The sequence below is a fragment of the Ascidiella aspersa genome, chromosome 3 (genome assembly GCF_963924565.1).
Source record: "Ascidiella aspersa chromosome 3, kaAscAspe10.2, whole genome shotgun sequence".
In the NCBI taxonomy this organism is placed as follows: Eukaryota; Metazoa; Chordata; class Ascidiacea; order Phlebobranchia; family Ascidiidae; genus Ascidiella; species Ascidiella aspersa.
The window spans coordinates 12,748,757-12,891,768 of record NC_139449.1 but is presented as its reverse complement, the minus strand read 5'-3'; the positions used below and the strand labels follow the sequence as shown (position 1 = coordinate 12,891,768).

General features: G+C 35.0%; 13 protein-coding genes across 15 annotated transcripts in view; 6 read left to right on the top strand and 7 right to left on the bottom strand.

Annotated features, from left to right (window-relative positions):
• The window catches only part of LOC146160261 (E3 ubiquitin-protein ligase Midline-1-like), a 13,099-nt gene extending 11,830 nt beyond the window's left edge, over window positions 1–1,269 (bottom strand). The window contains exon 1 of the mRNA XM_083384140.1: window positions 396–1,269. Coding sequence (XP_083240266.1) covers window positions 396–719 — 324 coding nt within the window. The 5' untranslated portion in view covers window positions 720–1,269. The remainder of the gene's footprint in view (window positions 1–395) is intronic.
• Window positions 1,270–13,079: 11,810 nt separating this feature from the next.
• On the top strand, window positions 13,080–34,835 carry LOC146160259 (ATP-dependent DNA helicase Q4-like). The gene is made up of 23 exons (XM_083384235.1): window positions 13,080–13,178; window positions 17,313–17,475; window positions 18,228–18,272; window positions 19,460–19,672; window positions 20,047–20,183; window positions 20,639–20,737; window positions 21,509–21,679; window positions 21,770–21,860; window positions 21,960–22,051; window positions 23,193–23,330; window positions 23,392–23,473; window positions 24,146–24,193; window positions 25,153–25,291; window positions 25,702–25,786; window positions 26,344–26,450; window positions 26,641–26,720; window positions 32,136–32,294; window positions 32,361–32,407; window positions 32,536–32,617; window positions 33,077–33,263; window positions 33,350–33,476; window positions 34,118–34,178; window positions 34,574–34,835. Exons 1-23 carry the CDS (start codon window positions 13,125–13,127, stop codon window positions 34,753–34,755), a joined length of 2,589 nt encoding a protein of 862 aa, XP_083240361.1. The 5' UTR covers window positions 13,080–13,124; the 3' UTR covers window positions 34,756–34,835.
• LOC146160260 (dynein light chain Tctex-type 4-like) lies at window positions 27,039–31,647 on the bottom strand. Its single transcript, XM_083383525.1, has 7 exons — window positions 31,640–31,647; window positions 31,131–31,215; window positions 30,701–30,859; window positions 30,087–30,221; window positions 29,299–29,356; window positions 27,276–27,396; window positions 27,039–27,204 (listed from the first exon to the last, which is right to left on the bottom strand). Exons 1-7 carry the CDS (start codon window positions 31,645–31,647, stop codon window positions 27,039–27,041), a joined length of 732 nt encoding a protein of 243 aa, XP_083239651.1.
• A 1,646-nt stretch (window positions 34,836–36,481) lies between the features above and the next one.
• On the top strand, window positions 36,482–38,574 carry LOC146160258 (hydroxyacylglutathione hydrolase, mitochondrial-like). Its single transcript, XM_083383850.1, has one exon. It carries the CDS (start codon window positions 36,504–36,506, stop codon window positions 37,350–37,352), a length of 849 nt encoding a protein of 282 aa, XP_083239976.1. The 5' UTR covers window positions 36,482–36,503; the 3' UTR covers window positions 37,353–38,574.
• Window positions 38,575–49,611: 11,037 nt separating this feature from the next.
• On the top strand, window positions 49,612–59,709 carry LOC146160257 (dipeptidase 1-like). Its single transcript, XM_083384913.1, has 10 exons — window positions 49,612–49,723; window positions 49,865–49,985; window positions 50,204–50,345; window positions 51,608–51,740; window positions 51,862–52,012; window positions 52,088–52,139; window positions 52,280–52,456; window positions 53,347–53,431; window positions 59,131–59,206; window positions 59,487–59,709. Exons 1-10 carry the CDS (start codon window positions 49,666–49,668, stop codon window positions 59,707–59,709), a joined length of 1,218 nt encoding a protein of 405 aa, XP_083241039.1. The 5' UTR covers window positions 49,612–49,665.
• Window positions 59,710–62,743: 3,034 nt separating this feature from the next.
• Window positions 62,744–73,302, bottom strand: LOC146160256 (dipeptidase 1-like). The gene is made up of 10 exons (XM_083384912.1): window positions 73,245–73,302; window positions 72,959–73,079; window positions 72,050–72,191; window positions 69,146–69,278; window positions 68,876–69,026; window positions 68,748–68,799; window positions 68,425–68,601; window positions 67,008–67,092; window positions 63,527–63,602; window positions 62,744–62,966 (listed from the first exon to the last, which is right to left on the bottom strand). The coding sequence occupies exons 1-10, from the start codon at window positions 73,300–73,302 to the stop codon at window positions 62,744–62,746; spliced, it is 1,218 nt and encodes a 405-aa protein (XP_083241038.1).
• A 4,948-nt stretch (window positions 73,303–78,250) lies between these two features.
• Window positions 78,251–83,698, bottom strand: LOC146160255 (dipeptidase 1-like; the record flags this gene model as incomplete). Its single annotated transcript, XM_083384910.1, has 10 exons — window positions 78,251–78,473; window positions 78,929–79,004; window positions 79,378–79,460; window positions 79,884–80,065; window positions 80,306–80,357; window positions 80,740–80,890; window positions 81,074–81,206; window positions 81,887–82,028; window positions 83,288–83,408; window positions 83,683–83,698. Coding segments are annotated over 10 exons (1,179 nt in total), but the record flags the coding sequence as incomplete, so codon positions are not given.
• Window positions 83,699–87,635: 3,937 nt separating this feature from the next.
• Window positions 87,636–89,420, bottom strand: LOC146160254 (large ribosomal subunit protein bL27m-like). The gene is made up of 3 exons (XM_083385402.1): window positions 89,224–89,420; window positions 88,474–88,544; window positions 87,636–88,183 (listed from the first exon to the last, which is right to left on the bottom strand). Exons 1-3 carry the CDS (start codon window positions 89,375–89,377, stop codon window positions 87,980–87,982), a joined length of 429 nt encoding a protein of 142 aa, XP_083241528.1. The 5' UTR covers window positions 89,378–89,420; the 3' UTR covers window positions 87,636–87,979.
• Window positions 89,421–92,214: 2,794 nt separating this feature from the next.
• Window positions 92,215–93,872, top strand: LOC146160253 (uncharacterized). The gene is made up of 2 exons (XM_083383885.1): window positions 92,215–92,419; window positions 92,495–93,872. Exons 1-2 carry the CDS (start codon window positions 92,371–92,373, stop codon window positions 92,950–92,952), a joined length of 507 nt encoding a protein of 168 aa, XP_083240011.1. The 5' UTR covers window positions 92,215–92,370; the 3' UTR covers window positions 92,953–93,872.
• LOC146160252 (transport and Golgi organization protein 6 homolog) lies at window positions 93,351–107,110 on the bottom strand. Of its 3 annotated transcripts, XM_083383884.1 has the most exons (19): window positions 106,977–107,110; window positions 104,775–104,857; window positions 104,326–104,704; window positions 103,613–103,733; window positions 102,677–102,899; window positions 102,261–102,402; window positions 102,022–102,185; window positions 101,280–101,415; window positions 100,987–101,202; window positions 100,635–100,752; window positions 98,301–98,498; window positions 97,447–97,593; window positions 97,043–97,168; window positions 96,697–96,956; window positions 95,655–95,840; window positions 95,366–95,484; window positions 94,858–95,009; window positions 94,440–94,553; window positions 93,353–93,867 (listed from the first exon to the last, which is right to left on the bottom strand). In XM_083383884.1, the coding sequence occupies exons 3-19, from the start codon at window positions 104,508–104,510 to the stop codon at window positions 93,673–93,675; spliced, it is 2,802 nt and encodes a 933-aa protein (XP_083240010.1). In that variant the 5' UTR covers window positions 104,511–104,704; window positions 104,775–104,857; window positions 106,977–107,110; the 3' UTR covers window positions 93,353–93,672. The 3 variants fall into 3 exon arrangements, with proteins under 3 accessions (XP_083240009.1, XP_083240010.1, XP_083240008.1); XM_083383883.1 differs by lacking the exon at window positions 106,977–107,110 and having other exon boundaries at window positions 93,351–93,867; window positions 102,022–102,182; window positions 104,775–104,923; XM_083383882.1 differs by lacking the exon at window positions 106,977–107,110 and having other exon boundaries at window positions 104,775–104,923.
• Window positions 107,111–111,404: 4,294 nt separating this feature from the next.
• Window positions 111,405–112,642, top strand: LOC146160251 (CXXC motif containing zinc binding protein-like). Its single transcript, XM_083385376.1, has one exon. It carries the CDS (start codon window positions 111,432–111,434, stop codon window positions 111,918–111,920), a length of 489 nt encoding a protein of 162 aa, XP_083241502.1. The 5' UTR covers window positions 111,405–111,431; the 3' UTR covers window positions 111,921–112,642.
• Window positions 112,643–112,699: 57 nt separating this feature from the next.
• Window positions 112,700–119,957, top strand: LOC146160250 (putative nuclear transport factor 2). The gene is made up of 4 exons (XM_083384727.1): window positions 112,700–113,284; window positions 113,847–113,918; window positions 115,635–115,745; window positions 118,702–119,957. The coding sequence occupies exons 1-4, from the start codon at window positions 113,195–113,197 to the stop codon at window positions 118,810–118,812; spliced, it is 384 nt and encodes a 127-aa protein (XP_083240853.1). The 5' UTR covers window positions 112,700–113,194; the 3' UTR covers window positions 118,813–119,957.
• A 12,566-nt stretch (window positions 119,958–132,523) lies between these two features.
• LOC146160249 (uncharacterized) lies at window positions 132,524–141,138 on the bottom strand. Its single transcript, XM_083384909.1, has 9 exons — window positions 140,928–141,138; window positions 138,184–138,285; window positions 137,458–137,622; window positions 137,077–137,220; window positions 136,830–136,991; window positions 136,146–136,304; window positions 135,371–135,613; window positions 134,200–134,408; window positions 132,524–132,806 (listed from the first exon to the last, which is right to left on the bottom strand). The coding sequence occupies exons 1-9, from the start codon at window positions 141,114–141,116 to the stop codon at window positions 132,524–132,526; spliced, it is 1,656 nt and encodes a 551-aa protein (XP_083241035.1). The 5' UTR covers window positions 141,117–141,138.
• Window positions 141,139–143,012: the final 1,874 nt, after the last annotated feature.

Genomic DNA, 143,012 nt, shown 5'->3' with positions numbered 1-143,012 from the left:
GCTATGGAACCGAAGCGTAAATGTTTACTTAAAACGTAAAACATGCGAAACAGACCATACATTTTATGGTCTAATTTGCCAGTAAGAATTGTTGCATTTGCTCACGGGTTATTTTAGCACAACTACCGAACTGTGAAAATCCTTAAAAAAATAACTAAATAGAACGAATTTCACATTCGCCCTTTGTCGCCCTGTTTAAAATTAGCTAAAAAAAATGTTAATTATTCGTATATCCATTCTAATACCAAAAAGATAACAAAGTTTCAAACTTCTTTCTGTATTTAAGTATTCATGTCCCAGATTAAAATTTAGTAACGTTATGGAAACGACGTTTATGCGATACCGGTACCTGACATTTATGTATATCCTGATATGCTTTTTAACAAGGCTCTTACAATATCTTGGTCGGTGTTTGACGAAGTGCTTGTTTTGCGCACCGTTTCGAATCCAGCTGCTCCATCGACAAGTGATGTTGAATATCCGGAATCATAAGAGGAAAAGTTCGAATCATCTCGGGGAAAAGTAAAGTCCGCCAAACTGTAATTGGGGTCGATTAATTTCATTGAGCGCGGGGAGAGAGGTGGAAGTTTCTTGAAGTAAGGACTAGAGCAAGGGGAGCTACCGGCGTACACTGGTTTAGGGACTTGCAGATCGTTGGGTTGTTCTTTATGATTTTCTGATGGGGAATTGATAGCTGCTATAGGCCTACTTTCCTCCATTACTCTTACTTTAAAAACAAATGTACCTGACTATATTTTTTAGGTTTCAACGCTATGCGTTTTCTAAATATTCACATCTATAGAAAAGTGTGGAAAAGTTATCTAAAGTTAAAGTTAGTCAAATTCAACCGGATAGGTTTTTATTTTCCGATTAAACAAGCCAAACAATGGTTTAATATTGTTCTTTGAAGCGACTTCGCCCACAGCAATACTACAACCGTCAAGCAAAAGTATCAAAAAACATATAGGCACATGTAAACGCCGCTGCAATATTTACCACATAATAAATAATTTATGATTGTCTATTGGCACTCATCGATCGTTCAATTTGCTGCGAATGTTGTAAGATGTAAGAAAAACGCGACTGTAATTCACTATCGTTAACTCAATCAAATCATTGCGATTCGGCAAGCAATATTGCCGACTTGCGTTGTCGAGATATGGTATCTTAAAACGGTGAAAACGGATTGAATTTGTTTGGGGGCACACTGGTTGTGCTAATAAATATATTTTAGTTGTTTACAGCTGTTGCTTTCTTTCCTGTTGGTTGTGGGTGTGCGGGCTTAAATCAAAGTCCATTGGCTCATACGAAAGGAGCTAACTTGACTAATGTAGAAAAACAACAGTCCATCACTAAATTGCAACAAATCTGTACGCTTTGGCAGCACCTTCAACGAACCACTTAGCTGGCCTTTTTGCATATGCCCGTAAGCAATTTAAGTTATAACAGGTTTACGCAATCTGCTTTACAATTGACTAAGTTGTTGCAAGTACTTGTTTGCTTAATCACGTGAAATAAACGAAAAGTCAACAAAGTGCCCGCACTGCAATCCAAACCGCTATTTATGCACACGTTGCTATGTATCATACCAACCGCCTGCATGGTGGTGAGCTACAACCGAATTAGCACTTTTCTTTTTTTATCAGTTACAATATGCTAGTATATCCAATTATATCCTATTATATCCAATTATATCCTATTAACAGAAGGCAAGAAAAGCGACTGCCACTCAAAGCTAAAATCTCTCTGATAGGCGAACGGGCAAAACACTTTTGCTGGAGAGAATTTAGGATCGATAGCTCTAATCGCTGTCCCTTCGGCTACTTTCCTTAAAAGATTAATAGCTACGTAAAACCCGACACAATTCAAGGCAACTGCTCAGCTGAGTTCAATACTGTTCACCGACGACGACGTTAATCCACCTCGTCATTGATTAACTGTAGCAATGTAGCATGCAAGAAATACGACCGATACAACGTTAAGGCTTGCTTTACGAGGCCTCCGAGGTTTTCGTGCGTTTAACTCTAACACTTTTATACTTGAAAAGCAATAAACAAAACTTGTAAGTACGTCTATAGTTTATGTAACGGCTAGTGTCAGCCAAAGTAATGGTTCCATTCCGGTCAATGACAACACCAGGCATAATGGAATCTATTTTCGGCGAAAGTCGATTTTACAAAAGAAGGCTTTCGTCGTTATGGGAGAAGGTCTTGCCCACGGCACGTATTCGGTTTCTTGTGTGGTCCTTTTTCTGTTGGTTATTGAACGTTGAGGCTAAATGTATTTCAGACCACGCGTCATTCAGTTATATATATCCATTTGGCAAATTTGTGAAGGACTTCCATCTGAACGCTAATTTAATTGGTTATAAAATCTATTAAGATAACAATAATACTAACACTTTGTTTACAGTAGTTACGCTAAAAATCTTGCAATAAAATAACAAACCTCACGTATGTAAGCAATAATGTTAAGAAAAACCGGTTTTAAAACGTGTTTAGCAAACCTTGGTAATATAGCACCTTTTTATGCTACCGTTGACTATTGATTTTGTGTGGAAAGGTATCTTGTGAAGAAGTACACGCCGAAAGAACATCTCCTTGAATATAATACTAAGTCCTAGACTAGACCATTTTCTAAATTTTATATCAAATTTTAGTTGCACATTTGCACACAAGTTCAACTTGCAACTGGAAGTTTCGTAAGGTTACTTGTATCATGACGTCATCCTATGACGTAACTGTAAAGTCATCTCTAAAAATTTCAATGCCCCGAAACAAAGTCCTAAATCCTCACTGTTGCACTACACTGTCTACTAATTTACTTTTTACAGGTTTACTGCACGCCGTAGGGTGGCTTGTTGACGTGTTAAAGTGTTACTCTGGAAACCGTGGAAAGTAGGCCTTGTTAAACTTTCGATATGATTTTCTTTTTAAAAGGTTTGCTATCGGTTAACTACAGAACTACATAATTTTTAGCATTGCGATCCGTACCGCACTAGCCTTATCGCATAAAAACGTTGTCACTCTTAAATAAGTGTTGGCCTCTTAGCTCATTTTATGGAAATAGGTTTAGCCCAGCGGTTACCAAACGTTTCAAAAAATTTTGCCTGGCGGACCCTTTGCAATGATTTTAACATTTCGCAGCCCTATAAAATTTCAAGGGTCAGTTGACCCATGTTTTTGTTGTGCACTGGTGCAGTCACGACTCTTTCTAATGTAACAACTTTCTAACTAATATGAACGATTAGCAGGTATAGCATAGCACAGCATAATAGATGCTATATGATGTCACAAGAGACCTCGTACAACGCGATTTATTATCGAATAATAAAGTATAACTGATGAGTCGGGCGATTATTTTTTGACCTAAAAAATAGGAAACTTTGACCTAAAAATTTGAAATTTTGACAAATTTTGACCTAAAAATAATTTATTTTGACAAAATTTTGACCTGTTAGAATTACATTGATTTAAACAGACATGTTTTTGTTTGAGGTACTGCATTAGTGCCTTGATATATTACTGACTACAAGTCGAACACAATAATCATTTTTTTTAGGGTTAATGCAAAGCTCATGAAAATATTTTATCATTTTAAACCGACAAACAACTATAAAAATGCGAAATTAGAAAAATGTGGTGTAAACGTTTGAAAGCAACGTAAAAATAATTGCAGAAAATTAACAAAAGCCAAGATATATGTGCATTTTTATTCGAATCTGACTTAAAATAATTTTGACAAATTTTGACCTAACGTGTAAATTTTGACAAAATTTTGACTTTTTTTGACAAGTCAAAAAATAATCGCCCTACTGATGTGTGATAACTACGAATTATGACAGACAATGTTTAAAAACATTCGCTAAAGCCTAATGTTTATAAAATAATAAATAATTCTCCTTGCGGACCCTCTGAAACTGCTGTGCGGACCCCAGTTGGTCCGCGGACCCCAGTTTGGGAACCTGTAGTTTAGCCGGTGCGTCTTATCACGCCTTTCAAAATCAAAGTTTGGCCAACAATGCAAAAACATTTTTTTCACGCAAGCGTACCCGTCTTTCTAATACAATACTATACCCTACGTTTTAACGTAACTTAATGTCGTAATTGTGACGTCACTGTTGGGAGTAACCTTGTGACGTCATACCTCAATTTTGTTATGTATCCCCCAAGCCAAAATCCTAGCTGGATAAGCCCTTTGGCGGTGTTAATACATTTTTTCCAATCCCCAAATATTTGAAGTTAACTAACTACAGCATTAATATTTTGACACCCTTCTTTAAAAGTGGACAGAATATTAAATATTTAATTCAACAAGTTTTTATAACAGCCGGTCGCTCAGAGTTAGGTTTCAACAAATCAAATCCCGAATGCAATCATTATATTATTGTTGACATCGGGATCAAGTCTTAATTTAATGATTTCGAACGCTTGACTGGGTAATCGATCGGTTATACGAGCATCCTTGCTATTCTTACAAAACAAAACGTAAATAAATTTTACTTTCATTTGACATTGCTTGGTAGATTGGTTTGTACAAAGGTGTGGAACAGCTACATCCTATTACGTTATAAAGATTTTATCTTATTTGAAAAAAAAACTCTCTGGTGGGTGGTCCCAAGACTCCTATGAGTTTAAGTGGTGTTTCATTAAGTTGTCCTTCTTTTCTAAAATATATTGCTTTCATATAGTTGTGTTAGCCTATCTCTTCGTGTCAATGTTTGTTTATCTCACCTAAAAACTTGGTATAGTTCGTATATTTCTAAACTATTCTACTGTCTCTCCAAAGCACAACTAAAAAATATAATTCCCAGGTACACCACATGGTTGTGCCTATTTTTCGGAGAACTGATTTTGGGGTTCATGATAAGTGGGAAAATTTTTTTTATCCCGAAGCTTAAATTGTTGGATAATCGAATGTAAATTATCCGGCCCACCGCCTGTTTTCTAAACCAGATATTAGGCAATGCCTCATATATTTGGGCTATAGCCTATTAAGAAAACAAAATTGTTCTTTATGGCCATGATTCCTCGTGGAAAAATTAATTTTAGTATATTTAGGCTAAATACCATTTTTAAGAAATAAACTCAATGCGTCTGCGTTTCACTCCTTAGTGGAGTAGACTAATGGACCTCACAAACTAAATCAGCGGAGTATTGGATCGCACAAATTTTGTTTTCGTCGAATTCTTTTTTTTTTGATAGATGTCATTTTATGGAGAATGTGCAAATCTGTTTGTGTATCCAATGCATCATGTTTTGTGTATCCAATGCATTTCTTCAAAATTATAGCTTTTGCCAATTAAATTAAACAGTTGCATTTTTTCTTCGGCACCCTTCTTCCATAATTAGACTTTTTTTAACCGTCCTTGATTCGTAATAAATTGCTTAAAAACCATACGTTTTAACAACAATTAGTTGGTAAAATTCTACACGGATTGACTTGATTTCGATCAGCTGTTAAAGAAACCAGTTGTCGTCGTCGTCGCTTTATTACGCTGAGTTAGGGGTTCGCCGATTCAAATATTCTTTCAATTTATTTCGTTAATGTATATTCTTGCATAAGCGCGTTGGTAAAAAACCAAAGTTAGTTTGACTGATTTTATTATGTTTAATAGTGAATATTGTAATCGAGGCCTAAAATATGGCCGCCAAGCAGTGCATGACGTTACGTAACGTGCAAACGCCCAAGTGGATTTGTTTTTCACCTATTATTTTGTTTTTATGTTACATAATTGTTAATCTCCAATTTATCTCCATCCAATTTTTTATCCTAACGTATGAATGCTGATTTACATAAATAGTAAGGCTTACATCGCAAAACTAACGTTTAGGTAAAGAAAACTAAGGATATCAAACAAATTTTGCATAACTTTATTTTTCATTCATAAGCGCCTCATTGCGCGGTCTGTGCGGCGTTTCTACTAATCTAAGCAATGCCTGTATAAAGTAGACCAGTGGTCTCCAACCTGTGGGTCGCGACCCCAAGTGGGGTCGCCAAAAATTTTTTCCGGGGTCGCCATAACTCACCGAATGTCTGCTGTTTTACTATGATTTATATATTTTGTTTGCTTTACAATGACGTCACACTAATAAACGTGACTGAGTACATAGCAAAGATAAGTTTGTTTCTTCTAAATAAAATAGGTGTTATAGGCAGCTCTTAAATCTGGTAGGTTACAAAGATTTCAGCAAATAAATATTTACTTTTGAATTTCGATGCAACAAGGACGTGTAAGCGACTTAGACTGCCGTCGGCTCTCGCCTTAAGAGCTAGTGCCTTCTAACTCGTAACTCACACCCACATTCGCTAAACCGACTCTGTCTAATTTCGTGAGTTAACTACACTTTCCATTTTCAACCACATGGCTTTGTTTTTTAGCGAAATACCGTGCTACGAGCATATTAAAAACAAAACACCGAAAATATCTTGAAGTATTAAGTAAGACGGTTATGCATTTGCAAAGTGGAGCCGCGTCTTCAAAAACTGGTGGACACTATGGTGGCCCAACGACCACACTAAATGCAATTTACTGTTGAAACAAATTGAAATTTGTGTATAGGCCTATTCGTTTGTGTGCCAAATTCAAATTCATAATTTAAATAAAACTACCTAAACGAAATCATTTGGGTGCACATATGTAGCCACAGTTCTCTGGAAATGTGAATAATTTAGGCATATTCGTCGCGTAACTTAGTTCCAGCATTATTTAAAATATTTTTATTCCTATCTGAAAACAAAATGGGGTCGCAATGTAAATTCTTATTTTATTTTATTTAAATTGGGGTCGCTTATTAAAAAGTTTGGAGACCACTGAAGTAGACCATTCTACATTAAAGGTAACTGTGAAAGCACATTCGTTTTTTGTCTTTTGGCATGCAAACCTAATATTCGGAGAAGGGGCACTGCCAAACTATGATTAAACAGTCTTTGTTACAGACAATACATCTTTGGACAATTGATTTTTTGTAAATAAAGTGAATGTAAATAACGTAATGCGTTCTATTCCATAATTTTCAGTATTTGAATTTGTAATAGTGAGTGTTTCACGTTGGGGCTGCAGTGCGTGGCCGCCGGCCAGGCTCGTGTGGGGCACGAGTTTGGTTCGTTGAGCTTATAAGAGTTTATTCAACAGAAGAGCTTTCTAAATGACGCTCACGTTCTGACTCCAACTTCAAAGGTGCGTATCTAACTCGCGTGCCGCCACAAGACGTTCAGGTTATTATAATTGTATTAGTTAATGAACGAACAACCAGTTTCAACTGCACGCTGTAAACAGTACAAGTCGATAGCTAAGAAGAAGTCAGTTTTCAAGCGAATAGCGGTCTTAAGTAGGCCTACACAATTCCAAATTCTGACCGCACAGAGAAAATGCGGAACAAGCCATTAAGCACTTAACACTTTGGTGCGAGTTAGCGTTGCTTTGACGTAGACAATAATTCTGTCGCATAAGCCGATACATCATAAAATGCACCGTAAACACAAAAGCTCTTAGTCGGTAATAAATTATGCCCTCTACACTCGCCTTCATGACATCTTACCTGATTAATGAACAATAGCGAATTATACTGTATGACATTAAACCATGATGTCGTAATGAAACATATTTGTAGGTCAAAGTGCTCACATTTATCAAATTTGTCATTAAATCCTTCATCAAATGATACCCAAACATAAAACAATTCTAATGGTTCTATAATATTCTCTAAATAGGGAATTTTATTGTTCCCGCCAAAACACAATTTGGTTTAGCATTGTGAATCATATTGTGATACACAGTATGAAATTTCCAACTGTATGTTCTGTTGATTAAAATTTAGTTGGCATCCTGATTGGAAGCCTTGGGTATAACCTTTGAAAGATGTTTATGCAGCCCAAAAGTGTGGGTCTGTAATAAAATTAATGCTAAAATTTGCGCGGCTGTAATGCATTTCATTAGACGAGATCGCTCTTTTAAGCCTGTACCAATAAGTGAATATTCATTGATTTGGGTTAGAGTTAGGGTTTGGATGGTGGTAGTATTTTTATTAATGTTCCAAGTTTTCCATAATTTCAATAATTTATTTGGAAATCCATTTAAATTACTTGGTTAGTGGGGTAAATACTCTCGAGAGGAGGTGCCTATAGGCTATTTACCCAGATCGTTTGTTATCCCTGCACCTTGCACCCGTTAGTGATTAATTATAATGTTGATTTGAACTACTTTATCTCTTTGCTGTCCAGAAGGTGAATAGCCTTTTCCTTAATAAATTACTACCTAACCATAAGCTCGACTAAAGTTTTGCACAGTTAATTGACTTTTCGCATATGAACTCGTTTCAGTTGCACTTAAAAACGAAGTGGAGATTTGCTTATCTCACCCAGGTACTTGAAAATCACAGTACTGTCTGTGATTTGACAGAGATTAATGAATCCTTATTCAAAAAAGTTTGGTATGCATATTTCCAACACTTTTAACTCCTCCCCTGTAAAAAAACACCAAAGTTTGTGAAAAATACACAAAGATTAGTTTTTACTTTGATGTACCCTGCTGAAATTTTATGGTTAAACGGCCTTCCTAAAAAGTCTGTAGCCTAAAATGGATTTAGAAAAAGAGACCCCTAAAATAGCATTTTGTACTTTATTTAATCGTCTTTCGAGACACAAATCAAGATACCTTATACAGTGTAAAATGTTAATGAAAACAATAATCAGCTATTTGTTTACAAAGTTTGTGCATGGGTTTTAAGCATATGGACTCTGGGATCTTGATTTGATAGGCTGAAATCAGTAGTATATAGTTTAAGCTAATCATCTTGAAGTTGAATTTGTTAGTTGTTGAAAACTAACAACTAAATCAGAAGGCATTTAAGGCTTCTAAGTGGGCCGCAAATGGCCACTTAATGGGCCGCAAATGGCCACTTAAAATTTTGATAGGCCGCAAAACCCATTAAATTAAAGGGGTGACGTCATAAGCATAAAATAACTAACTTATAAACATCCGCTCTTTGAGAGTGAACTTGTGCGCAAATATGCAAGTGAATGTCAGAAAGCGCGACAAATTGAGTTTACATGCCGTATCATGCCATGCCATGGTATGACACCTTTGGGCTGATATATCTCCTTAAATCTGTCCGCAAAAACACATTTAGAAAAACACACATCTTGCTTAACAATGATAGCTGCACAAGCGTTCAATGGCTGTTAAAATGCGGCATTAGACTCAATTATAGTCTCAGATAAAATATGAGATTTGGCCTTTATAAAAAACTGCGCATTCTACACGTTTTTTTGATAGTCCAAACAATTTTTTTGAATAAAGGCTACTGAAAGTGAGAATAATTAGTGGGCCACACGTGAACATCAGGTGGGTCGCAATGCGGCCCGCGGGCCGCGGGTTGGACATCCCTGGTTTAAACAGTGAGAAATAGATTAGTTGTTAAAATGCTGATATATTTGTAACAATAAAACAAATGCTGATATATATAACAATGTGATTTTTAAGCATGTGAATTGTGGGTGAAAACTAGGGCGATTATTTTTTGACCAAAAAAATTGGAAATTTTGACCTGAAAAATTGAAATTTTGACCTATTAGAAATACATTGATTTAAACATCATATTGTTGTATTAAGTACTGCCTTAGTATCTTTGCGTCGTCAACCACATAATTTTGATGTTTGTCGAACACAAATCAGTTATTTTTTCAGGTTTACGCAAAATTCATAAAAATGATTAATCAATGTTTTTTTTTCATTTCAAAAAGACAAACAGCTATAAAAATGCCAAAGAAAAACATGACGCTGGTTATTTTAGAAAAATGTTGTGTAAACAATTGAAATACAAGGTAAAAATAATTGCAGAAACCAATTATTCCAATTATGACCGAGTATGTTATCCAAATAAGAAATAGGCTAATCGCAAATCACAAGTGAAAAAAAAATGAAATACTGTTCAAAACCATTGGACAAATCAGGACTACACAACTATATAAAGCATAACCTAATGCGATAAACTAGACCTGGGTGGTTAATTCTGCTGGCTCGTGTGCACCGTGATATTGCTCTAATGAATATTTAATACGGTTAACATGTCGTTAGACGTAATTAAAAACTAAATTGTTATGATAAAATGTTAACTGAAAGACAATTTCAAAAAGCTGACTATACGTTTTTGAATTTGTAAACGATTTATGTTCATTTTAAGTAGATTTTGACTTGAAAAAATTTTGACAAATTTTGACCTAAAGTGTAAATTTTGACTTTTTTTACATGTCAAAAAATATTCGCCCTGTAGTAATAACTAAGAGTTCCGCTTTCTTATAGAGACAGAAACTTGAATTTGTTTTAGTAAATCTTCTTCCTTGTCCTCCTAACCCTCCGTGAGAAAGTCAAGTGGAATCTTTTTAGAACCACTGTGCTAACCTCTTCCTTTTATTTCTTTTACCAACATGTAAATGCTACAATACTTACAAATGACAGATTACATTTACTCTACAGGTAATATTATAATCAAGCGATCATATGGAGTTAAGTATTCAAGTAAATGAAATCAAACTTCAATTAAAAAAATGGGAACTGAATTTCACCAAAAGAAATGGTTCACCACCAACAAAGTCCCATATTGATCAAGATGCAAGTGTCAAAGCGCTCTACGTTGAATATTATAGGTTTGCAACGTTGCTTTTTTGAAAAATAGTTTTAAACAACAAGTCACTTCTAATATAAATCAAAAACAGCTCATCTGGTAGTTGTAATTGTTAACCAACGTTTCGGCAACCTATACAAGCCGCCTTCGTCAGGGTGAATGACACTGAACGCTCGTACAATAAATGGAAAGCAAAAAAAGGAAAAAAGCAGAAATAAACGCGAGCAACGAAACGATAAGAAAATAATTAGCGACTGCCTCAAGTCACTTCTAAAATTGAAAAAAACATTCTATTTAAATTTGTACTGATGGTTGCAGTTTCAAAAATAAAAAATATCTATCTATCTTTAGTTAAATGAGAAAAAAAGTATATATTTTAAAGAAAAAAACTGCTGAAAAATGTTGATTTACGCTGTACAGTCAAATCAACAACAAATGAAAAGATATAACTGCTTGTGCTATATATGTTATGCTGTGATATTTAATTAAACAGGATGCTTATACACACATATGTATATTTATATTCAAGTGCTATCTGCATTTTTTACCCATTGTTCAAAAAATGGGTCTATGAAACGGCCTAACTGACATTATTGATTTGAATTTTAAAATTGTTTATTTGAAATTTTGCTTTTAATCTATGCTCAAGAACTTATGCAATATTTTTTTACCAGGTTAAAAAAGAAAGAAAAAGAGGCCGCCGACGCAAAACCACAAACAGCTGTGCTTCACAGCAAACAAACAAATTCCGTGTGGGGTAAAGAATTATTGAAATGCAATTCCAAACAATTACCTGCTGTAAATGTTGACCAGGAAAGCAATGAATTACCAACTGCACCATTGTCTCCCAAAACACCATCATACCGAGAAAACTTACGCAAACATATAAGTTCTTCTAAACTCTCCTCAACACCACTGTCTCTCAAAAAATCTAGAACCAACATTTCAAGAACTGCAGCGAAAGAAAATTTCTGTAAGACACCAAACCTGAAAGTTGAAAACAAATTTAACTTTTCACCTGCAAACTTTGATAATTGCTCTCCTAACATCCAGGTGAAACAAACACCTTCATGTACAATACTTCCAAGTCCTAAAGTTTCTAGCAAATCAAAACAGTTAAAAACGAAATGTATAAATGTGAAGTGGTTGGAAAATCAAGAAGAAGACTTAACTGACTTGCTGAAATTGGAAACCGTTGAACCAACTATTAAAACCCGAAATGAAAATGATCTTTTGGAAGCCAAAGACACTAAAAATGTTGCAAATACTGCACAAAATAGTAGTGATTCCCATAATGTTAGCCTAGTAAATAAAGAGGCAACTAATGGACTTCAACAAGAACATTCTAGGATTTGCCCAACTGAAGTAAATTCTCCTTCTAACCAAGCAAGTTGTCAAAGTACAATTAGCATTGTAGAAAATTCTTCACCAAATTCATCAGCATCAGGTCTACCAGAAAACAGTATTCCAAAACAACTGAAGTGCAATACTAAGGTTTCAGCAATTCCTTCCAGTACACCAGGCATGTGTATATCTTTTTTTTCAATTTTTAAAATTGATTATGAGCACACTAAGGCCAATATAACCTTGTTTTTGTATACATGCTACTACCTTGGACTGTGCTTACACCTTCCTGAAATTTTTAATATTTTCCCCTGACAGTTTAGATTTTTTAATGTCTGACTAACATATATTTAGAGCTTTATAGCAAATTTGATTATATTATATTCAAACTAAGTTATTTCTATTTTAATAAAAACAAAACAATTAAGATTTTTAATCTAGAACAATGAGTCCAGAACATTAAATCCTAGTATATTTTACCTAAACTTGCCAGCATATGTATATTACAATAAAAAAAAACAGATGGTTACCATTCTAAAGAACTGCCATTCAAAGCAATTGTTTCAATTATTGAGCTAACTACATAAAAAATAACAAAACCATAAGTAAATACCACCTTATGGTTAGTGCAATGCAATGCAACACTATAAACTCTTTACAAATCCAGTTTGTTTTATAAACTGTAGTTGTGTTTTAGTTTTAGAAACACTATGTCTTAAGTGTTTTAGTTTCCATTACTTAGCAATTGTCCTGTTCCTAACCCTGTTGAATATAAGCCTTGAATTGGTCTTTTTTACTCATAGTGCATTAAGTCCACAACCAATGGTTCTTTTCTATAGCATTAATTTAAGAAATTTCAAAACTCTGCACCTGAGGTTATATGTAAGCCACTCGCTCAATAACATTACCCACTCGCCCAATAACATTATTAATTATGAACCAGATAATGCTATATATATAATAAACTACCAAATGTGTTGAGATTTTAAAATATATAATGATGTATTAACAAACTAGCCATTCAATGTTTTGTTGTGAAAATACAAAAAAATATATTATGTTTACTTATTTATGTATATATATTTATTAATTTTGTGTTTAGTGATTATAAGGAAGGATCAAAGTCGTAACAACACAAACTTTGTGAGACTAAATATGAAACAAAAAGTCTTCAGTAAAAAAGGAAGAGGGCGTTTTCTCAGAAAGCAGGTATGTTCGGAGTTTTTGTTACCTTTTTAACAATCTTTTTTGCTAATGGTGTCAAGAACGTAAATTTTGTTTAGATTTAAACACGTGTATGCTTTTATTGATTGAGGATGTATGTACTGTAATTAAAGCTTGTGATGCTAAACACAACATATTAAAACAAAAAAGTCAATCAATATACACTCAAATAAATTTACCCATAATGCTCTCATTCTCCGTAGCAACCTTTTTATGCAAAGATGACACAACTAGTTGACAATATGGCCCCAAAATGATTCACCACCAATCACCATCTAGTGATCCTTGGGTGGCTTTGTCATATGATTTGGTTGCTGACTCACAGTTGGGAAGAATGCTGGCGACTTGGCAATTATGTCAGCCAGAGAATGAGCCAGAAGAACGAAAAAATTGTGCAAAAAAATTTTTTTTTCTTTTTTTTTAAAGATCCATTTTTCAAAAAAACTTGTGATTATTTCTACACATATTCAATCATATATATTTTTAAAATGCCGAATGTTTGGGAACATTATGTACTACAATTTGCAACAATTAATTTTGTTGTACCATTCTAAAAAAAAATTATGGAAGTGCAAGCACGTTGTTTAGTGAGGAAAAGTCAGTGTTAGGCATGTAGATTGTTTATTATTTTAAAAAGTACCCAATTTCGATCATAGAATTTTTGTGTGTTTGCAGTTTTACTCTCAATTGGCAAGTACCCCTATATTGAGTCAAAGAAGCAATCACAATAGTCACCATTCCTGTTAAATAGGTTATGGGCATATCGTGCAGATACCAGGTCATGCTTCTCCACCTAAGGCGAACATATCATTTAAGTTTAGGGTAGCGACCAAAAAAATGAAGAATTCAAGTAAAATTGCTTGTCAACAAAAGGCTGACAAGATTCTGCTAGCCTGCTGCACAATCACTGGTACCACATGGAGCCTGACTCTGTTCTTTCATACATTGGGTAAGGTACCAGCAACTGGGAGTCTTTTTTTCTTTAGAGTTTATGTACACACTTTCCTTTTATTTGTTGCTCTTCACGATGTAAAAGGGTTTGATGTCGATTTTATAAGGATTTACATTTTGTGGTCCCCAAAAAGCAGTTTCGTTTTTAGTTTGTTGTGAATCAACGGAAAAGATTTTATAATCACTTTAATGTGAGCTTTGAAGCTGGCTTGCTTGCCAAACCACCCTATCCAGGTTCACTTGAATTTAAGTGTTGGGAGCCTGGGACCCCGAAATCCATTCTCTAAGTGTGACATTAGTTAGTCTTGAGCTATGAGGGGATTTCATGAACCCCAGTTCCGAAAAAAAAATTTTCACACACGTACGTTGACCTTAACAATGCCATATTTGAAGCGACAAATTTTCTCAGCTGTGGAAACCTATTTAAATTGGGATGTTTGCAGTAAAAAAACTACTTTTTAGCTGCGCAGAGAGAAATTTGTTTCTTGTATTTGCAAAAACCCACATGAACATCGAAATTGATTGAAAAGCAATTAAATTTTAAATGAGCGAAAAAGATCAAATGGCCATTTTTTATTGTGCTTTTGCTACATAGACCACAAGTAGCTATTCAAAAGCATTTCAAGAACAAAAAACAGTTGCAGCGCTCAGTGCATTCCACCCAACTTCACAAAACTTGTACACTTTCCGAAACAGTAACCAAAACACATTTTTGTAGTTTTATTTTGTTAATAGGTCCTCTTACTTTGGAACTAATTTTGCTTTCTTCTTCCGTCAACCATCAAATTTTTGACTTAAAATTATGAACAAGCTAGTAAGTAACTATTAAATGCTACTGCAACGATTGTTCATGGTTGTTTTGAAACAATAGCATAACAAAGGGATATGGTTTAAGGAGATTTTAATTGTGGAGGAATTAGAACCTTTGGCCGTAATTCAAGGTAAAGCGCTTTCCACCTAATACTGTGGGTATTCTAATAAACTAAACATTTATGTGCTTTTAGGTGACCTAGATTTAGGACCAGTCAGGAAGTTTCAATATTTTAACAGTTAACGAATGTTTTGTGTTGCGGGCCAAAAAAAAAAGTAGGTGGCAGGCCAGATTTTTTTGGTTGCCGCATTTGGCCCACGGGCCGCCGGTTGCGCGCCCCTGATATAGAGGTCTGGATATTTTTGCTTGGGCACATTTTTTTAGTAAGACTACATAAAACTAGTCCCAAGTCAGACAGGACCTTTTTGGTTATAATGTACATGATTGTAAGACATGCTGTTGAATTAAAGCCGGACTCTGGACTCTTGATAAATTTACCAGAGTCAGACTCTGGACTCAAGAGTCGGACTTGCATTTAATTTTTTGGCTGGAATCAGACTCTGGCTATTTTTAACTGACTTAGCAGCCCTGACCCTGAGTTGTTTGTACAGAAAACACAAAACGTTCCTTCTACTGTGGCATTAAATAGTCCACCAGGCCAGATCACAGGCAGTCTGCTGTATGTATGTAAGCAGAGCTTCCCATCCTGGAAGCATCTATCTGATATAGTGGGAAAACTCCAACTTGTATTCTTGTCTATTTTGCTAAACTTTCAACTGTACATTGTAGGATATTTTCCAATCATTCAATTTTGCCTGGCCGCCATCGCTTCAGCCCTTACCTCGGGAACGAAAAATATATATATATATGATGGTACGAAAATATGATCTAATTTTTCGTACAAACAAACAGCTTACCCATATTTTGATTAAAAAAATTGGGGTTTTAGCATTAAGCTAAGTTAGTATGATAATAGTTTGATAATAATTTATAATTGATAAAAGTATAAAAACATTATTTGGATTTAATTTTTAATTAGTTTAAGTTTTGAAGATTTCCAAGGCATTTAAAAAAATCGGTATCGGTATCGGTTAACAAAATTGTAAAAAATTTGAGTATCGTTATTGGTCCAAAAAAGTGATGTCGGTTGAGCTCTAGAATGTACATGTGATTGTGTAATAAAATACCTTCCTGTAACTCATTGTAAAATAAGAGCTCTGTAATCTTTTTAACTTGTCACATACAAACACAGTTTAGGACAGTGGTTCCCAAACTGTGGACCATGGCCTAGTACTAGGCCGCCAAGACATTTTCAATGAGCCACAGAGCAATTTGAACAGATTCTACTGTTTTGTTATACTGTAGATATTATGCGCTTTATTTAGCAAGAAAGGTCATGGGTTTTAGCTGCTATGTTGGAGCAGTTCAAAGTGGGTTGGTAGCAATGTTGCCAACCTTGCGTCTTTCAAACAAATTTTGTCTTTTCAAATGAATAACGGCTTTTTTTTTTCTGAGTTTGCATTTTTTTTAGTTTGCGGGTTGCTTGTTTTGGGCTAGTTATTTTCTTTTTTATTGTGTATTTTTGTTTGTATTTTCATAGCAAATGTTTGTATCCAACTTTAGAGCATGTGGTGAGCCACGAATCACTATTAAATAGACAATTGGGCCACAGACCCAAAAAGTTTGGAAACCCCTGGTTTAGGAAAAGTGAGGATATAAAAGTAGAATATCCAGGTAGCTAAGAATAGTAGGGTTTAATGTAAAACATTGAATCCAGAAGGTTAAATCCTAGTATATTTTGATTTATTTTTCATTTATTTGTTTCATGTGTGAGTAAATTAATTATTATATAACCTTAATGACAAAACAGCAACTATTCATCAAACCATTTGCTAATATATGTATATATGTAACACAATGAACTCTTTACAATTTTGTCTTATGTTTGAACGTGTTTATTGTTTCAGTTGTACTTGTTTACTATTTCAGTTGTTTACAATGTGGTCATTTTAGCAGTCATACTATATGCTGTAAAGTATACAATATTATAACTATTAGTTTTATATACCTATTATTTCTTGGCAGTTACACCATATGTAACTTACCTGGCATTACATGTGTTCTGATTGCACCAAAATATTTGACACAATAAACTATTTATCACACTCTTCTGTACTTGTGTCAAAACGAGGCTTAACTTGGGTTGTTTGACAGGTTGAATTGTGACACTCAATATTAATGAATCCTTGAATAAAAAGATTCACCATTTTTATTATAGTTTTTGGTTTAAACATGCAATGAAGTTTGTTATTTAAAGTTGCAAAACACTTATTTAAAACTTGTCATATTGTCAATAGGTGTATCGCGAAAAATGTGCTAAGAAAGGATTTTCTGGCAAAAGTGGATGGAAGGGTCGCAGTGGTGGAAAATCCACTGGAAAAAGTGAATTTCGATCTAAGTCTGAGGACAAGTGCTTTAAATGTGGTGAAAATGGACACTGGAGTAGTGAATGTAAAAAAGGTAAACAATACAAATATATATAATTATAAATATTTCCTAGGGATTACTGACAGGAGCCGTTGCCTGATGAATCTGATGGTATCAGTACACACCCGAAACTCTGGTGATACCTTATCCAAAACTAAATTTATATGCACATTCCAGGCATGTTGTGCCAACCAACTTAGAGGTTTTGTACTTTAAAGGGTAAATTTCTGAGTAAATATTAAACACAGAAGCAATTTTTACCCAAAATTCTGAAAATCATTACCACTACTAACAATTTCCTTTTATTAAGTTGACCAAAGAAATGACATAATTTGGTATTTATTGCTGTAATTTTTGCCCAATACATTGGGTTTTATCATTTGAATAAAATGTCAAGTATGGGACATGCAAAGATTCCTATTTAGTTCCGTCAGCGACTGTTGTTTTCTAAAGCCAAATAAGAAAACCTTTTAACTCAAAAGCTGTTTTGACATAAACAAAAAAATTCAGGCTATGCAAATGTATGCTGACTGTTATGAATAAATTTAAAAAATTGTATCAATTTTAGCAGTAACCTTTTTAGCCTTTTACTTTTATGGTTATTTAATTTACTTTTATGCTTAAAAAACAAGATTGGTTTAAGCAACAGCTTGTTTTCTACTCTATTCTCTGTATGTGTGGAAGCTTGAAAAAAGTAGTTTTTTTAACATCATGTTTTTTACAATGCTGTATATATTCTATTTTTATAAAGCAAATCATGAAACTCTTTCATTTTTGTTTTATAGGAAAAGCTCAAAGAGTGGTAGAAGAAAAAGATGAGGTTCCATCAGGTAACAATGTTGTCCATTGTTTTTTTTTAGTTGTTCATAATGCTAAAAAAAAAAGGCCAGGGGTATAAATGAGTGTTTTTTATCCCTTTTTCTCATCTCCCGCTTTTTCCTTTGCAAAACTTGGCAACCTCCTAGTTTAAGTTCAAGTAATTGGGAATGTTATATTGAATTTCAATATTTTTGCTATTCTTTTTCATTTAAATCCGCTTTTATGCTGCCTAACATAAAACTTTGCGTTATTAAAAAATTGCACAGTTTTCTGATTTTCTTACAAGAGTTTTTTTACAAACAGCCCACTTACAAAAACAATGGAAGTTATGACGCTTTTTGAAGGTATTTCTTTGACTAAAGGCTAGCACTGGGGACTGTTTTTTGTTGTTTGTGCAAATCTGTATAATAGTTTGGCAATATGACTATTCTACTGTGAGCAAAACTACTACTTTGGTGCACTTTTTAGGATTTCTAGGCGGCCATAGCTTTTAAGCCAATGGCCTACACAACATATTTGTCAAAATTATCTTGATAAATATCATTGTATCAAGCAAATCTTTTTGCTTTTGCGATGTATCCTGCTTTCTAATTTAAAAGCTTTATCAAATGAACTGAAATAAACACAAACCTTTGTACTTTGCACAATTAACACTTTACTTTGTTGCTTATATTTGTTCACGAGTTCAGGCGACAGCACTAAACTTCTTAAGTTTACTTGTTTTAGCATGTTTCAATACAACCTGGTGATGATATTTAACACATAAGGGCTTAAGATGCGAACTATTACAAATGGGGTGTAATAGAAAAAGGTTCGAACTAGCCTCATTTTTTCTGGCAGTACTTTATTTTAACAATTACTACATGGTAAGCCCAGGATGACTTTCTGGTAATTGTTACCCCAGGTTGGAAATCAGTGGTTTAACTAAAAAAAAAAAATTTAAATAAAATTTTAATTAAATAAATTATTTTTTATATAAACATATTTTGTTTTCTAGGACTTTTCTAAATTCCATCAATTTATTTTCAAGGTTACATTATATTTCTAATTTGTTAATATGAATTAAAATTAGAATAAAACATGTTGGACCATTACATAGTTTTTGTTACTTAGCCACGACATACAAAGTTTATACATTAGGTTTTCTGGATTGTTTAAAATTGATGTTCTTGTAATGGCTAATCAATATTGTTTGCAGAAACACTGGCAGCATTAGTTGGAAGCAGTGTACCGGTTGTCATGGATGGCAATAACTTTGAAAGTTTTTCAGCACCAGTTGTTCTTACCACAGCAAAGCCAATTTTTACACCTGAAACATATAATGGAAAAGAAGTTTTGACTGTCCTAAAAAAATTCGGTTTTTCACAATTTCGGGATGGTCAAGAGGAAGCTATAAAAAGGATACTTTGTGGTAATTTTTTAAGTATTGTTATAACTAGAGGTCACCAAACTTTTGTTATAGAGGGCCCGATAACTGTAAGGTCTCACCTTGGCTTTGCGGGCCGGATTAAAAAAAAAGATCGAACTTTATTAACTTAATTATTGTTATGCAAAGGAAATATAAATAACTATGCGATAAAAACTGTAGTAGGCCTTAATATAGACAGAAAGTTTATTATCAAAATTTAGTTATGAATTGCATTCAACAACATTTTAACTGTACTTCATCTCTATTAAGAAAATATGCTGCGATCCGGATTAATTGACCCAGTGACCTGGATCAGGCCCGTGACCCCTGGTATAAACAAATAACCAATTATATTAATGTTAACATTATTTGTAAAGGTTTTCCTACTCTGTTGGTTTTATCTACTGGATCAGGCAAGTCACTGTGCTACCAGCTGCCAGCTCATATGTACTCTGCATCACAGGGATCTATTACCCTTGTTGTTTCTCCACTTGTATCCCTTATGGATGACCAGGTATTGTTTTTAAGAAAATATTAAGTTACCAAAATTCAAGAAACTTTTGATTTCAAATTAAAGCTACATGTGCATATTTTGTTTCATTGATAACTTGAATATTTTAGCTTTAAAGTAACATGTAGTTTGACTAAGGATTGTTTCTGTTGTATTTTATTCTGGTACTGATATAAAAAAATATATATCTATCATCTAATCTACAACTAGAATCAAACCAAAACATCTAGAATTAGTTAAAGGTATTCTAGAATGGCAACTTTGTACCTAAATCTAATTTAAGGTTAAGATGTTGTTTATAGCTATTAAATATTAACAACTGTGTTTTTTATCTGGTATGTATTTTTCTAAAAAAGTTTAAATAAGGATCATTAAAATATAATATTATGGTTGTGATTTTATTTCAATATACTTTTACATTGTTAGTTATTTAAAGAGCACCTTTCATGTATTGCTAGGTCCATGGCTTACCAAAGTTTTTAAAAGCAACTCGCCTTCATTCTGGCATGAGTAAAGATCAGCGAGAAAAAACTATGGCTGAGATACAAGCACACAAGGTAAAACTGAGGAGATTTAGTTTAGGGCTTATCAATTAGTAGACAGCAGCAATATGTACACTTAAACAACCTTTGCTATGACAAAAGGAAAAACATATAGCAGGGTTGTTCGATATTCTAATTATTAAATGCCTTTGATTCATTTGGATATTAAAATAGTAAAAAATCATGTTTTTTCAAAAGGCTTTTAAATAGTCTTTTAATATACATTTTGTGCAGCATGTTTCAATAGGGCCATGTTAAAACACATTTTTAACATACTTGTTATTGTGTCAAGTAGCATTTATACTGTTTTGTTTCAAGTTGTATTTAAAACCTGTCACGTAATCCGGTTTAGGTCTTTGAAAAACCTTTTTTTTAATGTCTAAAAATTTATTTATTAAAAATATGGGACAACCCTTTTAATAATATACCTTGAAAATAAATATTCATGGTGCATTTGAAAAGACTTATTTACCAATTTAGCTTAATAACCATGTTATTGCAAGGGAAGGGCAGATCCATCTAGCTTGCACTTTGGTTTGAACTCACAACCTCCACTAACAAGGATTGTCTAAGTTTTTTTGTTTGCTCCAATTAAGTATTTATAAAAACTTGGCTAAATTAATAAGTTCGTATTACTACTCATTAGATTGTGAGTTATTACTTCAGCGCGATATTTTAACTTTTCATATTTTAATTTAAGGGTTATTTGGTTTCACAGAGGTAAAAGGTTTTCTAGGTTAATTTGACAACCAATAAAATAAAATAAAATAAAATATATTTCTTAAGGTTGATATTCTTCTTGTGTCACCTGAAGCTCTCATGAACTGGGCTGGAATGTCTCCACTTTACAGTCCCCTTTCTAAACTTCCTCCCGTTTCATTTGTGTGCATTGATGAATGTCATTGCTTGGCAGAGTGGTCACACAGTTTTCGACCGTCCTATTTGAGAGTGTGTGAGGTAGATATGTTTTTATTGCTGTTTAGATGTTCTTGATAGAATCCGCATTAAGTGTTCGGCAGTGCACATAACAAAGTAACTCATGGTTAGATTCTGCAGAAGCAACTCGGCGTTAAATGCCTCGTAGGCCTCACAGCAACTGCAACCATTTCAGCCAGCCGTTCTGTTGCACAACAACTGGGTGAGTTTTCTTTACAGAAACTCTACATTTATTATAAAGTTCAACCGTTACTGTAACTATGTGTTTTCTATACTTATTTAACCTCTTATTTACGAGCAGGCATCACAGACCCTGAACAAGGAATGATTGTGAAGATGGACTTGCCCGATAATCTATATCTTACTGTTTCAAAGGACAGGTATAAAGACGAGGTAATTTTCAACTTATATATATCATTGACACTGTTTCGTTAAAAAAGCAATTAGCGTGAATGCTTGATACTATATCAATACTTGAAAAAATTTCTTTTCAATTTATAAAATAGCTGATTTAAATATTTAATAGTTACGGACTTTTCGTAACATTTTTCAGTTTAGCATATATTATAATTATGGCGATTATATTTTGACGTAAAAAATCAGAAATTATAACCTAAAACTTGAAATTTTGACAAATTTTGACCTAGAAATATATTTTTATGACAAAATTTTGACCTAATTAAAATACATTGATTTAAACAACGCATTGTTGTTTGAAGTACTGCATTATGTTTCGTCAACCACGCGTTTTTATTGTTTTACTGACTACCGATCGAACAAAAATCAGTTATTTTTTCGCGTTTATACAAAACTTGAAAAAAAAGTATTTTGTTTTTTTTCAAAAAGACAAAACAACTATGAAAATGCCAAAAAACATGATTTATGGAAAAGTGTTGTGTGAACCGTTGAAATACAACGTAAAAATAATTGCAGAAAATTAACAAAGACCTAGTTATCGAAATGGAAATTGGATAATTGCCAATAACAAGTGAAAAAAGACAGCAAATACTGTTCAATGCATTTGTCAAAATAACAAAAAAAAAACTATATAATGCAAAAACGAAGTTCGAGCTGAGCTTAATGAGATAAACTAGGCCAGGTTGGTCAATTCTGCAAGGTCCGGTATACCGTATTGCTCTAATGAAGATATAATACAGTTAAAATGTCGTTGAATTAAACTCAAAACTATTTTGTTTCGATAAAGTTCAACTGAATGGCAATTATCTAAAGCCAAGTATATATTTTTTTAATTTTGTAAACGATTTATATGCACTTTTACTTGTTTTTGACTTGAAATAATTTTGACAAGTTTGACTAATTTTGACGTAACGTGTAAATTTTGACTTTTTTTGACAAGTTAAAAAAATAATCGCCCTAATTATAATATACTACCTAAAAAACATCGCTAGTTGGTTTGAATTCTCCAGTCCGATTTTCAGTATTATTGTGATTCAATACTATGTTTGAAGTAATTTAATAACTATGCATTTCGTTTTAATTATTAAGCTAATACGGCAAGTAATTTTGTTTTAAGTCTTTAGAACAACTTTTAAAAGGAGGAAGGTTCAGTGCGCTGGACTCGATCATCATTTATTGCACGAGAAGAAACGAAGTGGCAAGAGTGTCGTCCTACTTAAGGACAAGGCTGGAATCTGTACCGAGGCCACAAGCAGTAAGGCACAGTATATTGTATATCTCTGTATATTGGATTAATTTAATGGAAGCTGTTGCAGGTTGAAGAAACAAATGCGGATAAAGAAGAGGAAGCCACCACGACAAGTAAAAAGAAAAGAAAACGGCCTGCTTCAAACAAGGGTTAATGTTTAACAGTTTTTCATTTACGAGTATGGAGTATTGACCACGGTTTGCAACATGAAAGTTGTGCTTGTCACATTAGATTTATTTTGATATAGGTATATTACAGGCGCGGATCCAGGATTTTTGTTTTGGGGGAGACATGGCATTTTTTTCAGACGTGACGTCACAAAGTTACGTCATGATGTGACGTCACCTAATTATATCTTAACTTGAAGTAAAGAAGTAACCTTCTGAACGCTACACGATTCGTTTATTTTGTTGGAGGTTAAGGTTTCAGAGTTCTTAATTTAAACCCAAAATCTATATTATGTAGATCTTATCGATTCACACAAATTGAAAAATACGCCATTGTTTAAGTTGACAAAACTTTAGTATTTATGGTTGCAGGGTGAGACGCACGTTGCATTTGGGCTAAAGCAATTTACAAATTAGGCTTAGACATGCTAAAAATATAATACAGATTCGCTCGTATCGCGAGAAAAAAATTTGCATTTTTTTGTAGTTAAGATAAGCCACAAAATCCAGTTTGGTTAAGGAGACATGGCCACGTGTAAACATTTCCTGAAAAATATGCTGATTGTAGGGTTAACATTGCGGTTGATAATAAAGATAGTAATTTATAGAAGCTTAGACCGAGTTTTTTTTATATTTCAAATTTATTCCAAACAGGAAGCAAAAGAAAGGCAGCCGTCTCTGAAGCCGAATGCTATCATGCAGGTAAAGTTTCGTGTTTGAATGGTATGTTTAACATATTAATTGTCCATGTTTAAAAGTATACTACTGCTGTAAACCGGAAGTGTTTTTTGTTATGAATAGCATAGCATTACAGATGGACATTTTAAAATTTATTTTTAAGACTCCTATAAAAATATTTTTTCAATTAATGGGAAAATAGTGCGATGGCCGATGACCTTCCACGTCCTAAAAGAATTTATTGACTGTGTCGTACAAGTAGCAAGTGTTAATTGAGCAATTCTAAGGAAAAGTTGACGCCATAATATACTTGATTGTTGAAATGTAAATCACTAATGATCATCTTTAAAAAATGTACTTTGATTAGTCTTAACCAGGGTTTACCACACTGCAGCCAATGGGCCAAAATACGTTTATGGAAGCTATAGTGATTCTTTATCATTGTGCTGGAATTTATTAACAACACAAAAAATCACACAAGTGGACCCATATCTTATTAAAACAGGAACAGCATCACTGTAAGTTAAACATCATTGACAAACACTCACAAGTAACTAACAAGGCGCGCTTTCCTGTCGCCACAAGGTAGTAGCATTAAGGATAACTACAATGTCTAGGCATGAGCTAAGTGACCCTTGGCAGCAAGTAATAAGAAATTTTGAACGACTATATCATGAAGCTCACAACAGATTTATTAAATAGTCATTTACAGTTTGTAGTTTGACTACAAACCAGTCAATAAAGTTTAACACAAAATTCTACATCCAGCCTGCAGTAATCGTTGCATTTTAAACTGGTTATAAAAAAAAACTTTTGCTAACCCTTGTCGTTGACTCGTCTGATTGAATGTACTAGTTCCTTGTGTTGCCTACGTGAAATAGTTAAGCAGGCCACTGTTTTTCACCCTGCTGTATACTGATGGTCGAGAATTCTAACAACTTCACGAAATTTGTAAAATCAATTAGTTTTTCCCTCACATATAGGAATGTCAGCTTCCGAGCGTAAAAAGGTCCAGAATAGCTTCATGAGCGGAAGGTTAAGGATAGTCGTCGCCACGGTCGCTTTCGGAATGGGTATCGACAAGCATGACGTCAGGGCGGTGATACATTACAATATGCCGAGGTAGGAGTCAAACCTTACGCGACTGTCATTTTTCTGTTAATTATTGCCTTCTAAAGCTTGCTTCTTTAAAAAATCAAAAAAAAAATTATACTGTTTAAATGGGGTCGGCCCTTACCTGAAATTTGTTACAAATAGGAAAAAGTTGCGGTGAAACACATCTACTCTGAATGTAAATATATATTTTGGAGCATAATGGTTGGAGGATAGACGTTGTTGAAAATGAATAAAGAGTTCTTCGAAACGTTCAAAATGATGCCTACTTCTGTATGGGCTTTGATGTTTTTATTACATAAATATATATTGATTTCAAATATATGCTTTAGTATAAATGCAAATTCAAAACAACACAAGAAACCTCACTCGATAAAGTTCGTTCGATTTGTAAATGACGGCAAGTTTTGTTGTTGCAGGTCGTTCGAAAGATACGTACAAGAGGTTGGCAGAGCCGGTAGGGATGGCTTGCCTGCACATTGCCACCTGTTTCTTGACCCAGAGGTAAATAAGCCGTTAATCAGTTGTAAAATTTTGCTATTAAATTTTGAAAACTAAAGCATTTATTGGTGTTTAATTGCATAATTTTGTCGCGAAACATTTTTTTGTCAACCCGATTGACAATAAAGCAGAATTGCTGACGTCTAAGTCTGACATTAAGTTATCTCTTATATATTTATTTAAAATTTAAACGAAATACACAGCTTCTCGTACAGGCTTTAATATATATATAGATCTAGCTTGTGATACTTAATGATAATACAATATGTAAGACCGCTAGTAGTACTCGAAAAGTAGTGGCGATTTAAGGTATTTACCGTTTGTTATTGTTTATTTTGGTAAACAAAAGTAACAAAGTGCCTCAATATCCGCGTAAAAAACTTACAAAATGTTTAGCCTGTATTTGCCACTTATAATACTCGACATCTAAACAAATAAGTGTATTTTGCCTTTTTACGATGCTAAGAAATAAGGCTATCTGGCATCGCTCCATTTTTCTTGACACCGACAAAAACTTACCACATATTTTCACTTCAAATTGATATGTTTTTGTCATTCAGGGAGGCGACTTGTTTGAGTTGGGACGACACAGTTATGGCAAAACGGTTGATAGATTTACCGTGAAACGTTTAGTGGAAGCTATTTTTAAGCCCTGCAGCTGCGACAAGTAAGCATTTGTTTTTTTTATTTACCTTTCACCTAAATTTCGCCGTTTTGTTGTGTAGCAATTCAATTTATCCTATCTCTTGTATCAACGTTTCAAATGAACTGCCAAGTAGTTGGTCAGTTTGTTACGTTTCAACACTGTAGTATTTAAATGTATAACGACCATAGGTAATGGTTATTTGCAAAACTAGACTTGGCATCGAATGCAAAGGTCACTTCGCTTCAATGGATATCGAAAAAACGGTCACGAAACTCGATGTTGCGAAAGAAGGTGAGTATTTTACTCCTGACATACTCTATATGGTTTGTCATTTCTTATTGTTTTCAATGTCTTAGTTTTGCAATGCAATATCTACCTCAAAAACAAAAGTATTAGCCGAAGGCTTCCTATGGAAATATGAACATTGGGTTTATGTTACAAAAATATTTTTATTAGGCGTGCATTTCGCTAGTGGCTCTCGACTAACTACGGCACATTTAGGGTCGCTGCGCTGGTCCTCACTCGCACACAGCTTCACAGTATAGTACAACAATTCAAGTTACGTTACGGTAATGGAAAATCAATTTAAAATTCAAAAAAATGAGGCTGTCACTCAAAGTACACGGCGTGGACTACCACCACCGCGTAATGCTTGGCCGATTTCTTGTGAACCGTCACGTGACCATCTGTTTCTGTGTCCCATAAGCTCTTACTGGCGATTAGCATCCGCTGTCCGTCGCAACTCCCCACGAACGCGTTCACCACCAGCTTGTACCTAAGGCAACATTATATGTGGGTAAATCGGGGACTTTTTGCGTTGGCCGGTTATAGGGCTTCTGTTCTTACCTTTCTAACGATAAGGTTTTCAGCTTATCTTTGACTTCGACTGTGAGCAGCTTGGCCAGCTTTCCGCCTGCTGAAATCTCCTGTTCAGGGTTGCTTTTGTACCAGTTCGAGAAAAAGTGGCCTAAAAACAAGTTAAAAAAAAATTTAACGCCAAAATCTTTCTTGGCTATCTGAACTATAATAGTTGTTGCTGTTAATGTTTGTAAAAAAAAGTCTCCCATTACGCATTGGGATAATAAACAAGCCACATTTTCCCAGTGTAATAAATTGTTATAAAACATTTATTTTTAGGACCATATCAACCTAAACATCTGTTTTGTAAGTAGTGACTAAAATGTGTATTTATCTTTGTTCATGTCAAATTTTGTGCGATCAAACAGGCCTAAACACGATATCTTAACTGAATATTAAACATCATCTTCTTGTAATCAAGACCATGTGTAATGATCGCTTAAATTTATTCCAATATAGTTTACAATGCAAATGTTTACTGGTCTTAAATTAATGCTGTCTCAGTGATTGCATATACATTTGAAGAAAATTTGCCTAAATGTTAATTTGTGAATAGGACCACAATATGTTGATTAAGCCGATTCTGATGTACTATGGTGGCATTATTATGTTAATTTATCAGTGACTATAACTATAGCGTACTCTTTTAGGCTCGGAATCAATAACTTTGGCCCATCTGCAATTAAAGTATAAACTTTAGCCCTGGGTAATTTTTGGCCAATAGCGCTTAGTTTCCAAATTTCCCGAATCAGGTTGAAACTAGAATTGTTGTCTTACCAGAACGATGGAACTTTTTCCTACTGGAATGACAATTTCCAGAAATGGCGTTGCAAAGTTACGTCATACCGGGACGTCTAAACCAGTGCTCTTCAACGGTGTGCACGGTGCACCCTAGGGTACACCAAAATATACATGGGGTGCACCAGTACGAAAAGGTATACAAGGGTGCATCATGAACTTTTAGTGAACCATTAATATTTGACATTCAGGATATAAAAGTTTGTTTGAATGCTGTTTTATGACTTGCAATAGTAATCGCAAGCAACCTGCAGCGATAATCGAACTCTCACCGACAGTGTAAAACTTCGACAGCTCCGCTCGATTTAATTGACATGAGGATATTGATATGAATAATGATTTTTCATATTGCTATTTACCCTCAGTTTACCTTTCAAGTAAACAGGGTGCATGAGTTCGTCACAACAAAGTTAAGGGTTCACCAAACCAAAAAAGGTTGAAGAGCACTGGTCTAAACAGTAAACAAGTAACCTTATAGGAAACCCGAGGTTATCGTTCGATGTAGTGCACAAATATTAAACTGAGAAAAAAACACTTAAGGAAATGGCGGGATGGCCTGGTGAAAAAGGATGGTAAAAATTAGTTTGATAGATCAATGCTTGGTAGCGTTTTTTTACATTAACAGGGTTTAACAATGGCTGCGGCACGCTGATAAAAACATACCTCAAGCGACAAAACGCATGGCCAAATATCCAAGAAAGTCGCAGATTAGGAACGTTTAAAGCTTAGATGCGCAACTTTGCAAAAGATGAGATAATTCATATCTTTATCTTCTAACTTTTCAGTTTTATGGCATTTTAGGACAGTTTTATTAGGGTTTTAAAACATTTAAAAACAAGAATATTGTTGCACATGTATTTTCATGCCAAAAATATATTTTGGAAAAGCAAAACATTTAAATTTATCGAGTTAAATCGAGGCGATGTTAATGCCTATATTTTACAATATTCTTAGGTTTTAATCCCTGGAATAATGTCTCCGGGATTTATCTTTGTTTCACCTAGTTTATTGCATACAACGAATGTCTGCCAAGTTGTACGTTTCTTGTGTTGGAAAAATTGCAGGTAAAAAACGTAAACACCCACTTTGTAGCAGATACTGTAGCAAATCAAAAAAATGTTGCAGATAAAAAAATTGGGTTAGTAGAATTTACTTTTTCTGAAAGCTTTGTTTACAAATTTATGTCCTTACGTGTATACCAGTTACCACTTACTTGTGGCCTTTTCACGCTTGAAGTATCCGTCAATGTCTTCTATTAAATCTTCAACGACCTACGGAAATTTTGGTTTGCGTTTTTTTAGCATTTCAATTGTTCACGCTGAGTACTTATCTACGCTTGGGTTACGTTTATAATGTCATATGACTTATCATATAAAGCTTACAAGTTGGCTGTGAAATTACGTATAAATATAGCTTTTTTCAATCGTGACATACTTTAATCCAGTGGTCGGCAAACTGTGGGCCTCAGAGCCATTTTTAGTGGGCCGCGAGTTACTTTTGAATAGCTTTGTGTTATCATGTAGTTGTGGTCCGCGTGATTTCCGTACATTCATTGAATTTTGTTTTAAAAATACATCTGGCTTAGAATGTCTGAATTAGCCTAGCGTGGTATAGACCCACGTGCCAATTGTGGTCCTGACTACCTGTCGAACTATATTTTTGCCAACTATATGTAAACGCAAAAATGTTCGCGCTTCGCGCGTACATTCTTCGTTTTATAGTATGAGTTTAAATAATGACATGCCAGTGTTTTGGGCATCAAGATGCCGTGTAATATTTCACCTTAATATCCTGCATCCGCTACTGTGTTCGTACTGGTTTTACGTAGTGGGTCATCAATTGCTTTGAAAAGAGTACTTTGAGCCGCGACAAAAAAAGTTTGCCGACCACTGCTTTAACCTTTTTAATTGCCAGCACAATGAAAAATACCACAATAATACACGTAAAGGCGAAAATACGTTGGTATTTCCGTGGATCGAATATCATAAAGACAAAACTTGCCTCCGAAACTGCGTTCCTCACAACATGAGCCTGGAAGCGTTTGCCCTCGTCAGGCCCGACTTTATAGGTGTTCTCCATCTCAGGCTGTGCCTTTGGTGCAAGAGGAAGTCCGCTGAACGTGGTGGGCATCATCAGCTTTAAACGGGAACATTTAGCGTTTGCAATATACAACTTCATAAATGTTACACAATTAACTTTGCGCTGTTACGGATGTGAGCTTTAGACAATGACAACATCTATAACATGAACAGTTCTTTCGCACATTTAATAATAGACATAACCATGTCACATTAATTAAATCTAATATTCATTGATTTGTAAAAGTTAACAGAAATTAGCAAACGTTTCGGCAATTTCTTTTGCCATCATCAGTGCAGTAAGCTGATGATGGCAAAATAAATTGCCGAAACGTTTGCTAATAAAAGAATGAATCTTTTATCTATTATTAACAGAAATTAATTTGCAATCACCATAATTGGTGACGTTGAGGTCTATGTAAATTGTTTGGTTTATTCGATTCGTATATGTGGTACTCTAAACGTTTTCAAAACAGTCGGCTTTCTTCTTTAAAGAAGTAAGTTGGAATTTAAAGTTTTTAGCTAGCCATTAATTACCTGGTTATGCATGAATGATCCACGCCTTAGACTTGTTCTTCGAGACCTGACGTCGAATGAAACTCGTCTGTTTTGTTCCGGCACAATCATCATAGAGTGACGTCGGTTCTGGGATTTGTTTATGTTAAAGCATTGGAGAGGTTTACCACAAAACTCGCGCTATTTTCAACACAAGTTTGAAACTCACCGTTGTTGGGCTCCGGTTGGCAATTTGCCCGATCGCCAATTTCGCTTGCTGCGATTTTGCGGCATCTGTGAAAAATAGGAACACTGTGTTCATTAAAATAGTGCCTGTATACTTCGCTGAAACTTACTTGCTATGGCAACCGCGTCGATACTGTGCCTTCTGCGTGAATATGCTTTTTCCATTTGTTTTTCGTAACGATTATTATATGTCTGAATAATAATCCACTTCGGCGGTTCTTAATACTTTCAACTGACCGTTACAACTACCTTTGACGGGAGAATTCAATTTAAATCCTGCTGGTGCAACAATAAAGCCACTATCTTGTCTCCTAAAAAGATAAGTGCACCTCAACTTATTGTAGCAGATCACGGTAAAGTTAATGTTTTACCAGCGTCACAACTTAACAAGTCGTCTTCGACGGACGTTATTTATGGCTGCATATGTCTTTGTTCGAGAAACAATTTCATTCGGTAAACACCCATTCGTCTGACATCCAACGTAGCTTATTAAAATGTATATTGTCAGTTGCCCAATGCCCCACGAATTCATTTTTGTCGTAATAGAAATATGTAGCTTGCGCAGTCTAACATAAACATAATTTTGTGCACCATTTCAACGGTACTACAATTTACCTTGCGTCCAATTTAAGTAATTTTGACCGGTTGTCTAAATGTAAATAGCGCTGACAATAAAATGTCCAACAGCGCAAATAATGCGCACATCCTTGTACAAAGAGCTCCCGCTAAGCTCACCTGAACATCTCACAAGGTTGGACAAGACAAGCTTGGTCTCGTCTCCATAAAGCGTCTCTCGAAGCACAGACCAAATTTCAACATCCACTTTATTGAAAACAACAAATCACACGTATCAGGGCGATTTTGTTTGTTTATAATGAAAGCACATAATAAAGATTATACTCTGACGCTGTTTTCGATGGTTTTTAGAGTGGAATGTAGGTCATTTTAAACTGGTACTGCCATTTGTACACATGTAACGGCGGTATTTCGCCATGGATGAAACACAACGTCACAAATCAAATTTGGAAAATGCTCATAAAATAACGATCGCAAATAGGCTCGATGTTTTCAAACGAAAGTACTTAGGATATTTATGTTTTGTCTTGTAAAAGTTTTAGCAACTTTAAAACTGGATATATGAATAGTTCACAGCCGAAAATTAAACGAGCTATTTATCCTGCTGTTTTAATATTCCGTATGTTGTCCGCAAATTTAAACTCATCTTTGTCAGGAATCGAGACCCTGATGTGCTATTTGGAGCTGGAAGGCTTACTTCACGTTTACCTACCCACTGAAATCCGATGCTCTATAAGCTGCTACGGTGGGCCGCGGCAAATGGTTGAGTGCACCAAAAAATGTCAAGCTGTAGCGGTCGCTTTGTCAAAACAGGGTAAGATCGGTTTTCTGTAGCATCTTTATGTCTCAAAAAAATATGTTTTTTTTTATTCATCTTTAGATAAAATTGAAAAGAACTGCACCGACCTGGACTTTTCTTTGGTGGAGGTAAGTGGTTATTCTTATTAGGGTCGTCTATTCATTGCCTGAAATATGACGTGTAAACAAGCTTATTGCAAATAGTTAAATAAACGTTTAATCACATTATCGAGATTACCAGTTAATTCTTTTTTCAGGTGGCGAACGCTCTGCAGTGTGACATTGGTTCTGTTAAAAGAACACTCAGGCAACTTATGTGGGATACAACTCTTGCAGTCGGTAAATGTTTTTTTGTTCAACAAATCGATCAATCGCTTGAATTATTCCATACGCTATGGGCACTGATAAATACTAACGTATTTTCGCTTGTGCCTGATTTTTTTGTTGTTTTTTATTCAGATTTTAAATGAAAAAATACGTGTGATATATGTGTTTAGCATTTATAAAAGTTGATTAAGATTCGCAATTTTTGAACTCAGCTTTCATATTTCTTCAATGTCTGTATTTTTACAGATTCACATATTCGAGAGTGATTAGTTACACTTAGTATTCTAATATTTTCTTTGCCAGGTCTAATTTAACGTCGTCAGTAATGCGTTAATTTATATTGTATCACGCAAAGTAGCGACTAATTTATTTTCGTCATTTACAGTTTCTTGTGTTTTGTTTCAAAATGGCCGATGTAGTAGCCTACTTAGTTGTGTTAGGTTGTATACTGGACCCCTTTGTGTTGAGCAGATGGCAGAACGTCTGGTAAGAGCGGAGTTGTGGTGCAGTTTAGTGACGTATCATTCCTGATGAAAACAACCGTGAAATCTAGCGACGAGTTTGTCGACTCGCTCACGTCATCACTTCATGGACGTGTCATGCAACAAGAAAAGAAGGAACTCGGCCAGTTGAAGACTGCATTCGACACTATGCAAAAGTAATGCAGGTTTCATAGCTAAGGCTGTGGCTGCTTGATTCTCGACGTTAGTCCCGTGCGACTGATTTTTTGCGTATTTTTTCAAGATACTCTTACCCAAACGTGGGTTATTGTATGGACGACTTCGACGACTCAAGAAGCGTTGGCCTAAAAAAGGTGATAAACGCTTACTTTAAAGAGGAGAATCAGGTCGTCGACCTACCCGTTGTTCAAGTAAGTATTGTTTACTGGGAATTTTTTAGAAGAATGTAAATTAGGAAAAAATGATAATACAAAGCTCCACTGGGCTACAACCAATCATTACATTAAAACTAACTTTTAGGTGTAAACCAAATTACAAACCATGTTCGGCATCAGACACTAATTAACCTGACTAATTGCAACTGTGCTGTATGGCTACACGTTTTTTTACGTTGAATAATCATTCGTGTTACATATTCTCCATGACTGGGTTTCCTAAACTTTTTGCGTCGAAAAAGTTACAAAATCGCCAAGGTTTTTGCCAAAATGCTTGGAAAATAGCGACGAAAAAGTCACGAGGCACTTTCTGTGATTAAATGTATATTAGAAACATCTACATGGATTTTTATCGCCAAAAAGTTATTTCCTTGCTTCTAAGACAATCATTTGCACAAAAGTGATATTATCGCAACATGACAACACTTTAAAAAATGATACATACTTTCAAAACTTACAACTAAATTAATATATAGGGTACACTCATATATGTCATATGTGAAGGACTTACCAATACGTTGCTGACCGCGGTTCTTCTCAGTGCGTCCTTCGCATCTAGTTACAAATTTTCAATTTATTGTTTTAAGTTTTGTTTAAAGCGATTTATGTTTTTGTAGTTGAGTCCCGATGTTGAGAGTGATGTCCGTGGAGCAATACGTCAGTTCCTTTTTGTACATAGTAAGTAATACAAGTATTTTATTATCTTATTACTTGTAGGCCTACTTTAATATCTCAAAGGCATAGAAGTTCAAAAATGAAAGTTGAAATAACCTAACTAATGGTTGACCAAACGTACTAAAAAAATATTTAGTGTAATTTTTTATTTTCTTGTAGTATTATTTTTTTTAAAAACACACTTTATATGTTAAATTATATGTTTAAAATTCTAACATGGCAATTTTAACTGATATACCCGCCTTTACCGTTTGACCATATTCCCATGCTACCTGGGATATTATACTATTCATGAAGATAAATATTTTTAATTGTAACTGCATTTAACGGATCTTTTTGGTTCCGTGAAGATCGTTTGTGACATAAAATATAATCGAACCGACTTTCCTCCATTTTAGGTGGCGACCTGGAAGGTACAGTGACGGGTCGAGCGATCGCGCGAATATTTCATGGTATTGAGAGCCCCCGCTTCCCCGCCAAGACCTGGGGTCCTGCCAGGCGATTCTGGCGCTCCAAAGTAAACGTCAATTTCAATGCGTTGCTTAAAATTGCTACCTCTGAAATACTGCAATTCCGGTGATTGTCGTACTTGGTATTTTATACCTTTTTATTTATTCTTTTTTTTTATGTTGTCCAAATAAAATTGACTATTTCGCCGTTTTACATGCACTGAACTTTACAACAAAACTTTTTCAAATAAACTTTTTGTTTACTTCAAATAAACTTTTTGTTTAATTCTAAAAACATATGCCTCTGCTGCTTTGTGGAACAAAATTAAATAAAAGTTAGAAACCATTAACAGGGTGAATACAAATTTTTTGCATTATTCCGTAAATTGGTCTTAGATTTCGTAAATTTGGACCGAGTATTTATGTCAAAGATAGCGAACCACTGACCGCGGTTCATAAAGTGACCGATTATAGATTTTCAGTGACTCACTTTACTGTTCAAAAATACCGAAATAAACCAAAGATTTTATGAGAGAATATGGGTTTCACCAAATACTTGAAACGCGCTGTTCTTTTAAACCATGTGAAAAAAATCAACATTGTGCAGTCTCTATTCCAAGTTAGGTTAATGACATGAAAAGATTTGTTGCAGCTTTCTTAGCTTCATTTGTTCTAAATATATAGGCCTATGTGTGAGTTTTAATTTTCGTAACTGAAATTGGATCGCCTGAAGATGTCGCGGCAATTTTCCCATTAATGCCAACATGTAAATTTTATGTCTAACCTTCTTTGTATTTTTCGTGGAACTACCCGATCCGTTAGCAATTAGTTCATCGCTAAGCAAATACGTTTACGACAATTAGGGCATCCAATCATCCAATAGCAGAAAAGTCTGACTTTTAGACATTGAGGTCACCGGAAATAGATAAATTGAAAATATCCGCTGAAAATTCACAAAAGATAACAAATAGTGTGAGATAAAATTAATAACGCTAGGGGTCTGCCGGATCCGGCCCGCCGATGTAATTCATCCGGCCCGCCGCCTCTTTGACAAATTAGACACTATTTCATATATTTTTTGACTATTTTAACTATATTAGTTCAAAATTTTCGCGCTTTGCGCGAATGATCTTTCTACGTCCGGTTTGTTTACGTTTTGATGCTGTCTTTTCAACTAGAGCACTTCTTTACCGTTGCGCGGTGGACAGCAACCAAAGTGCGTCGCGGAAAAACGGAAAACGTATTCAAAAATATTGGGCATATCTTTTTTAACAATTTTTTATTTTCGGCAATGTAATAAAAACTTGCAAGAATTTAAAAGAAATGCCGGTATACCAAAAAATAATCGCGTTTGCTTCGTTCGCTAGTTGTGCCTTCACTTAAAAGCGTTTACAAACACTGAGCTAGCTTAACTTTAAATGTTATGGCGTTCCCCAAAGTAGTTGTATTATACTTTTCATTAGTAGTATGGATGACGACGTGTGAACTCAAATTTTGAACCAAACAAACGCTTTTTTTCACGCTTTGAACACTTTACTGCCTCCTTAAACTTAAATAAACACATTTTGAAGTGCAAAAACGATTCAAGGCCCGCCTGAAAAAATGTTAATAACACTTAGTTATCATTTTGTGCGGGCCGCAGAGAACTTCTGAGTTTGGTTTTGGCCCGCGACTACAAAAAGATTGCCGACCCCTGCTTTAGATACACTAATTTTGGTAGACCTTTTTGTTTAGAACTGCACTACTTTATGACGGATCGGGTGCGTTGTTGACCTACCTATGCTAAAGGATTCGCCATTACTGATCTATATGCATCGATCTCTATGAAATTTTGATAGTATTCTATGAATCTTGTTAACCACATTGTTGAAAACTTGTAATGGGGATTTTAACACAACGACTATTTTTTCCACTTTTGCATTACCACTCCAAAATTCTATCGAGCAACCTTTTCAAAATGAAAATTAAAATTATTCCTGCACTTGAGGATAACTACATGTATTTGTTGATTGACGATACAACAAAAGAAGCAGCAGCAATTGACCCGGTAGAGCCAACCAAGATCATTGCAGCAGCAGAACAAGAAAATGTTAAATTGACCACCGTGCTTACCACTCATCATCACTGGGACCATGCAGGTGGAAACAAAGATTTGGTTTCCAAAGTTAAGGGGCTCAAAGTTTATGGCGGCGATGATAGAATTGACTGCATAACTGAAAAAGTGTTGGGTGGAAGTCAACTTAAAGTTGGATCTTTGTCGGTAAAATGCCTTTTTACTCCCTGTCACACATCTGGACATATTTGCTATTATGTCAACGATGGTGAAACTTCTGTTGTTTTCACTGGAGATACTTTGTTTTTGGGTGGTTGTGGCAAATTCTTTGAAGGTACCCCTGAAGAAATGTGCAAAGCCCTTATTGACACTTTATCGATTCTTCCCCCTGAATGTAAGGTGTATTGTGGCCATGAGTACAGTGTTGGCAATTTGACATATGCGGTACACAAGGAGCCTAACAATACAATACTTGTTGAAAAGCTAAATTGGGCAAAGCAACAAAGAACAAATGGCTTACCAACAATTCCATCTACTATTGCAGAAGAGTTGTCATACAATCCATTTATGAGAGTAAATCAATCTCATTTACAAAAAACATGTGGAACAAATAATGAAGTTGACACAATGCAATTTTTGAGAAATGAAAAGAATTCTTTTAAATCTAAAGTTTAGGCATAGCAAAATTAATCTTCTTTACATGTGTAGAAATATATATTCATTCAATTTAGTGAAATACTGCACCACTCTAATTGAATTCCAAATAGCTTATTTCATATGTTGTAATATGTATAACATTGACTTGACAACTTTGAAAGCTATATGTGTCAACTTTTTGTGCCTGGTTTATAGAGGATCTACACTACAGGAGCAAAAGTAATATGTATATTCATAATTGCAAAAAATAGTAATAATTAGAGCGATTCTTTTTTTAATAGGCAAAAGAGTCAAGATTTTTTCAAAATTTACTTGTTAGGTCACGCAGGCCTGGTTTATTGGGTATGGTCCAGCTCGAACTTTGTTTCTGATGTATTGAAAATTTGCAGTTTGTTTTTTAGTGGTTATTTGCAATTATTCCATTTCATATTTAAATTTTGCATTTTTTGGCCTTTTCATAATTGTTTGTCTTTTAGATATGCAGATCAGTATAACATCAAAAGCCAGTGACTGACAGCGCCAGGACACAAATGCAGCAATTTATATTTTTTTAAGACAAAAATAATCGCCCTAGTAATAATACATTTTAATATAATAAATAACATTATTCTTAACAAAATTCGTTGCAAGTATTCATGCTCAACCAGACCAGTCTCGCTTATTGGGGCGAATGTATACAATAACATTATTTTTCTTAGTATTTTTATTACTATAACATATTTAATAACCCAAAACAATAAACCTTTCTTTTGTTAGTGAATTATTTTTTGTAAATTTGCAACTTTAATATGTCTATTGTAATATTAAAGGTGTGACAAAAATTAAAGTGTACCCAGCCTGTGAAATCATGTTTATTAACCTAATTTTGAGCAATACGTTTTTATACCCTTGATATATAATAAATGTTATACATATTAAAAAAATCTTCGAATTCCTGAATAGATATAATTTTATTGGTTGCCTGAAAATCATTAATATTAAAAGTTGAATAGTCAGGCTGTTGTTGTGTAGTATTAATTTTAAATATATATATTGGTTGAAATAAGCATTGCAGTATACAATGTTTCATGCAATGCATTTACAGAATTGTCTGTTAGAATTTTCAAATTTCGAACAGAAAAATCTAGCAACCGTTAATTAATTCTTAGGGACAAGCCCTACAACAATATTTCCCATTTTGTTTAGACACTATATTGGTATGTGCGCTCATTATGAGATAGGTAATGCGGGCCCATCTCCAACTCAAATTTTAAAAGCATTTTTAAGTATGCCCACATTCTGAAAAAAGTACGCGCTTCTTTTTAAAGCCTATTTAGAACGTGCGGCGTGCGCATATTTTCGTACATTGTGCAAAACAACGTCACGTCCTTGATTGTGTTTCTTGCCTCCTGCGATTCAAATTTATCTTTTGTATTTTCACGTTATTATGGATATATACAATCGACAAACAAAGAGTTGTTTTGGAATCGTACTAATTTAATATCTGGGGGAAGGGGCGGTAGGCACAGGGCAACTACGAAAGATGCACGATCGAAAAAAGATAAAGCCACCGGCCAAGACCATCTCGTGGGAGCCACAACGAACCAAACTGTTTTTTAGAGCTGAGCTTTCAAACTGAATAATCATGAAATCATTGCTTTTAATTTGCCCAAATAATAAATGTAGGCTACGAAATATTATACAAAATATAAAAATAGGTAAGTCGTTTGGTGAAAATGAGCTTCTAGCCAGATGCATTATTGTAAAAATTTTTTTTAGTGTTTTTGTAGGTGAGGCAGCGCGTTTGTTTAATTGCAAGTCTCATTAAACTAATTTGCCTCGGCAATCAACCTCACTATTACTTCAATAAGTATTGCTGTTGTCTGATTAAAATTCCACACAGTTTGTGTTGGCTATTATGGGCAAACCGGCTAATGCCGGCAAGCACAACCACTCACTGTATTGACTAGACGAGACTGGATATATTGATATAAGGTTTCGCATATATAAGTTGAAAGTTTGTATAAAAGAGGAAAGGCGACACCAAAAAGCGGAAATGATTTATAATCCAGCGCCTTTTTGGCAGCCGGGAACTTTAACAATAACGCGTTCACACAGGTGAAATACTTTTATCTATAACGGAAATATATGTGTCACGATATAACATTATTCATGTGTGAAACAGCTGAATGCTTTGTTCTCAGTGTAACAGCGAGTGTTTGGTAAAAGGCGTGAAAAACTGACAAATCATAAATCGTAACATATTTGATAAATACACAATGCAATAAATTCCAAATTATCCACTAATTATTACTTATAACGCTACAGACACTCCAGCCCAAAAGCAATTGCCGTCGTGAATGTAACACGGCGGCTGCTTTTCGCAATATACCCGAAACGTTTCTATTTTTTAACACAATTGACTTTTGTTAGAAAGTGCTTCATAAGATTTGAGCTAAATGAACATGAACAAGGCAATGAGTCACGAGTTGTAGCTTTTAGCAACACGTTCAACAACAAATTGTTTTCTTCTGTCGATAAGTCAACGAACGACATGCGTTTTGTTGTTGTCTCTCTTTCTCGTTCACGTCCTTCCGTTATAAATGGTGAAAAACGTGAAACTGTGAAAACAAAGGAAAGAAGGAGCAGTTATTTGTTTGGAATTAAATTCTATTGATTTTTAACATTGAGCAACATTTCCTTAAAAATTTGCATATTTTAGTTTGCACAATTTGTTCAATGTAAGTTTTAAAATAACGACGCATCACAAGAAAATACGCTTTGAAGTTGCTGCTTATTCACTATTGCTTTCAACAAAAGGCAGGAAATGGGGTGTTCCTAAAAGCGTGATTTGAAAGCTAATGTTTCGCGTGTGGATAAATCATTATGCTTGATACGAGATGTTTAAACTCGTGTGTAAACGCGGCTGCGTGATGAGTGAAAAACAGACAAAAACCCAAAACGTACCAAATGTTTAAAAGAATTCGGAAATTTAACACGAAATTATTTCGTGCACAACAAAATTAAGTCGTGATTCACAAGTTTAACGCGTTGATTTCAAACTATTGAGCTCCAAGCACAAAAATTAAGCTCTTTTAACATTTATCAAAAGATCGTGCGATCGACGTTTAAGCTTAGACTTCATAGATATAGACTATACATAATTTGCGAAATGCGATACATAATGGTTCAATAGAAAGTCGCATTAAAACAATTTACAGACCTTTCAGTCGATATTTTTACCTATTATATATATAATTTTTGTTTTTATTTTAAAAGTATAATAGATTTTTCACCTGATAAACTAGGCAGAATCGCAGTTATAGTGAAATCCATGTGCAATTGCGTTTTCCATGATTCCAAACGGTGGTGATGTCTTATCGGCAACGCTTGTTTGTATTTAGTATTTCGAATTCCAAGCAAATGCTTTGCTGACGATATGGAGCGTCTTTCGACGTATACTTCGACGAGATCAATTCTTCTAACAGCTAGCTTCTTGTAGGTTCCAAACATGGCAGTTTTTAGGCGGTCGTTTGTATGTAGTCCGTACAGATTAAGGTACATCTTCTTTTTGAGCTTCGTTCGACGACTTTCCTTGGCCATAAGAAATAGAGTTCTTTTTTTTTCTCACTCGCGTGGCAACAATTTGAGGCAGGCGTGTTGATTACAAGTCTCATTAAACTAATTTGCCTCGGCAATCAACCTCACTATTATTTCAATAAGTATTGCTGTTGTCTGATTACAATTCCACACAGTTTGTGTTGGCTATTATGGGCAAACCGGCTAATGCCGGCAAGCACAACCACTCACTGTATTGACTAGACAAGACTGGATATATTGATATAAGGTTTCGCATATATAAGTTGAAAGTTTGCATAAAAGAGGAAAGGCGACACCAAAAAGCGGAAATGATTTATTATCCAGCGCCTTTTTGGCAGCCGGGAACTTTAACAATAACGCGTTCACACAGGTGAAATACTTTTATCTATAACGGAAATATATGTGTCACGATATAACATTATTCATGTGTGAAACAGCCGAATGCTTTGTTCTTAGTGTAACAGCGAGTGTTTGGTAAAAGGCGTGAAAAACTGACAAATCATAAATCGTAACATATTTGATAAATACACAATGCAATAAATTCCAAATTATCCACTAATTATTACTTATAACGCTACATAGGGTTGTGCAATTTTCATTCTGGGAGAATTTTTCTTTTGTATTTTACATATTTTATTGGTATGCTCAGTGTAGCTATACTTTATGTAGGCCTAATTTAAACCTAAATTTACGTACTGCAAAGTGCGTTAAGTCTCTCTACTAGATGTATTATGACTATCAAGAGAAATTAGCCTATAACGTATAACCAGGGTTGCCATACCGTCCTTATTTATAAGATTTGTCCTTATTTTGAAGGGACAGATCTTAGAAAACTTAAATGTCCTTATTTATAAGAAATATCCTTATTTTCGACTTGCGTCCTTATTTTGTCTTATTTTTAACCTTGTCACTTTTTTATATCGAACGCTCTGCTTTAACGCAGTAAGACGTATTACGGACAGTTAGTCGTAAACAACCACAAGTTGACACATAGCAAAAAAAATGTTAAATACCAGCGTTAGATACTAATTTATGACAGTTGTTAATGGGGAAATAAGTGCAAGGCAGTGTAGTCGACACTTAGATTGAGCAGTAAAGCTATAATTGATAAATAAATTTATCTGAATTACATTACACGTATAGTTTTAGCTTCTAATAAGGCTAAATCTGTAAATCTGATAAGTTAAAATGAGCAAGCGTAAAAACGTTTTTCGTGACGATTATGAGAGGGAATTCAAAGGTATCAAACGAAGCTTGAAGGGAGAGTATTTCGCACACTGCAATATCTGCAAATGCGACATAAATCTGGAGGCCATAGGAAAGAACGCTATTTCACATCACATTAATACCCCAAAACACAAGAAGTGTGTCATGATGATTAATTCAAACCAGCCGATGAATAATTTTTTCACAAGTCGATCAGCGCCAACGACCACAGACTACAAGGCAGCTGCTGCTGACGGTACCTGGGCATTCCATACTGTCAAACACCAGCAATCATTCCTCACCAACGATTCCAACATCGCAAAAAAGTTTGCTGCCGCCAGGACCAAGAGTACAAGCATCTTTATTGGAGTGCTTGCTCTATTTGCTCAAAAAAGGATTTTGTCTGAACTTGATGTACATCCCTTCTCCATCTCGGTTGACGCCTCTAATCACAACGAAGTGAAACTATTTCCTCTAGTCATCCGATTCTTCAACGCCAAAGTTGGAGTACGAGTGCGTTTTCTTGATCTGCGATCGATACCAGGCGAGACCTCGGCACAGATCACAAACTTTATTCTCTCCTCTATTCATGAAAATGGCCTAGACATGAAACAGCTGTCATCCTTTACAGCATAGTGGAAAAAACTAAATCTTTGCTCGTCTTAAAGAGCAAACATTGAATCTAATCCCAGTCGGCTGCCCTGCTCATATTTTGCATAACGCAGCAGAGAAGGGAGCAGAGCGCCTCACACTTGACATAGAAACAATCGTAATGAAGATTGGTAGCCACTTCAAAAGCCAAACTGGTAGGGAGATGAGGCTCCAACATTTCTGTGAGTAACTTGATAGCAACTACTCGACTCTACCAACTCACACACCGACACGATGGACCACACTTGATGCTGTACTCGAGCGAATGGTCGATCTATGGAAACCACTCAAAGCGCATTTTCTTTCGCTGAAACATCCAACAAGAATATTGGATGGTTTCTTTAAATCAGAAGAGTCACTGATCATCGTAGCCTATTATTCCTCCACAGCGCTCTCTTGCTTTTCAATAAACCACTGTTAGTCTTGCAAAAGTCACCTGCATTGTTTTCCGAACTGGCAGAGATTATTGAATCTCTCAAGATCAAAATATTACAACGGAGTTCAGGGTTTTTCGGAGCAGCAACAGGCGAGCTACTAAAAACAGTCGATGAAGAGCATGCTAAGGTTCTTAAAGCGAGCTTCCAGGAATTCTACACCATTACCTTGGAATATATCAACAAGTGGTATCGATTTGAGAAGCATCCAACGCACATCAGCTGGACCCTGCTGAAAGATCGGGCAGTCGAATACGAGGAAGTCAAGGCTTTGGCAAGTTGATCCTCTAATGGCAATGAACGATGAGCTGTTCGATGAGGTCTCGGCTGTTAAAGCTCTGCTCAAGAAGATTCCAGATGATGTGTTCCGCAAGGATGACCCTGAGGCCTAGTGGATGAATATATTTACCGGAAGCAACTCTTTTCCGCTGCTCTACAAGCTGGTGAGCAACTATTTCTCCCTTCCGGTCAGCAATGCGTTTATGGAAAGAGTGTTCTCTCTTGTTTCGGCCCAGTGGACCAAGGAAAGAAATAGACTTGGTGAAATGTCAGTGAAATCCCAGCTACAACTAAAAGTAAACTTAGACCTGAGCTGTCGTGAAATCCACGAAGCAATTGCTAATAACAAGGACTTGCTGGAGCAGATTGTTTTAGGCAAAAAGTATGGAGTGTAGTATGACAAGGCTCATATAAATAAATTGTATGTAAAAAAACGTATTTTAAATGCTAATCTAATTTTTCGGTTGTCCTTGTTTTTTGGTCCATGTCGATGGCAACCCTGCGTATAACCCCTTAGTCAAACCAACGCGTTTATCCAACCATTATGTCTATGTAGATCAGGGTTAGGCAAATTGTGCAGTACGCAAGCAACGTTTCGATATTAAATATTTTGTTAACTTAAAAAGTAACATAAAGTGATTACTGATTACAGTGGTTGAGTTATTGTGCACTCACATCAAGAGGCAAAATTTGATTTTCATAAACGGAACAAATAACGTAGGGTAGGCCTATATTACGGAGTATCACAAACCGTTCTTTCTAACACAGTGGTTCTCAAACTGGGGTCCGCGGTCCTTTTGGGGTCCGCGAGACAATTTTCGGGGACCGCGAAGCACCTAACAAAAAATCAGCACGACGCTTCTGATGAAGAAAAATTTTTGTGCAATAAAATTTTCAGGCAATTTTCAAGCCAAGCTTAACAAACACAATAATAATAACTATGCCGTACAGGCTAAATTGATTACGCTAGCGTAATTCAAACGTGTTTTCGCTCGTCATTGCAAGCTACGATTATAGTTGTTTATTCACGTGATTGCATGCTTTGACTCTGCCTCACCTGCCAACATCTGGCAAAGCAAAAGATATATCAAGCAAAAGTTATATCAGTTAATCTCTACCGCAAACTTTACGTTTCTATACCTAAAGCGTGCTTTTTTTCCTTCTATTTCTGTTACGTTATTCATATCAAGCGTTCACGCGGTCAAAATCATTCAATGCCGCACGCAAAGCAGGGCTGCCACTCTGATTTTTAATTTATCCCAAGGTTTCATGTCTAAAAATCCCGAGATTTGGAAAAAAAAAACAAGATTAAAAAACTGAAATATAAGAGACTGTGGCGGACTTTGTGATGTGCATCCATGTGTAATGAGTATTGCTCTAACACAGGTTTTGGCAACCTTTTTTCTAGTCGCGGGCCAATACCAAACTGATAAATGTCTCTGTGGGCAGCACAAAATGTTAACGAAGAAGCGTGGTATTAAAATGTTAGAACAACTGTGAATCAGGCGGGCCTCGATTTTTTTGCACTTGAAGACGTGTTTGATCACATTCAAGGAGGCAGTAAATTGTTTTTTCGAGGCTACACCTCGTCATACATACTACTAATGAAAAGTGTCATAAACATACTTCGAAGAAACGCGATAACTTTACCTCTAGCGAAGCGAGTTTGATTTTTCTTTTAGGTAAACCGGTATTTTTTTTAATTTCTTGTAAGTTTTTTATTACATTGTAAATACAAACAAAAAATATTTGTAATTTCAACCTGCTAATGAATTGAATTCCCAAGATATGGAACAGATATCCCCAGATCCCAAGGTCTAGGCTGAAATTCCAAGATCTTGGGAAAAATCCCAAGGAGTGGCAGCCCTGACGCAAAGTGAGGCAGCGCCAAGTCGTGCCTCTCTTCGGATCATAAAAGTGCCATACACTGCATTATGCGTGCCTTTTCCTTTTGCGAATTCTCTCGGAAAACATGATGAATAATTTAACTATGATTTGAGGCATGCCTCAATTGTGACGTCCACGCTATGAAACCTTTCTTTGTCCAGCTTAAATGCCCGCATAGTGCGTGTACTGTACATTGACTTCTTGCAGTGTAAAGCTCTAAAGTTGAAGTCATAATTAAAGGCAGACCTTTTGAAAATTTAAAAGTTTTGCATCAGACGACCGGACAAAAAAATAACACGCAACTTTTAAAGAGATAGGTAAAAAAGGATTGGATGTGTGGCTGTCATAGGCGTAGCCAGGGTGGCCATGGCCACCCAAAAAATATAAATATCGTCTTCTTAATAATAATTTGTTTCGTAGCTTTTATGAGAAGCAGACTACCACAACAGTCGATCACAGACATGCCACACTATTAATTGCCATGCACTGTTACGTCATAAACGATGTAGTCATTATTACGTTTGCTATATTAATGTAGTTTTACTACCTTTAGTGATTTTGTTTTTGCTCTCTGAATGGTTTTTGAGTAAAGCGCTAAAACTCAGTCAGTTGCTGCTCGAAACGGTTTGCTAGCATACTTATTTTTGTTCGATTCACAGTTCATACAATGGCAAAAGCTAAACAAAAAGAGTTCAAACTTTTTTTTTTGTTATTACGATACCGTTTTTGTAGTTTTTAAAGAAAAACATGACTTGAAAAAAATTGTGCCTCACCATCTAGGAACCTCGCCGCACGTCACTGCTGTACAGTAATCGGTCACGGTTTTAAAACTGTTCGTGATTGCTTCACTCAAATAATGTGATTTTACTATACTCAATACGGTATTAACAAAACAAAACATAGCCGAGCTGATAGTAAAGAAGCAAGTGCACCCGTCCCTTTTATACCATTGAAAACAACGTGTTATTTTGTGATTATTTGTGCATATTTTTAAGGGGCCGTAAGTAATTAAAAAAATTGCTAGGGGACCGTTGCGTAATTTTTTTTAAAAAGTTTGAGAACCACTGTTCTAACACATTCGAAACATGGACCAGGCTTTGTTTCTTTGAAGCAATAACAATGCTATTGTACACAACAGTCGTAAACTGGGCTTAAGAAGGTCTGATAAAAACAATACATCATTTAAATAAAAGCAATTCATCGTTGAAATACATGTATAGATAATACATATTTCGTATATACTATGTATAGTACCGCCCCTCTATTTATATGGATTTTATTATTTGGGTAGAAGAGCAATGAAAAACATCGACGAGCCGCAGTTTTCCCCTTATTAAAAGCAAATGATTACTGCACAAAATCAGTATTTTAACTGCAATTAAATGAAGAGACGTTCTTAATCACACATAATAATTTATACAAGATGATAGATCAACGACAGCAAACTAATTTAGAGCAAATATAAATTATGTTCTACATTCAAGATCTGGTATTTCGGAAGCTGAAATCCTTTCTTCTTCTGCTTCGATTGTTCCCTGTAATTCCAGGGCAACGAACATTTTTCGCACTTACGTAGTCAAAAAAGTCAAAACGTGTGTGAAATGGACTACGTGCCTAATTTGTTAAAGAGGCGGCGGGCCGGATGAATAACATAGGCGGGCCAGATCTGTCCCGCGGGCCGTAGGTTGCCGACCCCTGCTCTAAATCGTCTCTTTTGAATGGTGCGATGAAAGCTACTTTTCGCGTTATCAGATGTTTGTTTTCTAACAAATCGAGTGTTGTTCACGAATTTTATAGTTTGCCTTTGCAGGTAGCGACGAACTTATTATTTTCTGAGCTGTGCGTTTTACGCATAGAAAGCACTCTGGCCTTACTTTATCATTTACCCCAAATTTAAACTTAACTAAATGTAACTTTGGAACCAACAGACCTAAAATCGCCTTTTCCAGAAAATTGTCTGACTGGTCAAAACCTCTTTTGTAAAGAGAGCTTATAAATTTATGGTATCCTAATTTAACGCATATAAGATTGCAAGATACGATTAGGTTAAAAAGTTGGCAAAACTATCAAAATATCAAGTTTGGTACGTCGAGGATCTGTGAAAGTGCCCAGATAGGTCTAACAGCCATGTAGGCCTACACAACACACATTTTGTAGTTTGTGTATAGATAGTAAAGAATACAAAACTACAAAGTGAATGTGCTCGCGGACTCACCTAGAAATTTACATGGTCGCAAATGATTCCGCGGACCCGCAGTTTAGAAACACTTTTGTATATGGACAAACATAATTTCAGAAAGAAATTGTTTACCAATTTGAAATAAGTTCACATCTATATTGGATGTCACTTGTTAGGTTAAAAAGACTTGCTTAAAAAGGCAATCTATAGCATACGGTTACCATACACCAGGATTTTCTCTGACATGTCAGGGAATTTAGTGTTGAAATCTGCGGGAGAAATGGCAAAATCTGCTTATATGTCCTGAATTTAATCGTCCTTTATGAAATATATTGCCAATGCATTAACAATATCAAAGACGATTATTGTAACTACTAAAATTAGTTTAAATCTTTGTTCTGTTTAGTAAATAGCTTTGTATTCATAATGGCAAAACCTACTCAAGCAATATTTTACAGTTTATTTTACCAAATATGGAACGGTAGATAAACACCAATTGGACATACGGCTACGTCTACTGTTAAAGACGTATCCGAAACTAGAGAGATATCCGAAGCTAAATATTTGCCAAACGCACAATTTTTACCAGGCCAAAGTGCTGTTAATTAGACTAATTGCTATTTGCTAAAATAAACATTATCTCTTTTGAAGGTTCAAGTCAAGTTTGTTAATATCTAAATCTAAAATTTACGTTATTGTTTTAATGCACAAAGTGGCAAAGTAAAAATGTAAATTCACGAGTAAAATGCGAGCAAATTATCCACACACACGCAGTTATAAGCACTATAATAACTTTTTTCAATGAATTGTTACGTTATCTTAGCTGAAAGAAACTTTTTCCCATTCTGTATAGCCACGGCCCACCTCGCACTGAATTTTTTTGCCACTTTTTTAATCCTAACGCAATTTTTTCCAAGTTATGTTTTGAGTATATTTTAGCACGTTTTGTTGAAATAGGATTAGCTCTCTTGCGCCTTGTGTCTCGATCATCGCACTCTCGAAACTGAAATTTTGGTCAACTTAAACTATACAAAAGTTATAATAAATATTTTGAAGTAACTTGTTAAGATCTGGGGTGGCACCAAGACCGTTGTCGAATGTGTGTTTTTCGTGCAATAGAAGTATAGGTACCAGTAATTAAGCTAAATGTTGCGCTGAAGCGTTTAAATCCAGGGTTTCTGGATATTCGCGAGTGTATTGTTTCAGAATCGCTTTTGACAAAAGCGTAGATACACCCAGAATTAAACAACTGGATTGTCTCAACAACGTCATACCTTTCTTTTACCCGTGTTCCCTGTCTGAAAAATCAATAAAACAAAATTGCTTTCTTCATCTTAAATAACGTCACACCATATGGAGATATTTTAATTCTGACATCAAAATGTTAATATTATTTTAAGAATGTTTTCTTGTTCTTGTTTTGAATTGCCACAGACAAAGCATACTGTATTTGCAGAATTTCGAAATACAAATTACGTATCAAACCAAAATCAATTTCCAGATTAAGTCGCATCTTAAATTATAAACTCTACAGTCCCAATTTATTATATTAAAAAAACAAAAATCCTGCTTGGTTTACTTTTTCTTTAAAAAATAACAATTTTAAATTATTTATTTTTTGACTGTACAATCTAGAAACATGTTTTAAATAGGACAAAACACTTCAAAAAACTAATAAACTGATAAAACTACTTTTGATCTGTCATGAACTTACCAAGATTATTGTCAAAAGGTGGCGGTCAAGAGTCACTAAAACAAATATATTTTTTCATTTCGAACTACTCAAATTTTACGTTTACACTGCAGAGACAACATTATGCGCCATAAAGCTGAATTTTTCGTAAGGAAACCAACAGAGGAAAAGATAAAAATATACTTTTAATAGTGTTATACTGGCGCGTTATTCAACAACTTGTTTCTAGAAAATGTTATTAGTTGTCTGAAAAAAAGAAATAGTAAGTTTGAATAATTGCTCCGGTATAATGTTTACAAAATTGTTTTGTGTGAATTATTGTGGCTGTTGAATATAGATACTTTATTTTTTTTTTTCAATTCTTTTTAGAAAACAAACAACAACTTAACTTTGTAGATTTAATCCAAAACTTAATCTACAATTATGGACTCCGACAGTCTTATGACTAAATCGAAAAACAAACGTTTGATTTTGATTGTAGGTAAGTGGATTACCGTACGGTTAAAGTTATGATTTATGAGGTTATAAATAATTTAACGCTTGCAGCAAACAGGCCTTCAGATAAGAAACTAACTTTTATCCTAACTTAACGCTGGTTAGCATAAAAATATTTTATACATAGGAGCGCTTTGTATCCTGGTTGCCGTCGCTGTTGCTATTGCAGTCCCCCTCAGCATAAACAGTCGGGCAACTTCATTGGATGCAGCAAAAAAGATTTTGGACGAGGTTCCGATTATTGATGGGTACGTACAAACCCCCTGTTAACAAAAAAATACTTTGGATGTCTATGCGTTTCCGAACATTTTTATTATTTAACATATCTTTATAAGACTACGACCCATCTACACTGGATGATCTCTAGTGTGTCGCCACGCAACCGGTGGAAAATACTTAAGCTTCTCTATTTTTCCAAGGTCGTGAATAGACAAAAGTAACCGAACACTTGTGTGGTATGTTTTAGTCACAATGATTGGCCGTTTAAAATGCGAAACAATTTAAAGAATGCTATCAACAACGTGAGTTTACATGATGACTTTAGAGAACTTTATACACCTTCACATACAGACATCCCACGATTGATTGAAGGCAAAGTCGGTGCACAGGTTGGATTTTTTGTGTTGTTTTAACTTTTAAGTGTTCCCATTGTTTTCACAAGTGTTCGTTAAAGTAATAACTATACAATTATACATAAAGCGAATTAAAGTTTCAAATTGCAGCATTTACATGTATCTTGTGCAACAAGAAATATAAAAACAACTAAATATTTTACTTATTGTCATCTTATAAAGTATACATACAACTAAGAAATTACTCCACATTTTCCACCCCTGCTTAAGGATAAAATCAACTTAAATCTGCCTAAATCGGATCTGATAAAACTATTGCCATTTTTACTACATCTTTAAACAAATAAAATGTAATAATATTCTTTTTTTAGTTTTTGACAAACAATACAAGAAATAGGGGCCCTTGGCGATAAAAAAACGAGAGGAACATTGCTTTAAAATCTGCAAAATATTGAGAAGAGTAATACTGAGTAAAAAAACACTTGCATGCACAATGGCCTTTTGTGTTTAAAGTCAATGTGTACTTTTATGACATAATGGAAAGTTTTCCGATTTCTCATGCCTGGGCAAAGCAAACACTTGGAACCATCCAAAATTATCACGTATTGTCAACACAATGCAACCAAACTCGTTTATGAGGCAAACATTTACCTCACACAAATATTTTCCTATAGGTTATGACTTATAACAGGGATGGTAAACTACTGACCCGCGGGCTGCACACAATGGCCAATTACGGATTTTCTGTGTCCCATTCGTCTTTTTAAAAATACAGAATATAATCCCACATATTTTTTACCAAATATTTGTAGTAAGGTACTGCTGGCGTTAAAATCATGTTATTATACAAAGGCTTTCGTTTGTATTCTGTTGTCTACTGTTTTTCGAGAAGCACAAGGGTTAACAAAGTCGTCATTTTCAATTTTTTTTAAGTAATGTTGATCGATTAATGCTTTTTAATCTCTTATCTCTATTTATTTGGCGAAAATTAAAATCCCCTTTAAACTTGGAAAATCGCTGGTTCAATAAAAATTCTGTAAAACACGATGGATGTTTCCTGAAATCGATGCGGGGTCTATGTTATAACGTAGCTCTGACGTCATATGTTATTGCGCCAGTTGCATTTATTAGCGCATATTTAATAGTAAACTTAAGCATCGTTGTTTTTTTTGTTTTTTTAAGCATCGTTGGTAAATAAAGGCAATTTTTAAGTGTTGTTATCTGTATCGTTAATCTGCATACCTTAAAATGCATATATATCGAAAATGCTCACTGGCAAGTATAATGCACTTTTGCAGTTTTGGGCGTGCTTTGTCTATTGCGACACTCAATACAAGGATGCACTGCGCCAAGCTTTGGAACAAATAGACATGATCAGGCGTTTTACAGACGACTATCCCGACACGTTTACGTTCGCTACAACTGCAGACGGTAATGAAACGGCAGCATAACGTTTATTACATTGATTTTTTTCATTTATGCTTATGCATTTTTAATTTTTAATAGTTTTATTTTTAAGATATGTTTCATTTTTCACATTGTTTGTTTTCAGAAATCGAAGAAGCTAATCGAAATGGCAAAATAGCATCGTTAATTGGCGTTGAAGGAGGTCACATGATTGACAGTTCCCTTGCTGTTCTAAGGATGCTTTACACACTTGGCGCAAGATATATGACCTTGACACATAGTTGCGATACTCCATGGTATGACGTTGCAGCAATATTCACAACTAACAACTAACATAAACAAATACTCCTCAATGCTAAATTTACTTGCAGGGCATCGGAAGCTAATTTGACCACCACAACTGGACTCACACCTTTCGGAAAGGTATAAATCACACACTTAATAAAACGTAAAAACTATAACAATAACATTTCCTTGAGCTATTGTTCTACAAACTTTTTCACCTTTATTCTATTTCGTAAACTAACTAATTTTTTTCGTAAAATGTGTGATTTATTTCTTAGTTAGTTGTTAAGGAAATGAATCGCCTCGGAATTCTTGTTGACATTTCACACGTAAACGACCAAACGATGATGGATTCCATGGAAGTTTCAACAGCTCCGGTTATATTCAGTCACAGCAATCCGCGAAACTGTTGCGAACACCGAAGAAACGTTCCAGACAATATACTGCAACAATTGGTAAATGGTAATAATAATAATATAAGTCACCACAGTCATGAGAAATGACATAGTTAAATCGAATAAGGATAAAGCCGATAAAAATCGCATAAATAAAAAGAAACAAAAATAAACAGGAAAATAAATCAACGTTACATTAGAATGACTAGGTATTGGAAACATACAAAGGTGGTCGAGCTGTGTTCATGTTAGACTCCCGTTTAAATTGTTTGAAAAAGAGAGACATCAACAAAATAGGCTATATGTCATTACTTTCAGAATGTTTATGCCGCGGATTAAACATTTTCGCCCTGCCGACCACTTGCTGCACACCTCATAATTATTTGCTAACTGTTTGGACGGAGAAAACTATTTCGAATGTTCTGGATTTTGTTCTTCGAAACATTATGCGCACAATCATGCAGTCAATATTTGTTAAAGCTTTTATGCAATTACGTTATGCTCATGGCCTTGATCCCATGTCATTATTAGTTAATCATAAACCGTTGTAAATTCCAACTCTCTTGTTGGAATCCGAGTTTTGCTTGGCTTGATGACAAACGTCGGAACCTATGGCTGACGAGCTGGATGTCACTTTTATGATGGCAGCCTCTGGCCCACAAATAAATCTAAGCTTGTTATGAATAAAACGTTTCCTAAACATAGATATCATCAAAATGGTGCATTCGTAACAATCGTGCTAATAGAAAATAATGACGTTAGTTTTATATTACTGTATTGTGCGACTTTTTACACTATAAGTCCATCATTAATACAATGTAGCAAAAACATTAAAAAATATGTAGTTTTGATGGCTCCTTTAGCCAACGGGATTCCCGAGTCCCGACCCTATAGCTCAACAACAATCAGTCTTGTGTTTTGTACCTATTTATTTATTATGTTTTTTAAAGAAAACTAACGAGGGAGTGATCATGATCAATTTCTACAACGACTACGTGACCTGTTCCCCTAACGCTACACTGTCGGACGTCGCTGGTAATATTTAAATTAAAAAACTTGTAAAAGTAACAATGGTAGCAATCATAAAAGTATATATCAAATACAACACACAAGTTAATGTTGGGGTACGGAAGAGCTGAAGTAAACAGAAACAAAGGTATTCCTAGTAGCCTACATTCACAAACACTTAAAGTAGTAGAATATGCAAAAGCCAAAAACACATTTCGTAGTTCAATCATAAAAAATACAGTTGAAAAATGTGTTCGTACAAAACCCCGTAAGACAGTAAAAGTAAAGGATTTAAAACAAACGTCCCGCGGCTAAAAAAAGATTGGTTGAGTAGCATTTACTCAGAATGGTTACATCGGAATAAAAGTTAAGTAGTGTTTGCAAAAAAAATGAGAATTGTCAAACACGCTTCCGTGTGTAATATATTCTGGCGTTCAACAAACAAGCTTGTCGGATGGAAATATTTTATGCATCAATCCAATATCATAAGTTTGACGAGAAAGGTCTTGTTACAAAACAAATATTAGGCTTTTGAAGATAGAAAACAAAATTCAAAGACCTTTGAACATACGAAAACAGTGTGAGGCACAGAGAAGGTCTCGTCAACAAAGGCAATAACGCCAACTTGCGTGCACCTTTGTTTGGGACTATTGCATTATTCATTGAATATGGATCAAACAAATGCTATGAAAGGAAGCAGCTAGTGACTATAGAAGCAATCGCTTATTAACAGTAGGGTCAACTTTTTTCTAGGTTTGCAATGCTATTTTAGGGTTGCCATATTTTGAAGCGCTTAATCCTGGACGAATTTACTGCGGCTTCGGTACCAACTCCAGATCTTCACAAGTTACTTCAAAAAGTTACAAAACGTGACGTAATTATTATATTAAAAAGACGGAGAACAGTCGCGTCTCGCGCGCTGCGTGTTTAAGATGACCAAAATTTCAGTTTTAGAGTGCGATGATCGAGACACACGGCGCTAGTTAGCTAATCCTATTTCAACTCAAAACATTACTTGGAAAAAAATTGCATTTACATTTAAAAATTGGAAAAAAAATCAGTGCGTGGTGGGCCATGGCTATAGTATACAGAATGGGGAAACGTTCTTTATAGCTAAGATGGCGTAACAATTCGTTGAAAAAAGTTATTGTGGTGCTTATAACTGTGTTTGTGTGGATGATTTGCTCGCATTTCACTTGTGAATTTACTTTTTCTCTTTGCCATTTTGTGCATTAAAACAATAACGTAAATTTTAGATTTAAATATTAACAAACTCGGCTTGAACCTTCAAAAGAAATCATGTTTAGTATAACAAATAGCAATTAATCTAATAAACAGGACTTTGGCCAGGTAAATTATTGTTTGCCAAATAATTAGTTTCGGATATCTCTTACTCAAAGTATGTTTTAACAGTAGGCGTAGCCGTATGTCCAATTGGTGTTTATCTACCGTTCCATATTTGGTAAAATTAGAAAAAAACTATAGAATATGAATTACCTGTGTAGATTTTGCCATTATGAATACAAAGCTATTTAATACACAGAACAAAGATTTACACTAACTTCAAGAGTTTCAACTATCGTTTTCGATTTTGTTAATGTATTGGCGACATATTTCATACAGTACGATTAAATCCCGGACATATAAGCAGATTTTGCCATTTTCTCCCTACAGATTTCAACACCCAATTCCCTGACATTTTAGAGTAAAACCTGAGGTATGGTAACCCTATACTAGATTGCAGTTTTGAGCACAGCTTTTTAACTTAACAAGTGACATCCAATATAGACGTGAACTTATTTCAAATTGGTAAACAATTTTTTTCTGAAATTATGTTTGTCCATATACAAAAGTGTTTCTAAACTGCGGGTCCGCGGAATCATTTCCGTGTAAAATCATTTACCATGTAAAGTTCTAGTTGAGTCCGCGAGCACATTCACTTTGTAATTTTGTATTCTTTACTATCTATACACAAACTACAAAATGTGTATTGTGTAGGCCTACATGGCTGTTAGACCTATCTGGGCACTTTCACAGATCCTCGACGTACGAAACTTGATATTTTGATAGTTTTGCCAACTTTTTCACCTAAACGTATCTTGCAATCTTGTGCGTTTAATTAGGATACCATAAACTTATAATCTCTCTTTACAAATGTGCTTTTGACCAGTCAGACAATTTTCGGGCAAAAGGCGATTTTAAGTCAGTTAGTTCCAAAGAGTTTAGCAAAGTTACATTACTTAATTTAAGTTTAAGTATGCGGTAAATGGTAAAGTAAGGTCAGAGTGTTTGTTTTGCCTAAAAGGCACAGCTCAGAAAAAGTAATAAGTTGGTCGCTACCTGCAAAGGCAAACTATAAAATTCGTGAACAACACTCGATTTGTTAGAAAACAAACATCTGATAACGCGAAAGGTAGCTTCCATCGCAACCTTCAAAAGAGACGATTTAGAGTTTGTTGATATAGTTAGCGATAACTAATCGATGGATCGTGTTGTTTTTTGTAATTCCGGTGTGTACCATACTGCGTCCAACTAAATGAAATCCCGTTTGAAAAGTAAAATTGTTTAGTGTGTAAACCGCTGCAATAAGCGCAATATTTTGCAAACTCACCCAAATGTCGCGTTGATGTACGTTGTCTGTGCAAAGTGTCTTGATGCGTAATGAAATAATGTTTAAAACGCTGCAATAAAAGCAATATGTGCGAACTTAAACTATCTTTTACGTAAACGACGTCTACACTTTTCCTCAATAAAAAAAAAGTTTTACCGAGGCAAAGTACTTGACCGTTTTTTTTACAGTCACCTAGGCTATTGCCAATAAATGTTTGGAAACGTTTTACCCTTTTACCTCAAGAGGATTTCAAGAGAACCCATTAGCCTTTGGCCTCAATCACTAATTTTTTTGAGGAAGGTTTGTTGTACGATATTTGTGTAGGTTTCCTGATGTTTAATCAAAGTATGTTTAGTAATACGACCCGTGTTGTAGCAGTATTTGTTCGTCTTGTGTGATATTCAAACAAACACGTAATCCCGGTAATAAATGACGTACAACGTAAGAAAAATCCTTATTGTGTTTAAAAAGTGAAAATTGCTAAACCTCTGCACTAAACGGCCTATAAACGTCAGGGACCAAAAGTTTAAGAACCCCTGAGTTAGTAGCAGTTGACCGGCCCGTACGACGATTCCTTTAGATGAGGTTGTTTGAAACTTGCTATAGCGGTTTAATGCGATTTAATGTGCGTCTAAAAAGTTCACTATAGACCTGAGTTAAGTTTATGATTGAAATTCGGCGCGTAAACGGTCGGTTGTAAAAGTCTGATTGCTGGAAAGGCTATAGGTGGCTCTAAGGCAAGCCTACACAACTTAGACAAATGAGTTTGTGTAGGAGTTGGTTTTCAAGCGTGTGAAGCAATCTTTTATACAAGCCAAAAATATGACTAGCCTACTCTTGGCATAAAGCTTGCTGCAGATAAAAATGTCCGATGGAGAAGGTAACGTATTTTCAAAAATCGTTAAAAACATAACATCGCTGCATTTATTTTTTTTATGGCATTTTTTACATTTTCTTGCGTGTTAAAAATCAATCAAGTTTAAACTTCTAATGGAGACCGCGTGCGGCCTACGACTTTAAATAAGTTCGGACTGAACTATATTTTTAAAAGGGTTGTGGTCCAATTGCCAACTGAAGGTCATTTATTTAATGTCAAGTCATAAATTGTTAGTTGCTTTAAGCTGAAGGTCATTTATTTAATGTCAAGGTCACACAATACATTAATGGTTAGTTGTTCACTTGTGTATTGCGCAATCGCATATATAATTGCTGGGAAGGTTGGCACAGACAACAAAGCGCTTGACAAACCCGTAACCCGTTTGAAATATGTAAACTGCGACAAAACGCGATATTGTGCGAACTCTGACTAAATTTTGCGTGAGTAAACATAAGCTAACTGCAATAAGTTTCAAACCTAGGGCTTTACTTGGAACGTTGCACACCTTCGATAACAATAAATTTCATTATAATGATGTGTTTTTTACGTTTACGTGTAGCCTGTTGTAAAACAGCAAGGACACTGGTCTTCACCGACTGTTTGCCACTAATTGTGTCTGAAGTAGATTAACATATTCCTTTCCCACAATAAGACTACCGGTATCACGTTATAAGGATAAGGTTTGTGTGGAAGCTACATTGAATCGACTGGCGTGGTATAAATTATTATTATCGCTCCAATTTGCTTAACAGTAAAAAGTCAAATTCAATTCTGGCACCAAACTGTGTAATACGTAAGAAAACACCCTTTAAAAAAAAAAAAAAAAAAAAAAAAATTGCTTACCCGTGACCGATTTGGGAAGGCGCTCGCTTGAGATGAGCGACTTCCTCTCATAGAAAGAGACTTTTTTTTTCTGGGTCAAACGAGTTTCTTTCTATTTTTCCCTCCCGGCGTCTTGCTTGCTTAAGATGGAGCGGTATCAGGAACGTTGCTTTGTCTTTTTTTTAAGATCGCTTGTCAGCGACCGCGCGGCGAACATGTGTAGCCAACAGACCGGCCGACAAACTTTCCAATTTTTAAGAGATGAATAAAAAGTTTTAAAAAAATTGTTTTTACTTTTTTAGATAGATATAATCGATGTTCCCAAAACCTTTTTGTATAAGATTAAATGGAAATTAAATTCATGCTGTACATTTTGAAAATTGTTTGATAATATATTGCCATTCAAAAACAGCTAACGATTTCCAAAACAAACTGCTGAAGGACGTTTGTGCGGCAATTTTGCAGAGTCAGTCGTCCTTTTTTGTGATTTTGACGCATTCTCTCGCTTTGTTGGCGAGGACCGTTCCTAATACCAAATGCGTTTGCAAGATTCTCGCTCGTTAATCCCTCGCTAAAACGAGCTCGTTAACTTAACGAGCGAGCAACTGTTTATAATGCCGGTTGTTCCACATAGTTACTTTTTGAGTACATTTTCACCCGATCCGTTGGAAATTAGTGCATTTCTAGTGCTACGACAATTAGGGCATCCAAAGGCAGAAAAATCTGACTTTTAGACCTTGAATTTGTGTCAAATTTAGACCTTTAGGTAAACTCCCGGCGTAGATAAAACAATATTCGTTGAAAATTCACAAAAGATTACAAAATATGTAAGATAGGATAACTAACACTTGACCCATCTGAACCCAAACGCTAACCCGAATCCTAACCCAAATAATGTGCGTTAATTTAATAAATATCGGAACGCTGGGAAAAAAGGCCCAAACTCGGGTGTGCATGAGATGGTTTCTCGTCCATGGTATATACAATTGTTACGTCACAAATTGAGGTATTTGTTTATGCGTTATTGTTATTAAATTAACGCACAAAGTCGCACATTATTTGGGTTAGGGTGCTGGTAGGCGTTTGGGCTCGGGTTTGTCAAGTATTATTAACCTTACTCTTCTTATACACATTTGTTAAGTCAAATTAGTGCTTTGTCCAAGACCTCAAAGTCTAAAAGTCGGACTTTTTGATCCTTTGAATGCATAATTGTCGTAGACCTTTTTTCTTAGTAATGCACTGATTTCTGACGAATGGGCTGAAAATTTTGCATATGATATTTTTTATTAAACACATACATGATTACATACAAAGAGAATCAAGAGGCGGGACCCATACCCATAGAACATTTGTCAACTATACAAACAAGTTTATTTACTTACCGCACCTTATGGTGTGGTGTGTCCATTTTTACAGATCACTTTGACTATGTTAAGAAGCTTATCGGAACCGATTACATTGGAATGGGAGCAGACTATGATGGAGTTAGAAGGTAAATTAAAACAAATTGTGCCTACAAGTGTATTTTGTAGCTGCATGAGATTATATATTATGTAAAAAACATTAGCCAACTTGCTAAGGTTATTGGTATGCTATAGAGTAGACGACTAGATATCTGATATAGGCGGATCTAGTTTTGAAAGCACAGAAAATAGAAATCAATCTTACAAAATCTGCCATGAAAAGTAAAAATGGAAACCCCTGGCCTATACAGAATTACGAAAAAGACTAGCATTAAAGAAATTACAAAATGTTGTAAAATATATTTTCAGAGTTCCTGAGGGCCTTCAAGATGTCTCTACATATCCCTACTTGATTGCTGAACTCTTAGACAGAGGTTGGACAGAAGATGAATTGAAGGACATTGCAGGAAGAAATATCTTGCGCGTCATGAGAAAAGCAGAGGCTGTTGCCCGGCAATTACAGGAAGAAACTAAATCGGGAGAAGAATGGATTTCAGATTCCGAAATACCAGACCTTAATTGCACAACATAATTTATATTTGCCACAAATCAATCTATTTGAGATGAATTATTTTTTCGTAATATGTTTGATTGTAACAACGTTGATAAATTGAATTCCATATAAACATTGATCCATTTGAGCAAATGTATTGATTAATTATGACCGTCGCAGTAAATGCACGAAATTTAGGCATCCTTGTGAAACACCCTCACTATAACATCGAATATTTTTTCTGACATTTTATATAATCCGCCACAATTTAACTATCCGATTGTTGCTGTTTTAATATTCGGCCCTGCTATAACCAGAGATCGAGAGAGTATAGTTTTTTAGCCTGCCTTGTTTCACGATTTGTCGACTATTCGGTTAATCTGTTTTTCGGTGTACGGACAAATCTTTTGATTTTCTCAAGATATTTACAGAATACGGTGGTGGAAAGTCACCATAGTCACAAAAATGCTGCAATATTTGTTTTCTGTAATTGTATATTGTGCAAATTTTGAATTTCTAGTGCAGCAAGAAAGACAACTTTCATCATCAATCTGAGTTTAATGCCCAAAACCTGGTAGAAGACAAGCAAAAAATATATATTTAATATTGTTAGATGCCTGTGTTATTAAACTTGTTTCGAAAAAGGAATATTAGTTGTCAGAAATATAGAAAAAGTATGTTTCAATGTTATTCGCTGTGGTATAATGTTTTTTTTAAAATAGGTTAGTGTAAATTCTTATGGCTTTTAAATATAAATATCTATTTTTACTTTTTTCTAATTAAAATATCTTTGAAAACGAACAACAAGCTAGATTTAAAAAACAATTAATTTAAAAAATCGATGTTAAATTGTTGACTCATACATACATAATCATGGGAAAGTAAAAAAAAAATAAACGTTTGATTCTAATTACAGGTAAGTGGATTACCGTTGTGATACAATGACATTGATGCCTAAAATGCTGTTAAAATATATATTTGCACGTAACTCTTCAATGTGCTCAACAAAAAGTTAAATTGTTGTAATTCCTGTTGACTAATTCAACGCTGTGCGCAAACCGAGGCTTCGGAGTCGGACTCGGGACTCGACAGAGTCGGTTTGTTTTTCAAGAGTCTGACTTGGGACTTGAGTGAGACCACGCATGCACGCAGTGCCAACTTCTGAAAATAACACCAACCAACTGTAAATTGTAAAAGGCAGAATAACATATGGGGATATCTTTCAACCATGTATTGTTGGTAAATGAGTAACTGTATAGTGCAGGCGTCGGCAACCTTTTTGCACCGGTCAAAAAACTATTTTATCACGGACTAGCCTTCAAAAGCATGTTCAGTAAATGAAATAATTACAACTATTTTCAATGAGAACATTAAGCTTGTGTTTCTGCGACGTGGACATAACGAAACCCTCTCTATTTTGCGGTTTCGGCTTATAGTTACTGCACAGAAATATAAAATCGCACAAGTAAGATGTCGGAAAAGGCAGTAAAGCTTTTAAGGCTTTTATGGCAAGGTCAGGGTTTTCTAACAAAACCTTCATCCAAAATACTGGTAGAATAGTTGCATGGAAAGTATGTTTACACGCGTTTCTCCCATAATTTAAGATTGTCTTTATATGCAACCACTTTATCTGCCAATTTAAAAACAGTTGCCAATTCCACTGAATTGAAAGATTCAGTTCTTGAGCCGATTGAATATGCACACAAGTAGAAAAGTTTTAGAATCCATTTTTATCAAAAATTTTATAGCAAAATCTGATTTTTTTGGCAGCAAGATCTGAAAACCTGATGTGCAGTGGTTCACGCAATTCAAACACTCTGTTCCACGATCTTCCTCGAGAGAGCCAACTTACTTCTGTGTGCAAAAGAAAACATCTCTGTTCTGCATCCATGTTCCCACATACCTGCTCAAACAGCCGTGTGTTAAGTGTATGTGCTTTGATGAGGTTAATCATATTAACTATATCATCGAATACACTATGAAGCTCCAGTAATAATTTTAGGCTAGCAAGCTCGATTGATGACACAATGATTGAATGCGGCCTCCAGACGTACAATCATGACTGCAGCAGTGTAGCCCCATCCGTGCATACGCCTTACGAATATGGTTTACGTTTTTTTACGTGCGGTTAAGTTTAAATCAAAACTTTATTTGGCAACCGTGCTATGGACCGGCAACGAACTCCTCACGGAGCGGCGGTTGCCGACCACTGCTGTAGTGTATATGAAACCCTACAAGTAAACTACTGAATATCCTACGTATTTAGTTACGTTAATTGGTGAAATTCAGGCTATAGAGTCTGAACCAGGACTCGACGAAATCGCACACTTGACCGGAGTCGGACTCGGAACATCCGCAGCCTTGGTGCAAACAATACTTTACTTAGGCCTATTTATTATTTTTTTTTTAGTTTTAAAATCTGCATACCAAAAATATATTTTATCCACGACTAATAATACTTTTTCGAAACAAGTTAAATAACACAGCTATCTAACAATTTTAAATATATATTTTTTTGCTTGTCTCCTAACAGCTTTCGGGCATCAAATTCAGATTGATGATGAAAGTTGTCTTTCCTGCTGCACTAGAAATTAAAAATTTACACAATAAGCAATTAGAGAAAAAAAATATTGAAACATTCGTGTGACTATGGTGATTCTCCACAACCATCTTCTGTAAATATCTTGATATATTATCAAAAGATTTTCCGTTCACCGGAATCGCAGATTAACCGAATAGTCGACCAATAAAGCAAGGCAGGCTAAAAAATTATACTCTCTCGATCTCCGGTTATACCGGGGCCGTCTATCAAAACAGCAACAATCGAATAGTTAAATTGTGACAGATTAAATAAAATGTCAAAAAAATTATTCGATGTTAAGGGTTGATATAGTGATGTGTGTCATAAGGATGCCTATAAAACATAAATTTCGTGCATTTACTGCATTTACTGCGACAAACATAAATAATTAATACATTTGCTCAAATGGATCAATGTTTATATGGAATTGCATTCAAACATATTACGAAAAAATAATTCATCTCAAATAGATTGATTTGACGCAAATACAAATTATGTTCTACATTCAAGGTCTGGTATTTCGGAATCTGAAATCCATTCTTCTCCTGCTTCGGTTGTTGCCTGTAATTCCAGGGCAACAGCCTCTGCCTTTCTCATGACGCGCAGGATATTTCTTCCTGCAATGTCCTTCAACTCATCTTCTGTCCAACCTCTGTCCAAGAGTTCGGCAATCAAGTAGGGATATGTGGAAACATCTTGAAGGCCCTCGGGAACTCTGCAAATATATACAATATTTTGCACATTTTTTACTTAATTTTTTTTGGATATCTGTAATAAAGTTAGTCTTTTTCTAATTGTATAGGCCAGGGGTTTTCAGCGTTTCTTAAACAGGTGAATGGTTGACCCCAGGGTGAACAAATTGTTTGCAGGGGTGAACCAACCAAAAGGGGTGAATAAGGGTGAACCGTCAGAAATGGATGATAGCTCTGCAGTAAATCGACTACTTAACTATTGTTTTTTGGTGACTGTGTTTTGTGCTTTTGTAGCTTTACATCTCTGGACTCGAGAAATTGCAGATTTGCAATGGTAAAACCTAGGTTAAGTCATTTTGTGCTGTTATATCTAGACGAGATAATTTTATCATATCGGGAGATAAGGGTGAATGAAATCTGGAGATAGATGCTAGGAGTGAACAAAACTAAAAAAGTTTAAGAAACACTGGTCTACTCTATAGCATAACAATAACCGTAGTAAGTTGACTAGTATTTTTTTACATAATATATGCTTCCATACGGCTACAAAATACACTTGTGGGCACAATTTGTTTTAATTTACCTTTCAACTCCATCATAGTCTGCTCCCATTCCAATGTAATCGGTTCCGATAAGCTTCTTAACATAGTCAAAGTGATCTGTAAAAAAGGATAGAGCATTATGACACACCACACCATAAGGTGCGGTAAGTAAATAAACTTGTTTGTATAGTTGACAAATGTTCTATGGGTATAGTGACCCACCTCTTGATTCTCTTTGTATCATTTATCAGTATAATTAAAAATTTCTATATACAAAAATATACTCAAAAAGTAACTGTGTGGAACAACAGGCATTATGAACAGCTCCTCGCTTGTTAAGTTAACGAGCTCGTTTTAGCGAGGAATTACCGAGCGAGAATCCCGTAAACGCATTTGCTATTACGAACGGTCCTCGCCAACAGCTTTAGCAAGGCGCACGCGCGAGAGAATACGTCAGAAAAAGGACGACTGACTCAGCAAAATTGCCGCAAAAACGTCGTTTAGCGCTTTGTTGTGGAAATCGTTAGCTGCTTTGAAATGTTAAATTTATTATAAAACAATTTTCACGATGAACCGCATGAATTTAATTCCCAATTAAGCCTACGGAAAAAATATTTTTGGCCGGTACCACACATGTTCGCCGCCCGGTCGCTGGCATGCGATCCTAAAGAGACACTCAGAGCAACGTCGCTCATACCGTTGTCTTGTCTCTTTCTATGAGGTTGTCTCGTCTCTTTCTATGAGGTTGTCTTGTCTCTTTCTATGAGGTTGTCTTGTCTCTTTCTATGAGGTTGTCTCGTCTCTTTCTATGAGGTTGTCTCGTCTCTTTCTATGAGGTTGTCTTGTCTCTTTCTATGAGGTTGTCTCGTCTCTTTCTATGAGGTTGTCTCGTCTCTTTTCTATGAAATTGTCTCTTTCTATGGGACATCTTAAGTGAGCGCCGTCGCAAACCGGTCACGGTTAAGCATTTTTTTTTCAAAGGGTTTTCCTCTTACGTAGGCCTATTACACAGTTTTGCGCCAGAATTGAATTTGATTTTTTACTGTTACGCAAATTGAAGCGATAATAATTGATACCAGGCCAGTCGATTCAATATAGTTTCCACACAAACCTTATCCTTATAACGTGATAGTCTTTTTGTGGGAAAGGATTATGTTAATCTACTTCAGACACAATTAGTGGCAAACAGTCGGTGAAGATCAGTGTCCTTGCTGTTTTACAACATGCTACACGTAAACGTAAAAAACACATCATTATAATTAAATGTGTCGTTAAACCGAACGTGTGCAACGTTGCAAGTAAAGACCTAAAGTTAAAACGTCTAGCAGTTAGCTTATGTTAACTCACGCAAAATTTAGTCAGAGTTTAGAGTTTGTCTCAGTTTAAACAGTAAGCAATTTATATTTCAAACAGGTTACAGGATTGTCTTACGTTGGACGTAGCTTAATAAGCCGTTTAGTGCAGTGATTTATCAATTCACAAGTCGAAAAAATACTGCTACCACACGGGTCGTTTACTAAACATACTTTGATTAAACATCAGGAAACCTACACGGATATCGTACAACAAACCTTCATAAAAAATAATTTGATAGTGATTGAGACCGAGGATGAAACGTTTCCGAACATTTATAGGGCAATGGACTATACGTGACCCTAAAAATCAAGTCAAGTACATTGGCAAAAAAAAACTTAGCATTTAATGAAGTCTAGACGTCGTTTATGTTTAGTGGTTCTAGTAGTATGTTTAACCACGTAAAAGATGGTTTAAGTTCGCAAATATTGCGTTTATTGCAGCGTTTTCCTTAACATTCTTTCATTAGGCATCAAGACACTTACACAGACAATGTACATCAACGCGACATTTAGATGACTTTGCAAATTCTTGCGTTTATTGCAGCGGTTTACGCACTAAGCAAATTTACTTTTCAAACGGGATTTTTTCGTTGGACGGAGTATGGTGCACACCGGAATTACGCATCTGTTCGAATTTCGCGCAATTTGAACAATTGCTGCTATTACTTGAGGTTTTACTTTGTTAGTGACATTCGATCGATATATGTTACGGGTTTTCGTTATGTAAAATATCCAAGAAGTGTTTATTTCTCTATTTCCTGCATTTATTGCAGCGTTTCTTTGACATTCTTTCATTACGCATCAAGACACTTACACAGACAACGTACATCAACGCGACATTTGGATGACTTTGCAATATCTTGAGTTTATTGCAGCGGTTTACACACTAAGCAAATTTACTTTTCAAACGGGAATTTATTTCGCCGGACGCAGTATGGAACCTACCGGGATTACGCATACGCTTGAATTTCGCGCAATTTGAACAATTGCTGATTTTCGATCGATATATGTCACGGGTTTTTGTTAAGTAAAATTATGCGAGAAGTGTTTATTTCTTTATTTCCTGCGTAATAATTTCTCTATTTCCTGCATACAGCCATTGGAGCTGCTTCGCATGGCTGAAAAAGACAGCTTAAAAAACAACATAATCAATCGATTAGTTATCGCTACTATATCAACAAACTCTAAATCATCTCTTTTTAATGGTGCGATGATATGTTTCAAGTATATTTTAGCCGTTTAGTTTAAATAGGATTAGCTCACTTACGCTGCACGCGAGACGCAATTGTTCTCCGTCTTTTTAACTTAATAATTACGTCACGTTTTGAAACTTTTTGAAGTAACTTGTGACGATCTGGAGTGGGTACAGAAGCCGCAGTAAATTCGTCCGGGATTAAGCGCTTCAAAATATGGCAAACTTAAAATAGCATTGCAAACCTAGAAAAAAGTTGACCCTACTGTTAATACGCGATTGCTTCTATAGTCACTAGCTGCTTCCTTTCATAGCATTTGTTTGATCCATATTCAAACAATACTGCAATAGTCCCAAACAAAGGTGCACGCAAGTTGGGGTTTCGTCTTTGTTGACAAGACCTTTTCTACGCCTCACACTCTTTTCGCATGTTCAAAGGACTTTTTAATTTTCTTTTCTATGGTCAAAAGCCTAATATTTGTTTGGTGATAAGACCTTTCTCGTCAAACTTATGATGTTGGATTCATGCATAACATATTTCCATCCGACAAGCTTGTTTGTTTGAACGGCAGAATATGTTACACACAGAAGCGTGTTTGAAAAGCGCTATTTCTTCCCAAAACTGCTGAACTTTTATTCCAATGTAATCATTCTAATTATTAGCTACTACTAAACCAATCTTCTTTTACTCACAGGACGTTTGTTTTGATTCCTTTACTTTTACTATCTTACAGAGATTTGTACGAACACATTTTTCAACTGTATTTTTTATGATTGAACTACGAAATGTGTTTTCGGCTTTTGTATCTTCTATTACTTTAAGTTTTGTGAATGTAGGCTATTATGGGAATACCTTTGTTTCTGTTTACTTCAGCTCTTCCGTACCCCTACATTAAATTGTATGTTGTATTTGATGTATACTTTTATGATTGCTACCATTGTCACTTTTACAAGTTTTTTTAATTTAAATATTACCAGCGACGTCCGACAGTGTAGCGTTAGGGGAGCAGGTCACGTAGTCGTTGTAGAAATTGATCATGATCACTCCCTTGTTAGTTTTCTTTAAAACACATAATCACAATAAATACGGACAAAACACAAGACTGATTGTTGTTAAGCTATAGGGTCGGGACTCGGGAATCCCGTTGGCTAAAGGAGCCATCAAAACTATATATATTTTTTAATGTTTTTCTGTGAAAGCCATTAACACATAATGCAATTAACGGGTGCATTTGGAATCAAACTCATAAACATTAGATTACGAAAAATCTCCTAATTTACTCTTCTTTATGTTATACTTGCGGATGCTGCATTGTATTAATGATGGACTTATAGTGTGAAAAGTCGCCCATAACTTTATTCTAAAACCACAACGTCATTATTTTCTATCATCACGATTGTTACGAATTCCCTATTTTGATAATGTTGATTGCTATGTGAAGGAAACGATTTATTCATAACAAGCTTAGATTTATTTGTGGGCCAGAGGCTGCCATCATAAAAGTGACATCCAGCTCGTCAGCCATAGGTTCCGACGTTTGTCATCAAGCCAAGCAAAACTCGGATTCCAACAAGAGAGTTGGAATTTACAACGGTTTATGATTAACTAATAATGACTTGGGATCAGGGCAATTAGCGTAACGTAACTGCGTATAACCTTAACAAATATTGACAGCATGACTGTGCGCATTATGTTTCGAAGAATGAAAGCAAGAAAATTCGAAATAACATTTAGTCAATAATTATGAGGTGTGCAGCAAGTAGTCCGCGGGGCGACAATTTGTAAGCCGCGGCATGAACATTCTGAGAGTAATGACATGGCCCAAAATAAAACGAGCTATTTCCACACTCAGTTGGCAAGCTTTTATATATAAACCTATAAGAGCACCGATTCTGTTTGATGTTTTGTTGTTCACTTTGAAATTGTTTCGGTAAGTGGCGTTACAAAACGCGTGGATGTTTGCTCAACATTTCGCCAGTAATGTTTTTACCATATCCCGTTATCGATCACTATTGACCAACTAAAGACTTCCATTGAGAATCAGGCACAAGGCATAACTTAAAAAATCACATAAGAATAAACCGACATAAATTTCCATCGGCCCAAAATATTGGTGTCACACATCAGAGCAGAGTATCAGTTGTTTTTCATGATGTCTTTGTTTATCAAACAATTAAAACGGGAGTCTAACGTGAACACAGCTCGACCACCTTTGTATGTTTCCAATACCTAGTCATTCTAATGTAACGTTGATTTCTTTCCCTGTTCATTTTCGTCCCTTTTTCTTAATGCGATTTTTGTTGGCTTTATCTTTTACTCGATGTAACTACCCGGTATGGCGGTATGTCATTTCTCATGACTGTGGTAGCTTATATTATTATTACCATTTACCAATTGTTGCAGTATATTGTCTGGAACGTTTCTTCGGTGTTCGCAACAGTTTCGCGGATTGCTGTGACTGAATATAACCGGTGCTGTTGAAACTTCCATGGAGTCCATCATCGTTTGGTCGTTTACGTGTGAAATGTCAACAAGAATTCCGAGGCGATTCATTTCCTTAACCACCAACTGAAAAATAAATCACATATTTTACGAAAAAAATTAGTTAGTTTACGAAATAGAATAAAGGTAAAAAAGTTTGTAGAACAATAGCTCAAGGAAATGTTATTGTTATAGTTTTTAATGTTTTATTATATAAAATGTGAGATTTATACCTTTCCGAAAGGTGTGAGTCCAGTTGTGGTGGTCAAATTAGCTTCCGATGCCCTGCAAGTAAATTTAGCATTGAGGAGTATTTGTTTATGTTAGTTGTTAATTTGTGAATATTGCTGCAACGTCATACCATGGAGTATCGCAACTATGTGTCAAGGTCATATATCTTGCGCCAAGTGTGTAAAGCATCCTTAGAACAGCAAGCGAACTGTCGATCATGTGACCTCCTTCAACGCCTATTAACGATGCTATTTTGCCATTTCGATTAGCTTCTTCGATTTCTGTAAACAAACAATGTAATAAATGAAAGTAACTTAAAAATGAAAATATTAAAAATTAAAAATTTATAAGCAAAAATAAAAAAATGAATGTAATGAACGTTATTCTGCCGTTTCATTACCGTCTGCAGTTGTAGCGAACGTGAACGTGTCGGGATAATCATCTGTAAAACGCCTGATCATGTCTATTTGTTCCAAAGCTTGACGCAGTGCATCCTTGTATTGAGTATCGCATAGGACAAAGCACGCCCAAAACTGCAAAAGTGCATTGAACTAGTCGGTCGGCAATTTTGATATATAGCAATATTAAGGTATGTAGATTAACGATACAGATAACAACACTTACCAGTTGCCTTTATTTACCAACGGTGCCTATAGAACTGGTCTATTAATTACGACTATCAAATGCAACTGGCGCAATAACATATGACGTCACAGATACGTTATAACATAGACCCCGCTATAACGCAAGATGGCCCACCGATTTCAGGGAACATTTATTTTGGTTCACAGCATTTTTATGTTAAGTTTAAAGGGTATTTATTTTCGCCAAATAAACAGAGATAACCGGTTAGAAAATATTGATCGATCAACATTATTCATTATAAGTATGGAAAATGACGTTTTTGTTAACCCTTTGTCCTTCTCGAATGACAGTCGACAGTAAAATACAAACAAAAGCCGTGCGGTTTTATACGTGTCATGTAATCACGTGAGACTACAATATTCATATTATATCGTGTGGTTAAGTTTTAATCACAATAAAAGTAGCCGTCGGGGGTATTTTATTGCCTAGCGGCGTTTGGCTAGTCATATGGAGACAATGCAATCTAATCGCACCATTTTACCCTCAAACAGCGATGTACTTTTCATATGGTTAGTTGGTACCGTGTTTCATTTGAACGTTAATTTGTCCGTAAACGGATATACACTAGCCGCAGCATATTACAGACCAGGGATGGCGAGCTTTTTTAAACGTGGGACACGAACGAAAACTTATTCCAAAAAAAGTCGTGCACAGTGGCGAACAAGGATTTATGTTTCTGGAAGGCTATGCAAATTGTTGTCGAGATAACGTTACAAAGTTACGTAACAAAACAAGCAAGCATAAGAAACTTGCTTTTTTTCAGTTAACTTGGCCGCAAATAAAACCGAGTCTAAATACAATCAAGTAGGCGTTCGCACGGAGCAGGTTTATTTTGACAAAAAAATTCAGTTAGTTCTTTTTACCATAACATGTGATCGCGCTGTTTATTACTTAACAATAGCCACATTGGATAAGCAAAGCGATAAAAAAACACATTGTCTGAAAATAATGTACCACAAACTGCAGTTTTGAGTAAGAGTTTGAGCCCACGCAGCTATCCTATGACAACAAAGAAAACGCATATAGTCAAAAACTTTCGAAACACTGATAACTTTTATTGTTCACATACTCGTTATGCCTTCTTTTTTTGTTGTAATTAGGCATTTAAACTCTCTTATCCAAAGACGTAAAACATTCATGCGAAACGCCACAAATGCATGTTAAATAAACTTTTTTTAAGGCGCCTTATGGTTGAAAAGATTCTTCCGAATCGCATAAACATATATAGGCTATATATAAAGTCAGACAAGTTTCGCGCGAAAAATATGCATTTACGTTGTTAAAATAGCTAAAAAAATAGTTGCTTTTTGGGACATGGCGGTGGTGATCTTAATGTTAATGCGAAACTTACTGTTGCATCTTCTCTAGATAATATTACTCTTGGCTGGAAATCCATAATTTTATTTTTTATTTGGACTGTTTAATTTCAGTTACGAAAATTAGGATTCCCACCAACATAAAGGACTAATAAATTTCATAAAGCTACGGTAAATCTCTTCAAGGTCTCAAAAGCGAATTTGCCTCATCAAGCCCAATGCTGTAAGGATTGTATGATCACAAGTACTACTAATACTTCGTAAAACAATTTTTTTGGTTATATTACGCATTCTTATAAAGACAAATGGGACACTGAAAATCTGTAATTGTCCATTGTGTGTAACCCGCGGGTCAGTAGTTTACCATCCCTGTTATAAGTCATAAACGATAGGAAACTATTTGTGTGAGGTAAATGTTTGCCTCATAAACGAGTTTGGTTGCATTGTGTTGACAATACGTGATAATTTTGGATGGTTCCAAATGTTTGCTTTGCTCAGGCATGAGAAATCGGAAAACTTTCCGCTTTGTCATAAAAGTCCACATTGACATCAAACACAAAAGACCATTGTGCATGCAAGTGCCGTGATAACCGGGCTGGTCCGGGCCCAAAGTGCTAGGTGATATTTTAAATACTTTAAAATAAACAACACCAAAATTCATATTTCTTTCAAGTCAAATTAATTGGTTTTATTTCTAGTCGACAGGTTTCCTTTTCCTAAAGTTAAAATTCAGGTGACACTTTTTTATTCAAGTAACGATTTTCAAGATTAACAAATAAATTCAGGGTTGATTAACGGCAAATATGGCTATTAATCTATTTTTTACAGTGCGTCAGCAAGCGTAATGTTTTTTTCCAAATTATAGAGTCAAAACTAAAAAACAAAAGGATTGAAATTAACCCAACTCTACTTCGGTAAAAAGAGTTCCATGTCATTCACCATTCTTCTACTCACCAATCAACATATGGCAGACGATAAAGGAATGTTCCCTTCGTTTTGTTTATGGCCAAGGGTCCCTATTTCTTGTATTATTTATCAGGCACCATGAACAATTATTATTGCCTTTTATTTATGTAAAGATGTAGCAAAAGCGCAATAATTTTATAAGATCCGTTTTTTTTTTGTATTTTAATTAGTTTAATCATTAAGCAGGGGTGTAAAAGTGGAGATGTATACTTTATGATCGCAATAAGTATATTATTTTGTTGTCTTTATATTTCTTGTTGTATAAGACATGTAAATGTTGCAATTCGAATATTTAATTCGCTTTAGGTATAGTTATTACTTTAACGAACACTTGTGAAAACAATGAGAACGCTTAAAACAACACAAAAAAATCCAACCTGTGCACCGACTTTGCCTTCAATCAATCTGGGGATGTCTGTATGTGAAGGTGTATAAAGTTCTCTAAAGTCATCATGTAAACTCACGTTGTTGATCGCATTCTTTAAATTCTGTCGCATTTGCCACGGCCAATCGTTGTGACTAAAACATACCACACAAGTGTTCGGTTACTTTTGTCTATTCATGTCTATTCACTACCTTGGCAAAATAGAGAAGCTTAAGTATTTTCCAGCCGTTGCGTGGCGACACTATAGAGATTATCCAGTGTAGATGGGTCGTGGTCTTATAAAGATATATAACGGAGTGTTGCTCTTCCAGCACAATATATAATAGATCGACGTTTCGACGTGCTGTACAGAACGTCTTCATCAGGATACTGACGTTACATGTAAAACAGATTCCTTATAAATCAACAAGTAACAATTCGTGCGATTAAAACTCGCACCAACGCTCATTGGTGTAAGAGCGCGCGATAGCATATCGGCATTAGAACGTCAATTTTTACGTTCATGGTGCTGGCGCGTGAATGGATATTCCACGACTCGAGAAAAGTTGCCCACAAGCACAACATTAACTTTTCTGCTGCTCAGGCGTTGACGAAGGAAATCGATTACCACAAGCGAGGTTTTCTCGAGTCGTGGAATATCCATTCACGCGCTAGCATCATGAACGTAAAAACTGACGTTCTAATGCCGATAAGCTATCGCGCGCTCTTACACCAATGAGCGTTAGTGCGAGTTTTAATCGCACGAATTGTTACTTGTTGATTTATAAGGAATCTGTTTTACATGTAACGTCAGTATCCTGATGAAGACGTTCTGGGGGATATGTTAAGTTAAATAATTGAAATGTTCGTAAACGTAATACGCAACCAAAGTATTTTTTGTTAACTGGGGGTTTGTACATACCCATCAATAATCGGAACCTCGTCCAAAATCTTTTTAGCTGCATCCAGTGAAGTTGCCCGACTGTTTATGCTGAGGGGGACTGCAATAGCAACAGCGACAGCAACCAGGATGCAAAGCGCTCCTGTATAAAAAATATTTTTGCTAGCATATATATATATTTTTTTTGCTTTAGGATAAAATACCTATTTCTAGAGTTAGTATCTTATCTGAATACCTGTTTGCGCCCAGCGTTAAATTATTTATAAACTAATAAATCATAGCTTTAACCGTACGGTAATCCACTTACCTACAATCAGAACCAAACGTTTGTTTTTCGATTTAGTCATAAGACTGTCGGAGTCCATAGTTGTAGATTGATTTTTGGATTAAAAAATCTACAAATTTAAGTGGCTGTTTGTTTTTCAAAAGCATTAAAAATATAAAATAAATGTAAAAAGCGTTAATCTATACTTAACAGCCACAATAATTCACACAAAACAGTTTTGCAAACATTATACCGGAGCGATTATTCAAACTTGCTATTTCTTTTTTTTTATATTTCAAACTTGCTATTTTCTTTTTTTTTTGACAACTAATAATATTTTCTAGAAACAAGTTGTTTAATATCACGCCAATATACCACTATTAAAAGTCTTCTCCTCTGATAGTTTCCTAACGAAAAATTCAGCTTTATAGTGCATAATGTTGTCACTGCCGTGTAAACGTAAAATTTGAGTAGTTCGATATGAAAAAAAATGTTTGAAAATTTGTAATTAGTGACTCTTGACCGCCACCCTTTGACAAAAATCTTGGTAAGTTCATGACAGATCAAAAGTAGTTTTATCAGTTTATTAGTTTTTTGAAGTAGTTTGTCCTGTTCAAAAACATGTATTTAGATTTCAAAATAACAATATGTATTTATTGTGACAGCAAAATAATCTAGCAAAGCTAGCAATTCAGGTCAGACACATTAACCAGATCTTAAAAGATATATATATATTTCGCCAACTAAGGCATCGTCAGTATATCTTAATTCGAATGAATCGAATGAAGAATCTTGTTGAGCTATTAAAATTACTAAACTCGTCGGATTAAGCTATACCTCAACTAAAAAAATACAATATACAGCAATCTAATTGGTTTATGTACAAAAAGTTAAGTCAAGTCAAGTCATTTGAAAACAGTAACTTAGCCTAAGTATCCATAAGTTAAGTCATTGACTTCAGTCATTATTACAAAACTGGCGGCCACCATTAGCACTTGTTGCACGACCGCATAAGTTGTTGTCAAAGGCTGAGTGCGGCCCCAGGTTTTGCATTGCTGTTACGCATAAATCAGGCACTTCTTATGTACTATAGAGTGTACAACATGCCCGCAAAATGTAATACGCAAATGGTGTGTAGCGGAACTGTTAACTTTGGGTGGTGCAAAATCTAAATACGCAAACGTATCCAATGTCTCTTAACAAGTTACCAAAACGGCCTCTAGGTTCTTTATTGTAAAGCATTCCTAAATGCTTGTGTGAAGTAAATGTTTGGTTCATGAACGAGTTTGCTTGCACCTGGTTTACAATACGTGGAAATTTCAGATGGTTCTACGTGTTTACTTTGCTGGGGAACTAGAAATCTGTAAAACTTTGTACAATGACATCAAAGATCACATTAACACCAAAAGCAAATAACCTCTTTGTGCATACAAGTGACGTAATAGGGCGGGTCAGGGCCCAAGATGATAGGCGAAGTTTGGCAAACATGAAAAAACACTAACAAATAATGCAACTTGTTCGAGGTCAAAATAATTAGTTTCATTCCTATAGTTTTTTTTTTCAACTCAGGCGACACTGTCATCAAGTTGTATTCTATTTTTGTTTTATTTTATTTAAATAACATTTTTTTAGCAGTAGGCTACCTAAAATGTAGAACTTATTTAAGGCAAATGCGGCTATCATTTATATTTTACAGTGTTGCCGAAGGCATAACATCTTATGTTTCTAATTATAATTATCATCGAGCTAAAGGTAAAAAATACTGTAGAAAAAAATCAATCAGCAACCCTTTTTTCGCAGATTAATATTTCACAGGGGGTAAAACAATGTTATCGGTAAGCGTTTTTCATTAACTTTTTAGGAACTTAAAGAATCAATACTTTGGTTAATTTTTTGTTTTTATTTACCAGAACATTTTTTTTTCAAATGAGTTTTTGCTAGTCTTAACATTAAGCAGGGGTTTCGAAAGCGCAGTTTTTTTTTCTGGTGTGCATTATCAGATCACAATACGTATAATATTTTGGTTAGATATTTCTTAACATGGTTTAAGATACATGTAAAATGTGCAATTCGATACTTTTTTTTAAACGTTTTAGATATTTATTTTTATAAAGAATATATGTGTAAAAAATAAACACAAAGCAGATCAACCCTGTGCACCGACTTTGCCTTTTCTCAATCTTGGAATGTCTGTATGTGATGCCTGTGAAGGTGTACAAAGTTCTCTAAAGTCATCATGTAAACTCACGTTGTTGATCACATTCTTTAAATGCTGTCGCGTTGGCCACGGCCAATCGTTGTGACTAAAACACACCAAGAAAGACTTTGGAATATTTTATCTTAATTACGACCTTGAAGAAAAAGAGAAGTTGAAGTATTGTAAATCCATTTAAAAAAATTGAAAAGTTTGGAAACGTTAACCGAGAAGCGTAATCAGGCTATTTTGCGCCCAGAGGAAGACTTTAAAACTGTATAACATTTTCTATTAGATTAACATAACATACCTTACTTTATACGGAAAAACAATTCAAATTGTAATAGAAGATTGTATAGAAGAAGCAGCCTCATTTTGGCATTTGTAAGCCTCATTTTGGTGCCCTGTACCTTGGCGCTCGGGGACATATGTATGCTATCCCACGGCAACCAGGATGCAAAACACTCTTGTATAAAATATATCTTTGCTAACCACCTTTTAAAACTAAAAAACTAATAAATAGGCCTAATTAAAGCACGGTTTGCACCAGGGCTGCGTAGTTGGTTAAAAATAACCTGAGTCCGACTCCGGCCGACAAACAAACGAGTTTCGAGTCCGACTTCGGTCAAGTGTGTGATTTCGCGACTCCTGAGTCCGGCTCAGACTCTACAGCCTGAATTTCACCAATTAACGTAACTAAATAAGTAGGATATTCAGTAGTTTACTTGTAGGGTTTCATATACACTACAGCAGTGCTCGGCAACCGTAGGTCCGCGAGGAGTCCGTTGACGGTCCATAGCACGGTTGCCAAATAAATGTTTTGATTTAAACTTAACCGTACGTAAAAAACTTAAACCATATACGTAAGGCGTATATGCACGAATGGGGCTACACTGCTGTAGTCATGATTGTCCGTCTGGAGGCCGCACCCAATCATTGTGTCATCAATCGAGCTTGCTAGCCTAAAATTATTACTGGAGCTTCATAGTGCATTCGATAATATAATTAACACGATCAACCTCATCAAAGCACATACACTTAACACACGGCTATTTAAACAGCTATGTGGGAACATGGATGCAGAACAGAGATGCTTTCTTTTGCACACAGAAGTAAGGTGGCTCTCAAGAGGAAGATCATGGAATAGTGTTTGAATTGCGTGAACCACTGCACAATTAGATCGCTTTCAGATCTTGCTGGCAAATTTTTTAATAAAAATGGATTGTAAAACTTGTCTAATTGTCTGACATACTTAATCTGCTCACCGAACTAAATCTTTCAATTCAGGGAAAAATGACAACTGTTTTCAAGTTGGCAGATAAGGTGGATGTATATAAAGACTAACTTAAATTATGGAAGAAACGCGTCTAAATAGACTTTCCATGCAACTACTCTACCAGTGTTTTGGATGAAGGTTTTGTCAGAAAACCCGAACCTTGCCATAATAGCCTATAAAATTTTACTGCCTTTTTCGACATCTTACTTATGCGATTCTGGATTTGCAGAAACTAAGCTGAAACCGCGAAACAGAATGGATGTGAGGGACAAACTGCGTTTCATTAAGTTCTCGTTGCGGCAAAACAAGCATTAAGTTGTCATTGAAAATAGTTGTAATTATTTCCTTTATTGAACATGCTTTTGAAGGCTGGTCAGTGATAAAATCTTAGTTTTTGACCAGTACGCAGTGCAAAAAGGTTGCCGACGCCAGCTCTACAGTTACTCATTTGCCAACAATACATGGTTGAAAGATATCCACCATATGTTATTGCCTTTTACAATAAACAGTTGGTTGGAATTATTTTCAAAAGTTGGTACTGCGTGGTCTCATCGAGTCCCGAGTCCGACTCCGCAGCCCCGGTTTGCACACAGCGTTGAACTAGTTAACAGGAATTACATCAATCAAACTTTATGTTGAGCAAATTTTTTTGAGTTACGTGCGACATATTTTAGCCAGAATTTTAAGCATAAATGCTGTTTTATCGTAACGGTAATCCACATACCTACAATTAGAATCAAACGTTTATTTTTGACTTTCCCAGGATAATGGATGAGCCAACAATTTTAGATCGTTTTTTTATATTAATTTTTTTTTTCAAATTTAGCTGGTTGCTAGTTGTTTTCAAAGATATTTTAATTAGAAACAAATAAATATAGATATTTATATTTAAAAGCCACAAGAATTTACACTAACCTATACCTCAGCGAATAATATTGAAACATACTGTTTCTATATTTCATCCGACTAATATTATTTTTTTTTAAATATATATATTTTTTGCTTGTCTCCTATAACAGCTTTTGGGCATCAAATCCAGATTGCTGATGAAAGTTGTCTTTCCTGCTGCACTACAAATTCAAAATTTGTACAATATGCAATTAAAGAATTGAAATTGTTGAAACATTTGTGTGACTATGGTGACTCTCCACCGCCATCTTTTGTAAATATCTTATATTAATGGCAAATCAAAAGTAGTTTTGTCCGTACGTACACAGAAAGCCTTGGCAGACTAACCGAATAGTCGGCCAATCATGAAGCAAGGCAGTCTAAAAAACTATACCCTCTCGATCTCCGGTTATACCAGGACCGTCTATCAAAACAGCAACAATCGAATAATTATATTGTGGCGGATTATATGAAATGTCAGAAAAATTATTCGATGTTAAGGGTTTATATAGTGAGGTGTTTCATAAAGAATGCCAAAATTTCGTGCATTTATTGCGACGGTCATAAATAATACATCTACTCTATTGGATCAATGTTTTAAATGGAATTCAATTTATCAACATAGTTGCAATCAAACGTATTACAATATAATAATTCATCTTTCATAGATTGATTTGTGGCAAATATAAATTATGTTCTACAATTAAGGTCTGGTATTTCGGAATCTGAAATCCATTCTTCTCCCGATTTAGTTTCTTCCTGTAATTGCCGGGCAACAGCCTCTGCGTTTCTCATGACGCGCAAGATGTTTCTTCCTGCGATGTCCTTCAATTCATCTTCTGTCCAACCTCTGTCCAAGAGTTCGGCAATCAAGTAGGGATATGTGGAAACGTCTTGAAGACCCTCGGGAACTCTGCAAATACAAAAAACTTGAAACATATTCAAGACCAAAGTTAAACGATGTTTTATAAAATTAGTGTTTGTTACTTTATTAAGCAATTAACGATGATCAAACAAACGCAACTATATCACTCAAAACTACATTTCGTAACTGGAAAAAGGCCCAAATATATTTTTAAGAGTAACGTTTTTGTTGATGGTACTAAAACCATTTGCAGCAAAACTTGTACTGTCTCGTACTTTAGTTCATTGGTCACCGAACTTCAGTCAGTGGCACTTTTTTGTGTTTTCTTTTTTATGTGTTTATGTTTAATATTAATCAAGTAAACAAAACTCGACCAAAAGTTTATATCTGGCCTGTGATCGTCGGGCTTAACAGTTTTCAGACCCGTACTCCAATTTAATGAATTTAAATTAAGTCCGGGCAAATATCTAAATAAGTATCGCCCTTTGCACAACTTATTTTACTCTTCAACTCCATCATAGTCTGCACCCATTCCTATGTAATCGGTTCCAATGAGCTTCTTTACGTAGTCAAAATGATCTGCCATATAGAAGAGTATGATATAATACACCGTAAAGACCTGGTATTTTCAGTTCATTTAATAAAATAAAAAAACACGCATGCAAGTTTGAATATTTATAAAAAATACTAAAATGAAAGAAATAGTACCCCAAACTTACGAAATATTGTTTTTACCTAAAACGCTTTTAATTACACCTATACACGTAAGGGAGTTTAGTTAGGTCATTTGTTTAAGTTATTACAACATAAAAACGTTTTAGATTTTATGTCAAAAATAGATTTCCAAAAAGTTGCTTTACGGCATTACCGTTTACCATTACCCTTTCGTTAATTGATTTTTCGTTGTTTAAAGACTACCTTTCGGAGAAACTGTTTATGAAAAGTGATTTACCAGCAACATCCGAGAGTGTAGCGTTTAGGGTACATGTTACGTATTCGTTGTAGAAGTTGATCATGATCACTCCATTGTTTTTTGTTTTTTTTAAAAATCACAGTGAGAAAGCTAAGCAAGTATTGGGCATCACACAACTAATTTAATTCATGGTGCTTTGTCATATACGAAATGAGAAGATTTTTTTACGTAAATTGAACCCTATAAAAAAGGTACAAAGTTGTTTACTGTAATGTCACGAGTCACCAAAATTATAACATAGTAGCTGTGCACAATATAAGAAAAATTACAATTTACTGACTTTTTGAACTTTACCGTGCATATACAACAGAAAAAAAAGTTTACCATTATAATTAGAAATTAATTCTACACAATTTTAAGGAATGTGAACGAGTACGGATAACAAACACGTTAAATTAAGTCATTTTACCCGCCAACGTACAAAAAAACTTTACAGCAATAAAATAATTTGGCTATGTTTCTTACGGCCAATATAGATTATACATCTCACCAATTGTTGGAGTACATCGTCTGGAACATTTCTTCTATGTAAGCAACAGTTTCGCGGATTGCTGTGACTGAAAATTACCGGAGCTTTTGATATTTCTATGGAGTCCAACATCGTTTGGTCGTTTACCTGTGAAATGTCGACAAGAATTCCGAGGCAATTCATTTCCTTAACCACCAACTAAGAATGAAGTACGTTTCATCAAAAAAACGTTTTACAATGTTAAAACTAGAGACATACTTAATTAAATAATGGCAACTATGCTTTAACTTTAACCAAAATCTGGGTTTGTATGATGGAACGTAGTTTATTCTTATTTGGTGGTTAAGGAAATGTGGCGTTTTATAATGTAAAAACCAAGAGGACTAAGTAGTCTATATCTTGTGTCTATTGGTATACAACTGATAGTGGCCTATATACCTTTCCAAAAGGTGTAAGTCCGGTTGTGGTGCTCAAATTGGCTGCCGATGCCCTGCAAGTCAAATTAGCATGAGGAGTATTAGTCTATATCAGCGTTTCTCAACCGGTGCGCCGCGGCGCACTGGTGCGCCATGGAAAGCTGCTTGGTGCGTCGCGAGCGAAAGGAAAAAATGTCGAAATCATCCCAAAATTAATCGGAATAAGACTTAACGGGAAAAAATACGTTTTTAACAACTATAAAACCCATATAATATAAAAATGCAAGCAATTTAAGAGAAATATCGGTACACCTCAAAAATTTCGCGCTCCCTTCGCTCGTAAGGTGCGCCGCCACGTTTTCATACGTTTCTAGGTGCGCCCCTAAGTAAAAAAGGTTAAGAAACACTGGTCTATATGTTAGTTGTTAATTTGTGAATATTGCTGCAACGTCATACCATGGAGTATCGCAACTATGTGTCAAGGTCATATATCTTGCGCCAAGTGTGTAAAACATCCTTAGAACAGCAAGCGAACTGTCGATCATGTGACCTCCTTCAACGCCAATTAACGATGCTATTTTGCCATTTCGAAAAGCTTCTTCAACTTCTGCAAATCAATATGGTAAAGTAGTTATAAAGTATCATATGGAAATGAGGATTTCTAAAAATAAACGACTAAAATCATTTTTTTAATTTAGATTTTATTAAAAAAAAATTAATTCTGCTGCACAAAACGTAATTTTTAATAATTTATGAATAATTGAGTTTTCTCGTATTATAAATAGCTTACCATCTGCAGTGGTGGCAAATGCAAACGTGTCGGGATAGTCATTTATGAAACGCCTAATCAAGTCAATTTGTTCCAATCCCCGACGCAATGAATCCATGTATTGAGCTTCACATTGGGCGTAACTTGCCCAAAACTGCAGAAATGCATTACACAGTTTCGCGTAGTTAAAATGGATTTAAATATTTTATTAGAAATGAAAATGTTTAAAATTTACTGCAATGAACCCCTAAAGAGGACAATGACTGCCTAAAAGCAAATAGACAACGTTGACGTCAGCCTAATAAAAGACGTCTCGGTAAAGTAAAACATTTGTGCCAAGTCAATGTTTGACTATGGTTATCAGGCCCGATCGCTTTGAACTCACAAATTGTGCATTCCAGGTGCATTGGTTGGTAAATGTTTACATACCCTGGGGCTCAATTAAAAAACTTCCTAGGTAGTTTTAAGCAAAAATGATTTAATTATAAGTTAAATCTATTAGGTTTAGTTTTTCTTGAGTATCGTCTAAATCGGATATCTTTCAATTGTAAACCATCGCGGACTCCGTTGAGCACCGGTACATTATTATCAATAGTGTAGGGCCTCCCATCAAAAAGCTAGATATGTATGAATATGGTGTTGCAAATGCTTATAAAAATCTTTAAAAGGGATTGTAAGCGAACACTACACATGACATTTTTTTGTAGTTTCTTAGTATATTATAGCATAGGCTAAATCCTTTTTCAATCCTTTTTCATTTTGCAACTGGTTTTGGTATAAGTGCTTCGAACTTGTGTGTTTTAAAGCACACTTGAAATAGCAAAAACAGCAAACCTGTCCACCGACTTTGCCTTCAATCAATCGTGGGATGTCTGTATGTGAAGGTGTATAAAGTTCTCTAAAATCATCATGTAAACTCACGTTGTTGATCACATTCTGTAATTTGTTTCGTATTTGATAGGACCAATCATTGTGACTGAAAAAACATCGAAATGTATATAATTTAATAAACTTTGATGTATGTATTATTTTTTTGAAACTTATTTATGCCGCTGTATATAATGTTGATGACAAGATAAGAAAATTGCAATATCAAATTGACATACTTTTAATCGTTGTATCAAAAAATGCTATGCTTGATTATAGTTAATTTAAAATAGTGGTTTGTGATACATAAAAAAAACTTTATAAATTCACAGTGTCAAACAGTGTTTGACTTAATTGTACAAGTAGGCCTACGCTAAACCAGCATTTGACAACAACAAGCAGGCCGCGGGCCGGTGCCGGTCCTTTGTTAGGTATGGGCCTGTTGTTCGCACTTATATATATTATGTTTTTCGGTGATAAAACTATATGTTATCTTACTATCACCTACTTAAACAAGCTCAAGGTTCTCAATGAATCAAAGTTGTATAAATTTACTTTATCGAGCATTTGTTCTCTTTTGGAGGTCAGCGATACAATTTCAGCTTTAAACCGGTCTGCAGTACAAAAAGTTGCCGATCTCTACGCTAGAGGTTAAACGGCCAACGATCGAGTGTGAAAGACAGACAAAACTCTTCTCACTAATTTTCTGTCTAATTTTACTCTCTAAACTCTATAGAAAATACCAAAATGTTATAAACCATATTCAAGAAAGGATAAATGTAAAAAATAACAATTTATCGTTAGAAAGCACTATACTGTGTAAATTAGAGCTGCCCAGTCTATGGGTCGTGCAAAAGTGTTTTAGGGGTAGCGAGTAGGCCTACATTAACTGCACTTCAACAAATGCGTGCAGAAAGGCAGACAACTTAAAGCATTTTGTTCCGTAAAGGGAAATTAAGAGCACCCAACTCTGCTGAACTGCTGTAATCCCATAAAAATTCCGCAGCATTTGTTAACTACTTAGGTTCTTAAAATTCGTGGTAATCTACACTTGTAACTCGTTTAAAAACCGTGAATTACCAACCCACAAATAACACTTAAAACGACCCAGCAGCAAGTTTCGCATAAAATTATCATATAATTAAATATATATCTGATCCACTTGTGCATTTTGTAGGGATTAAGGTGGTGTTTGTGACCCTCGTGATGAAAAGGTTCGCCAACCCTGGTTTATTTCTAAGTTGAAATAAAGTTTTTAGCCTAGGCTCAAATCACAACAAAGTTTCTTGATTATAACAGTATAATATTAAATACAAAGTAAAACGCCCAAGTTAGATAGTTATTGATTTATTTAGCCTTTTTACGTACCCGTCAATAAGGGGAACCTCGTCCAAAATCTTTTTCGCTACATCCAGTGAAGTTGCTCGACTGTTTATGGTAAGAGGGACAGCAATAGCAACAGCGACAGACACCAAAATGCAAAGAACGCCTTAAGAAAAAAAATTGCTAGCCTGGCTTTCGAATAAACAATATAAGCAAAGAAGTGTATAGGTCAGTACATTCGTATTTTTGTCTGTATTAAGGTTGTCCTATAGTTCTCCAGTGAGAGAACTCGGGTATGACATAATATTTTACAGTGGCTTAATATAATATCGAAAATTGCAAACACACAAAATGCTGCGTTTCGAAAAAAATTTTGGTATCGGAGTTAAGAATCATTTTATGTTATATAGATACATTTACCCTATCGGTTATCCACTTACCTACAATCACAAGCAAACGTTTGTATTATGCTTTCGTCGTACAACTTTTAAAGTCCATACCTTTAAATTGATTTTATTGGTACTAGTTAAAAAAGTCTGTTGGTTTTAAAATGTTATGGGTCATTCAAAAACAACTTAATAAAACATAGAAAGTGTTTTGTAACACTTGTTTTCTTACTCGCCTTATTAATTACTATCAACATGGCTTTTCATCTGGTGATTCAAACTAGATTTCACTACTATTCAATCTATGATTTGAAGGTTTTCAGTAAAATAAATTTATCAAATATTATTTTTACAAAAATTACATTACGCCGGAGTTCGCATATTGGAATCTACCAAAAGCGTAATAATGCGGCTTACAACAAATAGACAAAATGTGGAAAAGGCTACTGAAGAAATACCCAGTGACGTAAAAACTTGAACTTACATCTGTACCAGTCGGAAAAGTCTATTCAATTGCAATTTCTGTTGGTGTAAACCAGTAAAAAAGGAGAGGGTAGATAGTACCTAAAAACGTAATGTATCACGCACGTCATGAATCGTCTCGTAAATAAATTTAATGCATTATATGGCGGGACCTTCTGTTTACTTTGACCGACACATTATTGCAGGGGTCGGCAACCTTTTCCTAATCGAGGGCCAAATCAAACTAGTTTTTGGCCGTACTAAATTTCTACTAACAATTTTGTTATAAATACGTGTGGGTTTTTTCAGGGGCGAAGCATTTTTCAGGAATCTTAATATTTCATGCAATTAAAATTGGGTCAAATTATACTCAACGACGCCCGAAGCGCGAAAAAATGCGTATGAATTTGGTTAAAAAAGACTCAATACATTAAAGAAAAAATTAGAGATTAAGTTGAAGCAACTTTATTTTAGAGAGTTCCATGCCATGAAAAATTTCCACTTTAGATATAGCTTTCATACAAACGTCGCCTTTGGTCTGGGAAGCACCTCTTGAAACGCAAATGTCCTTAGAGAAAAACGCGATTTTTTTTGTATTTTAGTATATTTAACATAGCTACAAAATATGAAGGTCGCGGGTCGGATAATTTTCGCTGGCGGGCCGTGCCGCGGGCCGTAGGTTGCCGACCCCTGCTTTATGGCAATATTAAATAATACGGGTTCGCAGCAAGGTCACCTGCATCCCTTCGCCAAATAGCAGCCGATCAAATCTTGCGACCGAACTCGTGTGCAAATAGCAGCTGAAATCCAGTCTAATAGTATACCCTTACACTTTTTTTCGCAAAGTGCGCACATTTAAAAATGCCTTCAAAAATGTGCACACGTTTTTCAGAATGTGCGCACACTTGAAAATGCGCGATTTTGAAATAGGTAATGCGGGCAACTCCAACCCTAACCCTAACTTTAACTCTAATGCTAACTAATCTTTAACTCAAAACGAATAACTCAAAGTTTAGAAATCCGATAGATTAAGTAAAAAGCTTAAAAACAAAAAAATAGGTTGTCTGGACTCAGAAGAATACTATGGCTTTCTGAAGAGTGAAAACATATAAAAGCAGTAGGCCTATATAGATTAAGTAAAAATCGAGATGGAAACGCAAAAAAGAAAAAAAGAGAAGTGCTCAAGACCTATATTGCGTAAAATGGGCTCCAAAGGTGAAGTAAAATCTTTTTTTTAATATTTATTGTAGCATTACTTATTTTTAGCCATTTGGTTTTACTAAAATCCAGTTGACTCATTGGCGGCTGTTCGAAATATATAATTTAAAACTTTTTTTTTTTACTGTACTTTGTGCTTTATTCGTTCCCTATTTTTTTTCACTAGCTTTTTCTTCACCCCCGCATCTTAACCATGTTTTTTGTATAGCTAAGGCTGACCTTTATTGGTTTCTTGCTCTCTCTTTGTCCTTTAACTATTTCTGGCTCTCTCTTTATTTCTTTAACTTAGTAGCCTATAGGACTTGTCTTTTGAGGGACGTCACTGATTGGTTTGATGTCCCGCCTTAAAGGGCCAAGTCTTATACGGCGAAGCCCTTGCCAAATTTTTCATGATATAGCGTCACCTAATGCCCACAACACTGTAGCTTTTCTCCCTTGAAATTTTGCTCTTTAGTACCGTCTAGCGGTTTTTTTATTTTTTATTTTTTTAATCTTACAACATTAAAATGTGCTCTTCAATTTATAAACAATAAAACTTCAATATTCAAAACAGAAAAAAAAACATATACCTGGATTCCGAACGATTAACTTCTACAAACAAATCTTTCAAATAAGCTTTGAAGCAGAAAATACCGCAAAGATATACTACAATACTTCAACCCCCCAAAATAGTTCAAATCAATTTTAATCAACCAGCAAGCATTCTAGCAGTTGTAAAACTGCAAAAGACACATCTGCGCCAAAAGCCAAGACTTGTTACCAATTTTGGATGCGCTAATTGTCTGTAAGTTGAGAGTTTGTTTGAACGTACGATGTAATGGAAGTATAGGTAGGTATTAATTTTATACCTGCCACTCCCTTTAAAAACCACTGTTTCAGAGGTAGAAAACGGCTGTTATACTAATTTTCGTTTATATTTTTTAGACCTTATACTGTCGATCGAAGCGGGAAAAATCCATTTACAAACATTAGGGGCTTAGGCTAAGTTTGACAAACTTTAGTTTCACAGAGTGTCACAGTGCAGATGGCGACTTTTGGTTCTACAGACGACAAAACACGCGTTGAACTAACAAGAAAGACAAAATAAATTCGCGCGAAACACGAAAACAATTACCATTAATTTTTAGTCTTTAAACAGGCTAAAAATTGAGTTAGCGGGACATAGATTCGTCCTTGGAATTGTATATATATGTTACAATCAATCACGTAGAGAGTTGGCCTGGATTTTTGATTTCAAGAAAATGAACAGCGGCCGGATTAAATTGCTTAGCGGGCCAGATTCGGCCCGCGGGTAGTATTTTGCCCAGGTCTGCCTTACGGGGCCCGTTTTGCCCCGCTTTTACCTACACATAAATTAACCTACATATTACACATATAAACAATAAAAATAATCGCATTTTGAAATTTCAGGGGGGTGGGCAAGTGCCTTGCTCCCTCGTGGGGGCGCCCATGGGTAGGCTATGCGGCACCACATTAAGAAAAAAAAACTTTTCTGAAAAAGTGCGCGCACATATTTGAAAGCACTTTAAAACATGTGCACATTTTTTGCGCACATTCAACGCCAAACAAACGCCACGTAAGTGAGAGGGGAAGAGTTCGTTCTTACCATTTTTTAAATATTTTGGCATTAATGATCAGAAATAAAATAAATAGGTCTTAAACAAAAAGTGTATACATAATTCAAGAGGCGATATTTTAGAAATTAATTATTACGAAATAAGACGAGTTAATCTATTTTCACCACACTGATTCCGAATTTGCGGTCACAATTTAGCCACCACTTAAAGTGCTTTTCTAAAATTAAACTCAAAAACGCATTTACATAGCTTAGTAAACGAGTATTTATGTAGGCCTAGTTCCGCAACTCGAAATGGCCTTATCTGGATTCCTTTGAAGATCTTTGTTTGAATAAAATACGCGCTACTACCAGCATCCAACATGTTATAAGAACCACTATAAAGTAATTATGGAACCCGGTCTTGGTCTTATAAGAAATTCTGCTTTTACTTCTTGCGACTCCTAGTGTTGTAGGCTACTTGCTTTAGATAGGACACTCTTTCAGGTGATCAGCACGTACAAACTATGCAGGAATTTTTTACTTTGTAAACCAGCCCACCCTTCAGAAATTATTTATGTTTGAATTGTGGAGTAACATTACAAAAATATAAGCATCACGTCCGTTTCGCATTGCATAAATTTATCTTAATTAGTTATTCGGCAAGAGGGGCAAAAGCTACTAGTTTCATTTTAAGGCTTCTATTTTTTTTTTGACATTGTTAAGAGATCAAGTAATAAATAAATTATACCATAATTACCAACAAATATGCCAGCACCCAAACAATTCCAGAATAATTCCACCTTCGAATTTCTATATAGACCCCTCATATCTGGTTTCCAAAATGTGATATATATATAGAAGACAGACACAAAAGTGGAGTGTACAACCAAAAAGTACATTAACTACTTGATGATATTATTAAATTGAATTTACTGGGCAAATTGCTTTTATTTAAAACCAAACGCACTGGCTAGACATACTGGATACACAACACTACACATTTTTGTCCTCTTTAAACACAAAAGTTGACCAGCATATCATCTCAACACCTCATCCGTCACAGTTAATTGCCATTCCGTTTAATGTTTGGGCATGGGAAACCAGCAGACATCATCAGATTTGTTCAACTAATTTAAAATATCCTTCTTTGTGACTGGGAATAACATTGATAAAACTTCTGTAGATGAGTGCACCTTCTGGCAAATGTTTAACAGCTGCGCCCAATTTGGTTTTTCGACCAGGAATCAAGATTTCTTTAGTAAAGCGAATGGTTCCACTACAGGTCGCTGTTAGTGTTTTCTTGCGGCCGGCAACCACCTGTGACATATAATACTACTGTGGCATGCTGTCAAGGTTTTAACCATATTTATATCTACATAACTCCCAAAGATAAATATTTGGTAAGAAACAAAAATGTAATGTAATTAGTTTTCACGAAAATTTTTTATTAGTTTTCACATTAAAAAGATTCAAATCAAGCAGCCAATTTAAATTACGAGAAAAGTCCTTTACATAACACAAATTTGATAAATACTATTTTGTGTAAGTCTAAGATTTAAGTTTAACAAATAAAAAGAAACATATGTTTGCCAACAATATGAACTTACATTTGCACCAGGATACCACTTATAATACAGATTCTGTGTTGCAAGGAGATACCCATTGTGGACAGTGTCACCTGAAATGTAAAAGTAAACCATTGTAAAGCTAGTATGCATCCTGGGACACATGCACATTTAAGATTTTAAGCAATATGTGATAGCCAGCAGTTACGAAGCATGTACATTAAGGGAAGATTAGAAACTTTAATTATTGTCCGTTTTACACAGCTTAAGTCTAAGCCTGGCAATCAGCGATTCAAAAATGGGAATGCTACTCTGCAGTTGGTTGTGCAACGAGTTTCACAAATAGGCCAGAATGCATTCTGTGGCAGGTGCACACCTGATAAATTTTTTTTTTAATTTTGTCTGCACACCTGAATTGATATGCTGCACACTTAAATATTTAAAAAAACTAAATTGTTGAAGGGTTTCCAACCTAGTGTACAAAAAAAACATAATTACACACCTGCACACCTCAAAATTTGGTTCTGCACACCAGAGATCTTGGCATAAAGTGCCATAAAATTCAGACTGGCAAATAGGGTTGTAATGTAAACATTATTTTGTATTAGGCTTTATATAGTATAAATATATTATTCTGCGTTTATTTGTTAAGTAAACACTAATTTAAAATGAAGCCCTTAGTATACACATTACCTTAACATAACCACGCCAGAAATGAATAAAGTTAATAAAATTAAAAGGGGTCACACACTAAAGGAATTGGAATGTTATGATGCAAGCAACTTCACATACCATCTTGAACCCTCCAACCTCGTTGTCTGTTTTTATTTGGACGACGGGAGTTTCTCGTAGTGCCTTTTATACCAGTCCCAGCATTACAACTTTGTACTATTATTGGCAATCGGGGTAAAATTTGACTTTTTGTAAGGTTATGCAACACGTGCATTTTTTTATCTAATCGTATATATACAAATATTGGCAAATATATGCCTACTAGGAAAGAAATATATTAATTATTTATTTAAAAATAATGAGGACCACCACAATTGCTAATATACATTAATTGATTTTTTTTAAATAATTCAAAGTTTAACTGCGAGGAAATCTTGCCTGCTGATGACTTTAGGGTCGAGCTGTTTGACGTTTGTTAAATCACCCTTCAAATTTTGGCAAAATATATTTTTGAAATTTGTTTTTAATTTTATAATATTGTCAATTCTGTTTACCATAATCTAACTGAATAGTTTAAAAGTTAAAAAAAATCTTTAAGTTGCGTGTCGCCATAAATTAGTTTTCGGAAAAGGTATTTAGATGGGAAAGGGCTAATAGGGCAAAATTTTAACTATCTTGATGTTGTTAAGTGATGTTTAAAACTAAAATAATATGTAGGGATAATGTGAAGATTTAAAAAAATCGGGTGGTGAGGAAAGTATTATGAATCGATCTTTTTGTTCAAATTTTCATACAATTTGTGTATTATCATCATCATCCAGTGCCATGCCTGAACCAGGCTTCGACTGCGATGAAATTTGCGCATTAGCAGTATTAAAAAAAGTTATTTTGCTAGAAAATTTGAAATGGATGAAAGTACAGTTTGCTATTATTATATTTAGTAATGGTAATTTACTAATTGGTGATTTTTAGCAAAAAATTTGATAAGAAATATGCCTAAATTTCGTTTTAACATTTAAACTAGGTCTGCTAAAGTTATGGTAAACGGTTTAAAAATAATTGTATAAAAATACATTTCCTTGAAATCACAATAGTTTTAAAACGTTAAGCATCCTTTTAATCGGAATATCATAAAAATCTTAAACCGTCAAAAAATAGAAATCTAGTTAGAAATAAATCCCAAATAAGTAAATTTCTTGAAAAGCGTAAAGTCAGTGTATTAAACAGAGTTACAAGTTTTAATATATATAACTAAAAATATGAACACTGATTTTAAGAAATGAAACTACATTTTATTACTGTAAATTACGTTTTTTAAGGTTTAAACCCAGATCCGCGGGATGCCGATTGGGTGTTGCAATTACACATACTGACGAAACGACCTTGGGTTTGTGCTTAAACACCAGCTTGCCGATGCTGAGAGATAGACTAATTACCAATGGTCCAAAAAAGTGGCGGTTCTTGATACCATCAGCACAGAGGTTCCCAACGTGGGCGGTACGGTGGCGTCTGGCGAGTCACAAAGGGGCGTTTTGGGTCTTTTTATCATTTGGGGGTCGCTGAACGCACATAAAGGGCGTTACATAAAAGTACTTTTCTCAATTTTTTTTTAAAAGTTCACTCAAAAATTGTAACAAACAGCACTGTAGTGTACGTAACATTTAAGCTTAAATGGCAACTTTCGTACTGCGAACGTATTTTTCTGTCAATTGGTAAATTTTGGCGTAACAATTGTTTTTTTTTTATGTAAAGTTGTTTGTTGTTGTTGTTGCATTTCACCATTTTATATGCGGCAAAATGCGTTGTGCCGTGGAAGGCTGCCAAGTGCGTCGCGGACAAACGATAAACGTATTCAAAAATATTGAACATAGCCTATATTTTTTAATTTTTTTTATTTTTCGTTCGGCAATGTAATAAAATCTAGCAATAAATTTAAAAGAAATGCCGGTATACCCCAAAAAAATCGCGCTCGCTTCGCTCGCCAGGTGCGCCCGGACTTAAAAACATTAACAAACACTACACTATCTATTAAGGTTAACGCGTTTCCTCAAGGTAGCTTTATTACACTTTTCATTAGTAATATGGATGAAAAATGCGGCCAACGGAGACCTCTCTGAGTTTGGTTGGCGACCAGAAAAGGTTGCCGACCCCTGATTTAAATTCTTGGTGCAGAAAGTTCAAATTTTCCTGGTAATGACATAACCTGGTGAAATAATGTATCTATAAATTCCCATAGTGAACGTATGTTAGACAACCTAAAATATCACTGACAGCTTATCGAAACGGAAATGAAGTCAATATGATGTTACACAACGATTAATATAATACTTTACTGTAAAACAAGATGAGGGGGGCGATATGAAATAATATTGAGCCAAAGGGGGCACTAGTGTAAAAAAGGTTGGGAAACACTGATTTAAAGCAATCACATTAATACACAGGAAAAAGTTTTGCTGTGGAAATGTAAGGGTCCACAAAGAAATGCAAAAAAGAATCCTGCAAAATAAATAAAAGTCAAAACATAATTTTTAAAAACGAAGTCACGAGACAAAACAACCACGCCAACACTATACTTCCATTGAATCAAAAACAACGCGCGACTGCTACAAAGCGTACAACCCATTCATTCATTGTCCTGAAAGTTTAGTAGAGGACACAGCCCATAGCCTTTGGTATGCCTTTCTACTTAAAAGTTGTTTGTTATTTACCGTAGTCGCTTCGTAGCTTCAAAGATAGCCGCAGCAGAGAAATGAAATTTATTTATTAAAGCAATTATTTCTTAATTAAGTTTAAGTAGCCTATAGCGTGTAAAATACATCACATTAAGAACGTTTTCTTTTATATAAAACAATATCTATTTTCGCCTAATCCTGGTGAGTTATACAATATTCAAACAACGCATGTATAGCCTATACAGTTAACCATATATATAATTTTGTTATACACTGTAACCTTGTTCTAGAAGAGATGCAAAAGATTACCTCTATAGTTTGTATTGACAGGAGAAAATTCATGGCAGTGGTAGCCTCAGGGAATTTTAATTCGGATTCGAGAGGCAGTAAAATATGGCAAGAATTTCAAGTCAAATGTTGAGCAGTATACCTTTTTGAATCAGATTGCGTGGTTTAATAAAAGGAAATACACTGTTACTTTTTTTAGCTAAACATAACAGTAAATTGTTGTTTTGTATATCAGAGTAACAATACTGCCGTTGCAGTTAAAAGTAAAATGATTCAGTTTTCACGATTTTGTTCCTGATTTGAAATAATGGATAATACCAACGCAGAACTTAGCACGACAACGCTGGACACATCAGGTGATTCAGACACGACGTTGTTTATGACTGTTGAAGATGGAACGGTGTCACAGATGTTACTTTTGTTCTCTTTAGGCCTGGGATTCGCTTTGATCGCGAAATGTGTTGCGTATATTGCCAAAATTTGCCTAGCTAAATCGGAGAGACGAAGGCAAAAACGTGAACCAGCACATGCTACTTTAGAGCCACCAGCCTGGAAAATCCCAGTTGCAAGGCACATTCGTGAGCCAGCCCCAGGCGGACTCTTTGATATCGTATTACTGACGACAGCGCCAGGTTCACCAGCAGCAGGCAAGCGAATGTGGGACGACAATGTTTCTGTTGAAGACAGTACGATATTCGAAAATCCCGCGAACTACGGCAGCGACGATAAAGCCCCTATTATGGTTTTGCCTTCGAAGCCAAGTGACAGCAGGCGAGAAGACGTCAATAAGAACACGGAACCAAGTGTTATTCACGTTAAACCGCGTCGAAAACAGAAAGATAACCTTACTTTTGAAAATGACGCTATTATTGAAAACGATGCGGCGTAGCATCATATTTGGACAAAGTAAACGCTAAATAATCGGCTTCAACAATTAAAGTGTTTAAACTTATTATTTAGTAAAACAGTAGGTTTCCATGCTTTTCTTGTTAACTTTTTTTTTTTTTTTTTTTTCTTTAGTTATACGATCGTAGAATGATACTCGTGTTGCTTCCCTTTTTATACTAAATGCCTTATTGTGTGTTTTAGGCCTAGACTAGATTCAGTGGATCGCTCTGAATTATTTACGACAAGACTTGAACAGATTTAGTTAAAGTGCAAACTTTCCTAACTTAATACACGTGTCAATCGAATTCATGGTGTTAGTTGTAAACTTATTTTAACAGAAATCAAAATCCTGGAAAAGGAACAATCTAAATAGCTTTTTAAAACTATATTAAGATAAAATAAGTTGCACTTATCGACATGGAAGAAAAGGTACTTCAATCGCACACAGTGTAAGAAAATACATTTGTTTCTTTTGCCGCCTACTGTTCTATTGTTCGGTATTCGATTTCCCTTCTCGAAGCCTGTTCTAAAATGACAACCAAGGAGACACTGTGATACAACAAAGTAGGAACTTGTAAAATAATGTGTCCACCAAACGAACATAATGTGTCTTGATAAAATATAAACAATCACGCTTTAAAGCGTAAGTCAGCGTGATCCAACTATATTTTGTCGCGTGCCATCAGATGCAATTCAAATTCGAATTTTCCATTCTGTTGCATTACGTTGGCAAAATGACTATCTTTTTCGTAGGTGATTTATTCTTCCGCAACGGTGACATAAAGATGGCATCGTTCATCACCAGCTTTAGTTGTTCTAACGCCAGCTGGGCGTGCAACGTGCTTGCTCCGTCATTTTCAGTTGTGTAAATGTGCTTCAAACAACTGTATATGCTTTTTATAGTCGAAGGAAATATCTGTATAAAATGTATATGTTAATGATTTGGTTGTTTTTGAGACATAAAGATATAATTTACGTCAGGCAAACAAGAACACGCAATAAGAAATTTATAGCAACAATATCTAAAGTGGAATAATCTACAATATACAATATTATGATGACCAAAGACAAAGGGTTAGGGGCTGGGGTATAAAATTGTTAGGGTTAGAATTATAGTTTGGGTTATGTAAAAGGCTGATTAGACTTTAATCTAGCGCAGGGGTCGGGAACCTATGACTCGAGAGTCATATATGGCTCTTTTTGTGACGCCATATGGCTCTTTTGACGAAAGAATCTTGCTTGCAGATAAAATTGCTGTTTTTTCCAACCTATAACTAGATGTTAAAAAAGTATTATATGGCTCTTATGGAAATACAACGAAGAATATTTTTCTGTTATGGCTCCCTTAGCTAAAAGGTTCCCGACCCCGGATCTAGCGGGTTAGCTTAGGTCTTAGTCCGATCTCGATCATATCTATTAGTTATTAGTTCCATTTTTGGTCTTATTCAGAACTGTGTTGCAAGCAAAAAAATAGTTTTAATAAGATACCTGAACAATGTCTATTCCAAGTGTGTCGACCAAAGATCTTATGACGTAAACAGCTGCTCGTCTCGCAGTAACGTCATCATCCGTTTTGGAAATCGCTATCACGCATTCAGTGAGCTGTTGAATAGGTATTTTCAGTATAAGCTACGATACAATATAATAATAGAACAGTCACAACCGGTTAAAATGTCAACATACTAATTACTCGAAATATTACATATCTTAAAAGGAGGTGAACATAATAACGCAAATATTAGGTAGGTATTAGCTTTCGGATTTAACGATACTTTTACTAAGTAGTAACGTAAAAAGTAGAAACAAACACGACACAGAAAAATTATTCAGATTAGGTCGTTTTTTCTGTTGCGCCGGAAACTGGTCGTTTACGATTCTTTAGATTAAAAAGCAAAAAGGTAAGTACCTCATTTTCAATACTGTGCAAGGCGTGACGTAGGAGGGGGCAAAGGTCAGCAAGGTTTGAGAGCGAAGTTGCTCGAACGGGGGCACTTTTACTACCCGCCCCAATCAACAATACTGGTAGAAGTTTACGAGCGTAAAGAGGTGCGAGGTCACCTTTATGTTGAAAATCGTTTCAAGAAAATATGTTCCACAATAAAAATCCAACAAATGGCAAAACAAAAATTGGAAAACAAAACGGTGTCATTCCAAATTGAAATACCCCATAATGGACAACATACACAATATACATACTTTGGCATACGTTTACCGGGAAAGACCTACAAACTTACAATACCCAGTAACTCCATTACTTAACAATAGTAATAACGCTTAAAATGGTACATCCAAAAAAACTGTGATACTTTAAGCCAACTATTTAAAATTATTGGGAACCAACAATTCAATCGTGGTTAAAATGTAACTTTATTTTTTTTTGCTGCTTTTTGTTTTATTTGTGCTATTTTTGTTACCTAATTGCTGAATAAATCGAACCAGAACTTCGCCACATTTCATAGCGTTAATCCTCCCACTTTCAGTGTCCTCCATCAAAGACGAGCGAAATGTTACGAGAAGTCGGTCGAATAGCGAACTGCGAGTTTAAAGAACCACCATTATTTAAATCCAATGATAAATTATACTAGCATTACATAAATCTTGTAATATAGCATATGTAAATTAAAAAATTTGAAACTGTACAGAACGTTTGTTTTACAAGATTGTTAGCCATAAAAATGAACGATGTCATTAAAAAAATCTTACTCGACGTTATCCAAGGCAAATTTTTCTCTCGCAACGATTTCTGTCAGTGCTTTTATCAAAGAAAGATAAACAAATGAATCTTCTTCTACTTGCAATCTCTCCATAACCATCTCATACATCTTTTTTGGACTTTCCTTACATAAGCCTTGTTTTACAAGTTCCGCTAGCTGGCGCACTGCAGCAGCTCTGACAATTAAAAATAGCACACCAAGTAAATGGTTTGACCATTATTTAATAAATTAAAGCCACAAACCCTATGGAAAAACAAGAGTGTCATTATTACAGGGTGTTATAAATGAATGTCACTACTTAAGTTGTTTTTCAAAAAACATGGAAAGCATCAATAGCACAGGATTTCGTAGCACAGTTTTCTATGCCAGAGTTCATCTGTGCTTAAGTGCTTTGTCTTTTGAAAGGGAAACTAGATAAAGAAGTATAGCGGGCAATTGCAATTTTGCCCGCTTATCCCATAGGAATTAATTTTTTTTTGTTAAACAGTGTGAAGCTTGAAAAAACGCACTGTTTGGTCAGAGACAGAAAAACTGCGCGAATATGGCATTCAAGAAACATAATTATTTCTAACCGCGGGGCTTCGCGCCGCACCACGCGCCGCACGAAACAGCGTAAAACCTTTTGAATAAATTTAGCAAAAGGGCGGTAAAATAACATTATATGAAATAATTATTTACCGTAGGGTTTGGCCATAGCTTGATTTACTTTATAGGTATGTACATTGTACAAGCATTATGCGTCCCTCTGTATATTGAATAAAACTAACAGCATCGTGATAAACCTAATGCTACCTGTAAGCAGTGTTTCTTTTAAGGTGTTTTGGGGGACCGAAACGGTTGATTCATATATTAATGATGCTAAATTTCAAGCCTTGGCGACGCTGGTATTTTGTTGAGCAAAATGCCATAAAAACGCCCCAACAAGCAGTTCTTCGAAATCTCAATCAAAGCAATTTTAGTATAAAAATCGGAATACATTTAAACATACATGTATTTGCGTAACTTTGCTTTTGCGATTCAAACTTGCTTACCTGATTGGTGGGCTGGGATCAAACATCTCCTCCATATTAACGTTCACTGTTTTTATATTAGTGAAAGAACTCTTGTCCAGTGAAGTGGTGGCATCCTTTGACCAAGTTGCAGTATAATTGCCGCTTGATGACGGGGCTTCACATGTATTGTTAACAGGTGTTTTATTAAAATTTATATTTTCCTTTGGCACGTTAGCTGTAGATCGCTGACTTTCAGTTTGTGTTTCTGTGCTCTCTTCAGTGAATTGTTTCAAGTCGCGCTATGCAAAATTTGTTTAAAGCAGCTATTTAGAGAACAAGCTGGCGAAGGTGATTTTTTACTCCAAAAAGAACAGTTGTAACCTACTTGAAGAGATCGGGAAAATGCGGTTATGTCAAGATTGCTTCCTACTCCGTATGTTGCAATAGCGACAGAAAGGTCGTGTGCCGTTTCTCGATCTGATACTGGCATTTTGTCATCCACTGATAATGTCTAAGAAAATATCCAATTAATAATATTTTTGTGGCAATCGATACAGCTAAGCTATAAACTTTTTACTCGTATATTTTTGCGCATAATTTGGTGGAAGACGAAGTGACACTATTTGTATTTTTTTTTACACACAAGAGAGTAAATTTCAATTTAATACTGATTTGATGAATTTATATTAATGTTTATTTTAAGAATCCTCTTGAAATATTCAGACATTTTATAAAATAGTTTTAATGAATTAATTTTAGAAACCTTTGCATTACACAAATGCTGTGTACCTGAAACAAGGGTAGTAGATCCAATATTGACTTCTGTTTTTCGTCAGGCTCACGTAAAAGGCAAACACTGACAACAGCAAAACACAATCGTAGATTTTCCGTTTGTGTATCATTTTTATTTTGTTCTATAACACCTGAGAGCATTGTCTGAAAAACAGAAAAATCAAGTTATAGAGATAGCAATAAAGTTGTATACTAATAGGCTATAAAAGATTACACATCCCTGTACTGCTGTAAATACTTATGGTGTCATACTCACTCTTAACTAAAATTCCTGAATTTTTAGAGCAAAAAAAGATTCTTAAGAATAAAAAGTTTTTGGAAATTATGATGTCAATGTTTTCCTAAAGTGATTTTGTAGGTGGTTATTCTTTTTCCAACAACAATAAACTTGAAATTGTTTTATAGATAACATATTGATCTACCATTATAAACATACGGATTTCTATGATTAACACAAATATATATATATAATTTATATATATTTACATTCTTTAACACGGTTTCAAAACAAAATACGACTTTGCAGAAAGGCATGTGACATAACAAGGTTTCTGTAATATATTTGTTTAAAAAAATTTAATTGTTATGCATTAATTCAAAGCACCTGTTGCCCCTCTTTCAACTTTAAATAAAAAAACAAACGAAAGTTCAAGGATGAACAGGCTAATGAGGCAGGCATGGATCGAATGCTCGCCTGCCAACCCTCCTTAACCATAAAACAGAGATAATAGAAAACTGGTGATAAAGGTTGCTTATAAATTTTTCGTTGGAGGCTCCTGATAAAATTTTTTGATGATACGCTTTATTAACAAACACATGACAGAACAAATTTGAAGAATAGAAAAAACAACCTTCACAAAATTGCAGATCTGGTCAATGTCAGAAAGCAGTGAAGTTGGGTCATTGTTTTCCAAAAGAGAAGTTAAAAGAGCACAAGCAACAAGCTTGCCTTCCCCTGACTTAAGGTGCTCAATCGCTCGATCTTCTATTGTTAGAAGTTTCTCTGTCAGCTCTTCATGTGGTTGTTCAAAATCATCAATGGCCAACAGCTGCAAAAATAAGTTATTTGTAAAATGTATTTAACCTAACATATTAAAAAAAACAGCCATTATAATAAAGTGTAGAACAAATATTGTTCTAAGTTTAACAGAAGAAATGTGATCCTGCAGGCTCCTGGTGACTATTTATATTTAAAAAAATTCAAAGTGTTGGATGGTATGTATATAAATCTAGAAATATTTGCGTAATACAACACACAGCAAATTCCAATGTGTTGTAAGTCAAACTTATGCAGAAAAAAATATGCAGTATTTTGTTTATTTTTGTCTCTTTAACCTGTATTGTATGTTATTATCAAGTTAGGTGATCTTATATTTTAAGTAGGGTGATTATATTTTGACCTTATAAATGGAATTTTTGCCCTAAAAATAATGACCTACTAGAAACATGTTGATTTCAACTTGGCGTCATCAGACGTTATTTTTTTCGGAAATATCAAAATGACAAACAACCCAAAAAATGCCCAAAAACAGACATTAGTTAAGAAAATTGAGCAACAGTCAATTTGGAAAAAAAGGTAAAATGAATTGCAAAAACTAACAAAGAATACTATTGAAACAAAAAATGGGATAATTGCAAATCAGCACCGAAAAAAGGAACAACAAATACTGTTTAATGCATTTGTCTAAATCAGAAATACATAACTATCGAAACTAAAACAAAGTTGAAGCTGAACCTTATGAGATAAACTAGGCCGGGTTAATTCCTGTGTATATTGTATATTCCTCTAATGAAAATAAAACACAGCTAAAATGTTGTTCGATATAATTCAAAAATGAAGGATTTTTGTTCATTCTGTGAACGATTTTTACAAATTTTGAATCAACATGTAAATTTAGACTTTTTTTCCAAGTCAAAACATAATCGCCCTAATAATAAGAAATTGGTGAGTTTTGGGTAAAACTATTTAACCTGTAAAAAGGGGCCAATTTGAAGCAAGTTATGGCTCCAAAGGAAGTTTTGCAATTGCAATCGATTTGGGGTGGAATACGTTGAAATTACGGAAGAGAAGTTGAGTGCTGATTGCCACTAAAGCCATTTATGTTTATTTTAAGGGAATTATAAAAAAGTAGGGTCATTACTCCAATCATTTAGACCTGTTACCCAACTATCCATGTCCAGACCATTTTGTGACTAGCGATGTTTTGTACTGAAGCAAGATTTTAAGGTATATTTGACGATTTCGCGCTTAGTGAAAGTATTACGTTAAATTCTTCCTTTAGTGATTTATTGTGTATACCACAACCTATGGTTAGAATTATCAAACGACTTGCTCCCCGGGGCAAAAATTGACTAGTATTGTGACCGGTTAAAGGTTGGAGTTTTCTGATGTTTATATTTTTACATGTGAATATTTTTGATTGACAACATGAGTATTGAATCATAACAGGACCTTTCTTCGACAACTGCTGTTAGCCAAAACCTTCCCTTCCTGCATCACAAATGCTTCACTATCACATATTTTAATTTAGCTCAAATTTCAGTTGTTATTTGCACAGGGTTTAACCAAAAATAGGAGGTTTCTTGAGGTTTCCTTTTTATGGCGTCACATTATGAGTTTAATAAGGTAACTTTGTGTTACATCTTTAAAATTTGTTATGCATTTAGGTAAGAAAATTACTCTACTTTCACTCCTGCTAAGAAGTAAATTTAAGCCAAATTGGGTCTTCTAACCTGAATATAGCGACAGAAAAACTGAAAAAGTTAAGAAAGGTTTTTTAAAGAACAACGCTTGACAAAAAATCATATATGCCGGCCTATGTTTTGTCCTAATTCATAAAATTTACTGCACAGTAGTTGAGTAAGGTTTAAGTAAGATCCAGCATTTTAAAGATGTTGAAAATCAGATGTTAACAGTGCAAATAAACTAAAATTTGATTTTCCAAGTTTTGCATTTTTTTTCAGAATTTATAGATTGTGTTAAGGGTTGTCAGGCAAATAACCTTCATGCAAACAGCAACATTTTGATCATTTTTTTAAAGTGTTGTTTAAGTACTGGGTTATGTTAATTTGCTGTAAACAGCTTAACTGTATAATCAGGAAAGTACTGTATAATAGTAAAAATTCCGACAGAAAAGATTTGATAACCTTAAAATTTAGAGTAAACCTCACAAACCTACAAGTACCTGTATTAGTGCAAGAAAAACATGAGAAGGAAGTTGAACATCATTACAAAGATTGAGTATAGAAATTATTCCTTCCACTTTTCTGTCCTGGGACTCAATAACCTTATCAGGTGAATGCCTGACATATAAATGCATTTTTCAAAGGATTTATAATTACAAACAAACAAACAAATAAATACCAATTGATTAACAGTCAAACACTAACTGTATTCTCCCACATCATTTGTTAAGGTTGTTTACCCAATAATCTAAGTACGTTCTGGAGAGCTTACAATAAAGTCAGTCCAAATAACTACATTAAGGTAAGGCAAGAGAAGTATCACCTATGGGTAATGCAATTCATTTTACTCACTGGTCAGCAAAAATGTTTTCCGAGACTGCAACACCATCTTCAGTAAACAGAAAACCATTCTTTTTATCCATCTTGTATAACAAAAGATTTTTATGCTTTTCGCTTTCAATGTTACCAAGTCGTAAAACAATTTCTACAGATTTATGGATGCTTTGAGCTTTCAAGATACTTGCAATAAGGTTTTGTAATAAGCCTTCTATGTGACTCACAGATGTTCTAATCAAAGAATATAAACAGCCATTGATAAATGCATGGTTGAATTAGATATTAAAATATGACTAGAGATAGTTCACCTTGCTTGTATATAAATTTCAAAAAATACAATTACGAAGGGTGATAACTTGTTGCAGATCACAGATTTCTTTCCAGCAATTTTAAACAGTAACAAGTTTTGTAAGCAATCCAGTGATTGTAAAATTGTATATGGGGCTAAAAAAGAAAATTATAATAATAATACCAAACATTTTACATCATGCATGTATTAAGCAGGGTTAGGCCCACTGGACCCACTGGCCAGACTACTAAACTCCTACTTGATTAATCCAAATAATGTTTGCTTTTAATCGCCACAGGACAATTATTTCGTTAGACATTACAAATGGAAAAAAGTGCAATGATTCAATATATTTTAAATGGTCTCATACAGTAAACTGGTGGTGTAAGTTTTAATTTAGGACCAACCCTGATTAAGTTATCTAATTGTTTTATTAAGTATCAAGATATGCGTTCACGAGAAAGTGACACTGAGAAGTTGTAAGAGAAGATCAAAAGGCATTTCTATTAACATTAAACTGATTAAATGCTTTAGTAAAAGTTTTTCATTCTTACTTGCGACCAGACATTTTTAAACAACTATAATAAAACAGCACCTATTACAACCAACCCACAATATAATATATTGTCATTGAAATGCTGTGATTGCCTGAGTGTGATGTAGCATTCATACAGTATGTTGTATAGTACACACACATAAAACAGCAAGTCAAACTAGGACTTAGTATAATTTGAGTTCATTCTTAATGTCAAACGACTTACATTTTTGATATTGTTGCAATGTCTGACTTACATCACAAAGTTTGTAAAATGGTGAAAGTAATTGAGAAAAATAAAACAGTGTTGTTTGTTTTGGATATTTTCTATAAAGATCAAAAAGTATTTCAGCAAGTACATGGTTAAATAACTGGTAGTTTTCATTCCTTCTGCAATGCAAAACAATAATTAATAACAAGTTACAATCATAGTTGCCTATGCCACAAAAAAGTTGAATCACACACCTTTTTAAAGTAACCATTTGACATGTCAATATTTGTGAACTAACAGAAGAAATGTATTCATCCACTACTTTCCCTGCTTGGGAAGGGGTTGAAATAATATGAGCGATAATTTGAGCTTTCTTGTCATCTGTTATCTCTCCACCTGGTAATGAAAGTTTAAAAGAAATATATTAGGTATACTTAAAATAAACACATAAAATTTATTTAACATGACTAAAAAAATATTTATTACTAAAATAATATCAGGGATCAGTAATTATTTAAAACTAATTATTATATTATCTGCACACAAAAAGCAATTGTACAATTTTGGTCTGAAAGTTGATCTGTTATTGCTTTTACCATCCACTTTAAAGCTTAATACATTCATCGGTATTGTAACAAAACATTAAATGTACAATAGTAATCCAAATGACCTATAACAGATATTAAGGTTGATATAACTGATTCAACTCCACTTTCTCTAAGCAGACATTTTGAAAGAAAATTCCCACAAGCTTTTCTTAGCCAGAGTGGAGATGGACATGATGCAAAACCTTGCAAAGTAAAGAGGCATTTTACAACATCAGAAAGTTGAGCCCAGTTGGTCAAAACATCTGTCAATAGCTTTGCGCAAGAAGATGCAGAAACTTTGTCCAACTGGAATAAAAGAAAATTTAATATCCTAGAAACTTCAGCAATTTTACAATGACATAAAAATATGCTCTTTGTTCGGCATATATAAATTTCAGAGAAAACATTTGGCAAGGGTTGGCAAATTTTGACCAGCAATTTATTTTTTCATTAGCAAGTTTATACAAACTTAACTTTCTTTATTTTTCAGTTAGATTTAATAGTTAAAGTAAAATTACCCTTTTTCATGGTCATTATAATAATGTCAGGGTCACACTAAAATTAATTTGTGCAAACTGTTCTAATATTGTTTCCTCTTAAAATAAAGTTTGAAATCAGTAACCTTACTTTCGATTAGTTTAAAAAATTACAACTAATGTGAGGTGTTTTTTATGATATATTTTTTATGATGTTTTTTATGATATTTAAATTAACTTTACCAGGCACCTAATATGGAAAGGTCAAAAGTCTATTTTTTTCTAAAATGGCAAATGGTTTCAGAAGACTGCTCATTGCTTAAGGCTTGTTTGCAAAGCTATTTTTTCATGTTATTCTGCTAGTTCGATCACACAAAGTGGGTTGTCACTGATATGGAAAACCATTTTTTGAAACTTCATACATATTTGAGATACTTGGTAAAAGCAGAAAATATGTAGTGCAAAATTTTTGGGCATTAAGTTAGAATAAGCCATAAATATTTTACAAAAATTCCAAAACTACTTATAAAGTTTAATATATACCACTGTATTGTATGTTGGATGGTAAGTCAACTGCAAAAGGCCGGCAAGAATATCAAGAAGATAAGGTTTTAACAAAATATTCCAACCATCACTGAATTTGTTGCATGTTGTTAAAAGGTTTCTGCCAAAATATTAAACATTTAAAATAACTCTTTGTAGGGAGTTATTCTCAAATAAAGACAAGTGTAAAGGCAAATAGTTATTTGTGAGAAAACATGTGGCATATTTTTGTTTGAGGCCAGTAGAATATTGGATCCTATTGATAAGAATTTACTATTTTAAAATAGAAATCGACCGATATCACTTTTTTGGACCGATACCGATATTCTATTTTTTACAACTGTGTCAACCTATACCCGATACCGATTTTTTATATACCTGAAAAATGTTCAAAACTTGACCTAATTGAAAATAAAATCCAAATACCGTTTTAGTTTATTTACGTTTATTAATTGTTAAACTATTATTTGCATATTAACTTGTCGTAATGCTAAAACCCAAATTTTTTTGTTTAAAAAATGGGTAAGTTGTTTGTTTTACAGGAAAAAATATATCATATTTTCTTATTAAAATATCGGCCAAAGTATCGGCCTACATTTACTGATACCGATATATCGGTCTATCTCTATTCTAAAATAAATGTTACAACTTTAAAAGTTGTTTTTAGAAATTGAAGTATATGTATAAAAGTATGCACTTCGTCATTAATATACCTTATAGTTTGAAATAATGATATGGAAGAACAGGGCTGACTTGCCACTCCTTCTTCTTTTATTGATAATGTTGTGACTTGAAAACTTAGATGTCTTACAATTCCGGTTTTGACAATAATGAATACAATATATGATAATTTTTGCTTGTTAGTAGAACTAAAGAGACACTTAGACTTCTGTTCCATACTTTGGTCAGAAAAACAATAAGATATAATGTTTTGAAATATTTGAAGAGTTTTATAAACAAGATATGACGTTTGACAAAATACATCAGTTTGGTGTGTTTCACAACAGTGGGAAATGTCCACTACATTTAGATGCAATGTCTTTGATAATTCCAAAACAGCTTTGAGAGTTACTTCATTAGGTTGAGAGACCCCTTTGAACACAACATTTTTTTTAACAATGTGTGATAAACATATTATAGCATTTATTTGACAAACACTTACACTTGTTTGAAACTATAATAAATAACTTTTCCAAAGTGCTGCATTTCTCTGGAACAATATTGTTCCTTTCCTGATTGTTTGCACTGAAAAGTGGTTTAGACATGCTGATTTAATCAGAAACAGATAAACCTGTAGGCCTACAGTATTTCCCAAATCCTTTTACATTATAAATTAAATAAAAAAGATTAGTTCGAAAAAGGCCTTAAAATTTCTTAGTAAATTGTTAAAATACCATTGGTAAATCTCATCGTTGCTTACACGATTGACGAAAAAATGAAATTTTAGAAAAAATGAAAAAAAGGCCATATAAAAGAATTATAAATGACAATCATTACATAAGGCATATTTGAGAGAATAAACTTACAATAGCTCAAACATTTTCAGCCTTTAAATAAAATTATAATGAAAGAACATTTTTCTATTAACAGTCTAATTATTCAATAAGGTGATCATTCAATTTCAATCTCATAGTTCATTAATGGGTAACACTAATTTACGGAATGATGAATGGTCGGAACGCTCACTAATTTCCGGAATGGTCGGAATTGTCGGAATGGTATGAATAGGGCCGAAACTAATTTGATGAATGGTCGGAACGGAATGAACTGTCGGAATAGACTGAACTATCGGAATGGAATGAATGACGCTGAAGGAGCAGAATGAACTGTCGGAATAAAATGAACGAAGCTGTAGGAACAGAATGAACTGTCGGAATAGAATGAAATGTCGGAATGGAATGAATGACGCTGTAGGAGCAGAATGAACAGTCGGAATGAAATGAACGAAGCTGTAGGAACAGAATGAACTGTCAGAATGTAAGACGAAGCTGTTAGGCTTACAGTTCATTCCTAACCCTAACACTAAAAGCTTCGTTCATTTCATTCCGACAGTTCATTCCTAACCCTAACCCTAACTGCTTCGTTCATCTCATTCTGAGAGTTCATTCTATTCCGACAGTTCATTCTGTTCCTACAGGTTCGTTTATTTCATTCCGACAGTTCATTCTGTTCCTACAGCTTCATTCATTTCATTCCGACAGTTCATTCTGTTCCTACAGCTTCGTTTATTTCATTCCGACAGTTCATTCCGTTCCTACAGCTTCGTTCATTTCATTCCGACAGTTCATTCTGTTCCTACAGCTTCGTTCATTTCATTCCGACAGTTCATTCCGTTCCGACAGTTCATTCCGTTCCGACAGTTCATTCCGTTCCGACAGTTCATTCTGTTCCTACAGCTTCGTTCATTTCATTTCATTCCGACAGTTCATTCTGTTCCTACAGCTTCGTTCATTTCATTCCGACAGTTCATTCCGTTCCGACCATTCATCAAATTAGTTTCGGCCCTATTCATTCCATTCCGACAATTCCGACCATTCCGTAAGTTAGTGAGCGTTCCGACCATTCATCATTTCGTAAATTAGTGTTACCCTTGATTAATGCAATCATACAAAAGGGGCGCTCCTTCACTTCTGCACGTATAGAAATCAACCAAAAAAGGTTTACAAAAAGGTTTACAAATACCGCATACCACTACGCACATTGTTTGGGTTAGGGCGCGGGTTAGCGTTTGGGTGAGGGTGGGTCAAGTAAAATACGTCAAATACTTTTTATTGTTGCAAGTGGCTACATTACGCATTACGTCTACTTGATCCTGCCTTGGACTCAACATTTGGTCGAAGTATTTTCCGTTTACAGTATAGTTCATTAGGTTTCTATCAAGGTACTTTCCCTAGGTACAAATCAAACTGATGGCATATTAACTTATTGCAGGCAACCAAAGTGATTATATTATAAAAAAATATCACACGCAATATATTTGTGAATTACCTAGGGAAAAATCTTTTAGGGATGCCGCAATCAATTTATTATTTCTTAGGGGTGCCACAAGTCATAAAAGGTTGGGAACCATTGGCCTAACTATTGTTAAACAATAAACACAATAGTGGTGTTTTAATGTCCTCAAAGGACCATATTTTTCTTAGAAAAGTAACAGAACCTTGCAAGAGTAGCCTACATTCGTGGCCTATTCCAATAGAAATAGGTTGTAAACATCAGACGGAATGGCTGGTTTGAATAAATCGAAACGAAATATTTGTATTAAGAATGTTCGCGACGTCCATTCGTAACAGTAGCAGTTCTTGCCGATGTTCGGGACGGGTGATTTCGGTAGCGATTCTATTTAGTTAATCAATTTGTAACTTACATATGTAGAAATAGGTTGAATTATGAGGTCTCATTAATGTCGTTGTCTTGGTGAATTAACCCAACTTCTTTAAAGTAGGAATAGATTGTAGAAAATTGTCCATACTGTTGCTGTCTGATTCAGATAAAATATCCACTTAGGTTTGCTGGGCTTTTGAGCTGAAACTGTTCTGTTTATTGATAAGCTCTCGCCTATATAGAAACGCAAACGCATTGAAAATGTTTACAGTGAGTCTTGGATGACGGAAACAGCTCAAAGCAAAGGATCTAGGTCGGCGTTTTAGCTCACCGGATGTGAATTGTCACTAAACGGCGCATTCAAAGTGGCATACAGCGCCGAAACGAAAACAGCAGCACATCTGAAATTACGCAATGTACAATAAATATTCCATTACATCATTTACATGTGATTATACATCAATTATTGCTTGTGATGCTACACATAGGCTATACGTTTCACCGTTTTTGCGATTTAACGCTAAGTTTTACCACTTGAAAGAATTTTTTTTTTTGAAAAACTCATTAGAAATTCATTAAAAATCGATTGTGAGCAGGGTCGTAACTTCGTAAGGTGGGGTCCCGGTGCACTTTTATGGCATTTTTTGCCGCAATGTGAGGTTTGCAGATGTGCACTGAAGGTTTTGTACAAACTGATAGTTTTGGAATCATTTTTTAAATCCATAAAACACTTTGACTTTTCGACAAAAGACGTTTGGGTCTGAAATCGACAAAATATTATGTTTGGGTAACTGGCATCAATTCAAGGGAAAGAACTGTAGCCTCTACAAATAAGCAATTTCGTTAGGTTAAAATAAAGTTAAAATTTGATAAAAATAAAGTTAAACATTTTTTTTTAGGTTCAAATAAAAATGGCCCTAGTAATAATAGAATTGTAATTGCATGGCCTGTTGCTGTCAGTAGGCCACCTAATACACAAATACAGTTCGAATAATATCAAATTGCGCCCAGCCAAACAGATGTCGCCCTAGGAAAAACCTAAACGAAAAAATCGTGTTGTGTTTGGCTTTTTTTTTTGTATTTTGCTTTATTTTAAACTTTTGCTTGATGTTCCGCAAAAATATTTTAATGAAAAAGTGTTCCGTGGCGTAAATAAAATTGGTTAAAAAACACTTTCCTTGTAGAGTGACATTAAAAGCAAACAATAAACGTAAATTTCTAAGAATGTAAGTTTGCCATAAATTACGTCAGCAATTTAATAATATAAGTAGCCTAAGTTCGAAAAATACCGCGCGGGTCATTAAGAACATTCACATGTGGCCCAGCCCTAGTGTCTGCAATGCTAAAACAATATACGTTTGAGACCGTACCTTTTAGTATTACAAAGGTATCAAACTTGACCATCTGGTAAAAAAGTTGAACGCAACTGTAAGAAACGTCTATATTGTAAAATTTTCTTGACCAGTATCCTTCGTAACGAAATACTTCAATACGTATACTTATTGTAGCATCCTATGAACTATTACTTCAGAATAAAGTTTTTAATACACCCGGTACTTAGCGCAGCCTGCCTGTATATAAAAATTGACGCGATTGGAATTTGAATCGGGCAGTTTTAACTTAAGATGCCGCGATCAGTTATGAATATTAATGTCGCTGGTCTAGAATCCCTAGATTATTATCGAAGTTTAAAACAATATTTCACATATCATATGGTAAGTTTGATAACACTGGAAGGGTAATTTCTTGGGCAAGAGCAATCTTAATTTGTTAGGTAAAATCTTTAATCAAAATTTTTTTTCTGTTTATTAAAACTATTTTATTAATATTTTCGGCGATTGTGTAGAATGCTACCACAGTTATTAAATCAACACATAATATATTGGGTTAGGATGCGAGTTAGCGAATCGATGTGGGTGGGTAAGGGGTTAAGTATTATTATATTAATTATTTAATATTATTGCATAACCCACCCTAGCACAAACCCTAACCCTAATAATGTGCATTGTGGTAGGATTCTAGACCAGTGTCATATTTTTTTTTAATTTATAAAAAATTGACTATTCTTTATGGTGGTAAGTTTTTTTTAACTTAAATATATTTATTCTGCCCATATAATTTTGTGCTGACTTTGCATGTTGACTAGCTCCAGGTTATGTTGTTGTACTATATATATAAGATTTAATTTCTCAGCGTTAAACAAACTGTGCAGCATCAGATGATAAACCAGGTGATCATTGATGTGGGTGGAATAGTAGGTTTATCATAATGGCAATATCTCGTTTTGTAGCTAGATGTTTGTAGACTAGATGATATAATAAAAGTTAATACTGTAGTTCTGTAGCCAGAGAATTAGCAAGAGAATCATTTGAGCTCCTAATCAGATAGAACATGATGGACTTCATTATAAGGCTGGAAGCTCTGCAATTGACCAGTCTGGAAAGTATGGCAGATTTTGACGAGATCTTTCAGGTGCACGGCCTAAAAAATCCGAGTGATTGGGTGTAACAAAGGTAAAAAAGTGTACCCGCTTCAAAATTTGGGGTGCACTTTATGATTGTCCGATGCACTCTGCATTGGAGGAGGGGCCGTGGCTTTTTATTGACACCCTGTCAGTGTCACCAAACTGATGACACCTGTCACTGATTCCATGACACCCTGTCACTGCTTTGGTGACACTCTGTCATCGATTTGTATTGCATACATTGCACTTTAAACGTATGCCGCACAAGCGTCTTACATATTTGGGGTGTAGATTTATTCTTTTCTGGATGCACTTTTAAAGGGTTGAAAAAACTTGTGGGTACACTTGCCATACTTTCCACGGTGGGCAATTAACAGCAGTCGAAGTTTGTTTGAAAGTTGTACAGCTATTTCAGTGACCCACTGTGGAAAGTATGGAAGGTGTACCCGCGAGTTTTTTTTTAAAGTGTTCCCCCAAAAAAATCTAAACTGCACCTGAAATATGTAAAAGATTGTACTGCATCTGTTTAAAGTAGGGTTCCTATCCGGGAATGTTTCGACGGGAAATTCTCGGGATTTACCTCAAATTAACCATCCCGAATCCCGGGATTTTTTATAGTCCTGGTTATTCGGCAACATACCAAAACTTTAAAAAAAATAGTCATTTTTAACTGATATAAAGAAAAAAAAAGAAAAAAAATATTACCAAACCTATTAAATTTGGTGCCTGAGTGCATCGTAAAATAATAAACTTTCTACCAGAAATTTAAAACTGCACCCGAGATGCACTTTTTTTACCTTTGTTGCACCTGGTCAACAGGATTTTTTCAACTGTGCACCCTCGAGATTCTTGGAAAGTAACGCCCTAGTTTGCCGCTCAGTCGTAACCATGCATTTCATATAAAATCAACGAAAAATTGCTCAAATGCAAAAAAACTTCCATCGAGGTAACAGTTTTCTGTATAATTTTTTTGTGAAAATTTCAAACTGCAAAATCTTCTCCGCCCTACAAATAACTTTGCAATCTAGATCCAAAGAAGCAGCAGAAATTTTAGCAACCAAACAGAAAACTGTCTTAGAACTGTAGATTTCATAACATTCTACCATTCCAAAGAAAAAGAATTGCTTTCGTATTTTTGCCAACAAGATGAATTTGTTTGCTGCAAATACATCAAAGGGCTTCTGTTTATATTGGGTGTACCACAATATATATCTTAAGAATGGCACTTGTCATATATAGTTTAAAAAGTTAGAATATATGTATTGTTATGTATCAGTAATCGATATGCATCTAACCCAATTGGCCATTGAACAACACTAAAAGAAGATTATAATTAAAGTAGTATTGCAGAAAGTGGATAATGACTCTCACCAATTGAGATGTAGACTTTGAAATGCTAAATGTTTTGCTTGACCCACAAAGAGGCTGAACAAAATATCCACATATTGTATGATGTATGATAGCTAACTTTGTAATGTATCACTAATCGCTGGGTGAAAAAGGATGGCCACCTAGAGATTCCATGAAATTTGATAAAGCTAACATCAGCAATGAATTGTTAGTTGCTAGAAAATCATTCCTCCGCCACTGAACATCAAACTTTTTGTGATAAAGCAGTTTGTATAAGCCTTGCATACAACGGGGACTGATTCAATTGTATTTGCAGAGCATTTCCTGCTTTGACCATTGAAAAGCAGGCATTTTTGATGGCCAAAAAATGAAATACAGATACATCTCATCAAAGTTGTAGCATAAAAAGAACGCAAATGTCAAAATTTGCGTATTTTTAGCACTTTTTAAGCAAATGAAAGAGAAAAACAAGATAATTTTTTTTGGATTCAGTGTTTCTAAAACTGGATTTTAGTGTTCCTAAAATCAGATTTAGTGGCATCAAAATACCCTGAAACCAGTAAAACTTTATTTACAATGTGTGTTGATCAATGTTATTATTAGGTATTTTTTAACCTTTTGTTTTTTGTATTATGTTGTATCATTTTTAAGGTTAGGTTATAAAAAAACGCTATCTTGTTTACAATGGTTAAAATTTCTTTGGCCTTGTGTGCAACATTGGAGAATGTGAAAGAAATCCAGACCTCTGGTGATGATTTTCGATGGTACTTGAAACTTCGGTGCAACAATTGCGGAGAAGTTAGCAATACTTGGCAATATATAAATTTGATTGAAACTACAGAACTAAAAGGTGGCCGTGGTTTTGCCTCTATGGTGCAAAAGTGTAAAATGTGTTCAAGAGAAAACAATATAGACATATTAAAAGATGAAATTGCATCTTACAAAGATGACAGCGATGGTCAATTTGCAATTGTAGTTGTATTCGAATGTCGGGGTATTGAACCTGTTGAGTTTGACTTTCGAAATGGCTGGAAAGTACTATCAAGCCTGTCTCCAGCCATTTTTGAAGATGTTGATTTTTCGGAAAAGGAGTGGTATGATTATGACTCCATTGCAAATCAATCCATTGGTATTACTGAATTAAATTATCAGATTTGCAAATTCAAGAAATAGAAAATTTGTCTTCAGTAATTAACTGTTATTAAGTTGGTTTATTGTTTGTTGTCATCTAGAATAGTATTCCACCCATATATGTACCCAATGCCAAAATGATTGTGTGATCCTCCTTTTTGGTATGGTTTTCTTGACATATGACAGTTAAATTGCCAAACTAAAATTGATTTCAACAGTTAAATTACATAACTAATAATAATCCATGGGATTCCTTAATCCCACACCATGCCAATTATTGCAAATGCTAAAGCCTATGATCTTTAAAGTTTATTATAAAAAAACTTTCACAAATACAATAACTTTCATCGTTTATTTATCTGATCTAAGTTGCAAAAATTGTGATTTGAATTTGTCTTTTAACATCCAATGGAACTTAAAAGACATATACATATGAATAATTTCCCAAAGTTTTAAATTTCTGTCAGAAAGTCCATGGTATGCAATGCGCCTTTGATTTGAAAAGGTTCTTTATCTGGTCACAAAACAGAGTGATTTTGCATACGTCAAGATCATGCCTTCCTAATGAAATACAACATAGGTCTGAATAAATAAAAAAGGAATTATTTCACAGGCGTGGCATGCACTAACTCTGTATACCCTTTGTATATATACCTTTTGTTTGTTGCCTAGCTTTGATCTTTGATCCGGACACTTGGGTATACATGGCCTGTTGTGCACTGTTGTCACAATATAGCATTGACCAGTTGTACATTGCAGTGCAAATAGCAACATATATATATATATATATATATATTGGCTGCTTGGCCAATATTTCGCTTTTACAGATATATCAGTATCAGTAATTGTTGACCAATTATTTGCCCATATTTTGATTGAAATGCGATTTAAATGGTGTTGGTTGACAAAATAGGTAAATATTAGGTATCGATAACAGTCAAAAGTGATATCAGTCAATCTCTAATACTTATTACTCCTGGCCTGTGGTATTTACTATGTCACAACTTATGTTTAGTTTTTCACTAAATTTTTGCAGGTTTACCAACTTTACGTTAATTTGCTGAATAGGCTTTGAGAGCAGGTTTTGAACGAACACTGTAAATTAAATTGTTCTCAATAAATCTTGTTTATTTGTAACAATGTGTATTTTAAACAATTGATATTTGTTTATGTATTACCGAGTATAATTAATTAGCGGTAATGTTTATAAATGTGTTTGATATATCTGTGCTAAAAAAACTCTTGCAATAACATTTTTTGATGTTAAATAGCTTTACAGCTTGGTACCATCAACTTAAAATAATAAAAAACAAAACATGAATGACCCGCATGCTATTGCACAATTGTTCGTTGGGCACTACTATGCAACTATGGCTTCCAACAAAGAAGCCCTTGGAGATTTATATGTGAGTAACTGTTCTAGCGTTTATAGTTTCAGGGTATGCATGGCTTATTTAGAGTAGAAAAAGTTCCTCCAAACAATACCAAACAATAATGCATTTACATTGTTCAAATACCCGGAACATGTGGGATAACCGGTTTATAAATCTAAGGGGAACATACACTTGCCCCACTCTAAGTTTAGCACATTTTTTTTTAATCTGTGCCACTGGCGACATATTTTTATTATATTTTTAATTGAAATTTGTACACTAGTTGTGCATGTAATTTGGTGAAATAATTTGGTGAAACAGGGCATTTTGATGCCATAGCAAAAATTCAGGGCGTTGAAAAACCCTGTGCACACCCATTCTTGGCGCCTCTTTGTATATATATGTTTATGTGTATGTGTGTGTGTTCTTATTAGAACAAGATTATAAAATCATCAGTATTTATATTAAACATTTTTTTTTAGATGTTTTTTGGTTTAAAACAGTGGGTCTACAGTTGTATATCTTGCCACAAACTAAAAAATCAAGAGTTTTTTAACAAAACTTTAGTTGCCTTACTTTTAACTACATTTTCTAGGTGCCCCAGTCGATGATGAGTTTTGAAGACCAAAAGTGTAATGGAAAGGACGCTGTCATGTTAAAAATCAGGGTAACAATATATATATTTATTTTTATTACTATTTTTCCAATAGTACACAAGCATGGATTATTTCTTACAAATAAATTTAGGAAATATTGTAGTTTTGTACCACCAGCAAAAAAAGCAAGCTCTGTTAGTGTGTGTATATATTGTTTCACAGTCAGGAAGACGTTACTCACAGCCACAATGAAATGGCATTTTGCAAAAACTTTTTAGATTTGCGCTTACAGCAAAGAAATCTCTAACCAGATAATTTCACAGAAAGATTTGTTTTGTTGGAAGTCTAAATCCACACAGAGGCAGCGATATGTGGATTCACATAAAAGTGACAATATTGCATGACGCCTTTAGGATGAATAGAACAAGGCTTTTTGCCTTGTGTCCTCTTTTCACATTGCTTCCCCACACATTGTTAATTAGCCAGTTTAGACCAGCAACTGAAGGCTGATGGCTGCCAAAAGTAGTGATTCCTAACCGTTTTTTGGTTGCAATTGTTAGATAAAAGAATTGCGATCTGTACCACCAAGTGTGATATAAATGTAATTTTAATCTGATATATATTTTTCTATCGCATCATGTAAAGCTTACACATTTTCTGACCTCTTCTGGTTGGTGCATGCGATCTACGTTTCAAATGCCTTGACTTAACTTTTTTCCCATGGGTGATATGGTGATCCTTGTGTGATTAACTGACTTTCTAATACAAGGTCGACAACCTTTTTCTTGTTAAGAGCAAATTCCAAACTCGGAAAGGTTTGGATGGGCTGTAATCAATTTTAAATGACTATTTGTTTTATGGTTAAAATTTCTAGTTTTGAAAATTTTACTTTATCAACTGAGGCGGACATACAATTGATCTAATTATATTAAAGAGGGCAGTAGAGTGATTGAAACAAAGGTAAAAAATAATCTATTGTGTTTGGTGTAAAATTTACATCCACATGGTGTTAACTATCCATGGTCACAATAAAAATGCAAAATGCGAACCAAATTTGCAGGTACCGCCAGGCGCGTAGCTGGCCGTTTCAAAGGGGGTGTCCCGAAATTTCAACTTAGGGAATTCCCCTATTTTTGTCTGACGGTAGTGAATTATAACGTCATAAAAAAGTGATTGTAATGACGTCATAAAAAACTAACCAGAAACAAGTAACGTCCAGCAAAAGCGAACACGTGCGTGATCGACAATCATGCCAGGCGCCAGCTGTAAAACCACTTAATGCAATCGTTAACTTCGGGCGAAAAAGAAAACGAAGACCGTGAAATATGTGTGATTGATTTTGGTGTAATCATAATTCGACTATGAGCAGCGTATTGTCCTAAGTTCCATATACGGGACTACGCTAAATTACAAGCAAAACTAAACGAAGATCGTTTTTCCCGGGTGGTATTATGTCACGATTAGCGCAACATCTGCGCCGAGCTTTGTGCAAAGTCAGCAAAAATCTGAGCTCCGGTTGAGGGAAAATAGTTTGTGTTAATTAAAAAAAAAGGATCATAAGATTTACAATATAAATATATATTATTAACAAGACCTTTGTATTTTGACAGTCGGTATGCAGGTTGAACTATTTTTTGCCCATAACAAAACCCTCAATTTTAAGTTAACAGAAAACACTCAATATAGTCATAAAAAGAACACTTGAGGCCATCTATTGTTTTACATTAACTGCTTTGTATAATCAATTCCTTGTAAAAAATATAAAAAAAATTGTTTTTTGTTGACAGGACTTGAAGTTCAAAACAATTGCACATGAAATTACATCAATCGATTGTCAACCAATAGTTGGATTAGACGATAACCAAGCCCTAATGGTTGTCGTAATGGGAAAACTTAAGGTATTTTTTATATTTAAAAATAACGAATTATTTACCATTATCCTGACAACAAGTGTAGCTCATTTTTTGTGAAAAGCATCAAAATTTTGGCACTTTTTTTACACATTTCCAGCGCTAATTGTCTCAGTAAATCCTATATGGTAACTATTTTCTAAGGATATCAATAACTTCATTATCCATTTTTTACTTTGAAAAAATGTGTCGAAATTTGTTTCCAATCGACTTCTGTTCATGCACAAAAATGAGCCCAAATTGGTTTTGTTAAAGCTACATGTGAAACAAAAAGTGCCTATAAAAAGGTCTCAAGACGGACCACCCTTTTGGGCATTTTTAAACAAACTTGTAGTGTTTGCACTAGCCTTTATGCAATTCACATATAAATAACCCAATTTCGTAAAAAACATCCATAGGTTACAACGGGGTCGTTTGTTTTGACGTAAAAAAGGATAAATTGGACCTACAAAACTAAAACTATGACAAATTTGAACCTAAAAATATTTTTTGACAAATTTTTAAAATTTTATTAATACACTGGTTTAAACAACACATTATTGTATTCCACTCTTGGCATCTTCAGTCATTTGAAGTTTTACTGACAACAGGTGAAACAACAATCCGCTATTTTTCGGCTTCATGCAAAATTAATCGCCCTGATTTAAACATTGTGTTATGTGCGTAATATATCTCCGGCAAACAACTAAATTCAAAAGAAAAATTCTCGTTTAAAATAAATAAATTAATATATTTTCTTGTAATGAAAACTGCAAAAAAAGAGTCGGCAACCTACGGCCCGCCGCCTATTTGACAAAACTTGACACGAGACCATTTCACATATAAGTCCCAAAAAATTTTCTGGAGCGGAATAAAAACTTGCAACAAATTTAAAAGAAATACCGGTATACCAAAAGCAAATCGCGCTTACTTTGCTCGCCAGGTGGTACGTCCAGACATAAAAAGTTAGCAAATTCAACTAGATTAACCATTAAAGTTATCGCGTTTCTTCAAAGTATTTTTATTAAACTTTTTATTAGTAGTATGAATGACGACCTGTGGACTTGTTTTTCGCGCTTCGCGCCAACACTTTACTGCCTTCTTATGTAAATAAACACGTCTCTAAGTGCAAAAAAGTCCGAGACCCGCCTGATTCACAGTTGTTTTAACGATTTAATAAAACTATTCTTGGTAAACTTTTTGTGCGGCCCGCATAGACCTTTCTGAGTTTGGTATTGGCCCGCGACTAAAAAAAGGTTTCCGACCCCTGCTGTAAAATAATTAATTCGTAAATAAACAAAATATATATCTTTTGCTAGGATTGCAAAATTTCCGGGAATTTTTAAAGCCGAAACTTTCCATGGAAATTTTGGGAATTAACGGGAATTTTGGGAAATTTTAGGAAACTTTCAAAACAATCTTAGTTTGATATGGAAACAGGAAAATAATGGCCTTAAACTGTTTAGATTAAAAGTACTATGTATAGCTAAATATTTAAGAACATACAAACACATGGTTAAGTTTAGTAACTGCAAAAAAGAATCATTACCAATCTGTTTGTTTACAAACAACACTGACCGGTCTGGGCCAAAATACCCCCAGCTAACATTTGTTGTTTTGTGAGTTACAAAGTCGTTGTATTAGTTCAGGGGTCGGCAACCTACGGTCCGTCCAAATAATTCATCCGGCCTGCCGCCTATTTGACAAAATAGACACGAGCCCATTTCACATACTTTTTGACTATTTTAACTACGTAAGTGCAAAAACTTTTCCCGCTATGCGCGAATGATGTTCATACATCCGGTTGATTACGTTTTGTAATGTCTTTTCAAAAGATCAGTGCTTGTTTACCGTTGCGGCGTGGAAAGCTGACAAGGACCGTTTTTTAACATTTTTATTATTTTTCGGCAGTGTAATAAAAACTTGAAAGAAATTTAAAAGAAATACCGATATACCAAAAAAAAATCGCGTTCACTTTGCTCGCAGGGTACGCCCGACTTAAAAACTTAGCAAATATTGAATTAGACTAACCAATAAAATTAGACTAACTTACTGCGTTTCTTCAAAGTAGTTTCATCACACTTTTCATTAGTAGTATGGATAACGACGTGTGGACTCGAATTTTACACTAAACAAACGCTTTTTTCGCGCTTTGCGCCAACACTTTACTGCCTCATTAAATGTAATTAAACACGCAAATAAAAAACGATACCCGCCTGATATACTGTTGTTCTAACATTTTAATAACACAATTCTTAACTTATTGTGCGGCCCCAGAGACCTTTCTAGTTTGGTTTAGGCCCGCGACTAGAAAAAGGTTGCCGACCCCTGTACTAGTTGCTGCCGGTTAGCATCTCTTCCTGCTCGTCTAGAAATGCTTAAGATAGGTTTTTAATATTTTTTTCTGGTTGATGAAATATTTAATTAATGTTTTAAACATAATAAATTCCAAATTTGAAAATTCCCAATATTCCCATTATTCCCGGGTCCTTCAAAATTCCCGGAAACTCTCCACCCCTTTACAATCCTATCTTTTGCATATGAAACAGGCACAGTCAGATTTTGCAAAAACACCAAGTACTTCGGTTTCATTTGGCAAAGATAATCTCCCTTTTTTGAAAAAAAAAAGGTTAAACTTTTAAAATGCAATCGTTTTACTGCAAATCCTTAAATCCCAATGAAGTATTACTATAAAATATTGTTTAACAAAATCAATATTCTGCCCCCAAAAAAATTATCTGGTTTATGTTTGGCGATATTGTTTGTCGTTGACCCAAACTCTCACAACAGTTTAATTTCTTGTAGCAAATGTTTGTGATGAAATCAAGCCTTTTTGTAATTCTAAAATCTTAATCACATTTTAAATTGCTTGAACCGTTCAATACAAACAAGAAGATGTCTTTTTATTGGATAGTTTGGTCGTCAATGTGTTTCAGATGAGCTAAAGTTTATTTTCGTTCTGCAGACTGATGATGATCACCCGCACAGTTTTTCTCAAACCTTTATCCTAAGGAAGGCTGGGGAAGGTTATGTGATCGCGAACGAAGTATTCCGAATGATTCTCCACAACGCATAGATAGTGGCTTCTAGAATATTCTCCGGATCATGTTGCCTGCAAAAACATTTGTTTCCGTGCCTAAGTGTGTTAATAAGTGTGCAAACATATCCGGCTCGTGCAAAATGTAGGCTACCATCTGCGAAATATTGCACTTGAGCTAAAACCCATTAAAAGTGCCTTCATTCATGGACAATGCCGGATCAAGAAGTAACAACTCTTGCAACTGTATTTTTTGTAACTCATTTGGCTGTGGGTCAAAATTATCGTTTGTTCTGCCATAATTATGTAAAACTAAGTGTGATAATACTGTAGGCGTTGGACCCTGTTTCCTGTTTTATCTGTAATTGTCGCTTATACAAACTCCTATTCCTAATAAAAAATAAATCATAGGTTTCAAAATTTTAATCTTTGTAATTGGGTCACGCGCCATAACCTAATTCGAAACCAAAATCGAGCGCAAAACGCCGTTTTTCATGTTTTGTTTGGTCGACCGGAAACCCACGATAGTTTTTCTTTTTCGTTATTCATTCAGGTTGGCTGTTTAGCAAGTGTGTATTCGACAATTGACTACGGTAAGTCAACCCTTTCTTTTTTTTTCTCGCCAAAAAAGTCAAGTAAGGCGCCGGTAATGTTCCTCGCTGTTCGCTGTCAGTGCCAATATCCAACGTTGGTATCAAAACGGTATTTTTTTCTAACCTGAGGAGATTCTTAAAGGGTGGTATATTAGTCAAAGCCGTGTGCGTTTCATAGTCGCCATTATAAAGTTATGTAAGATAATGCAAATGTATTCTCTATAACAGGGGTCGGCAACCTTTTGCTAGTCGCGGGCCAAAACCAATGTCAGAATAGTCTCTGCAGGCCGCACAAAATGTTTATTAAGAATTGTGTTATTAAAATGTTAGAACAAGTGTGAATTAGGCGGGCCTCGAATTTTTTTGCACTTAAAGATGTGCTTAATTACATTGAAGATGCAGAAAATTGTTGGCCCAAAGCGCAAAGAAGGCGTTTGTTGGTTTAAAATACGAGTCCACACGTCGTCATCCATACTACTAATGAAAGGTGAAATAAAACTACTTTGGGGAACGCTATAACATTTAAAGTTTATCTACCTCTGTGTTTGTAAACATGTTTAAGTCAAGGCACACCTGGCGAGCGAAGCGAGCGCGATTATTTTTTTGGTATACCGGCATTTCTTTTAAATTTCTTGCAAGTAATTATGACATTGGCAAAAATGAAAAATAAAAAAAATTTAACAAAAATATATCCAATATTTTTGAATACGTTTTCCGTTTTTGCGCGAAGTATTTGGCAGCTGTCCAGCACGGCGCAACAGTAAAGAAGTGCTGATCTAGTTGAAAAGACAGCATTAAAACGTAATCAAACCGGATGGAGAAAGATCATAAACTTTTTCACACTTTTCTAGTTAAAATAGTCAAAAAGTATGTGAAATGGTGTCTAATTTGTCAAAGAGGCGACGGGCCGGATGAATTACAGCCGTAGGTTGCCGACACCTGCTCTATAAGCATATCGTAAGACCACGTGTTTAGTGTGCAATTGACACAACTTATTTTCTCTCAACCGCAGCTTGTATTTTAGCTGACTTGGCACACAGCTCTGTGCGGATGTTGCGCAAATCGTGAAATAATAGCACCAGGGAAAAACGATCTTCGTTTAGTATTTTAGGTGGCTAAAGAAGTGCTTGTAATTTAGCGTTAGTCCCGTACATGGAAATTAGGAAACTGGTCTGCTGATAGTCCAATTATATTTTTACCAAAATCAATTACATATATTTCACGGTCTCGGTTGAGTTTTTCAATGTTACCTTTAGCTGGGTGTGGTTGTTTCTAATTAGTTTATTATGACATCATAACAATCACTATTTGATGACGTCAGTATTAATTAACGTCAGGCGGAAATTAGAGAAATTTCCTTTTTTTTACATTCGGGCCCCTTTTTGATTTTTTAGATACGACCCTGTGTAGGTAGTGTATGTAGTTTGACTTACGATTTTTTTTATTAGTTTGAAATTTTTAGCATTAACGTCACAAAGTTAAGTCATAAAATAATTTTATCTTTAAAACATAAGCAGCTGCAATCCAGACTATAGTCGCCATCGTGGCGTTTCTTAGCACTGTGCGCACAATAATCCAGATATGCACATGCCAAAGTATGCAAAAAAAAGCTCGCTTACTCGCATCCTAATTCTGTATATTTGTATTAAATTGGCCAAACTTTCCACCCCCATTTTTAGCATACGTAACTCATACAAGGCAAATAAAAATCAAGTAGGCCTACTGCTTAAATAATGACATTTGTAGATAAATTTAACAGTAACACCATAGTCAGGGATGTTTAAAGTAAAATTCCTTTGTAGAAAGAGGATTGTAGAATATTAGGTTTTGAATCTAAAATAACGAATCCAGGGTATCGATTTAAAGGAGTTGTCTAAAATATATATATTGTATATATGCATAAAAATGATTTTGTGTGGTAGTTCTACTTAACTTGTAACGTTGTTACACTGGTCAACATAATCTCCTGCACAAGGTTTGCCAACTGATTCTAGTGTACTTTTAGTCACTTATTCCAAATCTGTCATTAGTTTTTTTCCTATCAGTTATGGGATATAAAGTATTTGGGCAAAAACTGTTCTAAATAGCAAAAACACTTCCGGTCAACAATATTTCAAATCCGAAATGTTCCTATTTCTAATTAAATTTCCTAATCAACATTAAATTGCTGTTTAAATATGTTTGGTAGCCATCATTCTTGTCTTACCGACAGTAAAAAAGCGCAGTATCTTCTTACATTGGGCTTTCGGAACTCGTCTATAATTAACATCCAGCGGTGATAAGCCATTATATAACACTTCCAATTTCCTTATTATCGTTTCTCCTTCAGCTTGATATTCTGATAGAATTGTTTACCCTGCTCGCTAAAAAGTCGCCAAGATTTTGCGGCAATACGTTGAGGTAACTGTACAGGAGTGCTCATATTACACTTACACCTCAGTGATTGCAAGCTGAAAAGGAGATGTTCTATCATCTCTTGGTAGTTGTGGGACTTATTGTTCCCAAGAAAGTATTTGACCACATCAGCGAATGCGTTCCAAGGTCAAACTTCAAGACTGTTCATGGATGTTACAAATTTGCGGTCTCTTATAGCAATGTAGGCTAAATCTGCAGTCCTTCGAATATCCCTACTTTCGTCGCTAATCCCAGGTAAAAGATGTAAGCAAAACAGTGTCCATCGTGATCAATGAGATTTACCTACATGTTTCAATATTGAAGTGCCTAGTTTAAAGTGCCATGGTGGAACTGGTGGGAGGGTGATGTTTAGTTGTGGTCAACCAGTGGTTCGTTAATTACGTTTCCGTCCGGGGATATCAAATTGATCTTTGAGAGCCATTACTTTTTCACGCAGTGCTCCTTTTAGGCTCTACTCTCCCAGTAGGACAAGAAGTATGAGTATTTGAAATGTCTCCTTGTTGGCCCAAAATAAAATTACCCATTTTTAGGTCTACAAAAATCAACCATTTGTGATTACTGAGTGACTTACAAGAGTGAGACGTCACTTGCACCACACCTCTTTTTTTCGTTTGAAGTCTGGAAACTATCAATTTAGCAGTCTATTTAGGCAAATTTAAGTAACCGACATGATCATTTACTTTTGATTGACTATACATAGAAGGTGAACAAAGATTCACCGCCCGGTGTACTTGTCCTTTTTTATCAGCATCAGTATGTGAAACGAATAACAAACCTTCTGCATCAATCTCAGGCAAACTCAAGTACAACTTGGCAAAAATGGCACATACGGTTAAAAAAGTTAAAACTTATTGTGATAGTTAAAGTTTGACAACAGATTTGGAATCAGCTCACCAAACTTACCTTAAAACAAAACTTAAAAAATGTGCGATAGAATTAATAATACTTGACCTATACCTGAACCCAAACGCTAAACCGAACCGCAACCCAAATAATGTACGTTAGTAGAATAATTATTTGAACGCTGGGGAAAAAACAAACTCGGTGGGCATAAGATAATTCCTCGTCCAGGGTAGATACGATTGTTGCGTCACACATTGATGTATTGGGAATCAAAGCGTTTATATTAAATTAACGCACAATATTTAAGTTAGGGTGCTGGATAGCATTTGGGTTCCGGTTGGTCAAGTATTATTAAACTTAATCTTCTTATGCAGATTTGTTAGGTTAAACTAGTGCATTGTTTAAGACCTCAAAGTCTAAAAGTCAGACTTTCTGATCCTTTGGATGCCCTTATTATCGTAGACCAGGGTTTCTCAACCGTGGCCCTCGCCCCCCCCCCTCCTCTGGGGGGCCACGGAGCGGTCATTGGGGGGCCACCGGCATAACTCTCCAGCTAGATATTGCAAAAACCAAAGTGTCACTATTTCCTAAATTTACCAGTTAACTTAATTTTGTGTTTTTATTACGACTAAACCTTTCTTGTAACGTTTTGTAACACATTTTTCTATAGTCAGTAGGGATGTTTAAACTTTAAAGTAGAATATTGAACCCTTTTTATTCGTTTTATCGCGGAAAGTTACGCCTAATTGGTCGTTCGCGGGTGGCAAGTTTGGTTAGGGACCGGTCGCTGTGGCGAAATAATTACTGTGCTGCTTTGTAATAATCATTTAGTGCGGCGACAGCGTTATTTTCCAAGCGGCCAATTATTATACTTGCCATTTACCCTTCGCCTAATCATTAAGTGTCCGACAAATGTTGTTAGGCAAGCAACTAGTGTGTATTGCCAGGTGCAACGGTTCGCAATGTCCTTTAAGTTGCAAAAGAAACATTTCACCGAAAAACTGTACGCTACCGGGTTATTCAAAAGGTCATTTTTAGGCCAACATTAAGCGGTTTATGCAGCTTGTTTGTCAAGTAGGCTAATAGTAACGCATTCATAAAACGAAAATCGAATAATCATCTCGACGAATGTAGTGACATTGCTTGGCTCAGTACAAAATACAGCCGAATATAACAAATACCTTGGTGTCGTCGAAAAGCAAAATTTGTAATGACTAACTAAGTTAGTTTAAATTAAAATGATTTATTTGTTAATTTTTTAGAAAGTGCATTTATTCGTTTATTAATGGCTGTATTAGTTATTAACGTGAAGAAGTAAAACAAGTGAAAAGACTTTAAACACAATGCTTGGTATTTTTATAAGCATGGGGGCCACAAGGGTCGAGAGCCTTTTAAAAGGGACCACGAAGCATAAAAGTTTGGATGCCGTCATAGTCGTAGACGTAGACCTTATTGTTGCTTAAATCGGCACTAATTTTTAACGGATCGGGTAATAAACGCACTGAAGAAGCCGAACATTTTATGTATGGCATTCCTTTGTATTCTGATTTTGCAGATTTGTAGACTTTCTAGAATTTATAAGGCCGGTCAAAGTCCTAAAGTTTGTACGCCCTTGCAATATCTAATTAGAGAACAGGGGCTTTTTATGGCATCGAAAAATCAAACCTGCCCTATAATGTGAATAAGATATTATACTTACAATGATGTTTTACGGCTTTTCCAGCGTATGGTTAATCTGTCAAAACATTTGTGGTATGTTTGTACTCCTGGTAGTTCTTGGAATTGAGTCAGTAAAAAAATATTTTGATATTTAATTTTCGGCAAGTTTTAAAAAAACTTTAAAACATTATGAAAAGTTTATAAAGTTACACCTGGTTTATTGCACAACATTAAAATACCTGCCTTGATTAAATATACATGTTTCGGGTTAATTCGACTGATACATCGCGGCTTATCTGTCATGAGGTCCCGCTGTACGGAATTAACATTTTTCTGTGAAAATATGTTTTGCTCTTTTGACTTTCGAGAATGTTCATATGCTTTCTCCATATCTTATAAAACCAAGAATCAGCCATCAAAGTGAAATCTTTTCTGTCACTAACTACAGTAGTGGTAGGTTAATCAGCCAATGCATTTTTTTATTATGTTAAATCAATTGTTTTATTCTTGTTTCTGCTTATATAGCCTACTCTGTTTTTACTCTCTCGGGGAACACCTTCTTGGTCTAATCTATATCAATGTTTCCAATGTTGCCGATACCATCCCTGTGGATGTGAAAGAAATACAAGAGGATGATATCAGTATTTTATTTATTTTTGGCACCGCGAATTTCTTCGAAACTAACTTTATTTAGTGTCAGCCACATATAACAAATTGGCAACGATGTAGGCAAGTTTACTCTGTACAGTGACCACTATGCATAAAAGAAGCATTGACTCGCAACCCACGGTTGTCTAAGCCTGTAGAGCAGTGTTTCTCAACCTTTTTGACTTGGGGGCAAACCTAGAGACTTTAAAAGAGTGGCGGCGCACTTTGCGAGCGAAGCGAGCGCGAAGTTTTTGAGTATTTTTCTCTTAAATCGCTTGCAATTTTTTGTATAGGCTTTATAGTTGTATATCTTTAAAGGGACTTCAGCCTTGAGACCAAAATAAAAACAATATCAAGTTCGGAACAAAAGACAGTTAGGAACAACGCGAAAATAGGACTAATACCTAATAATCGCAATAATGACGAACTCGGAATCAGACCTAAATGGCAAACTAAGGCCTATACAACCTTTAACCTAACCCCAAACCCCACCTATACCTATCACTCCCCAAAATCCCCCCAAAACTCCCCAAATATTTTCAAATCTAACCCAATTGCTAACACGACAAACCACCCGCCCATTAGCCAAAACAGGGGCAAAAAATCCAGGGCCAAAACAGCGGCGCCCAAATGTCGACAGCAAACGGCCATTGCCAGACAGGTGTCCCCAATCATCCATACCCTTTTCCTATACAGTCCAGTTTAGTCATATTCCGATTAATTTTGGACTTATTTCGACATGTATAAGCCTTATCTAGACTATTTTAGATTTTAGTCTGTCGTGGTTATTACTACGAATTTGGCGTTATTAGGTCGCTGCTGATTGTTGCGTTGTAGATCTTATTTTGTAGGTCATATTGTTGCTTTGTAGGTCAAATTGTGTTTTCCACTTGAAAGTACTGTGGAACCAATGGGCTAAGCTTAATAGAAATGTAAAAAATAAATGTTTTATATATATTAAATTATTTTTTTATTTTGCTCGTGGCGCACCTGGCAGCCTTCCATGGCGCACCAGTGCGCCGCGGCGCACCGGTTGAGAAGCGCTGCGGTTGAGTGTACAATAGACCTATATAATGTTGCTTTATGAACGCGTAAAATAGCACCCATTTATATCCGAGGGTAAAAGTAGTTAAAATAACGAGCAACGCAATATACATAAAATGGCGTGATCTCACTGGTCTGTGACTGACTGGAGTGTTGGTGTCAATGCTGTTGCAGCTAGTTTTCGGTTGAAATCACCTTAAAAAGAGGCACATCAATAAAATGATTAGATAATTGATTGCATGTAATCATTTGGTTGCAAATATTGTCAAACTGTATACTCATTTTAAAAACAACAACTAGGCCTACACAAAAGTGACACACTCTCGTTTAGTAAACTTGTTTGACTTATCATATTCCATTTCAAATAACAAAACAATTCGTTAATGTTTAGTTCAAACTATACGACTAAGATAGATTTAAATTGCGATGGTTAGGCTTTATTTGCCTCAAATAATTTATCTTGTTTTGTTAAATATATTTAATAAATCATAATAATCATCAACATTAAACACTATAATACAGGCCATGTTACCTAAAAAAATATCTTTGCCAATTTAGACTAAATCTGAATAAACTTTTGCCCTCGTGATAATCTTGTTTGGCTTTTTGGTAGACAGTGTTTTCGTTCGCATTGATTTTTAAATTTGTTCATGGTATTTTCGCTTGAAAGTTAACTTTTTAACTTTTACATACTGGTCGGATCCCATCACTGACTTTTCTTGTACACAATTTATTTAGGCAAATTACTTTTAATCTTAAGTGTTTTAAAATATCAAGCTGTGTTTTAACATATGCTTTAATTTTGAAACATTTATTTTTTGGATCATGTACGTCAATTTGTAGATTTAAAATAAATTGCTAGGTATTTGTTTTGTTTTTATGTTTCTTATCCGAAATGATGCGTGAAATTCAATAAACTTATTGATTTTTATATTTCACAGGGCTGGGAATTGACTTGTTAGTTTGTAAAGGTTACCTGCCTTGGGCTTTAGTTAGTTCGTTAGTGACTTGACTAGGGCTTAAATCATTTTGAAATGGCTTGTTTACATCACACCCACATATAGCCCACTCCCAAGGAAAACCAACCAAAGCGCGTAAGTTTTGTCGAGCTAAACAAGTTAGCCCACCCTAATGCTCCTATATCATTCTATTATGATATGGATACAACTCACCGACCGGTTATTTAAGTTGTATTAGGCCAGTATGATACTAACGTTTCATTTAGTTAGTGGTTAACCTAAATCCATCTGGTTTGCTTTGCCTTAATGGACTGACTGATAAGGAAAAACAAGTTCGTGTATAAGTTAGAATTTATTAGCAGCTATAGTGGCGTATATAAGCAAATATATAATAAAGCACGGGCCAGGACGCCTTTAGTAGTAGGTTGTATAAGGACGTCATCATATGGAAGCCGATACCAAATACCAAGTGGTCGGTACACGGCCGATACAAGAGAGGTATCGGTGCCGACCCTAAAGCAAATAAGTAAGGTATTTCAGCAATGATATGTGATCCAGTCAGCGATTCTACCTTGAAAGGTTCAATTATTCAAAAATAATTGCTTAACAACTAATTTAACTAAACTTCGCAACGCTTTAGCAAATTTGGGCTGATAACCTGGAAAACATTTCTTTTGAATGTTTCAAAGTTATTTTGGTCATTTGAGAACATTAATGACTTCACTTAGTATCGGATCGAATAGTTAACTTTTTCCGAAAATATCGGCATCGCCATTAGAATAAGAAGTCAAGGATCGAACAATTCTAGTGGTTAATTGCGTTAGGGACACTAAACTGATTATATCGGTTAATAAACCAACTTAGTCTTTGAATTTTTTTGCAAACCTTTAACATCTTTCGGGCTTCGGGTCACTTTTCTAAGTTAACGTTTCGAAAACGTGACAACAACGTTGAATTGCGCGTTGTTATGCAAAAAAACATTTACCTCGAGTTATTTAGTTGTCTTAAAAAAATGGCCCCATTTTAAAACGTAAGGACTCATTAGTATTACACGTTTTCTCAATGAACGCTTCACGAAACCAAATAATAACGTTAAATACAGTCAAATATGAATAAAAAAATTATTTTGAGTTGATTGCACTGAACTTATTGGCTCTTGTATTAGGCCTTTAATGCTAAATAATTTCAAAGGTACTAAATATCATCAAATGCAGACAGAATTTCTTTTTTTATTACAGATTACCGGTATTTTAAAAATTATTACAGATTATATAAAACAAAACGCTTTACCTCCAATTTATATGAATCGAATTAAATCTCAAAAAATGTACTTTACAGACTATCAAATCTGTAAAATGTTTAAATAAACTATGACGTGCGTCAACGAAATATAGTCAGCAAGTGCACGATTCGCAACAAAATGTATCGTGTTTTCGAAACAAGTTTTGTAGAAACGTCTTCTGATATGAATTAAGCAACTTCGGTGAAAAGTTACTGGCACACTTAGATCGGGACAAGTGCAATACTAAATGTATATCAAGCAATTGCCGCTTTCCTGACCTTTGCGATGCAGTACAATGAGTAATTACCAAGTTTAACAACATACCGGACATTATTAGTACATCCGTGGGCGGACTAATGCAGTTAAGAGATATAATCACTAGACCGGGACCAGTGCAATATCCGACGTAAAACGATAATGTCACCATTCCCGACCTAAGTGAAAAATCCAAAACACTAAAAATGATCTAAAACTTAGAAACATTCAGCAATAAGGTAGACGTCGTAGTATGGAGACGAACGAAAAAGATTTGAATCGGCTTCAAATATTTTCAACGTCGCAAACCAACAAAAAACGTAAATCACCAGCCAATGAGCGATCAGGAAAGGCACAAACGCTCGTTTCGTTTAGTGTATCGTACTCCAACACAAAGCCCTTTGACGTTGTTAACAACCGGTGTCGGGTTGCCGTCGGTTGCTGGCGAAAGTTTTGTGCGACGTTGTTTCTCACCCGGGCATTCTTTCAACCGATTGACACATCGGGGCGACTCAGTAGGCGCGCCCGACCGCGAAACAATGCATCTTTCACAGGACACAATTCGAAAATGTGGAAGTCGCGCGATTTGTGTGTGTCGTGCAGACGCGCTCGCCCGCCGTCGCATCGTGTTTTCCACCGACTGTAGTCTCAAGTTTCCTAAAACTGGCCCTGTGTACCACAAAACCCGCCGCCTTCATCTGCCGCGCTATACCTGGTTTTATAAACTAATGTTCGAACCATGTTATTCGCCAAAATCGTTTTTTACCACAAGCGGCATTAAGCGTCTAATTCTGGGGTGCACATACTAGCTATTGACGCCCGCATAAACAATCTGTATTTTCCTCGGCCGACAGCATTTATGCCCGCGATACCAGATGTGATAGTATCGGTATATGTCTCATACTTAATTGAAGTTTTTATCAAGGCAAATTTATTAAAAATATATATATTCTTTTGGGCCTAACAATCTCGAACATTGCCTTTGAGCGTTTATTTTTTGCCTATATAAATAATATTTATTAGATACGACGTCACAAAGTACGTCGATAGTTAGGTAATATTAAAAAGAGTGTTGTTTTTGGACGAAGCATTTTGCAATAATGCAATAAAGCTGTATTTTTTTACAAGGAGCGAATTACGAACATTAAAAGATTATCATATTCACCCCTCAAATGAATGCATGCACCGAAATCGCATAAAAAGTTTAGACGAAGTGCAAAAATCACTGTGCGGTTATATATTGTTTAAATCGGATTACACTTGTTGTTCTCAAACGAAATTGTGCGCAAATATGCAGCGAAAATTGAGTTTTATTGCGCGTATAAATAATTCGCACTGGCAATCAGGGCTGCGGAGTTGGTTAAAAATAACCCGAGTCCGACTCCGGCCGAATATTAGATTTCATCTCGTCCCGAGTCCGACTCAACCTCTGTATTTCACCAATTTACGTAACTAAATTAAGGTGTATATTCCGCAATCTACTCATTGGTTCATGGAAAATATGCCACGAGCATATGCTATTCCACCATAACAATTTACAGTTTGCGTCCTTATCAGTTTCGAAATTTGGTACTGCGCATGCGCATACGTCGAACTCGGGTAGTTTTACCTCCTGGTCTTACTCGAGTTCCGAGTCCGACTCAGCATCCCCGCTGTGGTCTGACATCTAATTTACGTATATTTTTTTAAATATACTTCGATGCTTTTAAGCCGATACTTATAGGGGTTGAGGGGTTAACTATCAGTTTCGCTTTTTGTTGGTTTCCCAGTCGCATAAAAACACACCTGCTTACTTTTAATGTAGAACAGTGAATCTCAACCTTTTTAGCTTACGGACCGGTAAAATTTTAAAACAATTTTTGCGGACCGGTGGACCTTCAAAAATGATAATCAATCCAAAATGTAATTATGACAAAAGTATGCAACTTAAAAGCAAATAACGAAAACTTCAATGTAATGAGAAATTTGATGCTATCTTTTTGATATCATACGTGTTATACGTGGTTCTGTTGACGTTTTTCACGTACAACTGGTCTTAAAGTTTAAGACTTAAACAAGTTGTAGCCTACATTTAAACAGTTGGGCACAACACTTGCAGCATCGTGACGTACGATAAAGTCTAAAGTAGTCCATTAACTTTATGTTAGGTCACAATGCTGAAAATTACGGAACCGGCTAAGTTCTAAATTTGATGGACAAGCCGCCTTTAACATCTTGCTGTTTGCAATTAAGATATAAATTTGTAATATATTTGGCTGGCCGGCAGGAAAGTTGACGCGGAAAAAAAATATCCCCCTGAATCCGCCACTGTTTTCGTAGTGGTTTCACGTAGTGGACCTTTGGGCCGCAACAAAAAGTTTGTCGACCACTGCACTAACAGGTAGACGACGAGATATGCAAGTTGCCCGTGGTCTAATCCGAATACACATATTTGGCCCGGCAGTATAAAAGGTTGCACGCCCCTGGATTATACCATCAAAACTCGTAAATCGCAAAATTATGAACCTTTTTTAAATTACTTAAATATGCACATGTGTATTTTTTTTATGTAAAGCAGAGGGCAACACAAAGGAAAACTCATATATGAGCATTATAATTATAACACAAAAACGTATAACAGTAGAGCTCCGTCCGTTGAAACTATAGGTCCAAGGGCGCGATTCCCCTTGTAAGAACCACTATAGGTTAAAGTGATACTTTGTACCCCAGGGCCTACGCGTATTCCGAGTTACAAAACATCGGCCAATAACATATTTGCAAGATTTCGATACAGCTTTTTTTCTCTAAGACAAGAGTGTGGTATTTTACCTTTTCTTTTTCTAACCAACACAGAATAACTGGTGCTTCAAAACAGATAAAGAAGAAGAACACTTTTGATTGCAATTCCACAAAAACAATAAACGATCGAGAGCGAATATATTCCTGAAATCAATCTATATTAACATATTCACGTTTTCAACTTTATGTATAACATCAAGATCCGTTGTTAAATCGTTGTCGATTTTTATGTTGGTTTTACGAACTTTGAGAAATGAAACTATCGTTAGCAGTCTACTTTTTTTATTTTTGCAAAAAGCATTAGCAAATTTGTGTAGGGACGTGACGTGAAGATTTGGGCCTCGGCGTAACAAAGGTGTATAAGCGCTGTTTTAGGAAAGGGGTAACCTAACTTTTTTGTAAAAATCGAATAAATAAAAGGCATGGCTATCGCCGGCCGGAAAACTGTAGGAATAGACAAAACAATCTACCAGATGCAATGTTTTTAAGCTTTATTAACTTGAATATTGCTAAACGAAGGAAATACAAACAACTACATAAAAAAACTGTATGGAGAACTTTATCACACTGTCGTTCAGTTTCAAATTTACCAAACTACAGTTAGGAATAGGCTACAATCCGACAACATGTTAACAGTATTTATCCTAATTAGGGAATATCCCGAGGATTTTAGTTCAATGATACCTGTTTAGGGGAATACACACAATTTAGTTAGAAAAGAACATTGGCAACGTTCATCGGGTTTATCAGTTTTTGAGGAAAATAATTTAAGTCTTGTAAATCGATTTTTATCATCCTCAAAACGTTGCCTGTTTCTTATTTAAAACAAAAAAATACAAGTTTCATATGTACGGTATATATATATAGAAAATCACAGTTTTACACCACATTTAATTATTATGCCCTATGCAAATTGTTAAACATAATATTAACAACAATTATGGACTGGATGTAGGACCAATGTTCCTTGAAATAATTTTTAATCCAAGTTAATGTTAAGTTGTTAATTTGTGAGTGGTTTTAGCACAACTTTTGTCTAATGTAATGAGAAAAACAAGATGAAAGAATGTAAGAGAATGTTGTTTATAAAATACGTTGCTGTCACTTACATTACCTAGCGTATAGTTTGATGATCTAAAAAAATTGAGTAAAAAAAGAGTCTTAATATTGACAGGATAATTGACACGGCGGCGTATACCAATGTACAATTTTTACAACAATTTGATATAAAGAACCTCTCACGCCGCCCTTCGACCCCCCTCCATCGCTTACAGTTAAAAGCACACAGAAGCCACCAAATCTTTCACAGGAATGAGCTGCATGTTGTTTGCCAGTTGAAAGACCGAGCCACTCAATTCCGCATCAACAGCTGGAACTAGCAGCGGAGGTGTTTCGTCCCTGAGATTCTTGTCCAACTGCTGCAGTTCGTTGTGGAAACTGCACACGGCTTCAACAGCATCTTCTTCGCCTGCCCGACTGAAGTCATACTTTGCTCCAAGTAGTGATAAATCCATAAAAGGGTTAGAGGTGTACTCAACGAAGGTGTTGAGGAAACACCTGCAAGTATTCTTGCCTTTATTTCATGTAACGCAGGGTTGTTCAACAAGCGACACGCGTGCCAAATGTGGCACGCGACCTAATAAAAATGGCACGCAAGTCCTCCCCAAAAAATACTAAAATTGTTATTTAGCCAATTGCCAAAATAACTCAATTTGTTATTCAGCCAATTGTCAGAAAATACTAAGTTTGTTATACAGCCTATTTGTTTGTTCACAATATACCATTGTTTGTTCACAATATAAAACAATCGCGGCAATCACGACAACCAACAATTACTTTTGATATAGTAACATTATACTGTGTGGAGGCTGGCATTCACATAATATTATATAGCTTGGTGTGAAGAAACAAAAGTCAGCTGAGAGACACTTTGATGTAGTGATGCGCATTTCTACTAGACATTTTTTTTTATCAAGTTTAAATAAACGTTCTTATTTTTGGTAAAATAAGCGCTTTTACTTTAAACAGAACTGTTTCGGATTAAACAGAACTGTTTCGGTTACGAAACTTTGGCACGGGAAGAAGTTATAAGATAAAAATTGGCACGCCGGCATGTTTGAGTTGGACACCCCTGATGTAACGCAAAGAAACATTTTGAACGCTTGCACGGTTTGTATTAATTCGCGATAAATCAACCTCAGTGCATTACAAATAGTTTGCTTTTCACATTGTTAGCAATCGGGTCATTCTAAAATAATCTTAGTCGTACCACATTAAAAACCGTTAAAAATGTATTTTTGAAAGATATACGTGTACAACCTTTAGGACTGTAGCTATACGTCCTCTAATTTATAAGGATTCGCCTCTTTACCAAATAAAAAAGAAGGGTCCTCCGAGGAAACTAAAAAATACCAAATTGTATTAAACCCTATAGCGTTGTGCAGTTATACTGCACGCTCGCTGAATTGCCGGTCAAGTGGGTAGCAGGGGTTATTTAACTTTTTTTACCGCGGACCCCTAAACTTTTTTGTTTTACGTCGATCCCATAACAGATAGACTTCATAAATCTGTTGACTTTTGTCCAAAAAATGTGAAAGTGAAATGGAGTCTAAATCAGTCCCTTTTATTTTTAATAAAACTGTTTTCTTTGAAAAATTGATTACTTCTTAAATATCCACTAATATTTAAATAAGGCCTTAACTAGATCGCCCACCCCCAAGGGGTGTAAACGTGTTCTTCTACGGGTTATCTTGATGTACTGATACATTACATCTTTGTGTAGTTTTTTTGCCCTAATACAAACGCAAAGCGTTTAAAGATGTTTATGATTGAATTTTTTTTTTTTGGTATTTCAAGCTTTATAAAAATAGTGGCGCAACTAAAAAAAACTACTTATTGTTTGAACCGTCAAAGTTGTTATTTACTAATGCTATATGTATCTAATGAACACCTTGTCCTCATGATAGCTCCATCTTTCAACAACAAGGCTGGGTCATCCTTTATTTGTTTGCTGGAAAAGCCTTGGTGTTGATCGCACATCTCGTCCCATCTTTTAGTATCTTCCCAGCTTGTAAAGGGGATGTTAACAGTCATGCAGCCAAACTTGCGCGCAAAGAAGAGCAAGTATGTGTAGTGATCGCAGTAGTGTACCACACCGACCTATTGCACAACAAAACGTTGGGAAAACCATATGTATATTTCGTGTAAATATATACCATATTACCTCAAGAAAAACAGTAAATCTGGGTGGAAAGTAAGTCACAATCGTTGTACTGTTTCAATAACATAAAAAATGTATTGAGTTAATAAAAAAATTCATTTCGGCGGACAAATCTTCTGTAGTTAAATCCAGTTAGCAGTTAAGACAAAACATTCACCAAGGAGATTAAATTACATACACAAAAAAATGAAATTGTATAAAAAAACGTAGGCCTACTACGCGCGACACTGATTTTAATTTCTTTTGAAATCCCTTTATGAATATATGTGTTATCATTTTTATAAATACGTTTCATGAAGGGTATATCAGCCCGTCGTAACATATTTCGACTATAGTGATTTGCGTATTATTTTTAGTAATACTTCATCTTGTTTTGCTTTGTACTCGTTTAGGCAGAAATACTTGAAGCAATGATTTCTAAAAACGATTTCAGCATACTTATCCTTTAGCTATATGCAATTCTTGCTAAAAGCATCCTGTCCACTGGAAAGTTCATCACGTAAACCTTAAACTATTGTTAATTGTAATGTTGGTAGCAGTTGATTGATTTGCTCATTAAATCGATATGAGAAACAATACAAAAACACACCCGTTTTAGATGTTAAACTAGGCTCGTCCTCGCAATAAAAGTAGGCCCTCAAGGAGGATTTTTGTCTTGCAGGCAAAACGTTTTGCCAACAACCTATAAAGCTACTGTTCTTTGTGAATAAATATACTGGTAATAGCAAGTTCTCTTTTTTTCGAACCTATCATTTACATTTATGTTATTGGCAAAAGTCTAATTAACAAATAGTAGTAGCCTACACGCATATTTTACTGAAAAGACACAGTGACCAGGATACCTAACTAGTTTAAGCATAGACACTCTGGCCAATTTATCCCAAGGCAACAATATACATACGGTGTGGATGAAAGTAGCCACTACGTCGATCATATTGCAAGAAGTGATTCCAGGAATACTTTTTTCCAGCTGTTGAACAAGTGCGTTCCATTCCCGGGCGTCAATCAAATGCGAAACGGACTGTACAAAATTTTTCACAACCTTGTAGTATGTAGCCAAAAACTTGAGATATGGAATTTTTTGCTGTTCTTTGTCCAGGACGTAGTTCGGAGGAAAGCAAGAATGGATGAAAGCTGATCCATGCTAAAAGAAGAAACTATGTTGATAGGCCTACGACCAAAACTTATAATTGTGTTAAAAATAAATTCATAAAGAAAATGCAGTGCCAAAAACACCTTTGACGTTTAAGGTTGTAGGCTACAGCAAGAAAACTAAATGTATTTGCATTGAATTTTTAGTCATAGTTTGGACAGAGAGTTTTTAAAGTATTAGTAGTTTGTGGAGAGTTGGTTCTTTCAAACCTCGTAAAATGTGGAAAATTAAACAGTTGAAAAATCAAATTTAAATTTACAGTCATTAGTAAAACATTAAAACAAAGCAAAGCATGCATATGTCTTTTATTTACCTAAAGAAGTTTTTTAACCAACTATATATTTAAATAACAAAACATCCTGCATTGATGGGATTTACTTTTATAAAGTTTAAAATTTTAATTACTAAAATATTCAGTTTTCTTTTATCATTACGAAAACATAAATTAACGGATTTGGATAAATCAAACTTGGCAAGCAATTGGGTATTGCTTAGCTACGGTATTAATCGATAAGCAACACACCTCATATTCTCCAGTATTTTTACATTTGTAATAATTCTTGCACTTTTTTAACACTCCTCTTACGAACTGATCTCCGTTGATGGGAATTGATTTCCACAAACAGTAATATTTGTCCAAAAGAGTTTGCTTGTTGTCCGTTGATCGGTTAAGATTCAAAGCCTACATAGAAATGCAAATACTTGCAATTTGATTAAATTTACCAAGCCAGCCATAAATATCATTACATCTAAATTAAGGTTATAGGCCTACCGCTTTTCACCAAATCTTTACCTAATGCCAAAAAATTAAAACTGTTTCGTTTTGAAACTAAACTACCATAGAATAAGAGGTAAAAGTCAGACTATATTTTTATCGTAGTTCATATGTTTGTAATCTATCAACTAACTGTCTTAGTAATTAATACCAGAAAACTAATACCGGTATCAAAAAGCATACAGTTAGGATCGGGTAACGTATAGTTTATATTTAATTTTTGAGGGAAGGCGTCACTAAAACGAATTGTCAAAATGGGCTAAGACATATAGAAACATAAATAAGGTTATTTTTTTGGAATATATTAGTTAAAAGAGTAAAAAATACAGTTTAGGAGGCAATGACCACGTACCACCCCCCTTGAATCCGCCTCTATAAAAGATATATTATTTTCATTTGATATTCGCTTCAAGTTCAATGTTAATTTTCTACCTGAAAATTAATTCTTTCTGTGAAACGAGAGTGTGGTGCAATAAGGCGAGCAAGAAAGCTGCTATCCGGGAGAATTCGTTTGCTGTGGACAATCATAGCAGACGGAAAGACGAAATGCACCTGGTTGTGGCTCAATCCAGGCGCATAAAACGTCATAGATACCTGATCAAACATTTTGAGAGTGTTATAAATGAATTGACATTTGATATGCCTGAGAAATCATTTAGTTAATAACAAAAATGTTTACCTGTGCATGGAGTTTAGCCATTTTCCAATCCTCCAAACTATTTTCAACAGGTGGCCAGCTCACGCATTTACCGTTTTGCATGATTATTTTGATCTTCTTGCAGTCCTTGCTAAAGATAATCTCACCGACTTCCCAAAAATTACCCTTAAAGTATTTTACGGGTTTTATAATTACAGAAAATAAGCCGCTTTTGTGGTATGGTTTGCGTTTCCACCACCAAAAACAAAGCGTTTTAGTGCAATGCGGTATGCACAGTGGTTTTGCAAAACATACCCATTATTATTGGCAAACAAAACATAACGTCGCTTAAATATAGGCTATTTTAAAGCGTCTAAATGCCCTGCTTATCGATTTTGCAAAAGTATAATTTAACTTTTTTACCTTATAGAGTGAGTAATTGTCCAATCCAACCAATTTAAATTTATACATCTGGAGTTTCCTGTCAAACTCAATTGAGTGAGAAAACACTGAATAAAGAATGGCATAAATCAGCTCTGAGTTGGACACGAGTTCAACCCTCTGATAGCCCAGCAAAAGCTTCGCCAACTAAAAATATAATAAAATTAGTAAAATAAACCCAAGGGGTATAACTCATAATTGTGTGACAAAGTTATTCATCTCTTTATGCATTTTTTAATTTCGATTTTAAGTGAAAATAACTTATTTGTAAGTTTTAAGACCACGTTAAAACTCAGGTAGTTTTGGTCATAGCCTTATAGCATTTGTAGCCTTAGCACAAACAAGGTTAATTCGTATGTGCGACTAAATAAGAAGTGAAAGAAAAAAGGATTTTTATTGTACAAAAGTAAAATATGCAAAGAACTGTGTTGTGACTTGTGCGTAATGATTCAATTGACAGGTCAAACAAAGCAATTTACTAAAAAACATATAATGATTTATTTTCATTAACTAAAAACAATAAATGAGTTTTTATCGTAAACTTTGAAGTTAAGTATTTTTTTTTTAACTTTCCGCGACCGATATAGTTTTAACAGTGACAGCAAAACATATCTCGTGGTTCGATTTAGGTTGTGTTCTTTAAATGAAAGTGTATAATTGTATATTTGTGTTTATTTATTTTTTTTGTCGAGCCTTGATTTGTTTTACCTCCTTGGCAGTTCCGAAGGTCATTGAATATATGTAGAGTGGACTACGATGCAAGATAAACTTGAGCTCATCTACAGTTGAAACCGAAATAACATCGCAGACCTAGACACATCAAGTTGTTTATTGGCAATGATCAAGATGCATGCAAAAAAGCGACGTCTGTTTTTTGAAGTTTTTTTGAATATATTTAATTAAGACAGCTTTTGACGCGTTTTATGACGTATTACATTCTGACATAAATTTGTGACATCACGTGGGAAAATTTCCATGCGTTTCGGTAAAAAAATATTTTTACTTATTTCAGCCCTGTGCATAATGACTATACAGTATATATAGGATTTAGGCTTATGATGAATTCGTTTTAAGCCGGTACCCAGTCTGCATTTCATGGCACTTTACGCCGAGATCGCGGGTGTGCATAACCAAGTTTTGCCACAATTTAGCTTTTCATATTTAAATGCGCAATATACCAGTTCAGGTAAACACACAAATTTATTTAGAAAACATATCGGTTGCGCACCAGTCATAGAATGCAGACTGGATCGGGACAATAGCGTATTTTAAGGCTTTGTCCTGGCGTCCCGATTAATCACCCAAAATGTCCTGTTTTTAGTCATCCAACGTTTTCCTTAAACATTTCATGCATATGAGTTTGTTGTGATTGGCTTGTTTTGCCAACTTGATGAAAAGTGCTACTTGGTGTGCGTTGTTAATCCCTTATATGTTAAATATGAATTTAAAAGAGTTGAATTGTTATGCCACAGCGTACAATTGGTGCGGTGGTGTGTCGACTGTGTTAGCCTTTTAGTTCAGTAATATTTCGAGTCGAATTTCGTGAGGTAACTTTTTAAATAAATAAAATCGAATAAAGAAAAAAGTAGTTTATTAGCTACCAAATAATATAATGGGCGACTATGTAAGTTCACAAATACAACCTTGTTTTGGTTCCTATAAAATTCAATATATAATTTTTCGTAGTGTTGATTACTAAAAAAAATGTTCTATATTACTGTTTAGTTTTAGATAATTCCGCTGTAAATATTATTGCTGTCGAAAGACTTCGTTTTTGCGGTGTAAGTTTAGTTAATATAACCTAGGTCCTAGATAAAAAGCTATTGTTAGCTGATTGCAAACCATTTTTGTATGAGCAATGTGTCAAAAAGGCGAATTTTCTCGCGTAAATGTATAATTTGACTTGTTAATTCGTCGCAAACAATCGAAATACACAAGTCCTATTTTTACGTATACACCTTGATTGTTATTAAATTATGTGTTTCGTGTCGTTACGCTATGTCGTGTCTTCTTAATAAATACAATGATCGTATTCCCAAGAAAACTACTAAATTTTGTGTTGTGTTGCAAGTTTGTCTCATTTTATTTTCTAAGAATTTTTTTGTATCAATTCGGACACTTTAAACGAGGAGTGAAAATGTTATTAAACTTATTCAAAGGTTATTTTATCGAATTCTTTGATCAAGTTATGATTACTATGTATCCTACAACGTATTAGCAATGAGTTGATTATTTGTGCCTTGTTATAAAGTGAACTTTTCAGTTTAAAGTACGTCTAGCCCTAGGCTAACATTGGAGGTTTGTAAGTTCATATCAGGGCTACTGCATATAAATTGGAGAATAAGCAACGCTTTTCGTGATAAATTTAAAATTGAATCGCTAATGTCAATTGAAAACTTCAGATACCCTATTACTTTTTCGTACGTTAACTTTTTTTTCGGGGTAATCACTTATTTTGATGTTAATTAAGCATAATTAAGCTCAATATTACTTATTAATAAAACTTTGGCAGCTCGAAATTTTTAAAGCCAACAATGGCGCTAGAAGAATTACAGGCAGAAAACTAGTACGTCGTTAACAGGGGCGAATACGTAAGAAAAAAAACTTTTAATTGTAGAGCATTGTAAATACAACAAAAAAATCTACAACAAAATATCTATCAATTTTACGACGTTTTGGTCCGTTTCAAGGAATCAGATCAGAAAAACGCCCTGCCCCTATCCATACAGTAGCTTTAGACCTACTATGCAATTTGGTTACGCCGTACAACTCAATCTGTATAAAGCACAACATCTGTTAAACTAGATTATTATGTTGTTATTTCAAGCAATATGCAAATCTATTTTGTGTGCCTTAGGAGTCACGTCTTCTCTTAAATTAAAAGTTTTGCCAATTTCAAACAAATAAACTCAATTATTTCGCACTTTGCGTGATTAGACTGATTTTGAGCTGTTTTTGCGCACGCGGTATGATGGAACTTTGCGATGATATTTGTGAAAAATTGCATGACCCTCCAAACAAAAATCATTCATCCCCCACTGGTCATCGCAGACTATATATAGCGTGCTTTTTTCGGTCTTGGCATGTGTTAACCCTGATGATCCACACTTTCCAAAAATTGAAAAACAATAAATTCGATAGTGAATTAAAAGATGTTCAAGATAACTTAACAATAAACTTCAATTAAATTAATCCTCTATTGCAGAAAACTTCGACAAATAAGGAAGAGAACGTTTTTTTTACAAAACATAATATTAATGGTACAAACAATCTGTATGGAAATGTTATATGGTTTGTAGAAAATACATTTCATTATATATTCTTTATCGTTGTATATTTCATTTTATTTTAAGAGAAACATTTTAATTTGTCAAATGGCAACATAGGATACGTTGATACAAAAGTCTTTCGCGGATGACCAAAACATGTTAGCACTGTGGCCGTCCACTTACCTGTTGACTCAGGTCGATTATCCCAATGTTTCCAGTAAGAGTACAATTAATTCTTGTCAAAAGTTTTAATTTTAACAATACTGCCTTTAAACCGATTAGAAGTAATCCCATTATAGCCAAAGGTAGATAGGCAAGAAAGATAACAGGCCATATTAGATGGATCGCCAACTTTCCAACAATATTTGCCATCTTCGTTATTCAGTTATACAGAACCTGCCTGTTCACCACAAATTTTCATAAATAATAATTACAGCCTCAGTCCGTCTTAGTATAAACACATTTCAGCAACCAACGCACACGTATATCCCACTTCCGTTTCTCAACATGGAAAAGTCCTAAATAATTAATAGGAAATTTGATGTCAAAATGTTGTAACGTAAAATATTATTCGTCCTTTTCCCAGTTAAACAGGTTATGTCTTATTGTATTAGATCAGCATATGTATTTACAAACGGTGTGTGAGTTAATTATGCAACATCGGCCGAACGTATTATGTTATTAACTAAAATAAACATATAAACACGGCGGGTATTGTAAAATCCACATAACAGTATAATTGCAAAATTAAGGACATTTCACCAAGGTTATAGATATTTATTCGAAGCATTTTACGTAAAAAACGTGAGAGTTTTTCAATTTATGAGCGTCATAAATGTATCAATCATTTTTTTCGCTTAGTTGCGTTCGTATACAGTGCGTGTCAATTAAGTGCTTCAAAATGCACATGTCAAGCTATGTGCTCCAAAATGTCCCCTTGGAGATAAAATTCGGAAAATGATTTATTAAAATTATTAACGTAATAAAATATATTAAAATTACTATTAAATTACCAAATCATTTTTCCCGATTAGGTCAAGTCAATTAATTTGAACAAAAGTTACTTAAGTGCCCTTCAGTCATGTCATTGACTTAAGTCGTTAGAACACTGCTTTTTGATTTTGCTGATTTAAAATTCGCAAAGTTATAAAGTTTGAGAACCACTCTTTTAATAGTTGCGATGTCATAGAGACTTAATGCACCAAACAAATTGACAAAACTTTAACGTGCCTATACTAGCACGGCAAGATAAAACTTCTGTTGAAATAACCATGCCAGCATCACATGAGTAAAATGAGCCAGCGTTTTATGTCGTAACAAGAGAAAGGTATACTATGGGTAAACATATTACAAGCCAAACCAATTCGTGAGGGCGCGAGCTCTACTCCAACATTTTCCCTTTTTTATGATTTTATTGGCTTCCTGTTGCGTTTGTTCATTGGTAATTCTGCTTTAATATTGTCCTATGCTTAACATCAGAATTATACAGGTGTAGATTTGTAACTGAAGAAAAATGGTTCATGATTTTTCGATTTGCAAACTTTTGGGCTAGCCTACTATGTTTTAATAGTTTCTCTGTTTTTGGACAATATTTGATACTTATTACGGCCGATTTCGGCTGTGTTTATAGTCAAACCAGTATGATATGGATGAAGGAAATCTAAGTTGTACACAGGGGTTGAGCACCATGCCACCCTCTCCACAACTTTTGCCAACTTTAACAACAAAATGCAATTTTTTTTGCGCTTTGCGCGAAGCTGTCATTCATTTATCACAATTCGTTAGCGCCGGGGAACTCAGACTTATTTGCGCGAATTTTTAATTTCATTGCAAAACTGACCATTCACACCTTTTAAAACACGACTAACGCAAAGTTGAATTTAGTGCTTCTGGCGAATTTTTTCCGTGGTTTCTGTGCAGCCTTAATTACAACTGTAAGTCCATGCCCTCACAATAGGCTATGTCTGTCAAAATCATCTCAGTGAAAATTACTATTTTGCGCACGAGCAACTTTTTGTGTGCCCGATGCGGCTTTGGTTTGGTGCCTCTTGAGTTGGTCAAGGAAAAGCCACTGTTTTGATAAAAGGTGACGTTTTTGGTGGCAAAGTTGGCCAAAGCACCTTGGGGTCATTTTTGAAGTATCCATGTGAACAAAATACTTCTGTGTTTGACTATTTTTTTAAAATTTATTTGGACTTTAACTTTGCATTTAAAGGTCGCATCTAGGCCTATTTATAAAAAAAAAATGCAGGCGATTTTTGCAAAGTT

What these genes read in the sequence shown, in the direction of transcription:
- LOC146160258 (XM_083383850.1), top strand. Translation starts at nt 36,504, where the DNA reads ATGGGGATTTTAACACAACGACTATTTTTTCCACTTTTGCATTACCAC.
- LOC146160259 (XM_083384235.1), top strand. Translation starts at nt 13,125, where the DNA reads ATGAAACAAAAAGTCTTCAGTAAAAAAGGAAGAGGGCGTTTTCTCAGA. An exon ending in TGGACTTTTCTTTGGTGGAG is followed by an intron (nt 32,408 to 32,535) that starts GTAAGTGGTTAT and finishes TTCTTTTTTCAG; the next exon opens with GTGGCGAACGCTCTGCAGTG. An exon ending in GGATACAACTCTTGCAGTCG is followed by an intron (nt 32,618 to 33,076) that starts GTAAATGTTTTT and finishes TGTGTTGAGCAG; the next exon opens with ATGGCAGAACGTCTGGTAAG.
- LOC146160249 (XM_083384909.1), bottom strand. Translation starts at nt 141,116, where the DNA reads ATGGCAAATATTGTTGGAAAGTTGGCGATCCATCTAATATGGCCTGTT. An exon ending in CCTTCGGAACTGCCAAGGAG is followed by an intron (nt 137,623 to 138,183) that starts GTAAAACAAATC and finishes TTATATTTTTAG; the next exon opens with TTGGCGAAGCTTTTGCTGGG. An exon ending in ACAATTACTCACTCTATAAG is followed by an intron (nt 137,221 to 137,457) that starts GTAAAAAAGTTA and finishes AAATACTTTAAG; the next exon opens with GGTAATTTTTGGGAAGTCGG.
- LOC146160257 (XM_083384913.1), top strand. Translation starts at nt 49,666, where the DNA reads ATGGACTCCGACAGTCTTATGACTAAATCGAAAAACAAACGTTTGATT. An exon ending in GAGGTTCCGATTATTGATGG is followed by an intron (nt 49,986 to 50,203) that starts GTACGTACAAAC and finishes GGTATGTTTTAG; the next exon opens with TCACAATGATTGGCCGTTTA. An exon ending in GACTCACACCTTTCGGAAAG is followed by an intron (nt 52,140 to 52,279) that starts GTATAAATCACA and finishes TTTATTTCTTAG; the next exon opens with TTAGTTGTTAAGGAAATGAA.
- LOC146160260 (XM_083383525.1), bottom strand. An exon ending in GTTGTAACGGTCAGTTGAAA is followed by an intron (nt 30,860 to 31,130) that starts GTATTAAGAACC and finishes TGTTGAAAATAG; the next exon opens with CGCGAGTTTTGTGGTAAACC. An exon ending in AAAACCTTATCGTTAGAAAG is followed by an intron (nt 27,205 to 27,275) that starts GTAAGAACAGAA and finishes ATGTTGCCTTAG; the next exon opens with GTACAAGCTGGTGGTGAACG.
- LOC146160254 (XM_083385402.1), bottom strand. Translation starts at nt 89,377, where the DNA reads ATGCACGTGTTGCATAACCTTACAAAAAGTCAAATTTTACCCCGATTG. An exon ending in AGGTTGGAGGGTTCAAGATG is followed by an intron (nt 88,545 to 89,223) that starts GTATGTGAAGTT and finishes TTTACATTTCAG; the next exon opens with GTGACACTGTCCACAATGGG. An exon ending in AGTGGTATCCTGGTGCAAAT is followed by an intron (nt 88,184 to 88,473) that starts GTAAGTTCATAT and finishes TATATGTCACAG; the next exon opens with GTGGTTGCCGGCCGCAAGAA.
- LOC146160253 (XM_083383885.1), top strand. Translation starts at nt 92,371, where the DNA reads ATGGATAATACCAACGCAGAACTTAGCACGACAACGCTGGACACATCA. An exon ending in GACAACGCTGGACACATCAG is followed by an intron (nt 92,420 to 92,494) that starts GTGATTCAGACA and finishes TGTTCTCTTTAG; the next exon opens with GCCTGGGATTCGCTTTGATC.
- LOC146160256 (XM_083384912.1), bottom strand. Translation starts at nt 73,302, where the DNA reads ATGGACTCCGACAGTCTTATGACTAAATCGAAAAACAAACGTTTGGTT. An exon ending in GACTCACACCTTTCGGAAAG is followed by an intron (nt 68,602 to 68,747) that starts GTATAAATCTCA and finishes TTTATTTTTCAG; the next exon opens with TTGGTGGTTAAGGAAATGAA. An exon ending in ACAATATACTGCAACAATTG is followed by an intron (nt 67,093 to 68,424) that starts GTAAATGGTAAT and finishes TGTGTTTTAAAG; the next exon opens with AAAACTAACAAGGGAGTGAT.
- LOC146160251 (XM_083385376.1), top strand. Translation starts at nt 111,432, where the DNA reads ATGGTTAAAATTTCTTTGGCCTTGTGTGCAACATTGGAGAATGTGAAA.
- LOC146160250 (XM_083384727.1), top strand. Translation starts at nt 113,195, where the DNA reads ATGAATGACCCGCATGCTATTGCACAATTGTTCGTTGGGCACTACTAT. An exon ending in AAGCCCTTGGAGATTTATAT is followed by an intron (nt 113,285 to 113,846) that starts GTGAGTAACTGT and finishes TACATTTTCTAG; the next exon opens with GTGCCCCAGTCGATGATGAG. An exon ending in TCGTAATGGGAAAACTTAAG is followed by an intron (nt 115,746 to 118,701) that starts GTATTTTTTATA and finishes TTCGTTCTGCAG; the next exon opens with ACTGATGATGATCACCCGCA.
- LOC146160252 (XM_083383882.1), bottom strand. Translation starts at nt 104,877, where the DNA reads ATGTCTAAACCACTTTTCAGTGCAAACAATCAGGAAAGGAACAATATT. An exon ending in GAAATTTATATACAAGCAAG is followed by an intron (nt 101,203 to 101,279) that starts GTGAACTATCTC and finishes TTCTTTGATTAG; the next exon opens with AACATCTGTGAGTCACATAG. An exon ending in CATTTTCCCGATCTCTTCAA is followed by an intron (nt 96,957 to 97,042) that starts GTAGGTTACAAC and finishes AATTTTGCATAG; the next exon opens with CGCGACTTGAAACAATTCAC.